At 37.2% G+C, this 144,179-nt stretch overlaps 1 pseudogene; it reads right to left on the bottom strand.

Annotated features, from left to right (window-relative positions):
• Positions 1 to 24,579: 24,579 nt before the first annotated feature.
• On the bottom strand, positions 24,580 to 106,349 carry LOC145522494 (lys-63-specific deubiquitinase BRCC36 pseudogene; annotated as a pseudogene).
• Between the last annotated feature and the right edge of the window lie 37,830 nt (positions 106,350 to 144,179).

The following is a 144,179-nucleotide window of genomic DNA, read 5'->3' as shown; positions in this document are numbered from 1 at the left end:
TCTTGAGTGAATCAGATGTTTTAGGAAAAGGAAAGAAGGAAGGAAGGAAGGAAGAAGGAAGGAATAGGAAAAGATTAAAACAACAGCAGTTTATTGATAACAGTTCAACGTCAAATAGTCTTATTTCTTCTCAGTCTTGAAAAAGATAAAAACATCTGCTTTGGTTTCATGAAGACATATTTCATTGAGGTTGCTCTATTTTTTAAAAAGTGATGTAGGATTGTGTAAATGTGATTATTATTCTGACCTTTGTCTCTAGACTCTACAATTTAGAATCATGGGAGGAATGACTATTGATACAATGTTCTATTCAAATAGAAAGACAATCCAATAGAAACATTCTTTTGCATTTGAAAAATTTCATAATCTCACTTGATAGAGGAACTTTGGAAGTTTTGCAATAACTGCATAGGTCTCGGTAAAAACAAATAAAAATCCTCTGTTTTTTTGTTTCTTTTCTTACAATGACTTCCTATATTCTAGATGCTGTGGTTTTGTTTGTTCAAGTTTTTACCCCAAGGAAAGTAGTTTTCTTTGCATACACAGTATCATGGTCAAGGTCTTTAGCTTGCCTTCTTCATTGGTCATAGCCATCTTACGCTCAAATGGTGTTAGAGCTTTTTAACTGCATTAGGCAGGCTATTAAAATGAAGCAATCAGGGAGAACCAGTTGCAAGTCCAAGAGAAGTGGTAAAAATCATATGCAACTAATCTTTTTGCTACTTGAAATGACTATAAAAGATAATGGATATGTCAGCAGACAATTAGATCACCAGTGCAAAGAAACAAAAATACAATACAGGAAAGAACTTCAGCACAAAGCAACTGTTAAAAAGAAAAAAAAAAATTCCTTTTCAGTTGGTTCTCTGAAAACATCCCCCCACACATCCAAGTTTGACTTGACTATATTCCTTGTCAACTTCTGTCAAACTGGTGATTAAATTCACAATAAACAAACTATTTGGAATGTTTTAAAAAGCCTAGGTTCATTTGATGAAGAAGCTGCCTAGAAGAAGTTGTGTCTCAAGGTAATAGGAACTACTTACATAATTAAAATATTGTACCTTTACCCATGACACTAAGTGTTCCAGAATTTATATAAACTCATTTTATTTATCAGTGTGCTTTGGAAATCCCTCTTGCAAAATTGAATATAGAAATAGTTACAAATGAAGACACGAAACAAGAGATGCTGCTTTTTTGGCAATATCTCAACTTCATTATCTTAAAAGCTGAGGGAAGCTGGTCTTAGTCACCTTTACATTATGAGAAAACATAAAGACATCTAAGAGTTAAAAATCATCATTCAGAGCTTTCTTCTTAGAGAAGATTCCAAAGAGCCATTTCTATGTTTACCCTCTGCCTGTTCAGCACTTTGGTGACTGTCCCTACATGTGTCTACAATTCCCTTGCACTAAATAAGGCTGAATTTAACAAAGTGAAGAATTCAGTTTCACACAATGCTAAGTATGAAAATAGTGTTCCACAAACAAACTGCACTGCTAGCTTACATTTCCTCAATGAAAGAGTAGATGATTGATGATGAAATGAACTAACAAATTGAAAGTAAGTCTGTATAATGGAGAGGATTTGGTATGTGGCTGTATTTCTCACCAATGTGTAACTGCCTGGGGATAATACAGAAGTTGCCTTTTCCTTGATAGTATAAATTTTAAATCAATCTCTTTCAGTTAATCAGAAGAAGAGAAGCTGGTCTGGTTCCTGCCACAGCCTTTCTGTTTGTTATTAACTTTGCTCAAAGAACTTATGATTTATTTACTTTTTAATAACCAAATCACACAGTATACAGTGATGGATCTGCAATGATTTAACTTTCAGGAGATTTGCAGCCTTTATTTTAAACAGAATTACATATCCCTTAGAAGTCTCACATTATTTTCAGCCATCCACAAATGTTACATAAAACAATTAGCCACATTGAGAAAATTGGATTAAAAAAAAGGTAGTGATGATGATATCTGCCTTTGGGCAGAGCATATATCAAACAGAAACTGAAAGATGTGTACTTAATACAATGAGTATAATATGAGGGGGTTCTACATTGTACTATTAGCTAAATTCCCCTTCTTCTGCCAGTACATTCTTTCACTTTCCTGGGTAAACTTCCTTGACATACTCAGAGTCAGACCTTCCCTTTGGAGACCTCCACCAATGGGGGTCAGTCCAGAGACCTGGAACTTGCCTCTGACATGTCCTAACCTCTAGTCTCATCCCCTCTTTCCCTGAGCTCTCCTGCTATCTGTTCAGAATCATCAGGACTAAGCTAATTGTAATCTGCATCTGTTTATATCAATCACCAAAGGAAGCTTGGCTCTCCAGGTTATCCCTCCCTCATGCCTCAGATTTCAATTCCAAGAATGTACTCTAGCAACTTTCTACCCACCTTTCCCTCTCCCACAACTCCTTCAACTTTTCTTCCTTCGTCACTAGATTCTCTAATTTGTCCCATCACGTTCTTGTTCTAACCAGGCTTCCACACAGCTCACTCAGTTGGTGTTAGTCTCCTTACCTCCCTAACCGTTGGACCTGGAGATGTGGTAGATATTCTCCTTGTACTAATCACCACTTCCAGCATATCCTCTTTTCTTCCTCTCTAAAGACCTTCAGTCTAACTGACTCAAGTCACTTTTTTCCCTTCCATAAAGATTTGATATGTGAATCATTACGACTCTTTAAAAATACCCAGTTTTAACTTTTAGTGATGTAAAACCCACCATGAAAAGCTGCAGAAAGAACAGGGAGATTACTAGGGACTCTCCCCCACTTCTTTCCACCAGGAAATTACTCCTGTACACACTAGCATTAGAGAAGAAGTGTATTCCCTGGAAAAGTTTAGTCAAAAGGGCTCTGAAGTCAGAAACAAATGGAACAGATGGAGGCAGAGTGCTGTAACTTGGGTCTTTGTTGCTCAAAGAATGGTCCACAGAGCAGCAGAATTTTTATTACCTGAGATCTTGTTAGAAATCAGAAATTGAAAGTCTACACTAGAATTATGGAAACACAATGCATATATTACTGTGTATTTATAGGCATATTGAAGTTTAAGAAGCAATGACACTGTATTAACTAAAAAGAATGTGGCAGTCCAGTTTATTTTTACCAACCAAACCCCACAGCAAAGATCTATAGATGGTGATGTTTCAGGGAGGTTTTCAGAGGCAGAGATGGCACGCTGCCTTCAAAATTAATACTTGCTTCCCCATAGCTCAGATTTGTCACTGGGAAGCAGTGTCCTAGCTGGAGACATTTCCCAGCCCAATTTTCATTGAACTACTTCTGGCTACTGTAATGTCTGTCACTTACAGGATAAAGATTTAAAAAGCAAATGTGTCCTCTCTAAAGTTCATCTTCACTTTCTGCCATGAGGGTACTATAAGACCCTGTGAAAAGTAGGATCAAAAGGAAAAGAGTCTATATCTCTAAATCTCTCCAGAGAGTAAAATCACCCATTAACCAGAAAAGTGAATAATAAAAAATTTCCATAGTGTTTGAGCCTTTATTTTACAGTCTATGTGTTACAGAAGCTAGCTATGCTTTATCCAATACAAATTCCCAACCAAATATCCGTGTGTGTGTGTGAACATACTAAGTTGATTCAGTCGTGTCTGATTCTTTGCGACCCCATGGACTATAGCCCGCCAGGCTCCGCTGTCCATGGGATTCTCCAGGCAAGAATACTGGAGTGGGTTGCCATGCCCTCCTCCAGAAAATATCTGAGTGTACATCTGATCAACTTATGATAATGAAACTGTACCCCACTGGAATTAATACTGACTAGCAGAAATTCTTGACCCTGTTTTTCAGAACAAGAGGTAAAAGAACAGCTTGTAAAAGCCCTTTCACTGGTATAATGCCTTCACTGATTAAGCTTGCTTTTCAGTTCAGTTCAGTAGCTCAGTCATGTCCGACTCTTTGTCATCACCTGGAATGGAGCATGCCAGGCTTCCCTGTCCATCACCAACTTCCGGAGCTTGCTCAAACTCATGTCTATTGAGTTGGTGATGCCATCCACCAATGCCATCCATCCTTTGTAATCCCCTTCCCCTGCTGCCTTCAATATTTCCCAGCATCAGGGTATTTTCCAGTGAGTCAGTTCTTTGCATCAGGTGGCCAAAGTATTGGTGCTTCTGCTTCAGCATCAGTCCTTCCAATGAATATTCAGGATTGATTTTCCTTAGCAAAAACAAGACCAGAAGCTGACTGTGGCTCAGATCATGAACTCCTTATTGCAAAATTAAGACTTAAATTGAAGAAACTAGAGAAAATCTCTAGACCATTCAGGTAGGACCTAAATCAAATCCCTTATGATTACACAGTGGAAGTGACAAATAGATTCAGGGGATTAGATCTGATAGACAGAGTACCTGAAGAACTATGGACAGAAGTTCATAACATTGTACAGGAGGCGGTGATCAAAACCATCTCCAAGAAGAAGAAATTCAAAAAGGCAAAATGGTTGTCTGAGGAGGCCTTACAAATAGCTGTGAAAAGAAGAGAAGTGAAAGGCAAAGGAGAAAAGGAAAGATATATCCATCTAAATGCAGAGTTTCAAAGAATAGCAAGGAGAGATAAGAAGGCCTTCCTCAGTGATCAATGCAAAGAAATAGAGGAAAACAATAGAACGGGAAAGACTAGAGATCTCTTCAAGGAAATTAGAGATGCCAAGGGAACATTTCATGCAAATATGGGCACAATAAAGGACAGAAATGGTGTGGACCTAACAGAAGCAGAAGATATTGAGAAGAGGTAGCAAGAATACACAGAAGAACTATACAAAAAAGATCTTCATGACACAGATAATCACAATGCTGTGATTACTCACCTAGAGCCAGACATGCTAGAGTAGGAGGTCAAGTGGGCCTTAGGAAGCATCACTATGAACAAAGCTAGTGGAGGTCATGAAATTCCAGCTGAGCCTCATGTAGCCTACGTAATTTATCACAAGACTCTTTAACCACTCCTATAGATAACACCTCAGATGTATGGGTCACTATAGAAATAACGGGGGCTGAAATTGTTTCTCAGGAACTGGAGTCAGCTCTTGTTCAGTTCAAGCTGGCTAAGACTGGCTGAGACCACCAATCCCAAAACTGGGCCTTGGCAGGTGTCTGACGAAAGATGCTTTGATGTCAGAGGGCCAAAAACTCCCTCTGATCACACTATGCACCTCCAGTTTTTAACATGCATCCTATGAAGAAGCATGTAACTCAGATGTACCTACACAGCACACCAATTATCTCAACTTTCCCTTGCCTCCAATCACCTTAGACATCCCATGCCTAAGACCAGGGTGCTTCTTTATCCTGTAAAGATCTCAACCCCCTCAACTTTGAGGAGGCAGATCTGAGCCTTGTTCTCAGGTCTCCTGTCTTGGGTGCCTTGTGAATAAACTCTTTGTCTGCTGAAAACTGCTGGCATCTCAGCATCTGACTTGCTGCAGGGCAGGCAAAAAAACTTAGTTTGATAACAAAGCTTAGCAAATCAGTAAGGCCAACTTCTTTACACAGTTTCCAATTACAATGTAAGTTCAGTTCAGTTCAGTCGCTTAGTCGTGTCCGACTCTTTGCGACCCCATGAATTGCAGCACGCCAGGCCTCTCTGTCCATCACCAACTCCCAGAGTCTACCCAAACCCATGTCCATCGAGTCGGTGATGCCATCCAACTCTCTCATCCTCTGTTGTCTCCTTCTCCTCCTGCCCTCAATCTTTCCCAGCATCAGGGTCTTTTCAAATGAGTCAGCTCTTTGCATCAGCTGAGTTTTCCAAATTTGCTGACATATTGAGTGCAGCACTTTCACAGCATCATCTTTTAGGATTTGAAATAGCTCAACTGGAATTCCATCACATCCAGTAGCTTTGTTCGTTGTGATGCTTTCTAAGGCCCACTTGACTTCACATTCCAGGATGTCTGGCTGTAGGTGAGTGATCACACCATCGTGATTATCTGGCGCCCCCCCTTAAATATGAATGGACAGTAAATGTCACCAAGTATCTGATGAAAGCATCTAAAGGACAAACAGGCATATAGAAAGGGGAAAAACTCATTATTAACACCAGGAAAATCAAAGAATTCTCCAGGCCAGAATACTGGAGTGGGTAACCTTTTCCTTCTCCAGGGGATCTTCCCAACCCAGGGTCCGAACCCAGGTCTCCCACATTGCAGGATTCTTTACCAGCTGAGCCACAAGGGGAAGCCTTAAGCATATGGAAGTTAAGTCTAAATCAATGCATTTGATTTTCCAGTTAAATTATCAAAAATTTCAAATAAAGGAATTGTTTTTGTTAATAAGACAGAGAAGTCCTCATCTTCCAATCAAAACTGTATATGTATATGTTTGCTGCTGCTATGAAGACCTACAAGACCTTTTAGAACTAACACCCAAAAAAGATGTCCTTTTATTATAGGGGCCTGGAATGCAAAAGTAGGAAGTCAAGAAACACCTGGCGTAACAGGTAAATTTGGCCTTGGAGTAGAGGATGAAGCAGGGCAAAGACTAATAGAGTTTGCCAAGAGAACGCACTGGTCATAGTAAACACCCTCTTTCAACAACACAAGAGAAGACTCTACACGTGGACATCACCAGATGGTCAACACCGAAATCAGACTGATTATATTCTTTGCAGCCAAAGATAGAGAAGCTCTATACAGTCAGCAAAAACAAGACTGGGAGCAGACGGTGGCTCAGATCATGAACTCCTTATTGCAAAATTCAGACTTAAGTTGAAGAAAGTAGGGAAAACCACTAGACCATTCAGGTATGACCTAAATCAAATCCTTTATGACTACACAGTGGAAGTGAGAAATAGATTTAAGGGAGTAGATCTGATAGACAGAGTGCCTGATGAACTGTGGACGGAGGTTTGTGACATTGTACAGGAGACAGGGATTAAGACCATCCCCACGGAAATGAAATGCAAAAAAACAAAATGGCTGTCTGAGGAGGCCTTACAAATAGCTGTGAAAAGAAGAGAAGTGAAAAGCAAAGGAGAAAAGGAAAGATATTCCCATCTGAATGCAGAGTTCCAAAGAATAGCAAGGAGATAAGATGACTACTTCACTGATGAGCATTGCTTGAGTTGCTCATCCTCCTCTCTAGGTATAGAGAGGAAGATGGAGACGTCTCTTACAAATGTAATTGTTTCTTGTTGTTATTGTTCAATTGCCCAGTCACGTCCAACTCTTTGCAACCCCATGGACTTCACCATGCCAGGCCGCCCTGTCCCATACCACCTCCTGAAGTTTGCCTAAGTTTATGTCCACTGCATCAGTGATGCCATTCAGCCATCTCATTCTCTGATGCCCTCTTCTCTTTCTGCCCTCAATCTTTCCCAGCATTAGGGACTTTTCCAATGAGTTGGCTGTTCGCATCAGAATATCAAAATACTGCAGCTTCAGCAGCAGCCCTTACAAAGAGTATTCAGGATTGATATCCCTTAAGATTGACTGGTTTGATCTCCTTGCTGTCCAAGGGACCTCTCAGGAGTCTTCTCCAGCACCACAGTTCAAAGGCATCAATTCTTTGGTACTCTGCCTCTTTACACTCCAGCTCTCACAACCGTACATGACCACTGGGAAGACCACAGCCTTGACTATATGGACCTTTGTTGGCAGAGTCATGTCTCTTCTTTTAAACACATTGTCTAGGTTTGTCATAGCTTTCCTGCCAAGAAGCAATCACCTTCTGACTTCATGGCTGCAGTCACCATCTGCAGTTATTAGAGCCCAAGAAGAGGATATCTGTCACAACTTTCATAGTTCCTCCTTCTATTTGCCATGAAGTAATGGGGTCGGATGCTATGATCTTCATTTTTTTAATATTTAGTTTTAAGCTGGCTCTTTCACTCTCCTTCACCTGCATCAAAAAGTTCTTTAGTTCCTCTTTTCTTTCTTCCATTAGAGTGGTATCATCTGCATATTTGAGATTGTTGATGTTTCTCCTCTTGATTCCAGCTTGTAACTCATCCAGCCCAGAATTTCTCATGATGTGTTCAGCATACAGGTTAAACAAACATAATGACAGCAGACAATGAGTCTCGTGGTACTCATTTCCCAATCTTGAACCAATCAGTTGTTCCATACAGGTTCTAACTGTTGCTTCTTGATCTGCATACAGGTTTCTCAGGAAACATGTAAGATGGTCCTGTATTCCCATCTCTTTAAGAGCTTTACACAGTTTTTTATGATCCACACAATCAAAGGCTACAGCATAGTGGATGAAACAGAAATAGATGTTCTTCTGGAATTCCTTTGCTTTCTCTGTGGTCCAGCAAATATTCAATTTGGTCTCTGGCTACGCTGCCTTTTCTAGCATGACCTTACTAGTGTGGGAGATGAGTGCAACTGTCCAATGATTAGCACATTCTTTAGTACTACCCTTCTTGGAAATTGGGATGAGGATTGACCTTTTCCAGTCCTGTGGCCACTACTGGGTCTTCCAGATTTGCTGACATATTGAGTGCAACACCTTGATGGCATCATCCTTTAGGGTTCTGAATAGCTCTACTGAAATTCCATTACATCCACTAGCTTTATTAACAGCAGTGCTTCCTAAGGCCCACTTGACTTCACACTACAGAATGTCTGGCTCAGGGTGACTGCCCACACCATTGTAATAATATGGTTCATTAAGATCTTTTTCATACAGTTCTTCCATGTATTCTTTCCATCTGTTCTTGATCTCTTCAGTGTCTCCTAGGTCTCTACCATTTCTGTCCTTTATTGTGCCCATCTTTGGGAAAAATGTTCCCTTGATATTTCCAGTTTTCTTGAAGAGATCTCTAGTCTTTCCCCCTCTTCTGTTGTTTTCCTCTAGTTTTATACACTGTTCATTAAAGAAGGCTTTCTTGTCTCTCCTTGCTATTCTTTAGGACTCTGTGTATAGTTGGATGTACCTTTCCCTTTCTCCCTTGCTTTTTGCTTCTTTTCTTTCTTCAGCTATTTGTAAAGCCTCCTCAGAGAACCACTTCATCTTCTTGCTTTTCTTTTGCTTTCTGCCTCCTGCACAATATTAGGGACCTCCATCCATAGTTCTTCAGGCACACTGTTTACTATATCTAATCCCTTGAATCCACTCATTACCTCAACAGCATATTCATAGGGGATTTGATTTAAGTCATACCTGGCTGGCCTAGTGGTTTTCCCCACTTTCTTTAGCTTAAGCCTGACTTTTTCTATGAGAAGCTGATGAGCTGAGCCACAGTCAGCCCCGGGTGCTGGATGAATAGCTGTAAGACACGGGTTTCTTATAAAAGGATAACTCCTACTTGGTTTTCAGGACCCTTCTCAGGTCTACTGTTTCTCAGAAAATAATCAGCTTAAAACAACTAAAATGCCAAAGAGACAAATTTTAGGGTGGCAAAGTCTGCTCCCCTGCAAAGGAAAAAGAAGCTAAGAAGTTAAAGAAGAAGAAAATATTACCATACCTAATCCTAAACAATGTACTTCAACAGCCTTCAACACCATTTTGAACTGTTACAAAGAAACATCAATGGTGGGGTTCCAAACTGAAATCAAAATATTGCTGTCGTTGTTCAGTCGCTAAGCCATGTCCAACTCTTTGCAACCGCATGTAATTATATAGTAATTACATAAACAGTGAGTATAAAATGCCAATAGTGTCTCCCTTATATTCCTCTTGGAAGTCACTGCTTAATTCCTTACACCATGCAAGCTTCTGCCATATATAAATACCTAGGCCAAAGCTACATGAGAAGAATAGTGAAGTAAGTAACAGAACAGCCAAGTTGGAAGTCTCCAGTACTAAAATACTTTGAAGTTAGAATACTGAACATTGTAATTGACGAGTTTGTTACTGAACAGCTAAAAACTATTTTTTAAGAATTCCTGTTATCACTTTACATTTATGATCATGTTTTTTCACCAACATTACAAGCAATACAGGAAATGCTCCTGCTAGTATACAGATTTACTGTCATAGTGTCTTGATTTTGTTTGTTTTTTAATGTGATTCCAGTTTTACTTTATGTTAGGTAATTAGAATAGGAAAAAGGAGTCCAAAATGGCGGTGGCTAAAGGACAAAGAAGGGAAAAGCCCGCAAAAATAGAACAAAGGAAGGTCTGAGGACTTCAGGTAAAACAAACAGTCCTCCTTGCTAGCCCGATTTACATACGGCATGCCCAGAGGGAGGAGAAAAAAATATATATAAAAAGAGGAGTCAAAATTGAGCTGGCGGCTTCTATTCTCTTCCTGTCTTTTCAGTCAGCCCACCCTCATGCCCTGAGGATGTATTTTCCTTTGCTTTCTAAATAAAACTGAGCTGTAATACGGAGCTGTAACACTGGTCCATCAATTGCTTCAAATTTTTATTGCGACGAGACAGAACCAAGAAAATTACAAACTCCCCTGACACTTTATAAAAAGAAAAATTATTTTCCACTTTAGTCCGATGAGAGGCTAAATCCAGAGATAAGGAGCAGAGATAGGAAACAAACAGAAAGTGATTCACTTCACCCTTCTATTTCTTAAGATTGCTGTTTCAAAACACAAAGATCTCCTATGCAGTAATTATATTTTGTTACTTTACATAATAATACAGCTTACAGTCACTTCTGTTTTCTAAATTACCTGCAGGCAGCAAATTGTTCTTGCAATTATTCAATTTTCTACTTAACTAGGACAGAGTTCTCAAACTGTGAAGCTGATCACACTGGGATGACTTCAATCTTTTCCTGGGGAGGTGAAAGCCAGTCCAAAGAGAAGGATGGTGTATTTTCCTGCTCAGTAATTATTTTCACTAATGGTTGAGAAGGCATTTAATCAGGAATTTGGGGTACATTTTACTTCTTTTGGATGAAGTATATCATTTCTCTTCTATATTGTGAAATAAAAAAGATATTTATGTGTTTCATTAGCATTCAAACATTAAATAATAACAGTTGTAATTTATATTGGTTACTATTCAGTCATGTCCAACTCTTTGTGACCTCATGGACTGCTGCACACCAGGCTTCCCTGTTCTTCACTATCTCACTGAGTTTGCTCAAATTCATATCCATTGAGTCGATGATGCCATTCAACCATCTTATTCACTGTCACCCCCTTCTCCCCCTGCCCTCAATCTTTCCCAGCATCAGGGTCTTTTCCAATGAGTCAGTTCTTTGCATCACAAAGTACTGGAGCTTCAGCTTCAACACCAGTCCTTCCAAGGAATATTCAGGGTTGATTTCCTTTAAGATTGACTGGTTTTATCTCCTTGTTGTCCAAGGGACTCTCAAGAGTCTTCCCCAGCACCACAGTTTGAAAGCATCAATTCTTCAATGCTAGCCTTCTTTACAGTCCAACTCTCACATCTGTACATGACTATTGGAAAAACCATAGCTTTCACTAGGTGGAGTGATGTCAGCAAAGCAAGTCTCTGCTTTTAATATGCTGTCTAGGTTTGCCATAGCTTTTCTTCCAAGGAGCAAGCATTTTTTAATTTCATTTCATGGCTGCAGTCACCATCTGCAGTGATTTGTGAGACCAAGAAAATAAATTCTGTCACTCTTTCCATTGTTTCCCCATCTATTTGCCATGAAGGGATGGGACCATATGCCATTCTATCTGTTTTTTGAATGTTGTTTTAAGCCAGGTTTTTCACTCTCCTCTTTCACTTTCATCAAGAAGCTCTTCAGTGCCTCTTCAATTTCTGACATAAGGGTGGTGTCATCTGCATATCTGAGGTTATTGATATTTCTCCTGTAATCTTGATTCCAGCTTGACCTTCATCTAGCCTGAATTTTGTGTGATGTACTCTGCATGAGTTAAAAAGCAGGGCAACAATATACAGCCTTGAAGTACTCCTTTCCCAATTTGGGATCAGTCCATTGCTTCATGTCTGGTTCTTACCTCATACAGGCTTCTTGACCTCAAACAGGTTTCTAAGGAGGCAGATAAGGTGGTGTGGTATTCCCAACTCTTTAAGAGTTTTCCACAGTTTGCTGTGATCCACACAGTCAAAGGCTTTATCATCAATGAAGCAGAGGTAGATATTTTTCTGGAATTCTCTTGCTTTTTTCTATGATTGAACAGATGTTGGCAATTTTATCTATGGTTCTTCTGTCTTTTCTAAATCCAGCTTGTACATCTGGAAGTTCGCAGTTCACATACTGTTGAAGCCTGGCTTGAAAGATTTTGAGCAATAATTTGCTAGCATGTAAAATGAGTACAATCATGCAGTAGTTTGAACATTCTTTGGCATTGCCCTTATTTGGAAATGGAATGAAAACTGACATTTTCCTGTCCCATTGCCACTGCTGTTTTCCAAATTTGCTGGCATATTGAGTACAGCACTTTCGCAGCATCATCTTTTTGGATTTGAAATAGCTCAGCTGGAATTCCATCACCTCCATCAGCTTTGTTTGTAGTAACACTTCCTAAGGCCCACTTGACTTTGCACTCCAGGATGTCTGGCTCTAGGTGAGTGGTCACTCCATCATGGTTATCTAGGTCATGATGATCTTTTTTGTATAGTTCTTCTGTGTATTCTTGCCACCTCTTTATAATATCTTCTGCTTCTGTTAGGTCCATACCATTTCTATCCTTTATTTGTGCCCATCTTTGCATGAATTGGGCATCAGATTAATAATTTCCTTCTGTTTGCATCTCAGAGTAAAAGTGTAGATTTCAATGAATCAGATAATAAGGGTCCTATTTGCTTTATAATATATGCTACATATGCTTAAAGAAAAAAATTATATTTTTATGTATTGATTTACTTTTGGCTATACTGGGTCTTCACTGTTACATGGGCTTTTCTCTAGTTGCAGCGAGTGTGGGCTACTCTATAGCTGTGGTGCTCGGGCTTCTCATTGTCATGGCTTCTGCTATTGTGGAGCACAGGCTGTAGGGTAGGCAGGCTTCAGTAGTTGTGGCACATGGGCTTAATAGTTGAGGTTCCCAGACTCTAGAGCACAGGCTCAGTAGTTGTGATGCATGGGCTTAACTGCTCCCTAGCATTTGGGATCTTCCCAGATCTGGGATTGAACCTGTGTCTGTTGCACTGACAGAGGCTGATTCTTACAACTGAGCCACCAGGGAAGCACTGAAAATATTGATAATTGTGCTGTTTCCAAGATATGATAATATTCCAATTTCTTTTTGACTTAATAAGTCCCTTGTCTATCCCTCTACCTTCTCACCTCAACATCTTCTTTTGTCTTTAACTAAAATTGGTATTTAACATGGTGGCTTGATCCATTTTGGGGAGTTACTCTGTTTTCCTGGGTCTCTCCTATTTTTCTCCTATTAACCTGCTTTTTTCTTTCAGGGGGTTTCTGAGCCAAGAAACTAGAAAGAGAGAGGGAAATTATTTTTCCTCTGTTGCCAGATCACAGAGAAACTACTTGTCTCCTACATTCTAGCCGCCCTGAAGAAGTAGGGTACAGAATCAGAAGTAATGTTGCCACTGAAGAGTAAGTTTTCACAAAACTATGCTCTGTATAAGTAAGAAATCTTAATAGCTCATTAGTTGATCTATTCCCCAGAATGGGCATAAACAACCTTTACTCTTTGCAAGCGGAACAGCCATAGGAATAATATGCATGTTATGGCTTATCTCTACTCTGTTTAATTAACCAGAAATCTAACTGTTTCATTCTGACTTATTATTATTTTAAAGAATTCTTCTGCTGATATTCTCTCCATTTTATATTTTTCTGGAATACATATTTTTGTATTTGTATATGCAAAATGATCTTTATTAACTCTAACAAGGTCTCAAAAATAATCAGAAAACTGCAGAAGAAATAATGTAATCATTGTTGACATTTACATATATTTACTAATGATAATTTTATGTTTATATTTTCTGAAAAGAAATTAATTATAATCTTCAATTTTGTATTCTACTTTTTGTTCTGCTTAACATTATTTTTTGTGAATTTTCCATATGCATGTAATTCAAAAACATATCATTAAATAGATGTACCGAAGTCTTTAGAGCCATGTTGGGAGGATGTTAAGCAGTTACTGCAATTGTCTTACCCAGTTCAAAGATGTGTTAACTGAAAAGACTACAAATTAAGAGAGAGTGAAGTTCTGCTTATACTATGTATTAGTCTAATGGCACACATTTGTTTCTATAGAAGAGTAAAGAAATCAGAGAAACTAAAATATCACATTGAAATGCTAGAGTTTACTGAACTAAAGCAAACTCAAGTGAATTCTTGGACCAGCTCCAGAATATTACTGAATGAATGAAACATGTCCCACTTAATACTGTGGAAAACTGGAGAATATTCACCTTGCTTATAGCCAATAAAATTTAATTTTTCAAGCCAAACAATATATTTCTGATAACCTGTCAGCAGGGTGTAACCTTCGATATCGAATAAAGCTCTATCTGTACTTGAGAAGAATTCCAGAATATCAGACTTCATTTTGTATAATTATGATACTTTTCACAGACAAATATAAAAGACTTTAAATCACTTAAATTTTTTGCAGGGTCTGTGACCTTCATTTTGATAAATTCTCTCCTATGGCAGCTTCTAACAATCAAGACTTATTTACTTAGACATCTGCTACATAACTGTTCATATACATTCATTAACCACCATGTACTAGAAACTTCTATGTAATCTCAAATGTTCTGTGTGCTTTTCTCCTAGCTGTGGAACCCTGTGAGACTTAGTTTCAACTTGCCTGTCATTTGAGTGCTATGGGCTAGGACTATTCACTCCTAAACATGCCATTCACTTGGTTCTCACTATTCAAAGGTCATCCTATAAATCATTCTTCACCTAGAAAACACACCAAGACTTGCAAAACTAGGCAAGAACTGTTTCGGAGGAATCTCTGTACATTATTTGGAAAGTAGACCAATCATAAAGTCTCAACAAGCAAAGGATGTAGGACTACGAGTGTGCCTATTAAAATGGCAAATGAAGATCCGGAATATTGCAACCTGCTTAAGAATATGTTTTTATATTAGAATTTATTAGCATGAATGTGTTTTGTAACTATGAGAAAACTTCATAAATGGTATTGCATAAAAATCATGAGCTTTGCTGTAAAATAGACTTTAAAATTCAGTTCAACTGGTTAAATGACTTCAGAAACTCTCTGGAGTCACTTATAAAATGAGGAAAAAGAATTCCTAGCAGAATGAATTATTTTAAGTATTTGAAATAGTTAACTAATATAGTCAGAAATAGGTCCCCTACTCTGACACTGTGTTTTTATTCCATGTCTCTATAACAGGCATTCCACATGCCTCCAGATAATGATAGTGCTACGGCAGAAAAGCTGAACACATAACTGTAACAGATATCTATCCTTGAAAGGATAAACCACTAGTTCCTCAAGTATAGAAGGCAATTTTGGAGTTAACTTGCCACAAGTGGTTGGTTAGTCTCCCTCCAAAATAATATCATATTGGGGGATTCATATTGGGTTCCATTACTATAAATTGTTTATTCAGAAGCAGAAGTAGCTCAATCACCATTAGTACACAAGAGACCATACTGTCAGACGTGTACATGAACGCCATCAACTACATCAACTGTGGGCACTGACAGTGGCAACAGTGATTTCCTTGAAGATGTCACCTCTACATCCTAAAAAATGCTTATGGTGTATTTTTAGTTCATCTATAAAATCAATTCATAAACACACAAATTATTGAGAATATGAGGATCTTCAAGAATACAAACACAAACCCTCAGGGATCTGTTAACCCTGTGTTTGAATATACATCTACTATGTTAATATATCCAAATGATCAACTTAGAAAAAGGGTATAATTTTAAAAGCTGTAAATATAAGACCATCAATGGGAAATTACAATAATATCCAAAAACCCAAAAGAATGGGCATCACTGCTCCATGGGGTACCGAGGATGTAACATTAAAAGATATACTAAATTGTTTTCTTCCTAAAATAGTGAGAACAGTCAGAGTAAGCAGAAGACAATGATAAATACATGTGAACATGTTTGATCTGTGTATTTTTACATCCATGTTTCTTCAGTTACAGTGAGAAAACTATTTCTTAGCAGGTTTATTTGTGACTATTAGAAAACCACGCTGATAATCTTCCTGAAAGCATATTCATCTAGCTCCTCCTTTAAACCCACAAAGTGACCATGAGTCTAATCCAAAATCACTTCACATACATAAGTACTTTTGTCAGCTACCTTTCATTTACAACTCACTTCCTTATATCTTATTCAAAATTATCTTCCAGCAAATTCTCTTTTCTCAAACAAACTGATTTCATCAGGAAAAAAAAAAAAAGGAAAGAAATGTGGATTTCAGCCTGATTTTTTTAATTGTACCCATTCACTGCCTGCTGCTGCTGCTGCTAAGTCGCTTCAGTCGTGTCCGACTCTGCATGACCCCACAGACGGTAGCTCACCAGGCTCCCCCGTCCCTGGGATTCTCCAGGCAAGAATACTGGAGTGGGTTGCCATTTCCTTCTCCAGTGCATGAAAGTGAAAAGTAAAAGTGAAGTCGCTCAGTCGTGTCCGACTCCTAGCGACCCCATGGACTGCAGCCTACCAGGCTCCTCTGTCCATGGGATTTTCCAGGCAAGAGTACTGGAGTGGGGTGCCATTCACTGCCTGACTGCTGTTAAACACAATTGTTCTTAAAACCACGCAATATGGCCTTGAAGTACATATTCATGATATATGATACTTAGATATAATCAGTTGGAAGATTAACCTAACTTGCTATAGAAATAAACACTGCACATTTCTGTATTATCGTTGCTTATTAAATAGAGAACAGGTATACTTCAGAAATCTAACATTCTCACTTTATCTCACGTTTATTTCACATGTCTAATTCAATGATGCATATGATTATATAACAACTTTTGCTTCTACATAAAGCTTTATTTCTAGTTTTCCAGTTCTTTCAATTTTTTGAGAAATGGATTAGAAACATATTACAGTTATAGTGTCTCTGTATACACTTAAGCTAATGCTTCAAAAAGTGAGACTATTTTATTTGTCTTTTTACTTTGTGAAAATAAAGAATAAGCAAGTACTCTAATCAGCACATTTACACTTTTAAATATTGCATTTAATTATATTCTTCTGCTTAACAAAAAAGAGACAACTGAAGGTAGTTAGAAGTGTTTTCCATAATGGGTTTCTATTATAAGATGAGCTAAGCCTCTAACGAGTATGCATTAATGTTTATGAATTCAATATTGCAAGTCTATTAACTCTGACTCAGGGAAGGAGAAGTCAGAGAACTATTTTAACAGCAAAATCTGAATTCTGCCAGAATGATGACAAACAATCAATCATAAAACATACCTATTGAAATGATATCTGATCATATGTGAATATATGAAAATACTGAAAAGGGTATATTCAAGCTTATCGTTTTATTAATACAAGGGTATAGAAATTAAAACTTAATGTTAAATCAGTTTCTTAGTGACCAATGCACTGTGATGAGACAGTCTTGAAGACTACTAAAATAATCACTTTGTCTAGCAAGTTTACTTGAATAACCCTTTATTTAATTTAGACAGCTGTTTTCACTCATGTTTTTTACATGAGTTGGACAACCAGCTCAAATACTTGTTCTGGATTAGACTTAACATGAATTAACTGGATAACAAGTATAACTTGATAAGTTTATCTAGCTGTCCTTTAGAAACAACTTTTCCATTTGAGAAGAGTCATTTATTCAAGAACGAAGGTTCATTGGGAAGGTGAAAATAGGAAGGGTTGTAGAATATAAGTTTATATTTTTAAATAAAAAGGGTTGTAGAATATAATTGTGTATTTTTTTAATATAAATTTTAAAAAGGTGAAATAAAAAATTAATCCCGTGGGTTTCGACATCTCTTCTATTTAAAAATTCTCATGTGATCATGATAAAAAAAGAATCCAAAATAAAAAAAAAAAATCAAAGAAACTCTAATTTCTGAAGTTCAGTTCAGTTCAGTCACTTAGTCATGTCTGACTCTTTGCGACCCCATGAATTGAAGAATGCCAGGCCTCTCTGTCCATCACCAACTCCCGGAGTCTACCCAAACCCATGTCCATCGAGTCAGTGATGCCATCCAATCATCTCATCCTCCGTCATCCCCTTCTCCTCCTGCCCCCAATCCTACCCAGCATTAGGGTCTTTTCCAATGAGTCAACTCTTCGCATGAGGTGGCCAAAGTATTGGAGTTTCAGCTTCAACATCAGTCCTTCCAATGAACACCCAGGACTGATCTCCTTTAGGATGGACTGATTGGATCTCCTTGCAGTCCAAGGGACTCTCAAGAGTCTTCTCCAACACCACACTTCAAAAGCATCAATTCTGCGGTGCTCAGCTTTCTTCACTGTCCAACTCTCACATCCATACATGACCACTGGAAAAACCATAGCCTTGACTAGATGGACCTTTGTTGGCAAAGTAATGCCTCTGCTTTTAAATATGCTATCTAGGTTGGCCATAACCTTCCTTCCAAGGAGTAAGCGTCCTTTAATTTCATGGCTGCAATCACCATCAGCAGTGATTTTGGAGCCCAAAAAAATAAAGTCTGACACTGTTTCCACTGTTTCCCCATCTATTTCCCATGAAGTGATGGGACCAGATGCCGTGATCTTAGTTTTCTGAACATTGAGCTATAAGCCAACTTTTTCACTCTCCTCTTTCACTTTCATCAAGAGGCTCTTTAGTTCTTCTTCACTTTCTGCTATAAGGGTGGTGTCATCTGCATATCTGAGGTTATTGATATTTCTCCCGGCAATCTTGATTCCAGCTTGTGTTTTTTCCAGCCCAGCATTTCTCATGATGTACTCTGCATAGAAGTTAAATAAGCAGGGTGACAATATACAGCCTTGACGTACTCCTTTTCCTATTTGGAACCAGTCTGTTGTTCCATGTCGAGTTCTAACAGTTGCTTCCTGACCTGCATACAGGTTTCTCAAGAGACAGACAGAAACTCAAAATCCTCCTTATTCCTAAAACATTAGTACTCAGATCACTTTCTGTATTAACAGTGCCAAGCCCCAGTAATATGACTGCTCAGTTTAGGTATCAAGCTGTGAACATAATCTTTCCTTAAAGTTCACTTAAATGTCCCACATAATACAACACTGAGTGATGGACAGACACATATCCCTTTGATCTCTTCCTAAACTTGTCAATCATGTGCTCTTTTTCCCAGTTTTGTCCAAAAGACTTTAATAATCAAATGGATGTCTGGTATCCCTTTTCTTGTATGTAACTGTATGTTTTATTGCTATGAACTCAGGTAGGGTTTATAACTACTCAAAAAATTAAAATTAAAAAAAAAAATGTCAAACTACAGGTACAATTAGTTAGAAGCCCTTTGCTTTGTTCACCTCTAAGTACAAGGAATAAAATAAACAGTGAAATTAAAAGAATACTTTTGGTGGCTTCCCTGGTCGCTCAGTGGTAAAGAATCCACTTGCCAATGTAGAATACATGAGTTCAACTTCTGATCCCAGAAGATCCCATATGCCACAGAGCAACTAAGTTCATGCGCCACAGCTATTGAGCCTGTGCTCTAGATCCTGGAAGCTACAACTACTGAGCCCATGTGCTGCAGCTACTGAAGCCCATGTACCTACAGTCCGTGCTCCATAACAAGAGACCAGAGAAATCACTGCAATGAGAAGCCCGAGCACTGCAACCAGAGGTTAGTCCCTGCTTTCTGCAACTGGAGAAAAGCTAGTGCAGGAAGCCCATGCATGAAGATCCAGAATAGCCAAAAAATGAATAAAATAAAAAAACAATACTATTAATCATTAATTGGTTCCATTTTCTTTCTTACTGCTATGTTACTAGTAAAGCACACAATTAATATATCTTTTAAAAGTATCTTGCTTAATTAACTTGGTCAAGCCACTCAAAAGTACTAAAAATCAAAATGCCTAATAAATGGTTAACAAAAGCTATCTGCTTATCTTTTTTTAAAAAAAGCTTTATTGAGACATAATTAACAGGCTATAAAGTTTACCCAGTTTTAAAGTTTACTTTGGCTACTCTGGATCATTTTCATTTCCATACAGATCTGATCATCAACTTATCATTTACTAAAAGAACCAGGTTAGAATTCTGAAAGGGACTGTGTTCAATCAGTAGATCAAATTGAGAAGAACTCCATCTTGATAAGGGGCTTCCCTGGTAGCTCAGCTGGTCAAGAATCTGCCTGCAATGTGGGAAACCTGGGCATTCAATGCCTGGGTTGGGAAGATTCCCTGGAGAAGGGAAAGGCTACCCACTCCAGTATTCAGGCCTGGAGAATTCCATGGACTGTGTAGTCCATGGGGTTGGAAAGAGCCGGACACGACTGAATGACTTTCACTTTCACTTTCTTTCCATCTTGATAATACTGTCTTCTGATCTATGAACATTGTATGTGTTTCTGTTTATTTAGAACTTTTTAAATTTCGTTGAACCACATTTTCACGTTGTCCGTGTAAGTTTTCTACTTTTATTAAATTTATTCCTAGGTTTTTTAAAAAGTTTTTGCAAATGGAATTATTTCCTTAATTTCATATTCTGATTGCTCATTGCCACTTTATAGAAATAAAACTAACTTTTGCATTGATCTTCTATCTTAGAATTTGCTTATTAACTCATTTACTCTTTCTAACAGTATCGTGGCAGGGTGCGGATTCCATAGGATTTCCTGTGTTCAAAATCATGTCATCTGTGAATACTGTTTTACCCTTTCCTTTTCAATCTGGTGTTATTTCTTTTTTCTTATTTTTTTTCCTAATTTTTCTGGCTAGAACCTCTAGTACAATGTCAAATAAGGGTAGAGAGTGGAGACATTATTGTTTTGATCCTGATCTTAGGCAAAAGTACCCAATCTTTCTTTATAAACGGTAAGAATGATTCCTAAGGCAGACAATGAAGCTATAAAGTTCTTTTGGCATTGGCAGAATATATTTTAACATTGCAGGTACTTTGTTAAATCTAACCTATAAAGATCACTGCCCAAACTGACTTAGCTGGGATCATTCTAAAAATCAGAAAGGATTCCTAGGAAGAAAGTAGGATTTTTATATTAAGTTTTCATTGTAAAGCATATAATAGTTTAAGTATTTTGGAAACTTTAGGCAGAGTAGCTATTTCTATTCAATGAGTAAAAAGAGATTTTAAACATCGATATCCTAAAAGTTCTATGACACAAGTGTCAACAGTCTATATCTGACTTCCACGTTCTCTGTCATCCCTAAAGAAACTATTTCTTGTAGCATAGATGCTAGAGTACAATGCAAACATTCTTTCATTTTGAGTGCACAACAGGAGTACAGAAGAATATATGATTTCAGCTTTGCACTGTCTCTTTGAAAAAGACATAATCAAGTTTACCTTACACAGCCTTACATTTCTTTCTCCCTAACCTCATCACCTCTATGATACTTTTATTCCACCAGAAGAATATGTTAAAAGCTAACAATCATTAAGTCATTGATCTGTATAGATCCCATTCTTGGAAATACAAATGATTCTCTAACTCAGAGGCCAATAAACAAATACATGTGACATCTGGGTTTCCCTTTCCCTCAATACCAGATCCTAAAGTAGGGAAAACCACTAGACCATTCAGGTATGAAATAAATCAATCCTTTACAATTATACAGTGGAAGTGGGAAATAGATTTAAGGGACTAGATCTGATAGTGCCTGATGAACTATGGACAGTGGTTCATGAAAATGTACAGGAGACAGGGATCAAGACCATCCACAAGAAAAAGATGTGCAAAAAAGCAAAATGGCTGTCTGAGGAGGCCTTACAAATAGCTGCGAAAAGAAGAGAAGTGAAAAGCAAAGGAGAAAAGGAAAGATATACCCATTTGAATGCAGAGTTCCAAAGAATAGCAAGGAGAGATAAGAAAGCCTTCCTCAATGATCAATGCAAAGAAATAGAGGAAAACAATAGAATGGGAAAGACTAGAGATCACTTCAAGAAAATTAGAGATACCAATGGAATATTTCATGTGAAGATGGGCTCAATAAAGGACAGAAATGGTATGGACCTAACAAAAGCAGAATATATTAAAAAGAGGTGGTAAGAATACACAGAAGAACTGTACAAAAAAGATCTTCATGACCCAGATAATCACAGTGGTGTGATCACTCACCTAGAGCCAGACATCCTGGAATGTGAAGTCAGGCGGGCCTTAGGAAGCATCACTACGAACAAAGCTAGTGGAGGTGCTGGAATTCCACTTGAGCTATTTCAAATCCTAAAAGATGATGCTATGAAAGTGCTGCACTCAACATACCAGCAAATTTGGAAAACTCAGCAGTGTCCACAGGACTGGAAAAGGTCAGTTCTCATCCCATTCCCAAAGAAAGGCAATGCCAAAGAATGTTCAAGCTACTGCACAATTGCACTCGTCCCACATGCTAGTAAAGTAACACTCAAAACTCTCCAAGCCAGGCTTCAACAAAACATGAACCGTGAACTTCCAGATGTTCAAGCTGGTTTTAGAAAAGGCAGAGGAACCAGAGATCAAATAGCCAACTGCACTGGATCATCGAAAAACCAAGCGAGTTCCAGAAAAACATCTACTTCTGCTTTATTGACTATGCCAAAGCCTTTGACTGTGTGTATCACAACAAACTCTGGAAAATTCTAAAAGAGATGGGAATACCAGACCACCTGACCTGCCTCTTGAGAAACCTGTAGGCAGGTCAGGAAGCAACAGTTAGAACTGGACACGGAACAACAGACTGGTTCCAAATAGGAAAAGAAGTACGTCAAGGCTGTATACTGTCACCATGCTTATTTAACTTCTATGCAGAGTACATCATAAGAAACGCTGGACTGGATGAAGCACAAGCTGGAATCAAGATTGCCGGGAAAAATATCAATAACCTCAGATATGCAGATGACACCACCCTTATGACAGAAAGTGAAGAAGAACTAAAGAGTCTCTTGATGAAAGTGAAAGAAGATAGTGAAAAAAGTGGCTTAAAGCTCAACATTCAGAAAACTAAGATCATGGCATCCGGTCCCGTCTCTTCATGGCAAATAGATGGGAACACAGTGGAAACAGTGGGCGACTTTATTTTATTGGGCTCCAAAATCACTGCAGATGGTGACTGCAGCCATGAAATTAAAAGACGCTTCCCCCTTAGGAGAAAAGTTATGACCAACCTAGACAGTATATTAAAAAGCTGAGACATTACTCTGCCAACAAAGGTCCATCTAGTCAAGGCTATGGCTTTTCCAGTAGTCAAGTATGGATGTGAGAGTTGGACTATAAAGAAAGCTGAGAGCCGAAGAATTGATGCTTTTGAACTGTGGTGTTGGAGAAGATTCTTGAGAGTCCCTTGGACCCCTAGGAGATCTAAGCAGTCGATCCTAAAGGACTTCAGTCTTGACTGTTCATTGGAAGGACTGATGTTGAAGCTGAAACTCCAATACTTTGGCCACCTGATGCGAAGAACTGATTCATTTGAAAAGACCTTGATGCTGGGAAAGATTGAAGGCAGGAGGAGAAGGGGTCGACAGAGGATGAGATGGTTGGATGGCCTCACCGACTCAATGGACATGAGTTTGAGTAAACTCTGGGCGTTGGTGATGGACAGGGAGGCCTGGCGTGCTGCAGTCCATGGGGTCACAAAGAGTTGGACACATCTGAGTGACTGAACTGAACTGAACTGAAACTCCAGTTAATCTTACATTAAGCTGTGCTTCCCTAACCCACTGCAATAGCCTTGAAGAAAGTCTTCTTTGCTTAACTTTGGAACAATTTTTGCTTTGACAGTACTTTTTATAATTATTATTACAATAAGCTTTGTTTATTAACAGTTATGTTTGAAACAAAAGATTTACTCAAGAAACTTTTTTTTTTCTAGAATCATTTATTTAACTGGAGTATAATTGCTTTTTTTTTTAAATAAATTTATTTATTTTAGTTGGGGGCTAATTACTTTACAATATTGTAGTAGTTTTTGCCATACATTGACATGAATCAGCCATGGGTTTACATGTGCTTCCCATCCTGAACCCCCAATTTTTTAGAATGTTTTCTCAAGCTATATTTTCTCTAATTTTTCTTTGGTGCATGTGTCAAAAACATTAAAAAAAGAATTCAGGGTAATAGATAAATAGAAACAGCTACAATGAATTAATGTGATAAACTAACTAATGTTCTTAAAACACAATTTTTAAATACAACTGTTGATCACAGAAGCAGCAGAATAATTTATAGATGAAAACAAAACAATCCAATCATTAAAAATAATTATCATCCTTGCCATAAATATACCAACTGCACTCCTATTCTCAGCATAATAAAAGGAATAGGAGATAGCCAGTGATAATACTTTTCATCCTCACCCCTGTTGACCATAGCCCACTGATCCCCTATGACAAATGTGTGTGCGTGCTTAGTCATGTCCAACTCTTTGTGACCCATGGACTGAAGCCCACCATGTTTCTCTGTCCTTGGGATTCTCCAGGCGAGATTATTGGAGTAGTTTTCCATTCCCTTCTCCAGGGACTCTTTCCACCACAGAGACTGAACCTGTGTCTCTTGTATCTCCTGCAATGGTAGGTTGATTTATTACCACTGAGCCACCTGGGAAGCCCCCTATGACAAGTACTATCCCTACATTCCATACAGGTAAGCTGGTGGACCTGGATTTCTGAACTCCGGCATGGATTTCTAAAAATGAAATCACATTTTAAATGATCCAAGAAAATTTCTCTTTAAAAATATACTTTTAATGTGAAAAAATTACCACTTGGTTTGTCTGTTAAAGTGTATTTGTAAATAATTGGTTTTTAGAGGGGTTCTAACCTGTCTTAAAGAACTTTGCTAACCTACTTCAATTAGCTGAGCATTAACATCAACTTGAGGCAGTAGTACATAGTGGTTAAAACCACTACAGTCCAGGGATTCTGGACCTTTTAGAACTAACACCCCCAAAAAATGTCCTTTTCATTATAGGGGACTGGAATGCAAAAGTAGGAAGTCAAGAAATACCTGGAGTAACAGGCAAATTTGGCCTTGGAGTACAGAATGAAGCAAGGCAAAGGCTAACAAGTTTTGCCAAGAGAATGCACTGGTAATAGCAAACATCCTCTTCCTAAAACACAAGAAGACTCTACACATGGACATCACCATATGGTCAACACTGGAATCAGACTGATTATATTCTTTGCAGCCAAAGATGGAGAAGCTCTATATAGTCAGCAAAAACAAGACCGGGAGCTGACTGTGGCTCAGACCATGAACTCCTTTATTGCCAAATTCAGACTTAAATTGAAGAAAGTGGGGAAAACTACTAGACCATTCAGGTAGGACCTAAATAAAATCCCTTATGATTATACAGTGGAAGTGAGAAATAGATTTAAGGGACTAGATCTGATAGAGTGCCTGATGAACTATGGACAGAGGTTCATGACTTTGTACAGGAGACAGAGATCAAAACCATCCCTAAGAAAAAGAAATGCAAAAAAGCAAAATGGCTGTCTGAGGAGGCCTTACAAATAGCTGTGAATTAGGTTATTTAGAGCAAACTAAATGCAGCTATTAATACAATTCCAAAAAAGTATTCCAATCCTATAAAATGTACTTCCAAATATCTTGTATTTATTTTTAAGGTTTTTTAAGGAGTAAATAAAATTACAATGCAGTAGAAAGCTTTTATTTTTGCCATTCTTATATTAGTTTAAGGTGGCTAATCAATCATCCATGTTTCAGTCAGGAAAGGCCTGATAATGCTCAGTAACAAAGAGTTCCCTTTTATTTCTTGCCTGCCAGTGCCCTCTGTGGACCTAAGCAGTAACTACCTCCCATATGGCCATTTAGCAATGTTGATTAATAAAGAATCTGAATCTATAGCTTTTTGGTCAGGGGGAGTGGAGAATAAAGTATCATATCTGACTATGAGTTTCTCAGAGATACAGATCAGTTCTGCTCTCAACTCACTATAATAATATTTCTAAGGTGCTGTCTGACTGCAAAGAAGATGAGTAATGAAAGAAAAAAAAATTGTTTATTGGGTGGCCATTTTATCTCTACCTTAGTCTGCCCTCTGTCCTCCAAATATCCCCTCACATGAAATACGTCCTTAAGGGAGATAGTACAAAGTTCCATCAGTGTATCCAGTTCAAAGGCTTATTTTGAGTGATATGCAGTAGTGTCTATATCAGTCAAGGTATGGCTTTGCTTGGTGTAGATATCTCTGAACTAAAAATATAACTTAAGTCCCTTCTACATTCCAGTATAATGTAAAGTTTGTGTGAAATGACTGTAAAAATCACTACCCTTTTGAAGAAGGAAGAATGGGTGACATGCAGTAATGCAGTCTATTTGATTTATTAAGAAATTGAGAACATAATACTATGAGAGACAGTAAGGCTCACTAACTATTCTATTTGTTCCTTTATATTTCCACACACACAGGGAGGTCTGCCACATATCTGTCTAGCTGCAACCCCACTGGGAAGATACTGTAAGGGACCCCATGTCTTTGACTATTATCAGTGGAAGGAATAACTACCAAAGAACCATTGATACCAACTATGAATGTTCTTTGGTCCACAGAACATTTATAGCTGGTATCAATGGTCGATTGGTAGTGTTTGTCTTTATCCTTCATGCCCATGTCTGAAGTGGACACTTGGGTACAATGCACTCTTGATGTCTGAGGAGATATTTCAATTCATTTCCTTAACCTAAAGGGTTTGCATGATTTAAAGTGATATTGAGCATTAGACTCAAAGATTTTGCCGTAAGATGCAATATCTCCCCAAAACTAAGCTTCTTATATATTTGATTCCACTTAGTTCATAGGTACAATCTTAGTCTTTCCAACATAAGTTTCAGATTCACTATAATTTTTGCTCTCTTGTCCCCATCCCTATGTGTTTAGAGGCTACATGATTTTCAAGACTCCAATCAGATTTTTGCCTCAAGTTATTTTTTTTCATTTTAAAGTATGTACTGTCTTCATATTCTTGGTCTGATTTTTTCTCCCCTGAAGCAATTAAATCAGTTTAAAGACCTTGCCGGATTTTCATATTTTTTACTGGTTGGGAGTCCAGAAACAGTGGACTTTCTTAATCCTGAGAGGCCCAGATTTTGTGTATTATATTTATTCTCCTGCATTTTTGCTTAGAAACCAGTCTTTTATCTGAAATCATCACCTTCATATAATATTTTGCCAACACAACCATTTACAACTACTCAAAATTCTAAATTTTTCAACCTCTCTTTCTCTAAAAGCCACACATTCTTTTTTTTATCACTGTGAACCCCACTGGTTGGTGATGTTTTTGTCTTATTTTGAGGTATATGATCTACCTCCTTAAACCCTGCAGGTATGTAATTTGCCAGATATTTTACTACTGTAAATATTGCCAACTTTTTTAAGCTTTGATATAAGTTTAATTCTACCCCATACATCAGGTTTTTGACACTCAAAAAGTTCTACAACTTTGATTCCAATGAGAGTATTTGTCAGGATAGGCTTGAATATTCTGCACTAACAACTGTCCAGTGTACAACCACCAGTGTTAGTGGCTTATAGCAACAAAAGCTTATTTCCCTCACATACAAAATTTGGCATCTCTCTAAGCAACTCTACAGTAAAACTGTCCCCCAGTAACAGAAGTTCCACTATTTGAATTACACCATATGGAATTGTGGAGGACTCTCTTCACTTCTGTTCATAGCCCATTGACTGTTACCACTGACAGTGCCCCTGCCTAATTTCAGGGGTGAGGCGATGTAAAGGAATAAATGAAATAGTTGATGAGCATACCACCTCTTGTCAGTATGACTTTCTAGATTTCTCAATAAATTAAATATATCACATATGCAATCTCTATCTGTTGCTGGTATCCTTTGGTTAAAGCTTTTCTTTGTGTGGAAAGAAATCTCCAACAACTGAACATGTGAGGTTAGTATCATAAGCATATGCTTTACTGTCATTCAAATTATATTAGGAAAATAAGTATGAAATCTAGGGCTGTTGTGTTCAGTAAAATTGAGAGAAAGGATTTGCATAAGAATTTAAATACTATATAGATTAGTATATTAACACATATATATGGAATTTAGAAAGATGGTAACAATGACCCTATATGCAAGACAGCAAAAGAGACACAGATGTAAAGAACAGACTTTTGGACTCTGTGGGAGAAGGCAAGGGTGAGATGATTTGAGAAAACATCATTGAAACATGTATATTATATGTGAAATAGATCGCCAGTCCACGTTTGATGCATGAGACAGGGTGCTCAGGGCTGGTGTACTGGGATGACTCTGAGGGATGGAATGAGGAGGGAGGTGGGAGCGGGGTTCAGGATGGGGAACACATGTACACCCATGGCTGATTCATGTGAATGTATGGCAAAAACCACCAAATATTGTAAAGTAATTAGCTTCCAATTAAAATAAATATATTAAAAAAAGAATTTAAGTATTGTATAGATTAATATTATGTAACCCACAAGCTTAAAATCTATCTTATGTATAAGAGTCTTAACAGAAAATAATCAAAGGATAATTAACATAAACACTAAGAAGCACTATTAAGAAAATACATACATAAAATTCAAAAATTAGTTTTATTTTGAAAGTCAAAAATATTTAGGTTAAGTAAGACTTGGTGAGCCAAAAAGTGATAAGATAATAAAGTGTTGACTTAGCCTAAGACAGATTGTACAAATGTAGTGTGTAAAAAAAAAATTACAATATAATCTTGGATATTAAAATATTTCAATTTACTTTTTCCTTAATGACAATAAACAAATCCATATGCAATTTAAGTATTCACACATTTTCAGAGAAACATTTTTAAAGTTTATGACATTAAAAATGTCATTCAGCTATCAATAAATTAGTTGGCAAATTTCTCTCATTTGAAGGCCATCTTATAAAACAGTTTACAATTAGAAATGGTGTGTATATCAGAGTCTATCTAACAGGTGCTTTAGTTCTCATGAAAAATGAAAAATAGATTCATCAGCAATTTTACTCTGCAATAAGCCTTAACATATCACACAAGTCCATCTGAACAAAAGAAAAAGCCTTTAATATTAAAATATTTTAAGCTATGTCATCTGGTCCATTAGACACTAGTTTGATAATGCACTTCTCCATTTGCAGTTAACTGTTATTTTTTTTTCTTAAAACACATTTACACTCATTAACAGTACAGATTTAAAAAACAGGAAGTAAGACTTTTAAAGATACTATTTTAAATATTTGCTGCTCGATATTCTACTAGCAATCTGAACACTGGGAACAATCATCATTTAAAGGTAAAAATTAAAATGAGTCTGCAAAATTAATTGAGCATAATCCCTTACTGTACGTACTGTAATTGCTTCTTATAATGAAACTGCACATTATTTTGGTCATTAGAATGGAAGTTTTGAATGGTACTAGGATTCTTTATAGGAAAAATGAGACATTTTCCCATCAAAATACACCACAGGAAAATATATAGAAGGAAAATAAATTTAGAATTTGATTGTAGAATAAAACCCATGTTTTAAAAAATGCATCATGCAAGCACAAGATAAATTCTCTGACCATAGTTAACTTGTGAAGCAGAATAGCAAATGGACATACCACCCGGGGCTCATTACTAGCTTTGCTTTTGGCTCTGAGATGTGGTTCCAAGAGCAGAGTTTTCCATTAAATCCAGAGTCAGACAATTCAATCTTAGGAGGCTTGGGGCAAGGGAGGGAGCAGGTGCCTGGGGGACAGGAGGGAATACAGAGTTCTGATCCACATTTGATTCCCCACTAGATGCTTAATGTTGGACCAGGAAATATGCCAACTTACAATCCTACTGGGCAGAAACTTCAGCCAGCTCTTTTTGGAATTCCACATCTAATGAATGCCAGGGCTCATTAAAGGTTCATTACTAGTCGCAGTCTCCCAGTTCTTTGGGTTTCTATTCAGTAGAACAGTTGAAATACTGCACTATGTTTGGAGAAAACTGAACTACACTTCTACATGTTTGCTTCATTAGCCTAGTTCCCTCAAAGGCAGAGCCACAGAGAAAGATTTGCAAGGCAATTAAAGTGATCTCAGGAAATTGGGGGCAAGGAGAGTTTAACAGGAAAACAAGGAAAGCAAATTAAAAGATGCATTATTTCATTACCGACCAGGCTGGAATGACAGTATTTGATCTTGCAGGACATTCTGAAAAGGTTTATGAAATGCATATTGGAACTTGAAGCCCAGAGGACAATTGAGGAGTGTTTATCCATTAACTTCTGCCCCCATAGATAGTGACTCTCCAACCCCAGCTGTCCACCCATGAGCATCCATAAAATACTTTCTATAATTTCAAGCTGTGTCCTCAAAAATGCATGGAATAGGAAGCTAGAGGAAGCCTTTCTTCAAAGTGAAACATGATCAAATTGCCCCTGTATGAGGCTGAGGAACATCTGCAAGGAACTGGGCACTACTAACATTGGCTGCAGTAAGAGATGCATCCAAGAGGATGTGGAGTGATGCACAAGAGGTTCTCCCACATTGGTTTAAAGTAAACACCAGACCAGAATTAAAGTACTGGGAATATGAGTGAGAGGGAAAGGGGGAGAGAGAGGCTCCAGGACTGCTTCCTAAATACAACTAAACTACTTGACCGCCACCTCTTAATTTCTTTTTCCTTCATACATGGTAAGCAGTGCCTCAGAGGATTGGCTTGGAAGGACACTTACATAACACTATTAAAAATTCAGTATAGTCAAAGATAATATCTTAATAAGATGACCTTCAAATGAAAGTTGAACAGTTACAAAGGAAAAATCAACATTAAACAACATTATTACTGAGTGAATTAATTCTGAGTAAATTTGGTATTCTGGCTAATAAACAATGAAAAACATATGCTGTGACATACCTGGGGGTGGTAATTCTCCCTCCTGATGTAGTTGGAAGAGCTCTGAACTTGAGCTAAGAAGCTGTGGGCCTGAATTTCAGGCCTGAAACCCTTTTATTGTATAAATTTGGAAGTTCTTAACATCTTTGAGTCTCTGTTTACAAAGCTGAACTAACAAAACTCATTCCCAAATGTGACTGGTTGAGTACAGGGTCAAACAAGATGATACACTGGAAGATACCATTTTCCTGGGCCATTGTTTATCTTGGTCATTATGACTTTTCAGGTTCAGAAATTTCAAAGGCCATCCTAAATTGGTCTCCAGCCTAAGACTAGCTCTAGCTAAGGAGGCCCAATCCAGTCGTTCTCCATCCCTGCCAACTCTGAAGAGCCTATAGACAATTTTGGTAATCTTGTCTACCCACATAAAATTCTGAATCCAGACTGGTCTTTCCCAACCTACATTCAAAACAACTTAGTCTTTTTTTCTTTTTTTTTTAATTCTGTAACTGTGCCTCTCAACATAAGTTGTTATTCAGTTCAGTTGCCTCAGTTGTGTCTGACTCTTTGTGACCTCTCAGACTGCAGCACGCCAGGCTATCCTGTCCATCACCAACTCCTGGAGCTTACTCAAACTTCTGGTTATTAGCATACACATTTTGATGGTTATCCCTGCTTATTCTTCTTTTCCTAAAGTTGAATCTTCCAATGTCAGAATTTTGTTCCAGTATTTTATTTATTTTTTTTTGTTCCAGTATTTTAAAAGAACCATGCCATCATTTTTACTTTGTTGCTCTCTTTAGACTTTGACTGAAATAATCCTCTCAACATACTAAGTACAACAAAGCCAGATTTTTAATCAATACCTGACCTAGTACTGGCTATGATATAATTTATTTCTCTCTTTCAGTTCTTGAATTATTAAATGAAGGCAACTATTTGAATTACAAACAAAACAAAACATTTCAACATGTTATGTGTTTTTGCCTGGAAAATCCCATGGACGGAAGAGCCTGGTAGGCTGCAGTCCATGGAGTCGAGAAGAGTCAGACACAACTGAGCGACTTCACTTTCACTTTTCACTTTCATGCATTGGAGGAGGAAATGGCAACCCACTCTAGTATTCCTGCCTGGAGAATCCCATGGATGGAGGAGCCTGGTGGGCTGCAGTCCATGGAGTCGAGAAGAGTCAGACACGACTGAGCGACTTCACTTTCACTTTTCACTTTCATGCATTGGAGGAGGAAATGGCAACCCAGTCCAGTGTTCTTGCCTGGAGAATCCCAGGGATGGGGGAGCCTAGTGGTCTGCCGTCTATGGGGTTGCACAGAGTTGGACACGACTGAAGCGACTTAGCAGCAGCAGCAGCAGCATGTGTTGTTGTTCAGTTGCTCTGTCATGTCCAACTCTTTGCAACCCCATGGACTGCAGCACATCAGGCTTCCCAGTAATTCACTATCTCCCAGAGTTTACTCAAACTCATGTCCATTGAGTCAGTGATGTCATCCAACCATCTCATTCTCTGTCGCCCCTTCTCCTCCTGCCTTCAGTCTTTCCCACCATCAGGCTCTTTTCCAATGAGTAGGTGCTTCACATAGGTGGCCAAAGTATTGGAACTTCTGCTTAAGCATCAGTCTTTCCAATGAATATTCAGGACTGATTTCCTTTAGGATTGGCTGGTTGGATCTCCTTGCAGTCCAGGGGGATCTCAAGAGTCTTATTCAGCACCACAGTTTGAAAGAATCAGTTATTTGGCACTCAGCCTTCTTTATGGTCCATCTCTCACATCCGTACATGACTACTGGAAAAACCATAGCTTTGACTATATGCTTTTGTGGCATATAGTTTCTACTTTTTAATACACTGTCAAGGTTGGTCATAGCTTTTCTTCCAAGGAGCAAGCACCTTTTAATTTTATGGATGCAGTCACCATCTGCAATGATTTTGGAGCCTAAGAAAATAAAGTATCTCACTGTTTCAATTTTTCCCCATCTATATGCCATGAAGTGAGGGACTAGATGCAATGATCTTAGTTTTCTGAATGTTGCATTTTAACCCAGCCTTTTCACTCTCTTCTTTCACCTTCATCAAGGAGCTCTATATTCCTTTTCACTTTTGGCCATTAGGGTGTTGTCAACATGTTAAGTACCTCTCAGTTAACTACACCCAGACTATATCCAGAGCTTATTATACTTTATTGTGCCCTAGGATAAATAGCTTTCGATAGGGCCAACCTAAATACTTCTTGAAGGATTCCACATAGAAGCCAAAAAGCTAATGATTTCATTCTAATACAATGTCAGAAACTGCTTCTGAAAAATTTAGATAGTTATATTTGATTTGTAAGTTATTTACTTTTGGAAATATAGAACTTTTGCAACCAAGCATTTTTAACTGGTAACTGGCCTATTAATTCTTAGTAACAATATACTTTTGGAGACTTCATAAAAAATGTGCAGTTAAAGTGGTCTCCAGTGATGTTTTTTCAAATAGAAGCCAGAGGCTAAAACAATCCTTCACCAAAAATTCACAAAGGCAGAAAAAGAGAAAACTTCAAAACTGCCAAGAAATACATTTCATAAATAAACTGTAATTAAAAATATTGAGATGCTAGAGGTGATTATAAAAGTCAAAGGGGCATATAATATGAGAATTGAACTTATTAGAGTGGAAAATTCTTAAAGAGATGGGAATACCAGACCACCTGACCTGCCTCCTGAGAAATCTGTATGCAGGTCAAGAAACAACAGTTAACATCGGACATGGAACAACAGACTGGTTCCAAATAGGGAAGGGAGTATGTCAAAGCTGCATATTGTCACCCTGCTTATTTAACTTATATGCAGAATACATCATGCAAAATTAAGGGCTGGATGAAGCACAAGCTGGAATCAATATTGCCAGTAGAAATATAAGTAACCTCAGATATGCAGATGACATCACACTTATGGCAGAAAGTGAAGAAGAACTAAAAAGCTTCTTGATGAAAGTGAAAGAGGAGAGTGAAAAAGTTGGCTTAAAACTCAACATTCAGAAAACTAAGATCATGGCATCTGGTCCTTTCACTTCATGACCAATGGATGGGGAAACAATGGAAACAGTGAGAGACTTTATTTTGGGGGGGTTCTAAAATCACTGCAGATGGTGACTGCAGCCATGAAATTAAAAGATGCTTGCTCCTTGGAAGAAAAGTTATGACCAACCTAGACAGCATATTAAAAAGCAGAGACATTACTTTGCCAACAAAGGTCTCTCTAGTCAAAGCTATGGTTTTTCCAGTAATCATGTATGGATGAGCGAGTTGGACTATAAAGAAAGCTGAGGGCCAAAGAATTAATGCTTTTGAACTATGGTGATAGGGAAGCCTCTTGAGAGTCCCTTGGACTGCAAGGAGATCTAACCAGTCAACCCTAAAGGAAATCAGTTGTGAATATTGATTGGAAGTACTGATGCTGAAGCTGAAACTCCACCTGAGTCTGGCCACCTGATGCAAAGAACTGACTCATTGGAAAAGATCCTGATGCTGGGAAAGATTGAGGGCAGGAGGAGAAGGGGACAACAGAGGATGAGATGGTTAGATGGCATCACCAACTCAATGGACATGAGTTTGAGTAAACTCCGGGAGTTGGTGATCAACAGGGAGGCCTGGCGTGCTGCAGTCCATAGGGTTGCAAAGAGTCAGACATGACTGAGCTACTGAACTGAGTAGCTCAAGATAAAAATATAAACTTAAAATTGACTTTATACTAAAAGTATAAACTGGAGTAGAAAGCAGAAAGTTCAAGATGTTTTTAAGTTAAGTAACTATTCTAATTACATTCAAATATACTGCATATCCATCAAACTTTATTATATTTTCTATGGCACTAACATAATAGATAGTTACATGTGCTGACTCTATGCAGAGGGTAGGGGGTCACTGCTCCCTTATTCCTATCTCCTTCCTCACTCTTCTGCAAGAGGTGATAGTGCTAATTGATTATAGAACATTAATCAGGCCAGTTTACAACAGAAGCCATTATTTATTTAAAGGGAAATTGCATATGCTCTGCCCCAATTACTACTCCTATCAATATAAGGCCAGTGGTCAAGGCAGGACATGTCACCATCAGGCCCTGTTATCATGCTTAGTCCTCTTTCTCACCACATATATGACTAGCCATAGGGTAGAAAGACTCATCAAACGGACTTGATCTCAGAGGCAAAAAGATGCATATCTTCCCAAGTTTTAGCAGAACAATATATTGAGGAATATTTGGCACTAATCCCCAAACAGAATACCTTCATCTTGCACCATTTTGCTATTGTGTCTTGTGTTTGCCATAGAAATGTTTATTGTTGCTCATACCTTCTCTCTTGAAAAGTTACAAATTATTTTTTAAAGTTGCAAGAATATTATACGTTTTCATTCTCTGCACTTGTATTCATCAGTTGTTAACATTTTATCTCATTTGTTTTTACCCCTTTCTCTGACACTTTTGTCTCTATTTTTGTCTCTAGATAGATGCATAGATGGATGGATATACATGCACACACAGACACATTTTTCCTGAATTATTTCAGAGTTAAGTGCTAACATCACAATAACTACCCTAAATAATCAATCTCATGAGTTAAAGGCTATTCCATGAGAGTAGCAAGAGATGAATGCAATATTACATATTTAAAGGTGAAAGTAAATCTCTTCAGAGGTCATTATATCCATTATATCTTTTACTTTGTCTATTAGAAAAACTAAGCCACAGAAAGGTGATTTGGTTTGCTTAAAGTAACACCATCAGTTTGTGCCAGCATGAGATCTTTTGACTCCTGAATCAGTGCTCTGATAACTTCACCTAATTATGACTATGTAACAGGTTGGAAATAATATCAATTAAGTCTCTGGATATCAACAAGCTGAAATATAGTACTGATTAAAATACTGTGACATGGAGTTACCTTCTTAATGATAAATTCTTATGCAACTAGCTAGCTAAATCATACCAGATAATTAACTTCTTTCTGTAATAAGAACACGACTCTAGAATTCAAATAAATTAAAAAACACTCCAATCATGAAATCACATTGCTTCTATTATTCTTCCCATGAATAACTTTGCTTTAGATATTTATAAGATATGGTAAATGTCTTCAACTAGCACCAAAATTTCTTAAAAAGCACAAAGGTTATTAAAAAGCAGAGACCCACTGCTCTTCTGTTTTCTATCTTCTCTATGTGTTGAATATCTTCCTAAGAAGTTTGCTAAGAGATGAGAAGATGTATTGAGTATTTTAAAACTTAATACAATGAATATTAGAAATATTTTTGTTTTTCACTGAGTCACTATTTAATGAGGATAATATGGAGATGCATATAGAAGCCAAGGGAGAGATGAAATTTATAATCGTGATTCACTAAACTAGCTTCCCCAAATCCAATATTCACAAGAAATTTAGATAAATTTTTCTTCAAAAATTACTTCTCATTCAAGTCATACTAGGTGTGTCTGATTTTCTATGCATAGGTATGAAATACTCCAAAGAGGTTTGAATAAAAATTATCCTTTGATGTATCAGGAAGGACTGCCACCGCTATGATCTTCCTCACACGTGCAAGTCACTCTATGTAGAAAAAGAATGTGACCTGGGATACTAGATCCTACATCCTTGAATTATTAGTTAGAATAAAATCAAACAGATTATGCTATCTAGGCAAAGGACCCTAGGTAGCAAATAAGTGAATGACGGTGCGTATATCTGCCTTCAACTGTGGGCATAGATCCATATTTAGAGGAAAAGGGACTGGTTGCAAAAGTACTAGTGAGGAATAAGATAATATAAATTTCTCTTTGCCCAAAGGTACTCTCAGTATTACATATTTTAAAAATAACTAAGACAGATTAGCAGAGTAGAAAATGGAAAACAAATTCAATTGTTCAATCTCTTTTATGGCAGATAATGTAAAAACAGTTACATTAATAAATGTAATAATAAAGTAATAATAATTACTTACTAACCTTCTGGGATTCACTACTCATCTAGTTACCAAGTGTCCTGGTTCCCAAAATTCATCCTAAAAGCATACCCTACCTCATTCTGGGAATTTTAACCTCCACTTTTATTAACCCTCTAAAATTTACTTTAATAGTCATATATTGTGTTTATCTGTAAAAGGAAATTTTCAAAGCTCTATTTGTGATTATTTAAATTTGTGGCTTCACATTAAAAAGTGAAGAAGGTTCATCCTCTAATCTGAAATTTTTTCCCTCTATAGATCATTTTTGCCCCTAAATAAATAAAAGCAGATTACTTATTGGTGTTCAGAATATTAACATTTAGGATATAGGTATATTTTGGCTCCAAATGTTCAGTAAATGAAAAATATTTTATAGTGCTCAGCAGGATTCAGTAAAAAGAATGATCTGATTTACTGAGATTGATCTGTAAGAAGAATAGTAGAGCTAACAGTAATATCAATTATTTTCTTTCACCTAGACCTACCTTTTTTCCTTCCTTCCTATTTGCTGAGCCTTGTCTTGCCTTTCTTACGAAAAAGAAAAACAGTACACACTTTTTAGTTAGTAGAATAGGATTATAGAAAAAAGACAATAACAAAGACAACAAAAACAAAAAAAAGAAGGATAACATGCCTGCACTCATCGGATTTACATCCTCCTGAGGGATACAGACAATAAGCAAGTAAATAAATATGGATATGTTATATGCGTTATGAAAATTCTATGAAAGAAACAAAGTGAATGAGGTGATAGAGAATAGTCACTAGAGTTCAACAGGGTGATCAGGGAAGGGCTATCTGAACAAATAATATTTGAGATGTCTGAAGGATAAGATTGAGTTGCTCTAGAAAGTTGGAAACAGAGCATTAAAGGCAGAAGAACAGGAATAACACTGAGAATGGAAAGGGCTCTTGTACTCCACAAACAAAAGCACCAGTGTTCCCAGAGCATAGTGAATAAGAGGGAAAATGGTACAGAAAGCTGAATATGAAGAGATCATGCAGACGTTGTAAAGGGCATGGTAAACAGTTCTGGTTTTGATATAATGAGAAGCCCTTAAAAGATTTCAACTAGAAAAGTTACATGACAGATTGGTTGCTGTGTGGAGAATGGAAACTAAAGTAAGAAGGAAGATGAGTGTGGAAGCTACTGAAGTAACTAGAAAACAACGGTGGTCTCAGTAGGAAAAAAAAGCCAAAGATGAGCCCTCCTAGCCAATGTGAGAGCTGTAGAGAGAGAGACCAATAAGAATCTGCTTTCCATCACTGGCAAGAGTAAGGGCTATTGTATGGTAATAATAATGAATCTTTAAGAAACATCTCTCTGTAAAAAACAGTATACACACACAGACACACATAAATATTGACTGTAAATTTCACTTACATAAAGAATGTGTGGCAAAAATTTACAAATTTTATTATAAATTCTAGAGAGCCAAGATATTCTAATAAAGTTCTTTGATTTTTGAAAGGAAATGTTATACCATAACCAATCCATGATTGCAACTGTTGAAAAAGCATATTTCTGACATGAATGGTGACTGATATTTCCACTTATGTGACCAATTAAAATGAAAGTGAAACAACACAAACGTCTGTCATAACTTCACCCATTCATCAATGACATGAGCCACTTTGGTGAATCAACTTAATGGTTTTTAAGTAATGGAAGAATAGTTGCTCAGTTTTTTTGTGGAATGCCCTAAAAGCTACAACTATAACACAATTTCAACTTGGTCTCCATTATTAACATTTTCTCCATCACTTTAAGTTTAGACAATCAAAAAATGATAAAAACTATGGCGGATTGTAGTGTTAGCAAATTGTTGTGGTATAAATACTCTACATACGGACATCACCATATGGTCAATACCGAAATCAGACTGATTATACTGTTTGCAGCAAAAGATGGAGAAGCTTTATATACTAAGCAAAACTAAGACCAGGAGCTATCTGTGGCTCTGATCATGAACTCCTTATTGCTAAATTCAGGCTTAAATTGAAGAAAGTAGGCATAACCATGAGGTGATTCAGTTCAGTTCAGTTCAGTTCAGTCACTCAGTCGTGATGATTCAGGTATGACCTAAATCAAATCCCTTACGATTATACAGTGGAAGTGAGAAATAGATTCAAGGGATTAGGTCTGATAGACAGACTGCCTGAAGAACTTTGGACAGAGGTTCATGACATTGTACAGGAGGCAGGGATCAAGAACATCCCCAAGGAAAAGAAATGCAAAGAGGCAAAATGGTTGCCTGAGGAGGCTTTACAAATAGCTGTGAAAAGAAGAGAAGTGAAAGGCAAAGGAGAAAAGGAAAGATACACCCATTTGAATGCAGAGTTCCAAAGAATAGCAAGGAGAGATAAGAAGCCTTCCTCTGAGATCAATGCAAAGAAATAGGGGAAAACAATAAAATGGGAATGACTAGAGATCACTTCAAGAAAATTAGAGATACCAAGGGAACATTTCATGCAAAGATGGGCTCAATAAAGGACAGAAATGGTATGGACCTAAGAGAGGCAGAAGATACTAAGAAGAGGTGGAAAGAACACACAGAAAAACTATACAAAAAAGATCTTCACAACCCAGATAATCACCATGGTATGATCATTCACCTAGAGCCAGACATCCTGGAATGTGAAGTCAAATGGGCCTTAGGAAGCATCACTACGAACAAAGTTAGTGGAGGTGATGGAATTCTAGTTGAGCTATTTCAAGTCCTAAAAGATGATGCTATGAAAGTGCTGCACTCAATATGCCAGCAAATTTAGAAAACTCAGCCCTGGCCACAGGATTGGAAAAGGTCAGTTTTCATCCCAAATCTAAGAAAGGCAATGCCAAAGAATGCACAAACTACTGCACAATTGCACTCATCTCACACACTAGTAAAGTAATGCTCAAAATTACCCAAGCCAGGCTTCAACAGTACCGGAACAATGAACTTCCAGATGTTCAAGCTGGATTTAGAAAAGGCAGAGGAACCAGAGATCAAATTGCCAACATCCTTTGGATCATCAAAAAACCAACACAGTTCCAGAAAAACATCTACTTCTGCTTTATTGACTATGCCAAAGCCTTTGACTGTGTGGATCACAGTAAACTGGGAAATTCTGAAAGAGATGGGAATACCAGACCACTTGACCTGCCTCTTGAGAAATCTGTATGCAAGTCAAGAAGCAGCAGTTAGAACTGGACACGGAACAACAGACTGGTTCCAAACAGGGAAAGGAGTACCTCAAGACTGTATATTGTCACCCTGCTTAATTAACTTTTATGCAGAGTACATCATGAGAAACGCTGGGCTGGATAAGCAAAGAAGAACTAAAGAGCCTCTTGATGAAAGTGAAAGGGGAGAGTGAAAAAGTTGTCTTAAAACTCAACATTCAGAAAACTAAGGTCATGGCATCTGGTCCCATCACTTCATGGTCAATGGATGGAGAAACAGAGGAAACAGTGACAGACTTTATTTTTGGGCTCCAAAATCACTGCAGATGGTGACTGCAGCCATGAAATTAAAAGATGCTTGCTCCTTGGAGGAAAAGCTATGACCAACCTAGACGTTATATTAAAAAGCAGAGACACTGCTTGCCAACAAATGTCCATCTTGTCAAAGCTATGGTTTTTCCAGTAGTCATGTATGGATGTGAGAGTTGGACTATAAAAAAAGCTAGGTACTGAAGAATTGATGCTTTTGAACTGTGGTGTTGGAGAAGACTCTTGAGAGTCCCTTGGACTGCAAGGAGATTCATTCAGTCCATCCTAAAGGAAATCAGTCCTGAATATTCATTAGAAGGACTGATGCTGAAGCTGAAACTCCAATACTTTGGACACCTGATGGGAAGAACTGACTCATCTGAAAAGACCCTGATGCTAGGAAAGATTGAGGGCAGGAGGAGAAAGGGACGACAGAGGATGAGATGGTTGGATGGCATCACCGACTCAATGGACATGAGTTTGAGTAAACTCTGGGAGTTGGTGATGGACAGGGAGGCCTGGGGTGCTTCAGTCCATGGGTTCGCCAGGAGTCGGACATGACTGAACAACTGAACTGAACTGAAATACTCCCAATGTGGACAGTTTCTACCTATTATTTCTCTGAATATGGAGCACACAGTTATGTAATACATCCGCTATACAGATACAGTAAACATAACCTCAAACATACGGATAATACTGCCCTGTGGCAACAAATAGTTAGAATATGATAAAATCTGAGTATTTATTACCTTCACTTTTGGTATACTTTAATTGTAACTTTATTTAATTTATATCTTAGTAATGGCTTTATTTAATAGCCAGCTCACAAAATTCGTAAAACCATAACAAACATCCCATGAGCCAATGTGATCTGGTGTGAGCCAGTTCTGGCGTATCTCTAAAGTAGGACCATATGACAGGTATTAAGGGACTAGATCTCTCCCTGGTAGGACTCTATGTTGAAACCCAATCTTGCTCCTCTTCCCTAGACTCCACTTTACCCTGGGATAGGAAAAGAAAGTACCTGTGAAGCTGAGCCATAGTCTAGAGGGAGCCATTGAAGTGCTATCATCCCCAAGAGAAGAACACCAGGATCCAAGAGCAAGTTTTTCCAGGATCAACGATCAGAGAACAGTTCACTGAGTGACTGGCACAATTTTTATACCTCATCTTGGTGAAGTAAAAGTCACTTAGTTGTGTCCTACTCTTTGCCAGTCCATGGACTACCAGGCTCCTCTGTCCATGGAACTCTCCAGGCCACAATACTGGAGTGGGTAGCCATTCCTTCTCCAGGAGATCTTCCCAACCCAGGGATCTGAGCCACCATGAAAGCTCAAGAATACTGGAGTGGGTAGTCTATTCCTTCTCCAGGGGATCTTCCTGACCCAGGAATAGAACCAGGGTCTCCTGCGTTGCAAGCGGATTCCTTACCAGCTGAGTTACCTCTTGGTACCTACTCCCAATTTCTTAAAGCTTAACAGTGCTTCTTGTGAGTAAATCACATAAGTCGGTTACAAATAAATTAGAATCTGTACCCATTTCTTAGTGCTGCAAGTAGTTCAAAAGTTTCTAAAGGTCAGAGATTTCATGCTACAGTACTTGGTACAAAACTCAATAATCTAGCTTGCTATTATGTACATTAAACATAATCAATACAATCTAAAATAGAAAGTCAAAGGTCTTGGGCAATTTTAAGTTGCTCTCCCTTCATTGTCCCCTGGTGACTCAGTAGTAAAGAATCTGCCTGCCAATGCAGGAGATGAGATGCAAGAGACATGGATTAGATCCCTGGGTTAGGAAGATACCCTGGAGGAGGAAATGGCAACCCACTCCAGTATTCTTGCTTGCAGAATTACATGGACAGAGGAACCTGGAGGGCTACAGACCATGGGTTGCAAAGAGTCAGATACAACTGAACACTGAGCACTGATTACCCTGGTTACAGATCTTTGCCTCTCCCCTTATATGCCAGAACCCATTGTTGATACACACATGATTTTTTTGGTAACCAAAATACACTGCATTTCTCTCAAGCCAAGGAAAAATAAATGCTTTCAGGTATATTCACTGGTGTTACTAACTCCCAGGATTAATTTTTTAAGATCCTGAGGTTGAATGCATCAATATGGTTTCTAGGCTAATAAAAATTATAACAGCACTACCCTTTTTAAAATATAAATATATGTTTGCATTCTATAGACTGTTTCACTCTAGAAATAATAGCAAGATATTTTAAAGATAAATCTTTTAAAAACATGGATAAGTAAATATATTTAAATTTAGCTTTGCTTATTCTCAAACTACCCACACATTTTATATCCTGATAATGTATTCATGAATCTACTTATTTTAGCATTTGTTATAGAACTTCTAGCTGTTTCATTTACATATATGCAAAATATATTTTATACAAAGAGAGGAACTTGTCACCTTTTTAAGTTCTTGTGGTACATCGTGCTATGCAGTGTGCACACTGTATGGTGTGCTAAGTCGCTTCAGTCGTGTCCAGCTGTTTGTGTTCCCATGGACTATAGTCCACCAGGCTGTCCATGAAATTCTCCAGGCAAGAATACTCTACTGGGTTGCCATTTCTTCCTCCAGGGGATTGTCACAACCCAGGGATTGAATCCCTGTCTCTTACATCTCCTACATTGGCAGATAGGTTCCTTACCACTAGCTCCACCTGGGAAGCCCCACACTTATGGAATAATTGTGCTAATTTCTATCCCAAACCCTACATACAGAATTTTTCATAGATAATACATTCTTAATATCTCTGGACTATTTCACTCATGATGAAATGGTCAGAATGTGTTAGTTTCAGAAAAATTAAGCAAGAAAATATTATTCCCAACCTAGGTAAAATATATGTTGAAATAGCACACAATTCACTTAGTCAATCAAGTATGATAGTTATGCTATTGCTGCTAGGGAAGAATGTTTGCTGTATACCTTTCTCTGGTTTTAAGATTCTCCACAACTTTAAGAAACTGTTTGATAAGTATTTTATAGATTTTTTACACTTTTCTTTTTTATTGGACCATAATTGCTTTACAATGCTATGCTAGCTTCTGCTGTACAACATCATGAATCTGCTATTACTTTTAATTTGCAAATGGATATGAAAATAATTCCAATGGCTTATTTAAAGTAGTAGAATTCAGAATCTTCTTTCATTCTATTCATTCCTTACAATAATCTTTCACATAATTAGTTTATAATGCACATGAGATTCTTTAAGCCTTTAGGGATATTCTTAAAGTTTTAATGGTTATTATTAATAATTGAAAATTGGTTAAAATGTGTAAGCAGCCAATTTTTCAAAACACTTTTAACAGATGCATAATATCATGACAGGCTCAATTTATTCATCTTTTTGGTGAGTCATCTCAAATTAGTCATATTTCATCTAGTGATAATTACAAACTTTGGAAATTTCTTAGCTATATTTTTGTGAATAATTAACTATAGTAAGCTATAAATATGCTAAACATAGAAGAATTAGTAAATATGAATAAAATGCCTATGTGTTTCAAACCTTACAACATTGGATTTTATACCTTAACAAATAAACAAAATAAAGATAAACTTATATAGAATGTCTATATTTGCATATGCAAATATCAGTGGTAAAGACTCCATCTGCCAATGCAGAAGACACAGGAAATGCAGGTTCAATCCCTGGGTCGGGAAACCCCTAAAGGAGGGTATGGCAACCCAGTCCAGTATTCTTGCCTGGAGAATCCCATGGACAGAGGAGCCTGGTGGGGTACAGTCCATAGGGTCACAAAGAGTTGGACACGACTGAGCATGCAGGCACATACCTACTTATCAGTGTTGAACACAAAATTTGAAAATGAAAATTCTAATTTTTATGTTTAAATGACAATCACTCTTAGGAGCAAAATATTTTTATTGTGGATTCTTCTTCCACAGCAGAAGAACCCTAATAGTAATAGAATATGTAGGATAAGTGAAGTGAAAGTCACTCGGTCGTGTCTGACTCTTTGCGACCCCATGGACTATAGTCTATGGAATTCTCCAGGCCAGAATACTGGAGTGGGTAGTAGTGCCCTTCTCCAATGTAGGATAAGGGTGCTAGCAAAAGTGCTTCCCTCATATGATACAGTCTCTAAAAATTAGTGGGCTTAAATACCATTAAAATTTTAATGATTATACATTTATATAAATACCATTCTAATATAGATTTAATTACTAAACCAAACCTGGAAAATCAAACAATTAAACAGCAAAAGCCAGTTTACTTGAAATTACTACAAAACTGCAATGTCAGTGGTAAAATAGAAACAAATGTAGACAATCAAATGTGAGGAAATTCATTGACCATAAGACCACTGATATTAGTGATGTTTGTTTGCATTCAATTTTTCAGGTTTAAAATAGTTCTATGTAAGAAAAATCATATCTAGTGTCATTCAAACTCATGCTTTGGAGCTACACCAGTATCATGAAAGAGAGCCCTTAGATTTTCGGATGAAGAAATGCAGGGTCTGATGATAACACTTAAATTTTAAAAGACACTGATGTATGACAAATCACTTAGGAAAATATTAGTGAAGTGCTGATAGTAAGTATAAAAAAGTTTACTTCTAAATAGAAATTTTGTCATTTTAATTTAAATCACTAGGAATGTCTTCCTATTTACTATCTCTATATATACTAAAATTCACTGAGTTTATCTATTTTCATCAATATAATGTGTCTGGTTTACAACAGAAACTCCTTTATATCTAATTCTGTTGGTTCCTGAAGTAGTTTAGGTTCTTAGAGAAGACCCTCAGGAGTGATTACCCACATTACAAAACCATTATTCCATTTCGTATATTTAACAACACATGACTAGAATATCAGTCATGCACAAAATCAGCACTGAGATCTAGGAAAACCAGTTTAGCAACTTTCCCCATAGTGCATGTCTCCAGACAACACTAAGTAGCAAATATTTGTTGTATCTTAATGATATTTACAGTAATAAGCACTGGATTCTTTGATTTCATTTTGTTTTCTGGAGTATATATAAATTAGATAAGTCAATGTTAAAATGACATATGACCAGTCATAAATAAAAATAAAATTAGAGGTAGTAACACTTTGTAACAACTTAAAAATCACCTTCCAAGGTAGCAGTGATTTTCCTTGCTTTTCAAGACCTCCTTCTACTCCTGTTTTAAGCTATATTTTCTTTAGGACTTCATTATGTTCCTTGGGAGACAATTTCACACTCTATTAGTTACAGGTAATTTCATCACATTACTAGAAGTATAAACACCCACAGTTTTTGCACCTCTTGAAAGCACATTACTTCCTTTTTGGTATTTAATAAACTGTATGCTGGAACTTGAATTAAGGGGTAATTTTACCCCTGCTGGGGTTCGAACCTGGGTTTGATCCCTGGGTCGGGAAGATCCCCTGGAGAAGGAAATAGCAACCCACTCCAGTACTCTTGCCTGGAAAATTCCATGGACAGAGGAACCTTGTAGGCTACAGTCCACGGGGTCACAAAGAGTCGGACACGACTGAGCGACTTCACTTCACTTCACTTTACCCCTTCTGAGGTAAAATCTTATTTTACCCCAGAAAAGTGGGGAAAATCTTATTTCCCAATTTCAAATTCTATATTATATGAAGATAAGCCGCATATCTTTTTTTGTGACCGATAATTTTTTGCATCAGAAAAACTCCCCAAAACTTGGAACTAATGCAAGTAATTGGGATATACATCTTCTCAATATTATACTCTGAAAAAAGTTACCTAAAGATTGTCTTTCCCTTCTCCAGGTGATCTTCCCAACCCAGGGATCGAACCTAGGTCCCTGCATTGCAGGCAGATTCTTTACCAGCTGAGCCACAAGGGAAGCCCAAGAATATTGGAGCAGGTACCCTATTCCTTCTCCAGTGGATCTTCCCAATCCAGGAATCAAACCAGGGTCTCCTGCATTGCATGCAGATTCTTTAACAACTGAGCTATCAGGAATGGTTGGATAGCATCACCGACTCAATGGACATGAGTTTGAGTAAACTCCAGGAGGGTGATGGACAGGGAAGCCTGTCATGCTGCAGCCCATGGGGTCACAAAGAGTCAGACATGACTGAGCAACTGAACTGAACTGAAGGATTGTCTAAGAGAATGTGCTTAGTTCATTTCATTATTTATTACTAATTAAAGGCCCCAGATTTAATGAAGTTATTTATTAATACTTATAGATTTTGTTTGATAAAGATGAAAGTCATTTTTGTCTGCTTAGATAACTCCAAAGATGTGTGATCTATTGGCTACTAAAAAGTATTAGATCCAACTTAGCAATCTCATCCTAAAGTCTTTTTGATAAGTTTCCTACAAATATATCAACTTGTTAAGTGCACTTTGAACCAGTCATTACATCTTACTGGTCCCTTCAGAAACTAATGTGTTAAATAAAAATTTGATATGGCCACATTATCTGAGACTTCTTCCTTTGTTTGAAAAGCTGACTCATTGGTAAGACCCCGATGCTAGGAAAGTTTGAGGGCAAGACAAGAGGGCAACAGAGGCTGAGTTGGTTGGATAGCACCACTGACTCAATGGACATGAGTTTCAGCAAACTCAGGGAGACAGTGAAGGGCAGGGAAGAGTGGCATGCTGCAGTCCATTGGATCTCAAAGATTCAGACACGACTTAGTGACTGAACAACAAAATTTCTATTTGCCTGAGAGTCATGATTTCGCTTTTTAAGTTATGCTTTAATCTATGCAATGATCAAAATTTCTCCAAGTAATATGAGTAATATTACTTATTCTGCTAAAGATCCAGAGCCTATCCAGATTTTTTCTAAGAATACTGGAGTAAGACTTTATTAACAGTATTACCACAGGAAGATCCTGGTTGAATTAGTCTGCCCTGTGCACCTTACTCTTCCTTAGCCATTATTCTTTATGTAGTTTACAGTTTTATAATATGTCAGATCAACTTCTGGTGTCTCAGATGGTAAAGAATCTGCCTGTAAGGCTGGAGACTCAGGTTCGATCCCTGGGTTGGGAAGAACCCCTGGAGAAGGAAATGTCAACCCACTCCAGTATTCTTGCCTGGAGAATTCCATGGAAAAATGAGCCTGGTGGGTTACAATCCATGGGGTTGGAAAGAGTCAGACATGACTGAGTGGCTAACACAACAACAACATTTCAGAAAGGTGATAAAAATATAGTATCATTCAATGCATTTACATTCCTAAAACCTCATCAAAGTCATTTCCACAACAATTTATGTCTAGTACATTTCAACGTGTATCACATACCAATACTGACTTACTTGTTAGTTAATAAAACCTCCACATGATATATTCAATAATTTATCAATCCACATCCTCAGATAGGCATAGACATTTACAAGTGTACATATCTAGACAATTTTCACTGCTTAAATTAAAAAAAATACATCGCTTCTCACGTCTATAAAAATATGTGTTTGTTATATATATTTCATTGTCATTGTTTTTGCATGTTCAAAAATATCAATTTTTGTGCCAAAAAACAAACATAGAAAATGAAGAAAAAGACAAACTATGCATTAGCAGGTGGAATGATCTAAAGGCTGAAATATAAAGCAGCAAAAAAGTGAGACAACACAAACTATATACTGAGTTAATAATTACCTCTGATACATGCCACAAAATAGGAAACATAAAATTGTACTCAGGCTTAGAAGTAGATGAGAAATGTTAAAAGAAATTTAAAATTATCACTTACCCTGAATTCATCAAAGTAAAATTAGAAATCTCTATCGTATCATTGGAAATGTATATCAATATTCTTACTTTGCCTAGAAATAGTTGCTTCAGGTATTCAAATTTATCTGTATATTAATTGATGACAAATACTGTATTTACGGTCCCTCAATAAACTTTGTGCATTTGGATCATTTATTTGAGGTGGAAAATTAAAGACCATTTATTTGATTTTTGCCTGGGTGTTGCTTCACAGAAATCATTTCCAGAGGCCTGGAGATATAAAATACCCTAAAGAATATTATCTTAATTCCATTTCAGAGATAGATGGGTCAGAAGTAAATAAAAACCATTTTCTTCAGCCACTTTTCCAATACCAACTTAGTCAGCCATCCCCACAAGAATGAGCTTCATAATTAATAAAGCTTTTAGAAATAAGGCTACAAATAAGGCTTTCAAATCTCCAAGTATATTGGATTCCTGTGACTAAAAAAAACTAGCAAGCTGGTTTAATTGCATTCTAGGATCTCAATTATCTCATGCAGATGATCTAGCACAGAAATGATATTCTTCTCCAAGCAACACAAATGCATTAAAATGACAATTTTCCTAAGGATGCTTAAAAATCTACTTTCTTCCGTATGCTACAAATAGATGCCAAGAACTGGATGATAGTAAAAGATATTAGCAACAGGGTTGATTTTATCTAAGGTGTGGTTATAACAAATGTACAGAGAAAGCAAGGTTTGGGTTTAAAATTGTATAAAACAAGAGAAAGTGTTAAGCCTAAGAGTTTATGAGCAGTCTAGGAAAATAGTAACCAAGTCCCCTTCTTGATAAGCCTTATTTTTCAAATAATTTTTATAACTAAAAGCATCTAGGCAGAATTATATTCACACCATATGTGCAGAATTCAAAGAATTATCACCAAGATACAAATATGATTACCACCAAAATCAACAAAAATGCTATTGATACCACATCAGAAGTTCATCACATACTATTTTACAATTGCTACCCTTCACGTCTCCCCAGAGATAACTATGACCCTGAATTCTAAAAGCCTTATTTTTTTTTAATTTTTGAACTTCAAATAAATTGAAGCATACAATATGTATATTTTGGCTAGTTTCTTTCACTCAAAATAGGTTTGTGGAATTCACTATAACTCTATCAATAATTATTTTATATTTATATATAGTATCCTAAGATATGAATACACCACACTTTATCCATTTTACTAATAATGGACACTTGGGAGATTTTCACTTTGGGGCTATTAAAAACAATGTTGCTCTGAACAGCTTTGTACACGCTTGGTGCACACATACACAAAATTGTCACTTTGGTACACATATACACAAAATTCTGTTGAGAACCCACTTAGGAATGGAATTCATAGGTTATAGTATATATATATGTCAACTTTAGAAGACACTACTTAGTAGCTTTCTAAAATGATTTAACAATTAATAGTCACATCAGAATTGGAATTGTTCCATATCATTGTAAGATCTTGATATTAACATTATTTTAATATTTAGTCATTATTACAATGTACAGGATGTTATATTGAGGTTGCATTTTCCTGATGAATAATGAAGTTGAGCACATTCTATTATTTGTATTGGCCATTTGGATGTCTTCTTTTGTGAAGAGCTTACTCAATCTCATGAATTTTTCTGTTGGATTACCTGTCTCATTTTTATTAATATGTGCAAGATTTTTATATACACTGGACAAAATACTTTTGAGCATTATTTATGTTGAAAATGTATTCACCTATTCAATAGCTTGAATTTCACTCTCTTAGTAGTGTCTTTTGATAAACAGAATTTCTTAATTTTAATGAAATAATATTACTAACAGCTTATTTTAGTGATATTTATAGCCTATTTTATAATATTAAAAGTCTCTGTTATGATCTTCAAGGATGACAGGAGAACGTTACCAATCATACTTAAACATATAATCAGGAATTGGGTATTGTCTGTTGTGTCAAACAGTGATTAAGAATTTCCCCCTCGTTTTTATATATACAGTTGACCCAGTACTATTCAGTGAGAGAAATCATCTTTTCCTCACTATTTTTCAGTTAGATTTTTTTATCATAAAGCAACAGTCACTGTACCTGTGTATACCTATCTCTTGACTCCATTGGATTACTTGTCTCTCATTGTACCAATTTAGTTTGAAAAATAAATATTGAAACACAAATCTATTCTATTTTAGGATGGTCTTAGCTATTCTTTTAAAATTTTAATACACATTTTAGTCAATGGTTAATTTTCATAAGCATTTTGGTAGAATTTTGGTTGATATCATACTAAACCTACATGCTTTTCCACCAAACCCAATGTGTAGCAGGAAAGGCAGATGACTACACCTGAATTGACTGAAAAAAAGAGGCAGAAAGTTTAAACTGTATATTGCCATTCCCATACCTTATTCAAAGGACAAGTTCCAATGACAAGCAGTAAGTGTCAAAAAGAGATATCACCTCAGACCCTTTGGTTCCCTTACTCTCCGGCAAAAAGATAAATATTCATATTCATCACCTTGATTTGTTGCCAATCCTTCCTTAGTGAACAATAAAACTTCAACACAGTCCAAAGAGCAACATCTGATGCACCAGGTCCAGATTTGGGGCCCAAATTTGTCATTTTGAGGTATATAACTCAACAGTTCATTGAATCTCACTGGATTTCATTTCTCTCAACAATAAAATAACAAGGTCAACTCCATATTTCCTAAGGCTACTTACTCCTGTAAAGAAAATTCTATTCTTTTAAAAGGATTTTTAAATTTGTTTTAATTATTTTACGTTTAGAAGCTGCTGAATAGGTAGTTTCACTCTTCCCTAGGATACAGAGACACAAAGAACAATGCTCCCATTCTAATAAAAAAAGAAAAAAGAGGTGCATAAGCTACAACATACAGACATTCAGGAGGTAAGTGACTCTGGCTGGGGAACAGGCTGGAGTCACTGAAACAATAAAACGAAACAATTTATCAGTGGGTGGTGGTTAGAGATACAGTGCCACCATTTACTCTTGCCTTTTTAACTTTTTAACTTGCTAATTAGAAACCACATCCAATCAATCTGAACTGAAGACATCCACATCTGAGAAATAAGGATAAAAGTGGCAGTGTCCTAGAGGCATATGGAAACACATATGTGTAGAAAAAGTCTAAAAAGTATTTGAAGAAAATAACTTAATATTCAAAAGTGCTTTAAGAAATATGTTTAAATATATATTAAGTAATTGAAGGATATGTACAAAATTGGAATTAAGTGTTTGGAGAAATGTATAAGTCCTTTATTAATATTTCTATGACTGAGAGTGATCTTATATTTCAGAGGGCATCATTTGGACAAAACTATATGAAAACACTGACAAATATTTAAAAAATCACATGGAGAGTACTCATTCACTGAAACGATTGATCCCATTTGTTGTGGCTTTAATGTGTTTTTTTGTATAACTGTATTTGTTACCATCTCTGAGACTATTCATAAGGTTTCCATGAAGTGCATACTAAATATGCTGTAATAACTGTTTGAAGGTTCTGTCAAATATGACTGTGCTTAGTAAATCATGTATCACCAACGTTATGATTTGCAGTAATAAAGTTATGCTATGGTAATTTTTTTGGAACACTGAAGCATATGGTACCAGATGCCACGGGCATACTAATTAATGAGAAAATTAGCTTATAGATACCAGACCACAGTAATGCATCTATAACCAAAGCTTAACGTATAACTCAGAAAGCAATTTGAAATTGTAAGGTTAGTATTATACACAACTTAATATCCTTAATAGCAATATACAGGCAAAATATTCATGGTCTTTGGAACAATGAGGATATAGAAAGTGTGCTATTGACCTAATTATTCTTTTTCCCTTTCAGACAGGAACTATGCTGAGAAAAGCAGTTTCTCACATACTGTGATCAAACATCTTTATCAAAAATATCTTTCACATTCCACTGGATACTCTCAAGAATAAGAACATGTTTCAGGGTGGAATCATCAATAAGTCGAACAGGTACTAGAGTCCAATCTTTTTGCCTCAGACCTCTTAAGGGCGAAAAGAAACTGAGATGAACAGCCAGAAGGCCTCCCAATCAAAAGTATTCCTGCCTCTATCAAGCAGTTTTAATAACTAACTGATTTGCAATTATACAGATCAAGTTTTTATAATAAAAATGCTACTACTTTACACTGCTGTAGGCTTTAAAGTCCTACAAATTACTGTGTGACATTGAGGTTAAAAGCCTGAGTTCTGGAGACAGATGGACAAATTCCTAAGGACAAACTTCAACTCTAGGACTTGTGATCTTTGTGATCTTGGGAATGTTATCTAAACTGTTAGTCAAACCTTCCTTCCCTTGGAGTGGAAATCACTGCAGTATGTATTTCAAAGGGCTGTTGAACAAACAGACAGACTCCACGTAAAGTTAAAACAATGCCTGCACATAAAAAATAATCAACGATTGTAATATGTTATCGTAAGTTTTCTCCCTGAAGCTCAATGATGTTGTTATCACATTTATAATTATTACAAATGAAGAAATGAACAATGAAGAATTTAAATAGCTTTCTAAAGTTTAAGGCTAATGCTAAAGCTGAAGCTCCAATACTTTGACCACCTGATGTAAAGAGCCATCGGAAAAGACACTGATGTTGGGAAAGAGTGAGGGCAGGAGCATAAGGGGGTGACAGGATGAGATGGTTGAATGGCATCACTGACTCAATGGATGTGAGTTTGAGCAAATTCTGAAGGACAAAGAAGCCTGGCGTGTTGCAGTCCATGGGGTCACAGAATTGGACATGACTTAGTGACTGAACAACAACAATCAAAGTTTAGGGAGGTGATAAGCTGCAGAGTTGGAACTTGAGTCCACAACAAAGATTCTTTCTGGTTTCTCACTACTTTCCCACTAATTGATATAGACATGGATAGAAATGACTTGAATTTATTTGATGGACTGTGTCTATTCTAGGGATTACTTTATGCTTAGTGATTACTTTCAGGTTTATCTGACTCTATATAAGAAAAAGAAATGCAAAAAAGCAAAATGGCTGTCTGAGGAGGCCTTACAGATAGCTGCGAAGAGACGGGAAATGAAAAGCAAAGGAGAAAACGAAAGATATTCCCATCTGAACGCAGAGTTCCAGAGAATAGCAAGGAGAGATAAGAAAGCCTTCCTCAGCGATCAATGCAAAGAAATAGAGGAAAACAATAGAATGGGGAAAGACTAGAGATCTCTTCAAGAAAATTAGAGATACCAAGGGAACGATTTATGCAAAGATGGGCTTAAAAAAGGACAGAAATGATATGGACCGAAGAGAGGCAGAAGATATTAAGAAGAGATGGCAAGAGTACACAGAAGAACTGTACAAAAAAGATCTTCACAACCCAGATAATCACAGCGGTGTGATCACTCACCTAGAACCAGACATCCTGGTATGTGAAGTCAAGTGGGCCTTTGGAAGCATCACTATGAACAAAGCTAGTGGAGGTGATGGAATTCTAGTTGAGCTATTTCAAATCCTGAAAGTTGATGCTGTGAAAGTGTTGCACTCAATATGCCAGCAAATTTGGAAAACTCAGCAATGGCCACAGGACTGGAAAAGGTCAGTTTTCATTCCAATCTCAAAGAAAGGCAATGCCAAAGAATGCTCAAACTACCACACAATTGCACTCATCTCACATGCTAGTAAAGTAATGCTCAAAATTCTCCAAGTCAGGCTTCAGCAATACGTGAACCATGAACTTCCAGATGTTCAAGCTGTATTTAGAAAAGGCAGAGGAACCAGAGATCAAATTGCCAACATCCGATAGAACAACGAAAAAGCAAGCGAGTTCCAGAAAAACATCTATTTCTGCTTTATTGACTACGCCAAAGCCTTTGACTGTATGGATCACAATAAACTGTGGAAAATTTTGAAAGAGATGGGAATACCAGACCACCTGACTGCCTCTTGAGAAACCTGTATGCAGGTCAGGAGGCAATAGTTAGAACTGGACATGGAACAAAAGACGGGTTCCAAATAGGAAAAGGAGTACGTCAAGGCTGTATATTGTCACCATGCTTATTTAACTTCTATGCAGAGTACATCATGAGAAACGCTGGGCTGGAGGAAGCACAAGTTGGAATCAAGATTGCCGGGAGAAATATCAATAACCTCAGATATGCAGATGGCACCACCCTTATGGCAGAAAGTGAAGAAGAATGAAAGAGCCTCTTGATGAAAGTGAAAGAAAAGAGTGAAAAAGTTGGTTTAAAGCTCAACGTTCAGAAAACTAAGATCATGGCATCCGGTCCCATCACTTCATGGCAAATAGATGGGGAAACAGTGGAAACAGTGACTGACTTTATTTTTCTGAGCTCAAAAATCACTGCAGATGGTGATTGTAGCCATGAAATTAAAAGACGCTTACTCCTTGGAAGGAAAGTTATAATCAACCTAGACAGCATATTAAAAAGCAGAGACATTACTTTGCCAACAATGGTCCGTCTAGTCAAGGCTATGGTTTTACCAGTGGTCATTTATGGATGTGAGAGTTGGACTATAAAGAAAGCTGAGCACCGAAGAACTGATGCTTTTGAACTGTGGTGTTGGAGAAGACTCTTGAGAGTCCCTTGGACTGCAAGGAGATCCAACCAGTCCATCCTAAAGGAGATCAGTCCTGGGTGTTCATTGGAAGGACTGATGTTGAAGCTGAAACTCCAATACTTTGGCCACCTGATGCGAAGAGCTGACTCATTGGAAAAGACCCTGATGCTGGGAAAGATTGAGGGCAGGAGAAGAAGGGGACGACAGAGCATGAGATGGTTGGATGGCATCACTGACTCGATGGACATGAGTTTGGGTAAACTCAGGGAGTTGGTGATGGACAGGGAGGCCTGGCGTGCTGTGGTTTATGGGGTCGCAAAGAGTTGGACACTACTGAGAGACTTAACTGAACTGAACTGAAGCATGACTAGGTCTTCTCTGATGGCTCAGCGGTAAAGAATCTGCCTGCATTACAGGAGACACAGAAGACGTGGGTTTGATCCCTCCATGGGGAATATATCCTGGAGGAGGAAATGGCAACCCACTCCAGTATTCTTGCTTGGAAAAAATCTCACAGACAGAGGAGCATTCACAAAGAGTCAGACAAGACTAAGTGACTAAGCATGCACACAAAGGATGACTAACCCATCATGTTAAGGATAAATATCTTAGAATTCTTTATGATTTCTCCCCAAATTGTAAACTCACGTGCATTTGAGAAGCTGCATTGCTGATAACAGCTATTGAAAAATGACTGCAAGAAAGCTGCGGAAAGTTCGCTTCTGCTCCATGCCCTTTCGTGTGGTAAACATTCATGACACAATACTTAAGGACACTTAAGTAAACAAATTTGGAGTAAATAAAGTGTGTTACAAAATGTAAGCCATTCAAAACAATACTAAATACTATATCTGTGTACTTTAACCTATAATTCTTTGGCTTTATATAACAGTTCTTTGCAACCGAAAAATCAAAAATTTTCCAGTTGCAAACCGGGAACAAAAAACAAGTTGCAAAAAAAAAAATAAGTCTACCCACGTGAGTTCTTTAGGGAGACCCTCTCCTTGTAGCTTGCAGGCAGTCTTGAACCCTGCTGACTTGTCGACCTCAACTCTCATTTTTATACTCTTTTTATTTCCTTCCAAAGATTTTAAACCTACAATTCCAGAGAAATAAAAGACATTTCCATGGGAATGCTGAAATCACCAATATTGCCCATCAGAGAACAAAAGTTCTCAGAAAACTACTTGCTGAGGCAGGTTTAGAAGTATTATTCTGAGAACTGCCTTGCAAATTCAAAGACTGCAAGGAGATCCAACCAATCCGTCCCAAAGGAGATCAGTCCTGGGTATTCACTGGAAGAACTGATGTTGAAGCTGAAACTCCAATAATTTAGCCACCTGATGCAAAGAACTGACTCATTGGAAAAGACCCTGGATGCTGGGAAAGATTGAGGGCAGGAGGAGAAGGGGACGACAGAGGATGAGATGGTTGGATGGCATCACCGACTCAATGGACATGAGTTTGGGTAAACTCTGGGAGTTGGTGATGGACAGGGAGGCCTGACGTGCTGCAATTCATGGGGTCGCAAAGAGTCAGACATGATTGAGCGACTGAACTGGAAGTCCTAGTAACAACAATCAGAAAACAAAATAGAAAGGCATCCAAATTGGATGGGAAGAAATAAAACTGTCACTATTTGCAGATGACATGATACTATATGCAGAAAAACAAAAAGGCTCCACTAAAAACAATCTATTAGAATTAATAAATGAATTTAATGAAGCTGCAGGATACAAGATTAATACATGAAAATCTGTTGTTTTTCTATGCACTAATAATGAACTATCAGAAAGAGAAAGCAACAAACCAATCTTGTTTAAAATCATATCAAAAAAGAACAAAATACCTAGGATTAAACTTACAAGGGGTGAAAGACCTATACTCTGAAAAATATAAGACACTGATGAAGGAAATTGAAGATGAATCAATATTTTTATTGAATATTAAATTTTAGGATTAGTTTTGTCCTATTGCTTGGGTTCATATAGTAGGAATCATTTTATACATATGCCTTATGTTCTGATCTTTATCCATCACTTATTAATATCTTTTACCCAATTATTTTTAAGTGTTTGCATATTGTTATCTGTCTTAAGACATCATCCAAGGTATTTACACACTCTTTTTTGAATTATACTTCAACCTTATTTCCCAAATGATTTTATATGTTATTTTAAATTATTTTATGAGTTATTTCAAGTTACTTTAGAAATCTTCCTTTTCTTTACACACTTTTATCTCATCTGTGTTTATCTAAATCTGATTGACTGATTCATTCTTTTATAGATTTCATTTCCTTAAAATATTTCATTCATATTAAAAGACTATTCATGTCATTATTTGTACAAATCTTTATTCTGATTGTTGTTATCTCTTAAAATTGTAGCTGCAATTTTTCTGTAATCCCTTTACATTACTTATATTTTATCAAGATAGATTTTCTATACTAATAATAGAGAAAGGTGGGACAGAATAGCTTTCTAATATTTGTGATTTTAGACTCTCCTAATGGCACAGTAGGAGATTAGAAAATATAGTCTGAGTATTTTGGGGATCTGACTCCTTTGTTACCTGGTCCTGACCTCTTCCTTCCTTTTCTCCTCTTCCTTCTCAGGTCATTTTCCAGTCTCAGCAATATTTTCACACTGTAGGCCTTGGTACTGGGAAACAGCATCAGCTGGTTAGCTTGAGAATTCACTTGTCCAGTGTGACCCATAATAACTCACCTTTTAGTAGTCCTTCTATATTTGCTCCTGAATGGTAACCTTGGATCTCCCCTCTCAGTCTAGGCTAGCTTCCTGAATTTGGCCCACTGAACTTCCCATGCTAACTTGGATTCTGGACTGCATATCATGCTGTTGGTTAGTTGCATAGGTTTTCCTGCTATAAAGTTCATCAAAAGTTACTCTCATTTCCTCTGCTTCCTGCCACACAGCTATTAATACCAAATGTGACTTAATGCTCTTGGTGTTGGCTGACGGTTATTTTTCAGGCTTCTTGGGATTATAAAATAATTTTCGTGAACACTGAATATGTGTTTTTAAAATTTTGTTTGGCTAGTCCTGTGCTTTTTTTTTTTTTCTTAACTGGGGGTGGGTGTGTCAAATATATAGCAGTGCTAATATATCTCACTCAAATGCTCTCGGGTTTTTCTTTTGTCTATCTGTATATATTTTAATGCTTCCACATCAACATACCCCTATCTCATTTTTACTCTTCTTTAATATCTTTCATAATTTTCTTCTCACATACATTTGAGCTCATGTTAATGGGGTGGCTAATTAGTATTGGAGAAAGGTAAATGGAAATAAAGAGGGAAGTCATCATTTTGGTATCTATATTCACATCTTAACCACTTCTTCCTTAGTATAAATAATGCATCAAAAGATAAATTATTTTCCTCCTTAAGGACAGAAAAAATGAAACTGGTGGAAATGCTATTCTTATTCAGCATCCAAGAGCACCTGAGGTGAACTGTTAAGGATATATTTGTGTCTTCTGACCCGCACTGACCCTTATTGCTTTTGTGAATCAGTTGGCAGACAGGACAATTTATGACTTTATTAAAACAAACTTCACTTTTAAAGTGCCAGTTCTAATACAGTATATGTTTTAAAATACAATATATGTTTACATTTTATTTTGTGCTAGAATTTCATCTGAAGGAGCCAGTCATGAAACATTAAATATTTCATTATATTACTGAAAATAACACAATTACTACTAATAATCTCCCTAACATTTCACAGTGCAATGTTATATTCATAGTCTCCAAAGCCATGTGAGAGAGGAACAAATTCTTTGATTTAAAAAGCACAGGAAACAAACTCCATTAAATATGGTTCACAAGCAGATGTGACATTTCTTTTGTGGAAAGTATTTTCTTGATTTATAGAACCGTCAAGAATGAGGGTCACAAAACACTTATTTTTACAGACACCCTTGCAGGAAAGGTTAAGGCCTGTATAAAACAGTTCAAATGCCCTTAGTGTGAGGAAAGGAAGCTGTGTTTCACACAATACTTTGTCATCTCTCAGTTGTGTTTCTCCCCTGCTCATTATTCATGTTTTGTATGTTCTACAAGCTGACCTCATCTCCTTTACTCTTACTCACTCTTCACAGGCAAGGGGACATCGCTGAGGAGCTAAGGCTTGTCATCTAATCAGATTAACAACTACGATATTAGAGAGCTTTACTCGTATTATTAAGACAAATGAATGGGAAATCTACTGCACTTAGGGATCAAACTATGAGCAAGATTTTGGTCAGTCCTCTAGCTTCATTAGATCAGATAAGAAGAAAACACATCTGAGATTCTGTAGCACATACTATTTTGATGTTTCTATTTGTGATTTCCCATATTGGTTTAGAAAATACGATGATGATGTTTCCAGTCATTTCTAATGGGAGCAGGATAAATAATCTAGGAATCTTCATAAAATATCTTAATATAAATACCGAAATGGTCCTCTGAAGTGTTGTCCTGCAATTCCTTAATTGGTATCAGTCTTAAATGAGAAATAGAGTAAAATACATGATGCCCATATTTAATAATAACCCACCAAAATGGCTAGATTTGAATTAAAAATCAAAGTCAGAGTTTATGAGTTAAATAGCATCCTTTGATTTTATATAGGTATTTTCAAAACACCTGCCAATTAATTACTGCATCAAAACAAACTTGCAAGGTGGACAGAGTAATTATTCATACCACACAGATATGGAAACTGAGGAACTGCAGAGTCATTTTGTGGCCTTCAAAATGCTCAGCTTAGTGAAAACTCAGCCCCAGTCTGTCCCCTCCACCGTGGTGCTAACCGACATAAGTTATCACTGGGATCCACACACGCTGAGAGAAAAGGCATGTAACCTGGGCTTTTAGGACTCATCCGGGGTCATGCCCTTCTGCTCATCTGGCTAAAATATGCTGCCTTTGTCTCTTTTTAATATTATCCATGAATTCCCCATGTTTTCTGATTGCATCATGATGGATCCCTAAATGAGGTAATCCATTCTCCTTTCCTTTTCCTCAGAAAAACATTTTATGAATCTAGAGAATTAGAAAGCATTCTGCAACTGAATGTTTTGGCAGACAAACGAGTGGAAATAGAGTAAATTGCCATATCAGAGGAACAGAGGTTTGCAGGCTCAACACTAAGGTTTAATGACAGGGTCTCACAGGGGTCGCTGATCTTATTACAGGCTGTTTTCCTAATACACTGCCCAACTTACCTTTAATTGTAAAGTGAAACTAAGAATCATGTCCTGACAGATTCTTTTGTTAGCTTCTTTTTCAGCTGCCCAAATACGAAGACCTGAAATAGAAGATATTCTTGCACCACCTTGCTCAGAAATCTGTAAGTAAAATAAGAGTGCCGGGCCAAGACACATGTTCCAAGGGCATGAGTTTTTCTTTTTTAAAAAATTTGTATTTTATATTGCCATATACTTGATAAACAATGTTGTGTTAGTTTCAGCAAAGTGATTCAGTTAGACATGAATCTGTACTTTTTCAAATTATTTCCCCATTTAGACTGTTACAGAATATTGACCAGAGTGAATTTCACTGCCTCTATCTTTTCATTTAGACATTTATCAAAACTACACCAAGGTTAAGGGCTTCCCTGGTGGCTCAGACGGTAAAGAATCCACCTGGAATGTAGGAGACACAGGTCACAGGTTCAGTCCCTGGGTGGGGAAGACCCCTTGGAGAAGGAAATGGCAATCCACTCCAGTATTCTTGCCTGGAGAAGTCCATGGGCAGAGGAATCTGATGGGCTATCCTTCATGGGGTTACAAAGAGTCTGACATGACTGAGCGACTAACACTTTCACTTTCTAACAATGTTAAAGCATATAAATGAAAGTAACGTAATTTTTGTTACCAATTGTTATTTTCATTCACAGGTGATTCAGAAAAGGGTCAACTTTGAGAAAAGATCTGAGATAATAGGTTATGTGATTATGTCTGAGAAGTTACATATGTATAGTGTCTCAATTCGTTGCTTCTGGTGAAGTTAAGGTTTTATGTAATAAGAAGGCAAGATGATCATCTGGGTTCACTCACATGCTGAGAAATAAGAGAGTGTTCTTTCTTTTTTCAATACTTTGTTAGAGGACAAACAGCAGTAAGCATAGTAGCCTGCACATAACACAGTGTACATACTTTATAACTATAGCAGACTGTTGAGCCCTGGAAATAAATCTATGAGCAAGAAGCAGGGAGGTGAAATAAGCCCACTTTAAGAGTGGAAAATTGATTAAAGAGCAGAAAATTGATGTAAAATTAATGATGCTTGTGTTTCCATTTTTCCTTAGTTGCATTTTTCATCTTTTTTTATTTTCAAGAAAGTTACAATTAAAACGTAACTAAGGGAGACTTCACTGTGTATTGTACAGGCTGGACGATTTGGAGGTTGGTGTTACACACATACTGCCTAGTAGTAGGATGTGACACAGAATTTCCTAGCTCAGTACAGCTGTATTGGTTTCCAAAACCCTCTATGGATTCCATTTAATCCCTTCTTTTTCAGACTGTGCCCCTGATACTTTCAATCATCAAGGCCTGGTGATTGAATTATCCTCCTCTCATCCCTCTATTTCTTCTCCTTCTATCAAAATTTACCCACTATGCCCCAGAAATAGTCTCTCCAAAGTGATAACAGGCCTCTCTGAGAAATAATTATGTCTTAATAAACCAAAGAGGAAAGACTTTGGCTGACATCTTACTTTGTCTCAGGCATGATTTCTTGTCTTATGTCAGTGATAGTCACTCTAAGTTGTGCAAAGTCCGGGGAATGCAAGAAGACTTATACACAGCCATGAAAAATTTTAAGTGATTCAAATTCAGATACTATTTCCTAAAATTAGTATGTCTAAAGAAAACCCTGAAATGAGGTTTCATGCCATTTCTGCTTTTTAATTCCTCTTTTAAATGCTCCTTCCTCCAATGTACAAAAAGAAAATAATGGTAGAAAGAGCACAGGGAGAAAGAGAAAGTATCATCTAATCTTATATCCAAAATTTTTCTACAGATATCCATTCATTTTTCTCCATGATATCACAAAACATAACACATACCAGAATAGTTAAGTACTTGAACTTTGGTGTTAGACCTAGATTCTAATCTTCAGTTCAGTTCAGTCACTCAGTCATGTCCGACACTTTGCGACCCCATGAACCACAGCACACCAGGCCTCCCTGTCCATCACCAACTCCCTGAGTCCATCCAAACCCATGTCCATCGAGTTGGTGATGCCATCCAGCCATCTCATCCTCTGTCGTCCCCTTCTCCTCCTGCCCTCAATCTTTCCCAGCATCAGGGTCTTTTCAAATGAGTCACCTGTTCGCATCAGGTGGCCAAAGTATTGGAGTTTCAGTTTCAACATCAGTCCTTCCAATGAACACCCAGGACTGATCTCCTTCAGGATGGACTAGTTGGATATCCTTGTAGTCCAAGGGACTATCAAGAGTCTTCTCTAACACTACAGTTCAAAAGCATCAATTCTGCAGCGCTCAGCTTTCTTTACAGTCCAACTCTCACATTCATACATGACCACTGGAAAAACCATTGCCTTGACTAGATGGACCTTTGTTGGCAAAGTGATGTCTCTGCTTTTTAATATAGTGTCTAGGTTGGTCATAACTTTCCTTCCAAGGAATAAGCATCTTTTAATTTCATGGCTGCAGTCACCATCTGCAGTGATTTTGGAGCCCAGAAAAATAAAGTCAGCCACTCTTTCCACTGTTTCCCTATCTATTTCCCATGAAGTGATGGGACCGGAGGCATGATCTTAGTTTTCTGAATGTTGAGTTTTAAGCCAACTTTTTCACTCTCCTCTTTCACTTTCATCAAGAGGTGGTTTAGGTCTTCTTCACTTTCTGCCATAAGGGTGGTATCATCCACATGTCTGAGGTTATTGATATTTCTCCTGGCAATCTTGATTCCAGCTTGTGCTTCCTCCAGCCCAGCGTTTCTCATGATGTACTCTGCATAGAAGTTAAATAAGCAGGGTGACAATATACAGCCTTGACGTACTCCTTTTCCTATTTGGAACCAGTCTGTTGTTCCATGTCCAGTTCTAACTGTTGCTTCATGACCTGCATACAGGTTTCTCAAGAGGCAGGTCAGGTGGTCTGGTATTCCCATCTCTTTCAGAATTTTCCACAGTTTATTGTGATCCACACAGTCAAAGGCTTTGGCATAGTCAATAAAGCAGAAATAGATGTTTTTCTGGTACTCTCTTGCTTTTTCAATGATCTATCGATGTTGGCAATTTGATCTCTGGTTCCTCTGCCTTTTCTAAAACCAGCTTGAACATCTGGAATTTTATGGTTCACGTATTGCTGAAGCCTGGCTTGGAGAATTTTGAGCATTACTTTACTAGCATGTGAATTGAGTGCAATTGTGCGGTAGTTTGAGCATTCTTTGGCATTGCCTTTCTTTGGGATTGGAATGAAAACTGACTTTATCCAGTCCTGTGGTCACTGCTGTGTTTTCCATATTTGCTGGCATATTGAGTGCAGCACTTTCACAGCATCATCTTTCAGGATTTGAAATAGCTCAACTGGTATTCTATCACCTCCACTAGCTTTGTTCGTAGTGATGCTTGCTAAGGCCCACTTGACTTCACATTCCAGGATGTCTGGCTCTAGGTGAGTGATCACACCATCGTGATTATCTGGGTCATGAAGATCTTTTTTGTACAATTCTTCTGTGTATTCTTGCCACCTCTTCTTAATATCTTCTGCTTCTGTTAGGTCCCTATCATTTCTGTCCTTTATTGAGCCCATCCTTGCATGAAATGTTCCCTTGGTATCTCTAATCTTATTTACTTACAAATTGGGTGACTTCATGTAAGTCACACAGCTTCCCAGGTGGTTCAGTGGTAAAGAATCCACCTGCCAATGCAGGAGATGCAGGAGACGTGGGTTTGATCCCTGGGTTGGAAGATCCCCTGGAGGAGGAAATGGCAACCAACTCCAAATTTCTTGCCTGGGAAATCTCATTGACAGAGAATCCTGGTGGGTTGCAGTTCATCGGGTAACAAAACATTGGACATGACAGAACAACTGAACACACACACACACGCATGTAAGCCACGCAACGTAGAAGTGCGCAAATAATATCACACTAATCTGTTGATAAGGAGAAATATCTCCAAGAAGTAAAAGGTTATAATAGTTGTAGGATAATTAATCTTCAGATTGCCATGTTCATGCTTTCTTTTCTAAAACTGATCTGCCTGAGAAAATAGAACATCATGCAATTTCTCCTATCTAACCTTTCACATTGGAGAAGGAATTGGTAACCCACTCCAGTATTCTTGCCTGGAGAATCCCATGGACAGAGGAGCCTGGCAGGCTACAGTCCATAGGGTCTGAAGAGTCAGACTTGACTGAGCGACGAAACCACCACCACCAACCTTTCACATGCATTTCTCCTGAGGGACAACTCTGTGTATGAGAAATAAGCGGAGTGTTGGTAGGAAATGTTAATAGCAACAGAGGCTTTTATGTTCTACCCAAGGCAAATTTTGGGTCTTTTCTATCCATTCATCTTAGAATAAGAATTTAAAAGTTATTAAAAAGTGAAGTCAGATGTTTTCCTGTAAGAAATAATTCTATTGCAATTTGTTTGTTGATTTTGACAATGAGGATTGTTTTTCCCTTTATGATCTATGATGGATATTTCCCATAAATTGAATGAGTTAAATCAGCAACTGCAACTTTTCTGAGTATATCTGGTTAAATAGGGTGCCTCTGAGTAAAACTTAAATTAAGATGGTTACAGCAGCATTATTTGCAATAGTCAAGATGAGAAAGTGATCTAGATGTCCACTGACAGAGGCATGGATAAAGAAGATGTAGTACTTAAACACAATGCAATACTATTCAGCCATAAAAGATAATGTAATAATGGCATTTGCAGCAACATGGATGAACCTAGAGATTATCACACTAAATTAAGTAAGTCAGAAAAAAAGACAATTACAATATGGTATCATTTATATGTGAAATCTAAAATATGACACAAACGAGGTTATTGACAAAACAGAAACAGACTCACAAGACACAGACAACGAACTTACAGTTTCCAAAGGAAAAAAGGCATGCGGTAGGCATAAATTAGGAGTTTGAGATCAGTAAATACAAAATACTATGTATAAAACATATAAACAACAAGGTGCAACTGTCTAGCACAGGGAAATATATTTAATATACTATAATAAGCCATAATTGAAAATAATCTGAAAAAGAATATGTATGTATATGTATATATATATATATATATATATATATATATATATGTATAACTGAATTACTTTGCTGTATACCAGGAACTGCAACAATGTTGTAAGTCAAATACACTTTTTTAAAAAATTAATAATTTAATTAAAGGACTGATGCATGTTAGTGAATTATTTTGATATACTCTCCAGAAACTGAAGAAATAGATGATTTTATTTAATAGAGTGTCATTTGGAAGTCAGATGTCTTCTAGTCTTTGTTTTCTTCAAATATATAAGATATAAATGAACAGAAGCTGATAACAGAATCAAAAATAATGATAAAGTACAATAATATTCAGCTTTAAATTTAAAAGTTTAAAAAATGTGTGACATGACATTAATAGAATTCCCAATATGTGTTAAAAGAAAATATCTTCACTATTATCATCAATAAAAATAGTAGAAGTAATCTTAAACCCTGTGTTATAATAACAATAAGAGAATCATTTTTGGACATATCAGTTCAGTTCAGTTGCTCACTCATGTCTGACTCTTTGCGACCCCATGGACTGAAGCACATCAGGCCTCCCTGTCCATCACTAACTTCTAGAGTTTACCCAAACTCATGTACACTGAGTCAGTGATGCCATCCAGCCATCTCATCCTCTGTCGTCCCCTTCTCCTCCCACCTTCAATCTTTCCAGCATCAGGATCTTTTCAAATGAGTCAGTTCTTCGCATCAGGTGGCCAAAGTATTGGAGTTTCAGTTTCAACATCAGTCCTTCCAATGAACACTCAGGACTGATTTCCTTTAGGGTGAACTGGTTGGATCTCACTGCAGTCCAAGGGACTCTCAAGAGTCTTCTCCAACACCACAGTTCCAAAGCATCAATTCTCCAGTGCCTAGATTTCTTTATACTCCAACTCTCATACCCATATATGACTTCTGGAAAAACCATAGCTTTCCTAGATGGACCTTTGTTGGCAAAGTAATGTCTCTACATTTTAATATGCTATCTAGGATAGTCATAACTTTTCTTCCAAGGAGCAAGCATCTTTTAATTTCATGGCTGCAGTCACCATCTGCAGTGATTTTAACCGTCCCCCCTTTATTTAGAAAAATAAAGTCTCTCACTGTTTCCATTGTTTCCCCATCTCTTTGCCATGAAGTGATGGGACCAGATGCCATGATCTTAGTTTTCTGAATGTTGAGTTTTGAGCCAAGTTTTTCACTCTGCTCTTTCATTTTCATCAAGTAGCTTTTTAGTTCTTCACTTTCTGCCATAAGTGTGGTGTCATCTGCATATCTGAGGTTATTTATATTTCTCCCAGCAATTTTGGACATATGAACTATGTGAAAAATACAGTCTCTTTTTTCATTAATAGGAACATTTACAATAAAATCTTTTCTTTATGTTTAGTAATCACTTGTCAAATATCTTATATATGTCTGTTACTTTGATCAACCCTGTACTAATTAGATTATACTATAGTCCAGGAGAAAATTTTTAATATTTAGAATATTAAATTAATGGAAAACAAAAATACTTAATTTATAAATACAGTTTGCTCACAGAGAAGTATGAGAACTTTATTTAATATTTAACTAATAAGAGACATGAGTCTATAAATATATTAATTTGGTATAAAATTCTCCAGAGCAAATGAAATATAAATCAGGTTGAAGATTAAAAAACATGACAAAAAATTTTAATAATTAAGAAAAGTTTTCTAATGTAATTATTAAATATCTGGTTGTAGATATTAAAGTCAATCCTAAAGGAAATCAACCCTGAATATTCATTGGAAGGATTGATGCTGAGTCTGAAGCTGCAATACTTTGGCTACTTGATGAAAAGAGCCGATTCATTAAACTGTTATGGACTTAAATTCTATGGAAACTTTATGTAAGATTTATATAATTTTATGAATAAAACCTAGATAGCATATTAAAAGTCAGAGACATTACTTTGTCAACAAAGGTCCATCTAGTCAAGGCTATGGTTTTTCTAGTAGTCATGTATGGATGTGAGAGTTGGACAGTGAAGAAATCTGAGCACCGAAGAATTGATGCTTTTGAACTGTGGTGTTGGAGAAGACTCTTGAGAGTCCCTTGGACTGTAAGGAGATCCAACCAGTCCATCCTAAAGGAGATCAGTCCTGGGTGTTCATTGGAAGGACTGATGTTGAAGCTGAAACTCCAATACTTTGGCCATAGAGTTGACTCATTGGAAAGGACCCTAATGCTGGGAAGGATTGGGGGCAAGAGGAGAAGGGGACGACAGAGGATGAGATGGCTGGGTGGCATCACTGACTCTATGGATATGAGTTTGGGTAAACTCCAGAAGTTAGTGATGGACAGGGAGGCCTGGCGTGCTGTGATTCATGGGGTCCCAAAGAGTCGAGCACGACTGAGAGACTGAACTCAACTAAACTGATGAATAAAATCACACTATTTTTTTAAAGAAAAGAATATTTTTAAAGAATATATATATATATGTGTGTATATATATATATATATAAAACTGAATCACTTTGTGTATGTCAAATACACATTGTAAATCAACTATACCTCAATCAAAAAAAAATATAATGAATTTTTTCATTTTCAAATGTACAAAGGAGTCTATACTTATTTTCAAAATAATTCTTAAAAGTACATAAGCAAAAATTTGAAGACCCCTAGTCTAAGCATCAGAGAAGGTGATGGCACCCCTCTCCAGTACTCTTGCCTGAAAAATCCCATGGACAGAGGAGCTTGGTAGGCTGCAGTCTCTGGGGTCTTGAAGAGTTGGACACGACTGAGTGACTTCACTTCCACTTTTCACTTTCATGCATTGGAGAAGGAAATGGTAACCCACTCCAGTGTTCTTGCCTGGAGAATCCCAGTCACACGGGAGCCTGGTGGGCTGCCATCTATGGGGTCACACAGAGTTGGACATGACTGAAGCTACTTAGCAGCACCAGCAGCAGTCTAAGCATATGCATTTCATAAAGGCATTCTGATTTTCTGAAGATCTGCTTCACTTAACTAGTCTACCTTATTGATCTTTTAATCCTTAACATCCACTAGAATGCCTACCAAAACATTTCCAAAAGAAGGAATAATACAACAAATATAGATACTCCTAAGCAAAACTGAGATTTTAGCACATTACTTTTCTGAAGCATATATATACCATTTATATATAAATTTATTGATCAATAATGGCTTCTAAGATATTTCTTGACTGGAAATACACAGGTCTAGTTTAACATGGCTTAGTGTGTTGTTCATCTCAGGGACAGTTGCCTTTTGCAAAGAGAATACTGAATTTCAATTTTGATTCCATTCATTGAAGGCTTCTTAAACTGTTCCTATATACTACACATTTTGTTAGGGGTTGATAATATGTCAGTGAAGACAGTCATGGACTTTCTTTCATGGAAATTGCATTCTTACAGAGAGGGAGGATTTAAGCCAGTAATAACAAGTGTGATAATTGTCACAAAGGGTACATATAAGTGAGTATCGAGGCACAGAGCACAGGGTATAACCCAGTCATTGAGACCAGAGATATACGTGCCAGTGAAGAAACATGGCACAGAATTACATTTTGACTGCTTGAAGAGTAGAAATATGTGTATGTGTGTGTGTGTGTGTGTGTCTATAGATATAATAATTATGAAAATAATATATGCAAATATATGTGTGTGAGGGTGGTGGTTCATACCTCTCAAACTTAAGTGAACTATTGAGCACTTAAAATGTTCAAAACCATGAACTACCAACAACTGCACTCATTTCACACGCTAGCAAGGCAATACTTTTCAAGCTAGGCTTCAACCGTAAGTGAACTGAGAACTTCCATATATATAAGCTGGACTTAGAAAAGGCAGAGGAACCAGAGATCACATTGCCAACATCTGTTAGATCACAGAAAAAGCAAGAGAATTCGAGAAAAACATCTATTTCTGCTTCATTGACTATACTAAAGCCTTTGACTGTGTGGATCACAGCAAACTGTGGAGAATTCTGAGATGGGAATACCTGACCACCTTACCTGCCTCCTGAGAAACCTGTAAGAAGGTCAACAAGCAACAGCTAGAACCAGACATGGAACAATGAGCTGGTTCCAAATTGGGAAAGGCAATATACTGTAATCCTGCTTATTTAATTTATATGCAGAGTACATCATGCAAAATGCCAGGCTGGATGAAGCACAAGCTAGAATCAAGATTGCTGGGAGAAATACCAATAACCTCAGATATGCAGAGGACACCACCCTAATGGCACAAAGCAAAGAGGAATGAAAGAGCCTCTTGATGAAGGTGAAAGAGGAGAGTGAAAAAGCTGGATTAAAACTCAACATTCAAAAAATGAAGATCATGGCACCTGGTCCCATCACTTCATGGGAACTAGATGGGTAAAAAATGAAAATAGTGACAGACTTTATTTCCTTGGGCCCCAAAATCACTGAAGACAGTGACTGCAGCCATGAAATTAAAAGATGCTCGCTCCTTGGAAGAAAAGCTATGACAAACCTAAACAGAATACTAAAAAGCAGAGACATCACTTTGCTAACAAAGATCTGGATAGTCAAAGCTAAGGTTTTTCCAGTAGTCATGCCCAATATATTACTGGAGAAGAGTGGAGAAATAGCTCCAGAAAGACTGAAGAGGCTGAGCCAAAGTGAAAACAATGCCCAGCTGTGGATGTGACTGGTGATGGAAGTAAAGTCCCATGCTGTAAAGAAAAATATTGCATAGGAACCTGGAATGTTATGTAAATGAATCAAAGTAAATTGGAAGTGGTCAAACAGGAGATGGCAAGAGTGAACATTGACATTTTTGGAATCAGTGAACTAAAATGGACCAGAATGGGTGAATTTAATTCAGATGACCATTACATCTACTACTGTGGGCAAGAATCACTTAGAAGAAATGGAGTAGTCCTCATAGTCAACAGAAGAGTCCAAAACACAGCACTTGGGTGCAATATCAAAAACAACAGAATGATCTCTGTTCATTTCCAAGGCAAACCATTCAAGACCACAGTAATCCAAGTCTCTGCCCCAACCACTAATGCCACAGAAGCTGAAGTTTAATGGTTCTATGAAGACCTACAAGATCTTCTAGAACTAACACCAAAAAAAAAAATATGTCCTTTTCATCATAGGGGACTGAAATGCAAAAGTAGGAAGTCAAGAGATACCTGGAGTAACAGGGAAGTTTGGCCTGGAGTACAAAATGAAGCCATGCAAAGGCTAACAGAGTTTTGCCAAGAGAACACACTGGTCATATCAAATACCCTATTCTAACAACATAAGAGATGACTCTACACATGGACATCACCAGATGGTCAATACAGAAATCAGACTGATTATGTTCTTTGCAGCCAAAGATAGAGAAGCTCTATACAGTCAGAAAAACCAAGACCAGAAGCTGATGTGGCTAAGATCACAAATTCCTTATTTCAAAATTCAGACTTAAATTGAAGAAAGTAGGGGAAACCACTAGACCATTCAGGTATGACCTAAATCAAATCCCTTATGAGTATACAGTGGAAGTGACAAATAGATTCAAGAGATTAGATCTAATAGACAGAGCATCTGTATAACTATAGACAGAGGTTTGTAACATTGTATAGGAGGTGGTGATCAAAACCATCCCCAAGAAAATGAAATGCAAAAAGGCAAAATGTTGGTCTGAGGAGGCCTTAATAATAGCTGAGGAAAGAAGAAAAGCTAAAGGCAAAGGAGAAAAGGAAAGATATATCCATTGGAATGAAAAGTTCCAAAGAATAGCATGGAGAGATAAGAAAGCCTTCCTAAGTGATCAATGCAGAGAAATAGAGGAAAACAATAGAATGGGATAGACTAGAGATCTCTTCAAGAAAAATAGAGATAACAATAGAACATTTCATGCAAAGATGGACACAATTAAGGACAGAAACAGTATGGACCTAACAGAAGCAGAAGATATTAAGAAGAGGTGGCAAGAAAACACAGAAGAACTATACAGAAAAAAAAAAAAAAAAGAAAATCTAAATAACCCAGATAACCACAATGGTGTGATCACTCACTTAGAGCCAGAAATCCTGGAGTGCGAGATCAAGTGGGCCTTAGAAAGCATTACTATGAACAAAGCTAGTGGAGGTGATGGAATTCCAGCTGAGTTATTTCAAATCCTAAAAGATGATGCCGTGAAAGCGCTGCACTTAATATGCCAGCAAAACTGAAAAACTCAGCAGTGGTCACAGGACTGGAAAAGGTCAGTTTTCATTCTAATCCCAAAGAAAGGCAATGCCAAAGAATGGTCAAACTAACACAAAATTGCACTCATTTCTCATGTTAGCAAAGTAAAACTCAAAATTCTCCAAGCTAGGCTTCACCAGTACATGAACCAAGAAATTCCAGATGTTGAAGCTGGATTTAGAAAAGGCAGAGGAACCAGAGATCAAATTGCCAACACTGGATCATAGAAAAAGTAAGAGAGTTCTAGAAAAACATCTGCTTCATTGACTATGCTAAATCTTCGACTGTGTGGATCACAACAAACTGTGGAAAATTCTAAAAGGGATGAGAATACCAGACCACCTTACCTGACTCCTGAAAATCTGTATGCAGGTCAAGAAGCAACAATTAGAACCATACATGGAACAATGGACTGGTTCCAAAGTGGCAAAGGATAAGTCAAGACTGAACACTGTCATCCTGCTTATTTAACATATATGCAGAGGTCATCATGTGAAATGCCAGGCTGGACAAACCACAGGCTGGAATTGAGACTGCTGGGAGAAATATCCATAACCTCAGATATGTAGATAACACCACCCTTATCCCAGAAAGTGAAGAGGAACTGAGGAGCCTCTTGATGAAAGTGAGAGAGGAGAGTGAAAAAGCTGGCTCAACATTCAAAAAAATGAGATCATGGCATTCAGTCCCATCACTTCATGGCAAATTGATGGGGAAAGAATGGGAACAGTGACCGATTTTATTTTCTTGGGCTCCTAAGGTGACTCTAGTCATGAAATTATAAGATGCTTCCTCCCTGGAAGAAAAGCTATGCCAAATAGACAGCATATTAAAAAGGAGAGACAATACTTTGCTGACAAAGGTCTGTATAGTCAAAGTTATGGTTTTTGCAGTAGTCATGTATGGTTGTGAGAGCTGGACCATAAAGAAGGCTGAGCATTGAAGAATTGATGCTTTTGAACTATGATGTTGGAGAAGACTGTTGAGAGCCCCTTGCATTGCAGGATCAAATCAGTCAATTCTAAAGAAAATCAACCCTGAAAATTCACTGGAATGACTAATGCTAAAGCTGAAGCTCCGATACTTTGGTCACCTGGTACAAAGAGCCAACTCATTGGAAAAGACCCTGATGCTACTAAAGATTGAGGGCAAGAGAAGAAGGGGTAACAGAGGATGATATAGCCGGATGGTGTCACAGAGTATATGGACATGAGTTTAAGCAAACTCTGGGAGATGGTGAAGGACAGGGAAGTCTGTCGTGCTACAGTCCATGGGGTTGCAAAATGTCAGGCTTGGTTGAGTGACTGAAAAACAACAAAGACCCTTATAGAAATAAAAACTCAAATATGTTTGAAAACAACTTGTGTAAAATTTTGCAATAATTCTGAGGGTTGAATTACAATTTATAAACTTTATCTCTCAATAAGACACATACCCACAGTTTTTGAGATTTTAAAATGCCCCCACATTGCCTAGAACTTCACTGACTATAAAATGTATTTAACATTGTTAAGCATACCAAGCTTACTTTTAATTTAGCAATCTTTTTTCTTTCCCCTCCAGTAGCTAGTCCACATTTTCTAACCATGCTCAACAGTGCAATAAGTCCAGTGTCCAGGCCACTGTAGTCAGACAGACCCAGCTTTGAGTGCCTGTTTTATTAGTTCTGACACTCTATGATCTTAGAAAAGTTACCTATCTTCTCATCATAATATCAACAGAACAAAACAAGATAAGAAAACCTAATTTACAATCATTTTACATCTTAAGGGAGATAATGAATGGAAACATGTCTGTTATAAAATCATCATTAAACATATGTGAAATCCATTATCTTTTGGTGCTCTTTGAATATTGACTATTTTATCCCCTTTACTGAACCTAAGTCAATATGATTGTACATTTTAATCTTGAAGTGTAAGGGCAAAATTAAAAGCCTTGTCACATGTGAAAAATGTGTCAGAACTCAGGATGTAAGCAGGTGGAGGGAATTTGGAAAAGGGCCTTAGGAGGGTCTTACCTAGGACTTCTAAATGCAATCATAAAGATCACTGTTTATTCTGCCATTTCGGGAAACCATATTTATGTATATGATACAGGTTATTCATATTGTTTCCCTGATTGGCACATACACGCATACAACCACACACACACACACATCCATACACAGACAAAATTGGGAGTGGACAGGATTCGAACATTGGTTTCCCACTGACTAGTTTTCTGAGATTCTTCTAATTTCTTTACAGCCTTGAGCAATTGAGGTAGTTGTATTTTCTTTCCTGGTTTAATGCTCATGTTTTATTACCTGAAATACCTCTGGGAAAAAAAACGAGAGGGAGAACCTCATTTTTGGTACTATAGTTTCCTTCTAACTAAAATGAAACCTATTGCTCAAATCCCAGAGATTGCATAAACACAGAGACTTAATTTCCTGCAGGCACTCATTCATTTCAGACCTATAACAGTATAGTGTAAAGAAGCCATCCAGAAACCTACCATGACCCTAGAAAAAGTCAGCACATTTGATGTGGGAAAAGCACTGCCCTTTTTATGAGATTTCAGTTACTTCTACTTTATGCTTTTTATTTATACAATTACTCAGAGGAAAGAAATGGTAGGGAATTTTTAATCATGGCAAAACATAGTAGTTTTTAAAAGTAGCTTTTTCACTGAAATGGTAAGGTAGCTGGATTTATGGGGAAATCGCTGGAGGATGAAGATATTATTTTTCTTAAGTATCAGCTGAAGCCCATCTGTGTACCAGTGTCTGGTGATGTCTTAATTTTCAACCTTATTATCAAAGGCTCTCAGCAAAGGTCATCAAACAAACAAACAAAGCCATTTGTTAATGACAGAGATTTTGTTAGAGAAAAAACATGAGTCACAGTTTTGCACTCTCCATCCAGAGAAGTAGAATATATAAATTCTTCTAAAAATTGTTATGCATTAAAGTCACTCATCCCAGAAAATGTTTTACTTTCTTTTTCCAACTTTTATTAAGCTTTTTAATCTCTTACTGAGTATTTCATTTTCAAAGTAAAAAAGTTTCCTGTAAAGAAATGGCAAAATGATAAAGATCTTTTATTTTTTAATGAAAAGGGAAAACAATTCAGATTTCTTGTTTTCACTTTCCAAGCACAGTTGTTTTTGTTTTCATTTGGTTTTCTTTTTAGTATATGTAAATATTGAATAAAAATCACATAGACAGAGAAGCCTTTAAAAGAGAAGCTTCAGTAACTGTGGGCACACATATTCCTAGGTAAACCATGCTACTTGAGGATGATTTAACACTCTCTTATGCCTAATTCAGAAACTGGTCTCCTGAGGAGAATGCTAAGTTCTTGTGGCTCTTACAGAGTATCAGCCTTTGCGGTGCATTGACAGATAGTTCCTGCTGGGTAAGGAGTGAAGAGAAAAGATTTTATGAGATTTTAATATCAGAAAACTTGTGATATCACAGTCCTAAAATTAGGACTGTGATTGAAGCAATGAAATTAAAAGACGCTTACTCTTTGGAAGGAAAGTTATGACCAACCTAGACAGCATATTAAAAAGCAGAGACATTACTTTGCCAACAAAGGTCTGTATAGTCGAGGCTATGGTTTTTCCAGTGGTCATGTATGGATGTGAGAGTTGGAATATAAAGAAAGCTGAGCACTGAAGAATTGATGCTTTTGAACTGTGGTGTTGGAGAAGACTCTTGAAAGTCCCTTGGACTGTAAGGAGATTCAACCAGTCCATCCTAAAGGAGATCAGTCCTGGGTGTTCATTGGAAGGACTGAGGTTGAAGCTGAAACTCCAATACTTTGGCCACCTGATGCGAAGAGCTGACGAATTGGAAAAGACCCTGATGCTGGGAAAGATTGAGGGCAGGAGGAGGAGGGGACGACAGAGGATGAGATGGCTGGATGGCATCATCGACTTGATGGACATGGGTTTGGGTGGACTCCGGGAGTTGGTGATGGACAGAGTGGCCTGGCATGCTGCGGTTCATGGGGTTGCAAAGAGTTGGACACGACTGAGTGACTGAACCGAACTGAGTAGACATGGTCAGAAGCATGGAAATTCATGGAGACCTGCACATGGATAGGAAGAGGATGTGGGGAAGTAAAGAAATCAATCAATGAATCATATCTAAGTTTTTTGCTTGAGTAAATGGATGGGCTATGAGCCATTGCCTGGCATGGAAAAAACTAAGAGGAAAAAAAAAATGTGTTGGAAAAAGAAATCAGAGATTTCCTTTGTCAATATTAACTTTAAGATGTCTTGTAGACATTTAAGTAGAGATTACATGTAAGAAGTTGGCCATACCAGACTAGGGATATTCCAACACCCCCAAGTCTATCACACACAAAAAAAACACAGAGAAAAGGAAGCTGAGAAGCAATACCAGTGAAACAGGAGAAATACTGGAGAAGGATGGTGTCATCAGAGTCAAGAGGAAATGGTTCAAGAAAAAGGGAGTAGACAGCTGTGCTGAATACTGAGAAATCAAGGAAGACAAGGACAGAGAAGCAATGGTTTTGAAAAGAGCGGTACTTTTGGGTTTGTGAGGATATGTATTAATATTAATGAAAGAAGGTTAGAGTATTCTGTGATAACAAACCAACCCTAAAATATCAGTGGTTAAACTCAATAAAGGCTTCCTTGCCAAACAGGCGATGTCCTGAGGTCAATCACTAAATCCCTTTCCAGTTCGCAGCCCTCATTCATCTTGTATAATGCCACTTTAAACAAATGGCTTTTAAGTTTGTCACAGCAGAAGAAGAAAGACAGCATGATATATTTTTAAAAATCTGGCCTGGAAAATGTTTACATAACTTCCATACACATTATCCAAAATCCAATTACATGGCAAAGGAAACTGGGAAATGTAGAAGAGAACATGAGTATCTGGTGAGCACAGTGTCTATGTGGGATAGTAACCTAAATTACTGCACTGAAGACAGGATGAGAGATGACAAATTAGAAAGAAAGAATAAGGACAATACAAATACTCTCCACCTCATAAAAGCCTTCCTTGACCCCACCTCCTCCTCAAGCTACCAGTCCATTTCTCTGCTCTCGTTTGTACTTAACACTTTGAATTACCAACCAACATCTTAATAATAGTCTTAATAAAACTTCTGCTCTGTCATGGGCCAATGATAAAATTTTTGAAGGTAACTGGCAAAAAATATCTGATACAATTAAATTATACAGTTTGGAATTGTTACATAATGAGCATTCATAGGACAAGGACAGTAAGTTTTTTCACCTTTGTACAATTAATGGACCCCTCACACACACACACAAATAAGAACTGCATCAAAGAAAACAAAGTGAAGTGAAGTGAAGTCGCTCAGTCGTGTCTGACTCTTTGCGACCCCATGGACTGTAGCCTACCATGCTCCTCTGTCCATGGGATTTTCCAAGCAAGAGTACTGGAGTGGGTTGCCATTTCCTTCTCCAGAGGATCTTCCCGACCCAGGGATCGAACCAGGATCTCCTGCATTGTAGGCAGACGCTCTACCGTCTGAGCCACCAGGTAAGTTTGAAAAAAAACAAACGTACATGACAAATTTTGAGTTAGGTACTTACTTCCATTATGAACCTAAGGTGAATAATGGAGAAAGAATCAGTATTTATAAGTTTTTTCTATGTGTTAGGCATGTTAATACATTGTTATATAAACCACATAGTAACATTAATTAGTATTAGGATCTTATTTGAAAGGAGAAATTAAGGCTGTAAGATGAAATTTTAGTAAGCGACATAGCTGGGGCCTAAAATCAGTTGATTTTGATTCCAGAGTCCATGTTCTTTCTACCCCTTGATGATTTCTGTTCAAAGTTCAATAAATCAGGGAAGCCTGGCGTGCTGCATTCCATGGGGTTGCAAAGAGTTGGACATGACTGAGCGACTGAACAACAACAACAAATCTGTTCACTTTGATTCCTGACCACAGTTATACTGAACAGATAAAATCCCAGAACTTCCTTCCCCAAAATTTGTTTGTTTGTTAAAGGAAAAACACTCACTCTAAACCAGAAAGAAATGAAAAGTGCTTTCATTCTCTGCCACTATCTGAGAACATAAAGGAATCTAACCTTTAGACAAAGTTGCTAGTCCAGAAGAGCAATATGTTGGAAAAATCCTGCACCCTGGGTTATAATGATCTGACCCTCACCTGGAGTCCACCTTACATTGGATTTTCAGCTACTTGAGCCAGCCACTTCCCTTTATTTTGTATGCCAGTTTGATTTAAGATTTCTGCTAGTTTCAAACAAATACATAATCATAGCACAGTGGCAATGACATTAGTTATTATTTTTTGAGTATTTCCTAATTGAAAGGTATCGTGCTAAATGCTGACCAGGGAGGCAAGTGCTTTTCTTGCCTCCATTTCATAAATAAGGAAACAAATTTGAAGAAGTTAAATGACTAGCTTAGGATCTTACATCTACTAAATTGTTAGAGATATCATTCAAATGACATATTTCTGATTATAAAGTCCATATTCTTAAACCTTAAACCAAGGGAGCCCTGAATGAGAGCATGCTGCTGCTGCTGCTAAGTCGCTTCAGTCGTGTCCGACTCTGTACGACCCCGTAGATGGCAGCCCACCAGGCTCCACCGTCCCTGGGATTCTCCAGGCAAGAATACTGGAGTGGGTTGCCGTTTCCTTCTCCAGTGCATGAAAGGGAAAAGTGAAAGTGAAGTCTCTCAGTCGTGTCTGACTCTTAGCGACCCCGTGGACTGTAGCCTACCAGGCTCCTCCATCCATGGGATTTTCCAGGCAAGAGTACTGGAGTGGGGTGCCATTGCCTTCTCCGAATGAGAGCATGAGTGTTAAGAAAATTAACCTTGGACTTAATTATTGGCTTCACTATCACTAGCTGTGTGATCTTGGGCACATTATTAACCTCATTGCCTCTCAATCTCTTCAAACATAATTTTTGGAAAAACAATAGATACTAACTTATATGAGTATTAAAGTTGTTAATACATATGAAGTGCTTAGAAATGTACCTATATAAAAGTAATCACTCAAAAAAAAAAAAAACAAAGTTCAATAAATCAGGGTGCTTATGTATTCTATTTTAAAATTCTAAGATCAAGAGCTTCTACAAAATGGCCTTTGAGAAAAAAATCTTCTATTAAAACTATACTTTAATGCTAATAATTACTTCTAACTTAAATTTCAGTCTTCTATCAAGGAGCTGCTTTTAGAATACCTCCGTTTTGATATTTCACATGACATCAAACCCAACACCCCCAAACCTGATTTCCCTTGTAAAAGCTACTCCCTCCCCAAGATTCTCATTTTGCCATGGTATCACTTTTCCTATCACCTCACAATTCAGTCTATTGACCTATCACCAAGTTGTCCATTATTCTTATGTATGTATTTTCTCTGCTAGTTTAAAACTCTTTGAAGAAAAGACTCCATATCTTCTCCATCTTTTTTATGTCCATTATCTCTGCCATTACCTTATTTATAACAGGTGCACAATACATGTTTGTTGATGCCTTTAATGACAAAATATAACTTTAATTCACTCTTCTATTTTTACTACATTTACTACCTAAATCTAAAGTCTCATAAGCTAGTTACTATGACAGCTCCGTCACTGACCTCCTGGCTCCCATTAGGTCTCCTTATAAGTAATCCTATAGAATCCCTGGAGAAGGGAATGGCTACCCACTCCCGTATTCTTGCCTGGAGAATCCCATGAACAGAGGAGCTTGCTGGGTTACAGTCATGGAGTTTCAAAGAATTGGACCTGACTGAGCAACTAAGCATTCACTATATAGTGTAATCAAGCAAAAAAAATTATAAAATACTACTTGATCACATCGGTTCTTCTTTCCCAATTCTACAATGGAATTATATTGACTATTAATTTAGATGAAAGTTATTGACATACAAAGTCTTCCTAATCTAGGTCATCTTTGTCTCCCAACCAATGAACAGGTAGGGTTTTAAACACAGGAGACAACAGAATAGATCTACACTTCCTTATTCTTCCCTCTAAGTATGACTATAAACTCTGGAAATGATGTATAAAACAAATGTAAGAAGACTGTTAAAGACTGAGAGAAGAAAGCAGAATAGCTAGAAACCTCAGGACTCAGGAACAACATGGTGGTGAGACCTCTGGGTTTCTCTTGGCCTCATGTAACCCAGATGTAGAACCGAAGACCCCAGAAACCTGAAACCATCTACAATCATAAGCAAAAAAATATCTCCAAGAAAATCCTTATTCAAAGGATCAATCTACGAAAGCAGAAAATATTTAGATAATAACTGCACTTCCCCCACCAAATACCACAGGGAAAGTTGTGACCGCACTCTGCCCCATGCCAGAAAAGGCTGAATAAAGAAATAAGACTGCAAAATCTGAAGCTATAATGAGGCACCTCAGCATTCTTGCCAGAATCTTCAGAGGAGGCTAAGGTGAAAGGCAGGATGTTCAGCACCACCAGGCAATAACAATGCCTCATACCATAATGAGGCCAGTGAGATCAACTAGGGAGCAAAAATCTCCCCAACAAATAGCAATAACTAGGAGGCCAAACGGCAGGTGTTAAAATCCTAATGACAAGCCTGGACTTCTACACCCACCAGAATGTAATAAGTTGCAGAATGATGTTCAGAAAAAAGTAACCTAAAAAAGAAGGTTTAGCAACTTTGTAGATATTGACTAACTAATTCTAAAGTATTAAAAGGGAAAACATCTAAAACAGCCAACACAATGTTGAAGAATTAAAAAAACAAACAATGAAAACAGACTAACAAGATTTACTATAAATGTACAATATAGTATTGGTGACTGTGGTACTGGTGAAAGACTAGACAAAGAGATCAAAGGAACAGAATAGAGAGGCAGAAATAGACCCACACAAATATAGATAATTAATCTTCAACAAATGAGCAAAGGCAATGAAGTAGAGCATATATTTTGCAACAAATGGTGCAGGAACAAGTGGATGCCCACATGCCAAAAAATAATAATAATAATAATCTAAACACAAGACAATTGCCCTCATCTCACATGCTAGTAAAGTAATGCTCAAAATTCTCCAAGCCAGTCTTCAGTAATATGTGAACCGTGAACTTCCAGATGTTCAAGCTGGTTTTAGAAAAGGCAGAGGAACCAGAGATCAAATTGCCAATATCCGCTGGATCATCGAAAAAGCAAGAGAGTTCCAGAAAAACATCTATTTCTGCTTTATTGACTATGCCAAAGCCTTTGACTGTGTGGATCACAATAAACTGTGGAAAATTCTGAAAGAGATGGGAATACCAGACCATCTGACCTGTCTCTTGAGAAACCTGTATGCAGGTCAGGAAGCAACAGTTAGAACTGGACATGGAACAACAGACTGGTTCCAAATAGGAAAAGGAGTATGTCAAGGCTGTATATTGTCACCCTGCTTATTTAACTTCTATGCAGAGTACATCATGAGAAATGCTGGGCTGGAAGAAACAAAAGCTGGAATCAAGATTGCTGGGAGAAATATCAATAACCTCAGATATGCAGATGACACCACCCTTATGGCAGAAAGTGAAGAAGAACTAAAGAGCCTCTTGATGAAAGTGAAAGAGGAGAGTGAAAAAGTTGGCTTAAAGCTCAACGTTCAGAAAACTAAGATCATGGCATCTGGTCCCATCACTTCCTGGGAAATAGATGGGGAAACAGTGGAAACAGTGTCAGACTTTATTTTTGGGGGCTCCAAAATCACTGCTGATGGTGATTGCAGCCATGAAATTAAAAGACGCTTACTCCTTGGAAGGAAGGTTATGGCCAACCTAGATAGCATATTGAAAAGCAGAGACATTACTTTGCCAACAAAAGTCCATCTAGTCAAGGCTATGGTTTTTCCAGTGGTCATGTATAGATGTGAGAGTTGGACGGTGAAGAAAGCTGAGCACCGAAGAATTGATGCTTTTGAACTGTGGTGTTGGAGAAGTCTCTTGAGAGTACCTTGGACTGCAAGGAGATCCAGTCAATCCATCCTAAAAGAGTTCAATCCTGGGTGTTCATTGGAAGGACTGATGTTGAAGCTGAAACTCCAATACTTTGGCCACCTCATGCGAAGAGTTGACTCATTGGAAAAGACCCTAATGCTGGGTAGGATTGGGGGTGGGAGGAGAAGGGGATGACAGAGGATGAGATGGTTGGATGGCATCACCGACTCGATGGACATGGGTTTGGGTAGACTCCGGGAGTTGGTGATGGACAGGGAGGCCTGGTGTGCTGCGATTCATGGGGTCACAAAGAGTCGGACATGACTGAGTGACTGAACTGAACTGAAACACAGACCTATACACTAAACTGAATTAAAATAAAAATATAACATATCATAATGTTTGTGATACAATTAAAGCAGTTTTAAGAGGAAATTCTTCTCTGGTGGCTCAGACAGTAAAGAATCTGCCTGCAACTCCGGAAACCCAGGTTCAATCTTTGGGTTGGAAGACCCCCAAGAAGGGAATAGCAACCCAGTCCAGTATTCTTGCCTAGAGATTCCATGGACAGAGGAGGCTGGCAGGCTACAGTCCATGGGGTCGCAGAGTCATACATGACTGAGTGATCAACACTACCTATTCAAGAGGAAATTCACAGCACTAAATGCACTCATCAGAAAAAATCAAGTCTGAACTGAGTAATTTCACCTCCAGTGTCAAGAATCTAGAAAAAGAAGAGCAAAATAACTCCAAGCAAGTGGAAGGAAGGAAATAATATAGAATAGAAGTGAATGAAATTGAAAACAGAATAGCAGAGAAAAATCATTGGGACAAAGTGCTGATTTTTCAAAAATGCAAATAAAATTGACAAACTTCTAATAAAATGTAAGAAAAGAAATTCATTGATAGATAAGACACATGGATCAATGGATATTAGACCCACAACCCATGAATCAACCCACAGAAACAGGCCCAAGTGATTTTGGACAAAGTTCATATAAAACTCAATGGAGTCTTATAAATAAGGCTGCTAGAGCAATTGGGCCATTGGACATTCATAGACAAAACAAACAAGCAAAAACCTTATAGAAAAACATAGCATCTTCAAGACTATGGTGAGGCAAAGAGTTCTTAAACTTGATGTCAAAACTACAACCCATAAAAGGAGATATTGATAGACTATACTTCACCAAAATAAATAAGATTTTACTCTGTGAAAGACCGTTTTAAGAGGATAAAAACACAAGCTACAGTGAGAGAAAACATCAAATTACATCTAGTATCTAGAAAGATAAAGAACTCTCAAAACTCAGTATTAAAAAAGAAAATAAAAGAGAAAACAATAATCCAGTTAGAGAATAGACACAAAGATACAGACACTTCACCAAAGAAGATAGATATACAAGTGAAAATAAACATATGAAAAAATGTTCAAAATCTTTTCCTAAAATATCACTATACACCAGTCTGAATGGCTGAAGTAAAAAAATAAAGATAAATCTAAACGCTGATAAGAATGTGGAAGAAATGCATTACAAATACTTTTCTACTGAAAATGTAAAACGGTACAGTCACTCTGGAAAATCATTTGGTAGTTTCTTAATAAAACTAAACATTCAACTAACGTATGACCCAGTAATTTCACTCCTGAGGATTTATCCCAGAGAAATGAGGCTTAAAATGAAGACACAAAACTGTACATGAATGTTTATAGTGTATTCATAATGATTCAAAACCTGAAACAACCCAGATGTATTTCAATAAGTGAATGTTTAAACAAATTATGGCACACTGATATCATAAAATAATTTATACATGCAACCACCTCTAAATGAATCTCTAGATGATTATGCTGAGTGAAAATTACATATATACTCCATGCTTATAATTTTATAACATTAATGAAATGGTAAAATTATGAAATAGAAAACAGAGTAGTGGTTATCAGGGGTTAAGGTGAGGAGAGGAGCAGAAGGGAAATGGATCTGGCTATAAAAAGACAACTGAAGGACTCCTGTGGTGTTCTCTGTCAACTTTATCAGTGTCAGTATCCTGACTGTGATACTGTACTACAGTTCTGCAAGATGATGCCACTGGGGGAAACTGGGTAAAGAATAAGGGGATCTTTTCATTATTTCCAACTGCTGCATGTTAATCAGTGATTATTTCAAAATAAAAGAGTTTAATCAAAAAACTTAAACATACGAGGGAATAGACACTGTTTTCATTTACTTAGATATAGAATTCAAACTAAGAAACATGAATACTCAGACTCATTTATAGAACCAGCTGATTCCTTCCTGTGCACGCATGCTCAGTCACTCAGCCAGGTCCCGATTCTTTGTGACCTCATGACTGCAGCCCGCCAGGCTCCTCTGTCCATGGGATTATCCAGGCAAGAATACTGGAGTGGGTTGCCATTTTCTTCTCTAGGGGATATTCCTGAGGCAGGGATCAAACTCACATCTCCTGCCCTGGCAGGCAAATTCTTTCCCATTGAGCCACCCGGAAGGACTGATGCTGAAGCTGAAACTGCAATACTTTGGCCACCTGATGTGAAGAACTGACTCATTTGAAAAGACCCTGATGCTGGGAAAGATTGAGGGCAAGAGGAGAAGGGGACGACAGAGGATGAGATGGTTGGATGGCATCATGGACTCAATGGACATGCGTTTGAGTAGACTCCAGAAGTTGGTGATGGACAGGGAGGCCTGGTGTGTGCAGTCCATGGAGTCGCAAAGAGTTGGACATGACTGAGGGACTGAACTGAACTGAGCCACCTGGGAATCCATGATTTCTTCCTAAACTCCTTTTAGAATCACTCGTCAGGAGCTTCTCATTTCATATTTCTGATCTTTGCTATCAAAATTACAAAATTTCTGTTGATGGTAAAGAGCTTTCATGATACAAGAGTGAGGTGAAAATACCCCATGTGTGGCCTGCTCTTCTATTGTTGAGCACTCTTTGTCTGACTCTTTGGCTTCATGATATATTTGTTTGGAGGGCCCCATGATCTACCTGTTTCTGTCACTTCCAAGAAATAAATCACAAAGTCACCCAGAAACAGGTAGTGACGTACTTCATGATATTCTTGTCATCTATTTTATTCTGCTCAATTGCTTACAGTTGCCTTTCTTTTTTGCCATGTCAGTAGCTTTCAGACAACCCTTCTATCTTACAGGAATCTTTTCTATTTGAGTTTTCATATGTTCAGCTTGGTGAGCGAAGTCACTCAGAAGACAGCTTCAGTGCCCAGTGATCCTGCTTCAGAACTTTACTGGATCATGTGAAATACTCAAGCAAGTAACTCAAATAACTAAATCTAACTTTCCAAGCTGGATTGTGTCTCTAGGTGAAATGGCTCCCCAAATGGTGGCTCTTTCAAGGAACTCAAACACATTTTAAAAAATAAAAATCAAACAAATATTTGTAGAGTGTTATATATGTACCCATCACTGTATGTCATGGTAAAGAATCCCAAAGAAACTCCTGATAGGAAGACACCAGCTTGACTGGGACAGATGCACATGGTATCAAGAAGGAAATCAATTAGCATTAAAGAAATACATAATATGATCTCTAACCTAACAATTTTAGAAAACATTTTATTAATAACTAGTTTTTCAATGACAAATGTCAAATATTACTGTATTTATGTAATTTTAAAAATTTTCATGGAATCTTTACTGTATGAGTCTAATGCTATTCTAAACATCAGAATGTAGATGATACAGAAATACTAAAGACAGAGACACTGACTTTAAACAGCTGGCATTTTGGTTGGAAAAAAAATGCATCTCATCATGGGAAAATGTATAAGTAATACATAACAATGTAAGAGAAAGTAAAAATATATTTAATAAGAAAAGCACTCTTGAGAGGCCAACAACCAAAAACTGTCAAAATGTAGCAGAGACATTTTTATAGAAGGAGTGTGATTAGAGATGGGACTTATAAATAAATACTGGCATGTTGATGGAATTGGGAGATAGTTACATGAAAGTTTAAATCCCAAAGAATCTATTTTTCCAACCATGTTTCTACAGCTTAGATCCCTTTCCTTGGGCATCTTCTCAGTGAACAGCATTCTGAGCTCAGGACCTTCCTTTCTTCCTGTTAAGTCTTCATCCATTCCCCCCACTCAAAGTCTTACCCTACAACTTCAGTCCCTTGCTCTCTTTTAGCCACGCTTAAATATTCTCAGTCTTGGCTGCTTACCTAACTTCTGAAGGAGATCTCCACCTCCCTTTCCTGGGTACTTGCTGAAAGGAATCTCTCTCCTGGACAGAATCTGTTAACTGACGCTGTATATTACCTGCCCGACTATCTGTATTATCTGTATTATCTACAGGCGGGATTCTCCTCAAGTGTGTTGCCTACCCCAATGTGCCTTCCAAGTTCCTACTGTTTTGGTATCACGTTCTATGCATCAATGACTGTAAATTAATGAACATTTAAACCACAGAATCAGATCTGTTTCACCAAACTGTCAAAATGACAGATTTATTCACTATTTTGTTTCTTTGAAATGACCATCTAGTCTTCTAAAGAATGTACACAAGAGTTTCATGAGGGTGGATAATATTGAATGAAATCCTCACTAAAAATAGTGAAATTTTGAATTTAATTTAGGATTGCAAAAAGGTCTTGAAAGGAAGTGATTGTAAGTCATGCTAATGGAATAACAAGTACCAGAGTTCAATACAAAGTGATAACGACGTACACAGCGTAAGATGTGCTATATTATATTTGTAATCATCACAAACATTTAGTGCTCAGTCCTGTCTGACTCCTGGCCACCCTATGAACTGTAGTCTGCCAGGCTCCTCTCTCCATGAGATTTTCCAAGCAAGAATACTGGAGTGGGTTACCATTTTATAACAGGACAAGTATTAAGAAATTAATGGATCAATAATCCTGGCAATGTCAGTATGAAAGAGGTTTGATCACTTATTATACAAGAAAAATTAAACAGACTGGAAAAGAGGCTAGATAATAGATATTAGATAATTCTAGTAAGTATGAATGAAGAGTGATAAAATCAAAATAAAAACAAAATTTGAAAAAAACTACCAGCAATTTTTTGATCCATATTTATGTAAGAATGGTAATTCCTTTAGTGATTAGAGTTATAAATGATTTCTATTAAAACCTATGACTACAGAAATGTAAAAATTTGAGGTCTATTTTGAACTGTGGTGTTGGAGCAGGCTCTTGAGAGTCCTTGGAATGCAAGGAGATCAAACCAGTCAATCCTAAAGGAAATCAGTCCTGAACATTCATTGGAAGGATTGACGCTGAAGCTGATGCTCCAATACTTTGGCCACCTGATGCAAAGAACTGACTCATTAGAAAAGACCCTGGTGCTGGGGAAGATGGAAGGCAGGAAGAGAAGAGGACAACAGAGGATGAGATGGTTGGATGGCATCACCGACTCTATGGACATGAGTTTGAGCAAGCTCTGGGAGTTGGTGATGGACAGGGAGACCTGGCGTGCTGCAGTCCATGGGTTGGCAAAGAGTCGGACATGACTGAGTGACTGAACTGAACTGAACTGATGGCAGGCTAGGATCTCATAGCATAAATCCAAATCCAAAACCTTTAGGACAGTTAACCACCACACCAGTGCCTTTTGTCTTAATTTATTTCCTACTTCACACACCTTTAGTTTTTGTTTTATTTTTTTTTAATGGTGCAGTATTTCAGGTCCAGCCCTCTGGGAGTCAGTAGGGGAGTGTGTCAAGTCATTAGTTACGTCTTCCCTCCCCTCCAGTGGTCTTCGATTACCATTTTAGTGTTGCGATGATAATTTGAGTTAATGGACGCTAAACTAATTTAACAAACAAACTCTGCTGAACATTTCCCATCTGTCCATGGGAATATAATCAACTCTCCCTTCATCGTTCTGTGCCCTGGATGGCTGCTGTCCCTGGTCCACATTCCTGACTCCTTTACACTCTAGTCTTTGGCTGGCAGAAGAAGAGAAGGAAGGAGGAAATATGGCTGGAGTTTACTTCCTGAGCCCTCTCACTGTGAAGTCACTGTAAGCCAGTGGTAACAGTGTGCCTTCTTCTGACAGGGACTTCTCTCCAGACATTCTTATTAGTCCCTCTCACCTCTCCACTTCAGAAAGGGGTTGGCAGACATTCTACCCCAATCCCAGGGAACCAAACTATTCATGTATTTTCCTACAAAATGTTCAAATTTGTAATAGCCCTTTATTATATTCACTTCAGATTTCTCCAATTTAATTGTGCTATCATTTCCTGCTGAGACAAAGCTGACATCCAAAAAATTAAACACATTGTTTTGTGGCATCACTTCATGGAATATGGATGACATTAATAAAGATTTCCAAATCTTCCCATATTCTAACATGCTGTTCACTACATACTTTTTGAACTACTCACAATAAGCATAAAGGTAGAAATGTGGGGATGCAGATATTGACAGATTTTAGGAATATTCCTTATTGGAGAGCTGCAGTTTTGCTAATGAAATTTCAGAAACTGCATATTGAATGAATCATTTTGTGTGTTTGGAGTATTTGGTGAAGTTAGTGAGGGACAAATAATGGTTGTCAGGAAAGCCTACTAGTTGTATAAAAGTTTTGGGAAAAGTCAAGCCCTTTAGACCTATTATTGATATTGATTATTTCATTTTATTTAATTTTTTTCAGAATAAATTTCTTTACAAGACCAGCTGGAATGGATCTGCTCTTTAGAGGTCACACTGGCTATCCCTAAAAATGTCTGTTTCTGTGTACATCTCCACATTGTCTATCCAAACACACTCAATGACAGATTCTTTCCTCTTTCTCTTCCTGTGAAATCCTGTTTCTGTCCAACATCCAGAACAAATGACAGCTGCTCCATGAGGTCTATCCAGATGTCTCCAAAGGCTATTACTTTCTCTGTATTTTCAAACTCAGGTGTACCTCTACATTAGTATCCCTTTAATATATTAAAATTAGAACTCTAAATATGTTGTGAGTTTCTGGATGGCAAAAGTCTAATTTATTTTTCTTTCCCTAGTATCCAGTTCAGTATATAACAGCATACAATAATTATTTAATGAATGAATGAATGAGTGAATTTATTAGCTACCCACAATCCAAACCCACATAGAGCATTTAGATTCTATTCTTATAAAGCCCCAAATGTGTATTCCTTAAGGTAAATAAGAGATCATTTTCTGATAAAAAATAATTAAACATATTATCTATTAAATTATTTTAATACTTAATTTAACAGTTGTTACTTCAACTGAGCTGGGATATTTTATTTATTGATTTTACTTAAACACAAACTTCAACTGTATCTGTATATGCATTGTTTTCCACTTAAATCCACTGAGAAAGAATTCATGAAACAAACAAAAACAAAAAAAAATACAAACCAAATTCTGCAAATGGTCATAAAATGGTAACTGTTTGAAAAGGATACGGGAAATCTACTTGAATCTTTCTTATACACTATCTATTTAACATTAAACTGCTCATTGAAATCTTTAAAAAGCCTGAGAGGTAATATAATGAATGACTATGGAGGAAGTCAGCAGATGGTATTCCTCAGAGCTATAATACAACTGGACATGATGACTAAGGATACTGTTGTAAAACTTATCCACAGTTTTAACAATGAATGCTATAAATTTCATAGGTCTATAGGCTGACCAAACCAGCACGATTCTCCTCACTGTTAAGACTGTAAATATAACTGCTTATTCTATTGGGCTTTTCAATCCTGCTATCTCACTAATCTATTGTTGCTAAGCAACCTTGGTACTATTATGGCATGCTCACTTAAATAAAAATAGAATCACCAAAATGTGTTTGCTGACGTATTTATGTGAATGGAAATGATCCAGGTCCAAAATAAAATCTTTTCAATGTGACAGCTGGCACTGACTGGGTAACAACTTGCAACTCGACTGTAATCACAGTTAAGACAATGTTTTTCTCTGAAAAGGTAGACTCCTAGGTACCCTCTTATCCCAAATGTATATTTGCTTAATCATTTTTGGTCGGGACTGCTTTTGAATACCTGAAGATAGATTTGGCCTTGGAAGTTAATGTGAAAAAGTGTATGTGTAGTGGAGCCCAGGGCCAGGACGTTTGTAGGACAATATGAAGTATGAATTATTGCAACTGTAGTACTCAGTGAGCAAACTAACCCATCAAACTATATAAGTTGTCACAAAATGTACTGAGGCATTCCGTTCCACTCAGGTAAGATAGGACGAAGGGCAGAAAGAAGGAGTCTGAGTCATAAAATCTTTCCTGCCTCAGGGTAATAGTAACTTATTTCACTATATTTATAGGTCACTAATGGTAACTGATCCAAAAGAAATGGGGGCATCGAATTGTCCTTGGCCTCTTGTCAAAAAGAAAGAAATCATCTATGAATATAGTCAAGGGCCAAAAAAGAAGAAAACACAATAAACGACAACACTATTAGCATAAATACAGGAATAATAATAATATGTAATTTATATGGTCTATCTTCAATGTTTTTTCTAATGGAATTATTCAAATTCTAGTACATGCAGAGAATATTTATCACACAGAGGAAAAGAAAGTCTACCAGTACACTATTCAAACTTATGAGACTAAATTTGCTATATTTGCTTCAACTATTCCTGGGTGAAGAGAATAATACAATGAATCATACTTTCCTCCCTCTATTTCTCCTTTCCAGGTTAGATGGTTTTGTCAGGAGAAGCTGAGATATTGGAAAATAAATTCAGCTCTTTCCTGTACTCTGTATCTCAGAGAAGCACACATACATTTTTCTAGTTCTTAATTTTTATGCTTTCATTCTGTTCCTAAGCTGCCCTTTCCCGTGATAACTTATGCTAAAGAAAACTGCATTATTTAGTTATATTACTCATGACTACCATTTACTGAGGACTTGATATGTGACCAGAGTTGATACAATTCTAGATTACTCTTTGCTTGTTTGCCCAGTGTAATAAAAATCCATTAAATAATAGAGAATCTTTGTTTCAGGGAAGAGTGGACATGAAATCAGTCAAAATTCAATTTTTTTTCTATGATAAGCAGCACAGTAAAACAATACAATGAAATGGGGTAGCTATTTTATTCCTAAAATATAGATTATGATTCCACTCACTCTTCTGTTATTATGCTGAAATACTTTTAAATGGTGTTTTACCAAGGCATAAACCCTGCTGAGAGTCCTCAGACATGTGTATACTATAAAGCAGTCACATACTTCTTGTTTCCATAACCTTTATGGCTAGGCTCTTTGAATCAAGCCTATACATCTATCCTCTGTTTTATATTGCTAATTGTCACAAACATGTAATAACACTCTTACTCATCAGTTTAGGATTTAGAATACATATGGGAACTCTGGGAAAATTTAGTGTCACAGAATTCATTGATGAATTTCAATTTTATACAATACATGTTTAAAAGTATACATATGAGTAAGTTTGTGTCTGGCAATAATTAGTCTGTTTGACTGATTGATAACTGAATTAGCTAATTATTTGAATATATTAAATTGCCAAGTTTGAGCATCTATTGACACAAATAACTCATTCTTAAGTTTTAAAATTTATTTAAATCAATGTCTGCATTATATTGCTTCCCAGGTGGTGTTAGTGGTAAAGAACCCAACTGCCAATGCAAGAAATGTAAGAGAAGCTTGCCAATGTAGGAGACGTGAGTTCGATTCCTGGTTTGGAAAGATCCCCTGGGAGAGGTCATGGCAACCCACTCCAGTTTTCTTGCCTGGAGAATCCCATGGACTGAGGAGCCTGGTGGGTTACAGTCCACAGGGTCACAAAGAGCAGACATGATTGAAGTGACTTAGCAGCAGAAGCAGTTGTATTAATTTACTTGACTACTTTGAAAGAGGTATATTATATTGTAAAAATATTTAGAACTTTATTAAGCAAACAATGGAATAAACTTAAATCCTACCTTTAAATAAATGTATTCATTGCTTACTAAAAAATAAAGTTTTGTTAATTAGACTCCGCTAGTTGGTAAAGAATCCACCTGCAACACAGGCGACCTCGGTTCAATTCCTGGGTCGGGAAGATCCACTGGAGAAAGGATAGGCTACCCATTCCAGTATTCTTGGGCTTTCCTTGTAGATTAGCTGGTAAAGAATCTGCCTGCAATGCAGGAAGCCTGGGTTTGATCCCTGGGTTGGGAAGATGCCCTGGAGAACAGAAAAACTACCCACTCCAGTATTCTGGCCTGGAGAATTCCATGGACTGTATAGAGAATTCCATGGACTATACAGTCCATGGGGTCTCAAGGAGTCATACACAACTGAGTGACTTCACTTTCTTTCTTTCACCCTGAAACTCGATTCAGTTTTACTTAGACTTGTTATACCATGTGGCTTCAAATTGTGCTTATGGTGTGCAGAAGGATGACATTTCACTTGACTCAAGAGAGTCTGGTTTTGCATTTATAAGACAGTAAACATTTTCATGGCATAAAACTGTTTAACTCAAATGAATGGCACTCACACGTGGGCTTCTAAGTTGCATTTATACATCTCATATTGCAATGCACTTACATAAATCTGCCTCTTCTGGAAAGCTTGCTTCCCTTGAGGGGCTCATCCGAAAGGTCAGATCAACTAGAGCATGAAGATCTAGCCTAGTGAACAATTCAACAGTCTGAAAATATTCAGGTTGAGTTAAAACAAATACTTTCTTGTTTATAAAGCAAGATCTACTTATTAGCACCTATTTAGGTATTACTTTAAGCTTTTAAACATAGATCAACTCACACTTTGTGTTTCTGTCCACAGAGGATAGGAAAAAAGAAACAGCAGAAGAAAAAGAAAAATGAGACTTATGCATGCTGAGGATGCCAATTATTCTGAAATAAAGTATTTTATGGCGAAAAATTACTAGTAGTCAAATGTTTAAAATAAACATTATGCCTAAATATCTAAAAAGTAGCATATCTGTACTGTGATAATCGTTTAATCATAGCTCAGTGTTAACTTCATCACATTTGAAGAGAATCTAAATTTACAAATTCTTAACTTATTATTTATCTACTTTATAAACAAAGTTGCCCATCATACAGAGTGAAGTAAGACAGAAAGAAAAATACCAATACAGTATATTAACGCATATATATGGAATTTAGAAAGATGGTAATGATGACCCTATATGTGAGACAGCAAAAGAGACACAGATGTAAAAAACAGACTTTTGGACTCTGTAGGAGAAGGCAAGGGTGGGATGACCTGAGAGAATAGCATTGAAACATGTATATTACCATTTGTGAAACAGATGATCAGCCCAAGTTCAATGCATGAAACAGGGCACTCAAAGCCAGTGCCCTGGGACAACCCTGAGGGATGGGATGGGGAGGGGCGTGGGAGGGGGGTTCAGGATGGGGGACACATGTACACTCATGGCTGATTCATGTCAATGTCTGGCAAAAACCACTATAATATTGTAAAGTAATTAACCTCCAATTAAAATAAATAAATTTAAATTAAAAAAAATAAAGTTGCCCAGAAGATAAAATTTATCATCATCTTACAAGTTAAAACAATCTTTGATTTGGGGAAACAATCCTTAACAAGCAATTAAATAAAACAACTCTTTCCTGAACACATCAATATACTTTTGGGTGGTAGACAGTAAACTATATAGGCTAATCCTATGCATTAGAGATTCTCATTTTCTAACATTCTTTTCAAAATCCTCCTAAATCTTGCTGCTCTGAACAGCAACAGATAATGAGATGTGGGCTTCCCTGGTGTCTCAGAAGGTATAGAATCTGCTGGAAATGCAGGAGCTGACCCCTAAGTCAGGAAGATCTCCTGGAGAAGAGAATGGCTACCCAATCCAGTATGCTTGCCTGGGAAATCCCATGGACAGAGGAGCCTGGTGGGCTTCAGTCCATGGAGTGTCAAAGAGTCGGACACACCATTGAGCAACTAACACTTTCACTTTCACCTCTCATATATGTCTTTTTTTTTTTTATTGAACCCTGTGATGTTGAGAGGGGAACAATTAAATAAACTACAGAGGACAGTATACAGCAGAGTTGTCTCCTAAGAGCCCTTAAGCATAATTTTTGGATATAAATATCCAATGGTCACTCCAAAATCTTAGACCAAGAAACAAAATTAAAAAACCACACTTTCAAAGTTGTCTTTGATGCTGCTTCCTGAAAATAGGGTCCTTACTTTTTAGTCACAATCACTGACTTCCTCCACAATTCCTTATCTACAGGTGATCTAAGAGGTGACTGAATGTCACAGAATAACAAAAAAAAAAACATGGTCCGCCAAAAATTCTTACTTGGGACTTTCTCCCTAATTAAAATCCCTATCCTCATAAACAGTTAATATTCCCCATCTTGATAACATTACTTTTAGTTGTTCAAGCACAGTGATGTTCATTTAATAAAAATTGAACTTGTTTTTATTAGAACATGGAATATTAGAATATTTACATACAATTTACAATTAGAATATTTACATGGAACACTCATGTAAAACTATATATTTTCCATTGAACATAAGAATGTCCTATGTATTCAAACATATTCACCTTTCCTTTTAGGTTTTTAAATGCAACAAATACTTACAGTGAGAAAAACTTTTTTCCTTTATGATATTTTCATGTGGTAAAGAACCCGCCTGCTGATGCAAGAGATGCAAATTTGATCCCTAGATCAGGAAGATTCCCTGGAGAAGGAAATGGCAACCCATGACAGTATTCTAGCTTGGGAAATACATAGACATAGGAGGCTGGTGGGCTACAGTCCATAGGATCACAAGGAGTTGGACATGACTTAGCAACTGAACAACAACAACAGTCATTTTCACTATATATTTCAGAGGATTTCCCATCATGGATTCACTGTTACTGACTAAGGAGTTAAAATTTGGACAGGGAAAATAAATAACACTGGCAAACCAGGAGGTTAGTGTGTCTTTCCCTGTTTCTTTATGCTCCTTCTCTTCCATCTTCCAATTTTTTTGAGAGTGCTTCTACTGGCAAATTACAACACATTGATTATCATCAGTATGGTACTGGCACAAAAAACATACATATAGATCAGTGGTACAGAATAGAGAGCCCAGAAATAAACCCATGCATACATGACCAATTCTTGTTATTGAGCCACTAAGTCATGTCCAACTCTTTGCAACCCCACAGACTGCAGCATGCCAAGCTCCTCTGTCCTCCACTATGTCCTGGAGTTGGCTCAAATTCAATAACTAAAATTCAAATTCAAACTGAAAAACTTTCACACGATGAAGGAAACCATCAAACTGTTGGGAGCCGCGTTAGGCATTACTGACAAAATGGAGGCACCGCCCCAACCCCCTCTCCTCATCCTGCAGGCGCAGGCACAGTCCCGGGATGAAGGAGTTAGGTCTTGTGATTCTCACTTGTCCTTCCCTTCCTCACTGTTGAGTTGGCTGGAAAGAATGTTATAATCCATAAAGTTAACTACTGACATTTGTTCAAGGATCTTTACCAAGAATGTTCCAGGATGAGCACATAGGCTGCAGCCTGAGGCCATGGGAAACATTGTTATCTGAAACCTGCTTGTAAGGGAAATATTTATGGCAAAACAAGTTTGCTGAGTTTAGGGGTTAGGAATAATTAAGAATAGTTAGAAGCTAAAAGTTTAAGGTATGTTGTAGTGTTGGCATATTTTACTATAGCTTACGGAAACTAGGTATTTTAGAGATACTAATAGCTAAAATCCTTTTTAGGAGATGATGAGCTTAAGTTACTAGGGGATAACAGGATTTAGAGAGATAAGAAATAAACTGAGGAATGTGATATACAGCCCAGAGACAAACTTGAGTTACAATGTTATCACAAGGACACTTAAGAGGGAACTCTGAAGGACAACAATGATTTATGGAGACAGTAAATATGGGTGAGGGGAAACTGAAGACGTCATACCTCTGACCTAATGCTTTTGTAAAAGTATAAAAGAAAACCTGATGCTTAAAATAAACATGCAGCCCAGTGCTTTGAGCGAGAGACTGCATCATTTTCTCCGCCGACCCCGTTCATCCCTTCAGGGCGTTTCCCTGGCCGCCAGAGCTGGACTCCAGCATCAAACGAAATGAAAAAGCAACCTACTGAATGAGAGAAAATATCTGCAAATGATACACCTGGTAAACCATTAATATCCAAAATATACAGAAAACGCATGCAATTCAACAACAACAAAAAATACAATTAAAAAATGGGAAGAGGAATTGAATAGGCAGTTTTCCAGAGAAGAAATACAGATGTTCAACAGGAATATGGAAAGATGCTCAACATCACTAATCATCGGGAAAATGAAAATATAAGTTACATGAGATCTCACCTTACACCTGTGAGAATGACTATCCTCGAAGAGACAACAAACAAAAAGTATCAGTGAGAATGTAGAGGAAAGGTAACTCTCATGCACTGTTACTGGAATGTAAATTGGATCAGCAACTATGGAAAATAGTATGGAGGTTCCTCAAAAAATTAAAAATAGAAGTACTATACAATCCAGCAATTTCACTCCTGGCTATTTATCCAAAGGCAACAAAAACAATAATTCAAAAAGATACTACACCCATATGCTCATTTCAGCATTACTTATAATAGCCAAGATATGAAAGCAATCTAAGTGTCCATTGACAAATGAATAGATGAAGAGGATGTGATATATACATACAACAGAATATTCCTGTGTGTGGAATCTAACAACAACGAAAGAATAAATATAACAAAATAGAAAACAAACTCACAGATAGAAGAAACAAAGTAGTGGTTTCCAAAGGGGAGCAGGATGAAAGATGGATGAAATGAGTAAAGGGGCTTAAGAGGTAAAACTATTTAATACCAATTATAAAGTAAATAAGTCACAGGGATGCAATGTATAACACAGGGTATAGTCAATAATACTGTAATAACTTTGGTGCATAGTATAGAAAATATTATAAAATTAATTTTATTGGACTATAGTTGATTTACAATGCTGTGTTAGCTTCTGGGGCACAGCAAAGTGAATCAGTCATGCACAGACCTATATCCACTCTTTTTTAGATTCTATTCTCATATAAGTCATTACAAAGTATTGAGTAGGAGTCAATTGCTATTCATCACCAAGACAGGTTACTATGGCTGTAACTACGAAGTAAGCAATGAATGAGGCAGAAAAAAGGGGTTCAATGACAAGTATTCATGCAGAATTCCTACTTAGCCAGTATAGACAGAGTGTAGCTACTTTCCCTCATTCCCTGCCCTGGTCATTTCATCTGTCCTTTTACCTTTAATTTTTCCTTAGTCCTACCCAAAGGTATTCTGGCTCTCCTGCTCAAAGCTGCAGGATCTCACAGGCAACATTATGGAATTTTACATGTTTCACCACTGCTAAGAGGGTAATATAGGCCACTTCTGGCTTCCAGCTTCTCCATATACTCAATTTTATCCATGCTAGTTCTTACACTTCACTCCTAATGTTGCCTTGTGTGTGTATGTGTGTTAGTCACTCAGTAGTGTCAGACTATTTGCAACCCCATGGATGTAGCCCACAGGCTCCTCTGTCCATGGAGGAGGCAAAATACTTGAGTGGGTAGCCATTCCCTTCTCCAGGTGATCTTCCCAACCCAGGGATTGAACCTAGGTCTCCCATATTGAAGGCACATTCTTTACCATCTGAGCCACCAGGAAATCCCAATGTTGTCTTAAGGACTTTCAAAAAGAAATACTTTTTTGTTGTCTAAAATATTATGCTCTTCAAGAAATACTGTCCATTTAGTCAATAAAAATTCACCTAAGAAATATCCAAAGTAGTAACCTCTAAAATTAATTTAGCCATGCATATAATAGGTTAAGTGCTGTATAACTAAGCAAAAGAGTTTGGTGTGAGTAATGTTTCAATGATGCTGTTAATGATTGCATACATACTTGGTCGAGATGAAATTATCTTCTCTACATATTTTTAAGTGAATATATTTGAATATTGAATTAGTGTATTTAAATGAAAATGTTAATAATTAGGGGTAATCCTAGCAAAAACACTTCTTTGCAATGGCAACTACTTAAAGACTGATCCAAAGATTTCTAGAAATAGCATCTTCACATATTTGAAGGCCCACAGTATGCTTTGCTCCAGCTCCAGAAGTCTCAGTAGATTCTCTTTTCACACTTATCCTCTATACAATCCTCATGCATGCTGTTCTCCTCTTTCACTTTTGACGTGGACTCTTCTCCTAACTACCCCTGCTGCCACCACCATATTCAATAATGTTTTTTCCTAACCAAGTTCCCTAGATGCTTAATGTAGGACTTATGATACAGCTGGCATTATTCTAGTGCACTAAGTTCTATTTTTTTAATTGATTTTATTGGAGTATAGTTGCTTTACAATGTTGTGCTAGTTTCCACTGTACAGCAAAATGAATCAGCCATACATATACATATATCCTCTCTCTTTTGTATTTCCTTTCCATTCAGGACACCACTGAGGATTAAATAGAGTTCCCTGTGCTATCCAGTATGTTCTCATTAGTTATCTATTTTATACAAAGTATCAATAGTGTAAATGTGTCAATCCCAATCTCCCTTCTATTTTCAGTGGAAACCATTATTCCTTCACATTTTTAGAAAATACTGGATGTATGCACATGCCTCCTATATTGTTTGTATGTTTAGTGACAATATTACTAATCATCTATACAAGATTACAGCTTATCGTAGAGTAGGGATTTTTTTCTTTTCATATTTGTGTCAGTTATAAGAAACAATTGAAAATCTTTTTCTCAGTAAGAAATGAGTTTACTTCATTTTCTGGTAAGAAAATTTTATCTGCAAGTTCTATTATAAAAGAAAGGCCAGTGATTAACTCTTGCAATAATCTTCTATTGCTTCTAGTCACATGTAAGAATTAGGTGAGAATGGATTCCTCTAATATAGGCTGTATCCAGAAGATGGAAATGGTCTAAAAGGTAGCGGAAATCACAGAGCCCTTGTCTCTAATGATTGTTTCTTACTGAAAGAGACAGGAAAGAGTCACAGTGAAAAGACCCATATCCTCTCATTTAGGGATCAAAAACCATGCAGGTTATAACCAAAGTTAAGTGAAACCAAACTTTCCCATGGAATGTAATGAGGAACAAGGGAGTGAAGAAAATTTTTAACAGGGTGGAAGAACGTTCTAGGAAGGACAGGCTGAGTTCTCTGCATGACCCACCTAGGATGACCAGACCCTTTCCCTATCTTACCAAGCTCCTGTCTCATTAAAAATCCCCAAGTCACACTCCCAAAAAGCTAAGTTTGAACTAATGATCAAGGGATCTCCTTGTTACTTTGTTCATTTCATAAAATCATAAGAATAGGGTTTGGTTTAAAATTAGAACTTAATTTGAGATGGAAGAGAAATGAGTTTAAAAATTTAGATATATCATTATTCCTCACTCTGCCCCAGTGAGAGTTGAGCGTGAAGGTGGTGCAGCTGCTTGGCTTGTAGGGACCCTGGCGGCGCCAAGTGTTCAGGGACACAAACTGCCTCCGCGGCAAGAGTTAATGGCCCTATCAGTCTCTTTTCAAGCCTCTTGTAGCTGGCAATCAGAAGGCCTCTTTGGCCTGTCTTTCTCCACAGTCCGCCCATTCAGGCACTTAGAGGGGCCCCCTGACTGGGGTCCTCCTCTGTAGATCTGTGCATCAGGCACTTAAAGGGGCACGCTGGGTGGGGTCCTACTCTGTAGTTGAGTGTGTCAGGCTTTTGATGGGCCAGCGTCTCTATTGTTCAGCTGCGGATGCTGGCATGTGGAGAGAAAGCGGCTATGGTGATGGCTCTATCCTCTACGCGTGACTCAGCAGTATCGCCTTGCTTCCATGGCTGCCTGGCTTTCCTCCACAGGCATTTCCCACCACGATCTTCTCCCTCACATCCCCTCAATCCGTCTCTCCACAATCAACAGCAGCCCTCGCACTGGGGTTGCTCCACAATCCCTAAACTCCAGCTCCCAGCCACTGCCCCTTCCAAGAGACCTGCGTTCCTGCCTGGCATATGTATGGTTGTGGCAAGGACTGTCTGATTCTCGTTCCATTTAGGCTGCCACAGATCAGCTGTTTCACTCTCAGCCTTAAATGTTTCTCCTCTGACTCAAACAATTGCCCCGCTGTGGGAATCGGACCCCTGTTTCACTTCCCCCACCTGCTGAGGATCCAGTCCTATTAATACTCCTGTTTTTTCCCCTAGTTCCTTTATCCTACCAAGTTTTGCGTGGTTCTATATATTCTTTTCCACTGGTCAAGTCCTGTCCACTCTCAGCTGGTGTTCTGCACGCACTTCTGTGTCTGAAGGTGTATTCCTGATGTATCATCCACAGAGAGAGATGTACTCCACATCCACCTACTCCTCTACCATCTTGTTCTTCAATAGGTGACCTTTTAAGACTGGCTTTTTAATTCATCCTAATATGCTTGAAGTCCATCCAAGTTGTGTGTATCAAGTCTGTTCCCTTACACTGCAGGATAGTATCACATGGTGTGCATAGTTGCTTTAATCACACACTCAACTGCAGGACCCAGGTTGTTTCATTTGAGGCTATTACAAGTGAAAGTGCTAAGAACATCTATACAGAAATTTTTGTGCCAAAATAGGTTTTCATTTTGGGATAAATGTACAGGAAAATAACTGCTGGGTAATAAATTATGTGTACGTTTAACATTGGTTCAAGTTTCCAAACTTTTTTTCAGAGTGGCTTACCATTTTACATTCCATTCAGACAAAATGGAAACCATGATTACAGAAAACTAACCAAACTGACCACTTGGATCAAAGCCTTGTCTAACTCAGTGAAACAATGAATCATGCCATGTAGGGCCATGCAAGACAGACGGATCATGGCGGAGAGTTCTGACAAAACATGGTCCACTGCAGAAGGGGATGGCAAACCACTTCAATATTCTTGCTTTGAGAACTGCATGAACAGTATGAAAAGACAAAAAGATATGACAATGAAAGATGAACTCCCCAGGTCAGTAGGTGCCCAATATGCTACTGGAGAAGAGTAGAGAAAGAATGAAGAGGCTGAGTCAAAGCAAAAACAAAACCCGGTTGTGGATGTGACTGGTGGTGGAAGCAAAGTCAGATCCTATAAAGAACAATATTGCATAAGAACCTGGAATATTACATCTTTGAATCAAGGTAAATTAGAAGTGGTTAAACAGGAGATGGCAAGAGTGAACATCGACAGTTCAGGAATCAGGGAACTAAAATGGGCCAAAATGGGCGAATTTAATTCAGATGACCATTACATCTACTACTGTGGGCAAGAATCCCTTAGAAGAAATGGAATAGCCCTCATAATCAACAAGAGTCCAAAATGCAGTACTTGTGTGCAGTCTCAAAAAGGACAAAATGATCTCTGTTCATGTCCAAGGCAAACCATTCAACATCAAAGTAATCCAAGCCTATGTCCCAAACACTAATGCCGAAGAAGCTGAAGTTGAATGGTTCTATGAAGACCTATAAGACCTTCTGTAGATATCACCAAAAAAAAATATGTCCTTTTCATCATAGGGGACTGTAATGCAAAAGTATCAAGTCAAGAGATACCTGGGGTAACAGGCAAGTTTGGCCTTGGAGTAAAAAATGAAGCAGAGTAAAGACTAACAAGTTTTGCCAAGAGAATGCACTGGTCATAGCAAACTCCCTCTACCACACACAAAAGACAACATGGACATCACCAGATGGTCAACACCAAAATCAGACTGATTATATTCTTTGTAGCCAAAGATGGAGAAGCTCTATACAGTCAGCACAGACAAGACCGGGAGCTGACTGCAGTTGAGATCATGAACTCATTGCAAAATTCAGATTAAATTGAAGAAAGTAGGGAAAACCACTAGACCATTCTGGTATGACCTAAATCAAATCCTGTATGATTACACAGTAGAAGTGACAAATGGATTCAAGGGATGAGATCTGACAGACAGAATTGTACAGGAGGCAGTGATCAAAACCATCCCCAAGAAAAAGAAATGCAGAAAGGCAAAATGGTTGCCTGAGGAGGCCTTAAAAATAGCTGAGAAAAGAAGAGAAGCAAACAGCAAAGGAGAAAAGGAAAGATATATCAATCTGAATGCAGAGTTCCAAAGAATGGCAAGGAGAGATAAGAAACCCTTTCTAAGTGATCAATGCAAAGAAATAGAGGAAAACAATAGAACGGGAAAGACTAGAAATCTTTTCAAGAATATTAGAGACACCAAGGGACTATTTCATGCAAAGATGGGCACAGTAAAGGACAGAAATAGTATGGACCTAACAGAAGCAGAAGATATTAAGAAGAGGTGGCAAGAACACACAGAAGAACTATACAAGAATGATACAAAAAAGGTCTTAATGATCCAGATAACCACAACGGTGTGGTCACACACCTACAGCTAGACAGCTGTCCTGGAGTGGGAGGTCAAGTGGGCCATAAGAAGCATTACTTCAAACAAAGCTAGTGGAGCTGATGGGATTCCAACTGAGATATTTCAAATTCTAAAAGATGATGATGTGAAAGAGCTTCACTTAGTATGCCAGCTACTTGGAAAACAGTCTGCTCCCAGTCTTGTTTTTGCTGACTGTATAGAGCTTCTCCATCTTTGGCTGCAAAGAATATAATCAATCTGATTTCGGTGTTGACCATCTGGTGATGTCCACATGTAGAGTCTTCTCTTGTGTTGTTGGAATACGGTGTTTTCTATTACCAGTGCGTTCTCTTGGCAAAACTCTATTAGCCTTTGCCCTGCTTCATTCTGTACTCCAAGGCCAAATTTGCCTGTTACGCAAGATGTTTCTTGACTTCATACTTTTGCATTCCAGTCCCCTATAATGAAAAGGACATCTCTTTTGGGTGTTAGTTCTAGAAGGTCTTGTAGGTCTTCATAGAATCGTTCAACTTCAGCTTCTTTGGTGTTACTGGTCGGGGCATAGACTTGGATTACCATGATATTGAATGGTTTGCCTTGGAAACGAACAGAGATCATTCTATCGTTTTTGAGATTGCATCCAAGTACTGCATTTCGGACTCTTGTTGACCATGATGGCTACTCCATTTTTCTAAGGGATTCTTGCCCACAGTAGTAGATATAATGGTCATCTGAGTTAAATTCACCCATTCCAGTCCATCTTAGTTCGGTGATTCTTAGAATGTCGACGTTCACTCTTGCCATCTCCTGTTTGACCACTTCCAATTTGCCTTGATTCATGGACCTAACATTCCAGGTTCCTATGCAATATTGCTCTTTACAGCATTGGACTTTGTATCTATCACCAGTCACCTCCACAGCTGGGTATCGTTTTTGATTTGGCTCCATCCCATCATGCTTTCTGGAGTTATTTCTCCATTGCTCTCCATTAGCATATTGGGCACGTACTGACCTAGGGAGTTCATCTTTCAGTGTCCTACCTTTTTGACTTTTCATACTATTCATGGGGTTCTCAAGGCAAGAATACTGAAGTGATTTGCCATGCCCTTCTCCAGTGGACCACATTCTGTCAGACATCACCAGATGGTCAACATCGAAATCAGACTGATTATATTCTTTGCAGCCAAAGATGGAGAAGCTCTATACAGTCAGCAAAAACAAGACCGGGAGCAGACTGTGGCTCAGATCATGAACTGAAGACTTAAATTGAAGAAAGTAGGGAAAACCACTAGTTCATTCAGGTATGACCTAGATCAAATCCCTTATGAGTATACAGGAGAAGTGACAAATAGATTTAAGGGACTAGATCTGATAGACAAGAGTGCCTGATGAACTATGGACAGAGGTTCGTGACATTGTACAGGAGACAGGGATCAAGACAATCCCCATGGAAAAGAAATGCAAAAAAGCTAAACAGCTGTCTGAGGAGGTATTACAGATAGCTGGGAAGAGAAGAGAAGCGAAAAGCAAAGGAGAAAAGGAAAGATATTCCCACCTGAATGCAGAGTTCCAAAGAATAGCAAGGAGAGGTAAGAAAGCCTTCCTCAGTGATCAATGCAAAGAAATAGAGGAAAACAACAGATTGGGAAAGACTAGAGATCTCTTCAAGAAAATTAGAGATACCAAAGGAACATTTCATGCAAAGATAGGCTCGATAAAGGACATAAATGGTATGGACCTAACAGAAGCAGAAGATATTAAGAAGAGGTGGCAAGAATACACAGAAGAACTGTACAAAAAAGATCTTCACAACCCAGATAATCACGATGGTGTGATCAATCACCTAGAGCCAGACATTCTGGAATGTGAAGTCAAGTGGGCCTAAGAAAGCATCACTACGAACAAAGCTACTGGAGGTGATGGAATTCCAGTTGAGCTATTTCAAATCCTCAAAGGTGATGCTGTGAAAGTGCTGCACTCGATATGCCAGCAAATTTGGAAAACTCAGCAGTGGCCACAGGACTGGAAAAGGTCAGTTTTCATTCCAATCCCAAAGAAAGGCAATGCCAAAGAATGCTCAAACTACCACACAGTTGCACTCATCTCACATGCTAGTAAATTAATGCTCAAAATTCTCCAAGCCAGGCTTCAACAATACATGAACTGTGAACTTCCAGATGTTCAAGCTGGTTTTAGAAAAGGCAGAGGAACCAGAAATCAAATTGCCAATATCCACTGGGTCATCGAAAAATCAAGAGAGTTCCAGAAAAACATCTATTTCTGCTTTATTGACTATGCCAAAACCTTTGACTGTGTGGATCACAAAAAACTGTGGAAAATTCTGAAAGAGATGGGGATACCAGACCACCTGACCTGTCTCTTGAGAAACCTGTATGCAGCTCAGGAAGCAACAGTTAGAACTGGACATGGAACAACAGACTGGTTCCAAATAGGAAAAGGAGTCCGTCAAGGCTATATATTGTCACCCTGTTTATTTAACTTCTATGCAGAGTACATCATGAGAAACGCTGGGCTGGAAGAAACACAAGCTGGAATCAAGATTGCCGGAAGAAATATCAATAACCTCAGATATGCGGATGACACCACCCTTATGGCAGAAAGTGAAGAAGAACTAAAGAGCCTCTTGATGCAAGTGAAAGAGGAGAGTGAAAAAGTTGGCTTAAAGCTCAATGTTCAGAAAACTAAGATCATGGCATCTGGTCCCATCACTCCATGGGAGATAGATGGGGAAACAGTGGAAACAGTGTCAGACTTTATTTTTTTGGGCTCCAGAATCACTGCTGATGGTGATTGCAGCCATGAAATTAAAAGACGCTTACTCCTTGGAAGGAAGGTTATGGCCAACCTAGATAGCATATTGAAAAGCAGAGACATTATTTTGCCAACAAAAGTCCGTCTAGTCAAGGCTATGGTTTTTCCAGTGGTCATGTATGGATGTGAGAGTTGGACGGTGAAGAAAGCTGAGCACCGAAGAATTGATGCTTTTGAACTGTGGTGTTGGAGAAGACTCTTGGGAGTCCCTTGGACTGCAAGGAGATCCAATCAATCCATCCTAAAGGAGATCAATCCTGGGTGTTCATTGGAAGGACTGATGTTGAAGCTGAAACTCCAATACTTTGGCCACCTCATGCGAAGAGTTGACTCATTGGAAAAGACCCTAATGCTGGGTAGGATTGGGGGCAGGAGGAGAAGGGGATGACAGAGGATGAGATGGTTGGATGGCATCACTGACTCGATGGACATGGGTTTGGGTAGACTCCGGGAGTTGGTGATGGACAGGGAGGCCTGGCGTGCTGCAATTCATGGGGTCGCAAATAGTCATACACAACTGATCGGCTGAACTGAACTGATTTAGAAAACTCAGCAATGGCCACAGGACTGGAAAAGGTCAGTTTTCATTCCAATCCAAAAGAAAGGCAATGCCAAAGAATGTTCAAACTAAGACACAGTTGTACTCATCTCAAGCAAAGTAATGCTCAAAATTCTCCAGGTTAAGCTTCAGCAGTATGTGAACTGAAAAATTTCAGATGTTCAAGCTGGATTTAGAAAAGGCAGAGGAACCAGCTATCAAATTTCCAACACCCATTGTTCATCAAAAAAGCAAGAGTGTTTCAGAAAAACATCTACTTCTGCTTCATTGATTACCCTAAAGTCTTTGACTATGTGGATCACAACAAACTGTGGAAAATTCTTAAAGAGATGGGAATAGCAGACCACCTTACCTGCCTCCTGAGATACCTGTATACAGGTTAAGAAGCAACAGTTAGAACTGAACATGGAAAAATGGACTGGTTCCAAATTGGGAAAGGAGTACGTCAAGGCTGTATACTGCCACCCTGCTTATTTAACTTATATGTAGAGTACATCATGTGAAATGCTGGGCTGGATGAAGCACAAGCTGGAATCAAGTTTGTTGGGAGAAATTTCAACAACCTCAGATATGCAGATGACACCACCCTTATGGAAGAAAGAGAAGAGGAATTAAATATCCTCTTGATGAAAGAGGAGAGTAAAAATGTTGGTTTAAAACTCAACATTTAAAAAATGAAAATGATGGCATCCAGTCCTATCACTTCATGGCAAATAGATGGGGAAACAATGGAAACAGTGAGAGATTTTATTTTCTTGGCTAAGAAAATCACTTTAGATGGTGACTGTAGCCATGAAATTAAAAGATGCGTGCTCCTTAGAAGAAAAGCTATGACCAACCTAGACAGCATATTAAAAAACAGAGATATTACTTTGCTGACAAAGTTCCATATGGAACTTTTTCCAGTAGTCACATGAGGTACAATATAAATTGGGATTCTAATTCGCCCATATTCTGAGCTCTTTTAGGCCTGTTTGGATTGAAAGCAAGTATAAATTACCTGTCCAGTCTTTGTACATTTATTTTCTATGAAACAAGAAAATATAAGCCTGATAATGCCTTGATCCACCATCTGGTACATGGCTTGGTGTGAAAATCAACAAGGGAAAGTCAAACAGTTATATGGGGATGGGAATAATACCAGCCTGCAACTCTTATGGGGGCAACCTCTTAGTTCAGCCAACCTCTCTGCCTCTGTTGAGGCCACAGACACTTATTTGGAGAAATTTCCACTCTATGCTTCCTCTTATCAAAACATCGCAAGATGATGACAAAATGAATATGAACACTTATGTTGACGTCAAACTTTTCAGCAACAGTACGGATTTCAGTTCCAGTACATGTAAATTTGGAGTCACTACTTAAATCATCATTCAATGCCCCTATGAACAACCCCATCACCTCCTCCTTCTCTGTGCTGACAGTGTGATTGAGACATACTAGGAAAGCATCCAGATGAACTGCTCTCACTGCCTGCACCACCGGCACCACCATCCTGTCCTGTCCCCACTCACATCCACCCACCAGCTTGGGCCGGCCAACCAGCTGCTCAGGCGTGTGGGCTGAGTCCAAACGTTCTTTGCTTAAATTCACAGAACTAAGTGTCTTTAAGAAAGACACAAACTTTTGTTCTGAATGATCATGTATTTTTTAATGTTTTTTACTAAGTTATTAGTCACTCCAATTCTAATATATTAATTTCACAGATTTCATCCAGGAAAAATGCTACTCATTACCTCTCAAAATTTTTTTTAGTTATGCTGCATTTTTAAGTATTAGAAAAATGATTGTAATACCACACATGTGAAGTTTTCATTCAGAATAATTCATGTTTTAAAAATTATTAGATTGATTTATTGATAATCAGAAAATTCTTTTCTTATAAACTTTTATATCAAGCCAATAAAAACACTTTTTCCTTATTTAAAGACTACCAGAATTTATTTAAAATGGCAAAGAAAAGTTAGTAAATCTACATTTGCTATTGAACGGTCTACTAGTTATATTTCTAAAAACCCCCTTTTCAATATTTTACATCATTGATATCTGGAAAAATAATCAGGGTTATAAAAATCCAAACCTGATTATCTGTGTTCTCAGATTCTTCAAACTTTGTTCTCAATTATATGAAGAGCATAATGCAGCATTATAGCACTTGAAGCTTAATATCATTTTATTTCATTCTATAGCCTCAAATAACTAATGATTATGAAAAATGGTAATATTATGATGTGATTTATAAAATTAAAATTTTCACTATTCTATTTGACCCTGTTTAAAGCAACAAATAACAAAATACTGATATCTTAATAGTTCTTAACGGTAACTTAAAATATAAGACTGATGATGACTTGTAGGGTACACACCAGTTCAGCATAATGGCTGGCCTAGATTCTTACAGGTCAGTTAACATATTATTGGCCTATGCCCAATGTGTATTATTTTGAATATCACCCCTGAATATACCTGTCCTTCCTCTAAGCTAATGAAACTCCAATACTTTGGGCACGGTGTTGGTTTAGACAGACAAACAGAAAGACAAACAAGCTTAAACCATTAGCCTGACAACCAAAATGCATTAGAAATTCACAGATAATTAATGAGAACCTACTGTATAACACAGGGAACTCTACACACTGCTCTGTGGTGACCTAATGAGAAGGAGATTCAAAAAGGAGGAGATATATTTATACGTATGGCTGAATTACTTTGCTGTACAGTGGAAACTAACACCACACTGTAAAGCAACTATGTGTGTTAGTAGCTCAGTCGAATCTGTCTCTTTGCAGTCCCATGGAATTCACCAGGTAAGAATACTAGGGTGGGCAGCCATTTCCTTCTCCAGGGGATCTTCCCGACCCAGGGATCAAACCGGGGTGTCCAGCATTGCAGGTGGATTCTTTACCATCTAACCAACCAAGGAAGCCCAAAGCAACTATACTCCAATGGATTTTTTTTTTTTAAGTCATCTTAACTACAATCTACAGCAGAGCTACTAGTCATCTATCTTTCAAAGTACTTACTCATAAGACAAGCTGCTCCCACTTCTTTATGTTGCTGTCTCCCTAACTTTCTGGTCACACATATATTCTCACTGTTCCCTATCCATACATGTATTCTCACTCCGCTCCTGTCCACTGAATCAACTTGCAGAGAATCTCTCCTTAGCATCCATCAGTGGAGTCTTTTGCAGCTTGGAATTTTTGTCAACATTTCTCCACCCCGTCGCTCCCCATCCCCCGAAAGGATCACTTGGTCACCTGCCTTATTTACTCATCGGTACTGTTCCAGATATAATCATGTTATCTCCTCTTACCTATTATCTAAGCCAACAACAAAAGTCACGGAGGCAAATACAGAGTCTTCCTGAGTGAGGAGGATGAAAGTTTTAAATACTTACATATCATTAATACATTTTGCCACCCTCACTCATATCTAAATAGCTACTTATATTTTCACAGTAGTTCATACAACTTGTATAAGACCATTAACAGTATATTATTAAATATGTGGCTCTTTTTAAATGGTTCCATTCACCCTTTTCATAATGAAGCTTACTTTCACCTTATTTTTTTCCCTTGAGATATCAAATATCAGTTTAGTGGAATTTTTTTCCCTGTCACCACTTGCTTCGCATTTGTTTATGGTTTTTATATGATATCCCTACCCTTCTGGAATGAGGCAAGTGGCCTGTTCTTTCTTTCCTTCTTTTTTTCAGAACATCTTGGGCATTGGAGGATCAGAGGAAGAGGATGAAGTGTAAATGCCGCCTTACTAACTGAATAGTAACCAGCATACTCCCAACAGGTTTCAGTTTGAATATTACCCATCCCAGGACTGCAGGTGATGATCACCCTGCACAGGAAAGCCAAGTCTCCCATGGTGAATAATGATTTCAAACATAACTGAGCAAAAGTAAGAACCATCACTAAGGTAGCATTTCCACTGGTAGAGCACTCCCTGAACATCTGGCCAGAAGGCTGGTTCAGAATTGACTCAAAGGTAGCCCTGTTGTTAAATTATTTCTTAAAATAGCTGTTCTACACAAGGTGTTCCTCAGAGACATCACCAAATACTGACCCAGTCTGTTCCTGCTTAGCTTAATCTGACAGGTTCAGTATTTTAGTTGCACTGCCTTCAGTTCAGTTCAGTCGCTCGGTCCTGTCCAATTCTCTGTGACCCCATGGACTGTAGCACGCCAGGCTCCCCTGGCCATCACCAACTCCCAGAGTTTGCTCAAACTCATGTCCATCGAGTCAGTGATGCCATCCAACCATCTCATCCCCTGCCGTCCCCTTCTCCTCGTGCCTTCGGTCTTTCTGCCTTAGCTTGGAAGAAATCCTACTTGCTTTCTCTTAACATGTTAAGAGTGTGGAAATAGGCTCCTGTCACCTCTTCTTCTCAGCAGTTCAAGATAAAGTTTTTCTTTCAACAAGCTAGTGTTAACAAAAACCAGTTGGTTTTTGTCAGGTTTCAGCTGCCAATCATAAAAGGAAACTTTCCGAATGGATCTCTATTCTTTTTCACTCTTAATCAAATAATAGGGTCAATGGTCTTGCTTTCAATGTAACTGCGCAGGCTATGCATATAAAGCCTTTACTGCTTTGTGACTCATTCCTTCTGGAAGTTTCCTTCTCATTTCTTTTCCTTATTTATGATCCTCTACCGCAACCCAGACTCATTCCCTTACATCTTACCTCTTATACATAAAACATCCAACATCCGGAGCCCATCAGTTTCTCTGTTTTATTTCAGTTTGAAGAAAATACATATAAAATAATAATAATAATTAAACCATTTCTGTTCATTAAGAATAATATGATGAATACCCATGTACTCAACCTCCATGTTAACATAAATTTAAAGCCCAAGGTGTACCTGTTCCCAACACATTCCCTCAGAAGCATGCCACCTCTATCTTTGTATCTGTGATTCCTATTCATTTTTGGTTAAAACACTTTAGAATAATTTTTTAACTAATACATTACTTAACCTTTGTCCTTTCTTGAACTTTATATACATTAAATACTACTACATGCATTCTTATGTGAATATGTCTTTTATATAAGAAATGTATGGGATAGGTCCAGGTTAAAATCTCAAAACCTTCACATGATGGTTGTGTTGGCTGTTTTTCACTCATTTTATTATTGTATAGTGCTCAACTGTATGACTACACCAAAATTTAATAATTTGTCCTATTTTTGGTGTTGGAATGGTCAAAACAAAAAGTCTTAAACAAACAAAACAAAAAAAATTTTCTTTACAGTATGGTATCCCCAACTAATTTTAAAAGTCATGATTGAAGAAAAATAATATTCAAGAAGTAGAGCTGAGATACAGTTAGGAAGCCTTTGAAAAACTAGAGGGAAAGAAAGATGGTAAACAGAATGACAAGTGGATCAGTTCAGGACATGCAACATCTGAACAAGTATAGTTTCAGAAGGAGGGAATAGAAAAAACAGAGGAGTACATTATTAAGAAAACAATTTCAAAAAGATTCTAGAAGGATATATGAAGGATATGAACTGTTTTTATTAGAAAACTCACCAAGTGCCCAGTAAAGGAGACGAAAAATGATTCATGGCAAAGCATATTGTTCTGAAAGCTCAAGAGAGAAATGTCACACTAGAAGCAAGACAACAGAGGATGCTTTCAATCATTTGAAGAAAATAATTTTCAGCTAAGAATTCTATGCTGATACATTCTCTCAATCTAGTGTGAAGGTAGAAAATATACATTTTTAAACATGGATTTCTCATGTTTTCAGATTTACTTTCCTTAAGTAAACCAAAATAAAATAAAATAAATCCAGTACACCACATGGGAGAGAAGAAAACAAAACCCCAGGATGATGAGAAAGGAAAGCTTCAAGGACATAACCTGAAAATTTAAACATTTAGGAGAAATTATACTTCTGGGAAAGAATTCAAAGATAACTATGTGATACTCACATTGCAAATTATTCAAAGAAAAAAAAAGACAATTACTGAACTCAAGGAAAGAAAAATCTATGTAAGAATGCAGCAATTCAGGAGCTCTGATGTGACTTATTCCTATCTACATAAATTCTACCTACTTGCCGCCCTCCAACTTAACTACACTTCTACTTCTGACATGTGGACAGCTTCTCCAATAGTGTTAGTCACTCAGTCACGTTCGACTCTTTGCGACCCCATGGATTGTAGCCCACAAGATTCCTCTGTCCATGGAATTCTTCAGGCAAGAATACTGGAGTGGGTTGCCATTCCCTTCTCCGGGGGATCTTCCTGACCCAGGGATCAAACTCAGGTCTCCTGAATTGCAGGCAGATTCTTTACCATTTGAGCCAACCAGGAAGCCCTTCTCCAATAGAACAGGACTAAAAGACAACATACAAAATCTTAAACTCCAACAGCATCTCATTCTAAGCTAGCCTCTGCCTTCAAGATAAACTTTTCACAAACTCTATTTTTCCACATAGCCTAATAAACTGCATCTATCTGGGATGTGTATAAGATGTCAATATCAGAATCCTTTTATCTTCATTATATTTATCTAAAAATGATGGAGAAATCTTTAAAAAAAATTGTCAGCAATGAGACAGATGAGACTCAAGTCAATTTTGTACAATTTATCCTTTGCTAAACTAATATCATGTTCATACTCATCAAGCTGTTTTTCTTTCCTGTTTGACCTACTTCATAAAGCTTCACATAATATGAGGTTGAAATAATGCTACAAATAAATGTGTGGTTTTAATATGCTCTGAATGACATATAGGAAGGAAAATTCCTTTTGATGTATTTGAGTATAAAAAGGAGACAATTAGAGGTAATAGGTAATCATTGCTGGCACCAATCTGTAATATATGAGAGAGGCAAAACTCCTTGATTTTACAACTTGAGATGACAGGCAAACTACTGATGATTAGAGAAAAAATGTTACAACAAGCAGCCAATACGACATGGATGTCAAAGGAGAACAGTGCCCAACAGAAAGTTTGTATCTGTACAAAGTGACCTACTTCATATAAAATAAAATTAAGTTACTCCAAGAGAGAAGTGTCAGGCAATATGAAATGCCTATTCATTCTATATAACCTACTTTTGTTTCAAGTTTCCCTGAGTGATTTCTTACTACAGAAACTAGAGTATAAAGTCATACTCATTTAAATATATATGCTATACGAAAAATGCGTATAATTTTTATTATGATATTTAAGTGCTGAATTTTGTTGCACTGGGGATATATTTAATAGGCATAATGTGAAAGAATGATTTCTAAGTAGTTTGTCATGTTTTAACAATTGTGAATGAGGTGAATCTTTATTTCTCTTTGTCGGTTTCATCACAGAAATACCAAATTAGCCTCTGTCTGGTTGTAGATAGTTTATTCTTTCCTTTACTAAAAAGTAACCTTCCCATTTGTTTCTGTAATTAATTTTGTTACTATAATATATAGGCTTCCTATATAATAATTCTAATTACTTTACTGAATTATTTAAATTATAACTCGCAATTGGAACATATCTACTTCATGCTACTATCTCTGTTCATGGTCTTTCCACTGCCAGGAATGCCTCATACTACATTTCTGTGATTCCAAATCCCAACTACCTACCCCTTAGTAAAATGTCAGTTTCTTACAAAATCGCCTTTGATGGTGCAGCTGGAAGGAATCCTTTGCTGTCCCTAAACTCCCACGGCATTTTAGCCATACCACTGAAATGGCAGGCTTCTGTGAGAGCACAGTTAGTAAATGCAATTCAGGAGACCCCAGTTCAATTCCTGGGTCAGAAAGTTCCCCGGGAGAAGGGACAGGCTACCCACTCCAGTATTCTTGGGCTTCCCTTGTGGCTCAGCTGGTAAAGAATCCACCTGCAATGTGGGAGACCTGGTTTTCACTCCCGGGTTGGGAAGATCCCCTGGAGAAGGGAAAGGCTATCCACTCCAGTATTCTGGCTTAGAGAATTCCATGGACTGAATAGTCCATGGGGTCGCAAAGAGTTGGACAAGACTGAGTGAGTTTCACTTCACTTTCATTGCAATGGTAGTACTCATGACTTCCCATCCTGTAATATATAGTCACTTGTCTGTCTCAGGACCCCTCTTTGAAGAAGGCTTAGTTATTTGTATATTTAGTGTGGAAAACAATAAACTGGAAAATTCTGAAATAGATGGGAATACCAGACCACCTGACCTGCCTCTTAAGAAACCTGTATGCAGGTCAGGAAGAAACAGTTAGAACTGGACATGAAACAACAGACTGGTTCCAAATAGGAAAAGGAGTACATCAAGGCTGTATATTGTGACCCTGCTTATTTAACTTATATGCAGAATACATCATGGGAAATGCTTGGCTGGATGAAGCACAAGCTGGAATCAAGATTGCTGGGAGAAATATCAATAACCTCAGATATGCAGATGACACCACCCTTATGGCAGAAAGTGAAGAAGAACTAAAGAGCCTCTTGATGAAAGTGAAAGAGGAGAGTGAAAAAGTTGGCTTACAGCTCAACATTCAGAAAACTAAGATGATGGCATCTGGTCCCATCATTTCATGGGAAATAGATGGGGAAACAATAGCTGACTTTATTTTTTTGGGCTCCAAAATCACTGCAGATAGTGATTGCAGCCATGAAATTAAAAGACGCTTACTCCTTGGAAGGAAAGTTATGCCCAATGTAGACAGCATATTAAAAAGCAGAGACATTACTTTGCCAACAAAGGTCTGTCTAGTCAAGGCTATGGTTTTTCCAGTAGTCACATTCAGATGTGAAATTTGGGACTATAAAGAAAGCTGAGCGCTGAAGAATTGATGCTTTTGAACTGTGGTGTTGGAGAAGACTCTTGAGAGTCCCTTGGACTGCAAGGAGATCCAACCAGTCCATCCTAAAGGAGATCAGTCCTGGTTGTTCACTGAAAGGATTGATGTTGAAGTTGAAACTCCAATAATTTGGCCACCTGATGTGAAGAGCTGACTCATTTGAAAAGACCCTGATGCTGGGAAAGATTGAGGGCAGGAGGAGAAGGGGACAACAGAGGATGAGATAGTTGGATGGCATCATCGACTCAATGGACATGAGTTTGGGTGGACTCTGGGAGCTGGTGATGGACAGGAAGGCCTGGCGTGCTATGGTTCATGGGGTCTCAAAGAGTCAGACATGACTGAGCGACTGAACTGAACTAAAGCAGACAATATGATTGCACTGATAAATTAACATTTATTAATGTTTGCTTTAAAAAGCTCTAGCAAAACATGAACCTGAAAAAAAAAACAACTATACATTTGTATCCTGATCATGAAAAGCAGTGGCCCAAAATAAATGAGAATGTTTTCTTTCAGCATATTTCTTAGATTAAGTAATCAATCATAAAATCTTAGATGACTTACACAAACTTGACCAATTTCAGACATCTGTCCCACCTAGGGTCACAAAACTACTACAGAATCACCCCCTGTGTAATACCCTGGACATGAAATGGAAGTAAAAGTATAAAGGTAGCAGGCGACTTCACTACATGTGATCAATACATTGACTTTAGAGACTCATTTCTCTCAGACCTATCCAACTCTCATAACACAATCAATTAATGTTATAATCCCAGGAAACAAAATCTAGGTCCTCCTAACAAAATGGGTAGAGACTTCAATATTCAGGTACTTCTTAAAGTTGAGACAGAGAGATTGATTCTACAAGTTTCCAAAAGCTTTATTGTTTTAGCTTTCATACTAAATCTACAATCTATTTTGAACTGGAATTTCTGTGTATAGTAGAAGATAGGAATTATAGTTTATTTCTATTTATGGCTAGCTTTTTAACCTAGCACCCTGGCTTAAATGACCATCCTCTTCCCTCCACACTGCTGTGTCACCTCTGTTATAAATCAGGAGATCGTATGTGTGACTGCTTTCTGAAAACCATTGTTTCATGGTTCTATTCGTGCATTTTTGTGTTAATATTTTGGTCTTAACTACTATGGTTAAGTAATAAAGTGCATATCTGATAAAGTAAACTTTACCTTTACTTCCAGATAAAGTTTGTACCTGGAAGAACACATCTCCCAGCTTTGTTCTTGTTCAAGATTGCCCTGTTTATTCACAGCTTTTGATTTTCCATAAAAACATTAGAAATAGCTTGTTACTTCCCTTCAGGAAAATCTGTTGGAATGTTGACTGGAGTCTATTACTTCTTTAAAATATTGATTCTTCAATTCCATTGACATAAAATTCCATGATCAAATTAAATTTATTATTTTGGCATAGATTGCAGCCAGAATTCCCAATCTCCTTGTTTGAGTGCAACTGTAAAGGTTTCTAAATATAAATAATTTCTCAGTGTACTGTACAGTTGGGAATACCATGTGACATAGGTCTAGCTTATTATAGGGGAAGATTAAGAGGCTTTTTAAAAATTAATTAATTTGTCTGTTGAAGTATACTTGATGTACAATATTACATAAGCTATATATATATACAATATAGCGATTCATATTTTATAGGTTACACCTCATTTATAGTTATTATGAAATATTGGCTATATTCCCCACATTGTATATCCTTTTAGATTATTTTATACCTAATCGTTTTTACCTGTTAATCCCCTACCCCTATATTGCCCCTTTCCACTTCCAACTCCCCAGTGGTAACCACTAGTTTGTTCTCTATATCTGTGAATCTGTTTCGTTTTTGTCCATTTCTTCCATTTTTTAGATTAGTTTAGTTTGTTCCATTTTTTAGATGATGATATAAATGATATAACACAGTATATAAAATTGGCTATATATAAAATTCATATGCATTACACATTTTGAAAACATCAATTCCTAATGTAGTATAATGTCTTCCTTAACTCCCATAAAGGAACTGCAATATTTCCTTCTACTCACTAAAAGTTTCACACGTTATTCCCAGTGTCTGTGTTTGATCTTTTAAAGACAGAGCAAAATACAGATAAAGAACAGACTTTTGGGCTCTGTGGGAGAAGGCGAAGGTGGGATGATCCGAGAGAATAGCATTGAAACATGTATATTACCATATGTGAAAGAGATCGCCAGCAGTCCAGGTTTGATGCATGAGACAGGGTGTTCAGGGCCAGTGTACTGGGATGACCCTGAGAAATGGGATGGAGAGGGAGGTGGGAGGGGGGTTCAGGATGGGGGGTACATGTACACCCATGGCTGATTCATGTCAATGTATGGCAAAACCCACTATAATATTGTAAAGTAATTAGCCTCCAATTAAAATAAATTAATTTAAAAAAAAGACAAAGCAAAAACCCTAATGGCAGGTAAATGGTGTTCTTATTTTAAAATTTACTCATTTACACTAAATGATTTAATGATTTACAAACTATGGATGACTGTCTTTCCCTTCAAATGCCTTTAAGATATTAGTATTTTGAAAAATTTTTAAATATATTTCATTTGCTTAAATGTCACAACTAGATGTAAATAACATGTGTTTTTGAAAATATTTCAAAAATAGCCCCTAATATGACTCTTTACTAGAGCAGGATAGCATGTGCTAAAATAAAAAGTGAAATATACCCGAGGATTAATATGTAGTTTATAGATAAGAACTTATATTTATTTTAAAAGTTGCACCAGAGTCACCTTTCCTAGATATAGAATTATTTTGTCAGAACTCTTGGATCCATAAAAAAAAATTAGGTCTTAAAAAATTTCTCTAAATACCATTTTCATGCCTATTTGGAATCACCTTGTTTCATGAGTCAATGAAAAATTGTTTGTTATGATGTGAAAGGCAGTTTTCCAGGGGAGCTCTAGTAAAAAATGGAAATAAATAAACCAAACAATAGTCCATAATCCCAGACTACTACTCTATACTTCTCCACCCACCCCTCAACACAAATACCTGTGGTTTCAAAAGATTCCTATAAATAAAGTATACTATTTAAACACAATTTTCTACAATAAGCTTATAAAATAAAAGTAGATCACCTATTGTTGATGGCAATTTATGCCATATTCATTAGCAGTTGGAGAAAATACATTCATATCATAAAACTTTATAAATTTTCAGGGAAAACATATTTTCCTTGAGTAATATATAAAAATTGACTAATAGTTTTCATTTATTTGATAAAGATGAAGACCCTCTGAGATGTGTCTCTTGCCAATATCTTAATTCATCAGATCTTTTCAATATTATGATTACAGCCCAGAAATAATCCCTGTATACTGTCTTGGCTATTCCTACTATGAGTTTAAAACAAGAGCTATTGAAAAACTCAAAGGACTTCCTAATTAACATGCTAAAGAGTTAAGCACCGGGATGACAAGGAGGGATGGGATGGGGAGGGAGGTGGAAGGGGGGTTCTGGAAGGGGAAAACATGTACACCCATGGTGGATTCACGTCAATGTATGGCAAAACAAATACAGTATTGTGAAATTAAAAAAAAATAGAAAATAAACTAATTTAAAAAATACAATAATAATATAATAAGTTATAATAATACCTAATACCCAAGTCCATTGCATTGAAAAAAATAATAAGTCATTCTTTCTCTTTTCCACTCACCAAATGCCCTTCTCCACTAATGATTCTCTTTCTTCCTAATATTTAGAGCTTAGAATTCATTCCTTAAAGTTAACTGAGCTTTTGATTAAACATTAGATTTACTTATGTACTGGATTTTCAAATTAAAATGATTATTGAGACTAGGTAGGTAATGTAATGTAAGTCAAAATAAAATAGATCAAGTGTGACAAAATAGAGAGCACATATCCTATCTAAAGAAGGCAGCATCCAGTGAATTATTCTTTTGGGAACTGAGACACAGTTTTGGTAGAACTTGATTTTTCACAACTTATAATGAAGGTAATTCAATGAAATGTTTCAATTTTAAATGCTGGTAACCAATTCAAATTTAATAAGAAACAAACAACATACAGTATACAGGATCATACTTGTTGGATTAAACAATATACATTTGCTGATATATTCAGTCTTGTTTCTTACTTTTGTGCTTATACAGACATAACCAGCAGAATGTATACAACTATATCACTCTTTGTCTCATCCCACCTATTAAAATGTTTGTTTTTCCAGGGAAGCAGGGAAACTCTACAGTTTCCTCTTGTCAACAAGGAAATTTTAAATTGTGTATAATTTTACCTTATTGCTCCAGGTCTCAACGGGAGTCATTTTGCCCCCTCAGAGACATTTGGTAATATCTTTGGGCATTTTTGGTTGTTATAATAGGGGAATGGATATGCTACTGGCATCTAATGAGTAGAAGCATCTACAGATCCTGTTAATTATCCTACAATGTACAGGACAGCCTCATAACAAAGACTTATCTGGCCCTAAATGTCATTGGTACTAAGGTTGAGAAATCCTGGCTATAATATCTCCCCCCTCTCCCCAGTTCTTAATACTTCCTAAAAATTTTTATTAAAGCTTAATGTATGAGAAATGGTATTGAAAAGAACTGAATAAAAATATGTGAGGGGAATTAAAGAGTGTTGGATATGAAATGAATAGTTCCCATTTTGTCGAGTGTTTTAATTTATTCCACTTCTCAATTAGTGGAATGACCTGAAACAGAGTTCTTCATTTTACTTAAATTTTACTTAAAAGCAAAATAAGGAAAATCACCCCTATTTATTTTTCTCTCCCTTAAGCCTAGATGTTTGTTTTAAAGTCTTATTCTTCCATCATGTTTATAGCTCATGCAATTCTATTTAAATATTCATGCTCAGTTGCTCAGTCATGGGATTCTCCAGGCAAGAATACTGGAGTGAGTTGCCAACTCCTTCTTCAAGGAACTTAAATGTTCAATTTACTATTATTATTAATACCAATAGCCCAAGGAATAGTGTAGTATTTCAGACATTTATAAATATTTGTGACATGTAGTAAATATTCAATAAATATTAGTTTTATTGTTGTTATTATTCACCTGCATTTTCAGTGACTTTTAATAGTAATTTTATTTTTCCTTTTCTTAGATTTTCTGGTTTTTATTTATTTTCAAATTCTATAGCTAAAAGTTGGAGATTTATTCCAAAAGGTTTGAGCTAGCTAAAATTAACAATTACATACTAAAACTGAAATATCATTGCAGTAGGGTAAATGAATTCATTCAGATATATTTTCCCATCTTCTGGGTTATCACATAATTACTAAGAAACTTAAATTCTTCTAATAAAGATATATTTAAAATAAAATTTCCTGATAATTCAGCTATCTGGATACATAATTAATATGTATAGACCCAGGAGTTCTGCTCCTTTCTTGAGCTCAGGAATCATTTAATGGGGTAGTTCCCTTTCTTGAATTGTTTTTTGTTTTTTGCAGTTTCTAATTCATAATCACTATAAATTATTTGCTTGCATTCTCCATAGAAATTTATATCGCAAGGTTCAGGGATATTGGTAGAGTCTTTGTAATATTTTTTCAGGTTACAAGAGACCACCAGAGTGAATCAGATTTTCTTAACAACTTCTGACAAGCATCAAATTCATTTAGACTGAGGAGTTAGTCACCTTGAAAATTTCAGTTCATCTTAATCTATTGCCAAATACACCACCAATTTCATTCAATTTATTCGCTTAAAAGTAGGGTTGAGGAGTTTTCACTTCTTTGAAATATCTATTGGTGACTAGCTATATTTTTGTTTCTCTTATGTTGGTTTGATCTGTTGACACTATTTCATTGGATGAGCTGAAATTATCATTTTTGCCAGTTTGTTTAGGCATTATATAAATGCAGCATTTATGTGATTTCAGATTATATACTAACTACAAACTCTAACTACAAACCCAAGAAACTAATTATAAATACTAACTACAAACCACAGACCCAAGAACTCCTCTACTTCAGAGTTAAAAGATTTCAGATTCCCCCATCTTTCTAAAATTGAAAGATTTTAGATTAGAAAATTATCATATTTTAGCCATGAATAAAAGTTATGGGAAAATTTTCTCTTACTCTGCAGCAACTAAGGAAATGCTTAAAAAATCAAGAGTTTTATAAAATTATTTCATTAACACTAAAAATAGTTATGCAAGTATATACAGACATGTGGGTACAGTGTAGAGAGATATGTACAGTTCCAAATGATTGCAGCTGCTTAAAACTTCTGAAAGTATAGAACTCATGTAGAGTATAATCACATACTTCCTGAACATATTCAAGAACACTAGCGTTTTTTTTCCTACTCTCTCAAGCTCAACGGGATTTATTTAGGACAAATAAATGAATATACAACTTTGTACCATACAACTTTTGTGGCTAACACACTGGGAAAACATTTCTTTACACATAACATCACTTGGTTTTTTCCTTCCCTTCCCTTCAGGTGATGACACTAATTTACAAAGCTTCAAGTAAATGTGTCAATGTGTATGTATATATGTGCAGCTTTGTTAATTCTATGAGTACGTAAACATAGTAACACTGAACATTTAAAATTATCATTAATGCTTCATTAACTCAGCTTGAATTATCTCCATTTAACAAAATTATTCCAATCAACTACTTTAAAAGTTCAAATGTCCTAGCATTTTAACTCAAGGACTGAGCCAGTACTGCCTTTAGATCTGGACAAGTGGGGCCTCTGTCCTAGGCCCTGCAATGCAGAGGATGAATGCTCTCCTTAAAATCTTCTCAGTCAAACTTGGGTCCCTGGGTAGAGCCAGCAGTGCCATCTGGGCATAGTCCCCTTGACCAGACTGGTACCTATCTTAGCCATAGGGCCTATTTCTCTACTTGGGCATTCTCTAACTCTCTATCCAAGTATATGGGCTCAATCAGATATCCATTAAGTTCTAGAACTCACTTAGTCTACAAAGTCTTCTCTGGTCTCCTTGGTTGAGGTCCATGTCTGGGAAGACAGCCTAGTAAGAGGATTGCTCCAGGTGCTCAGAAAACTGTTTCTTCTGTAGGACTTCACAAAATTGAGCTACTATTATGATGAAGACACGTTGACTGGGGTGACTTTCACTCATGTTGGACACAGAGTGAATTCAGAGTTCTAGGCTACTATGGATCAACACTAACCCTTGGTGACAGGAGTTGAATGTGTGGACCTATGCATTAGCTCCTGTTCTCAATTCAACTGTAGAGCCACCTCTAGTCTTCAGCACACAATGGTGCCAGGGTGGTGGAAGGTGACTTTGACCATATACGCCCCTGCTTCTGACACCTGGAGAGATCAGCACGCCCCCTTAGCAGGCTTTGTGCCACCTGACAGGCATTAAAGTCCACGGAGCTTTAGAGACTTGCTCACAAGACCAATCCTTCTGACTGGTCTTTTTCTGATCAATGTAGTAACATTATAATCTCCTGGATCAGTCTTACGCTTTGCCAGACAGGGACAGTTAACAGCATTGTTAGCTTTATTATCATGGTATGCCAGAAGGTATGAAACTGTGCATGAATCTTACTTTGGAAAACAAAAACTTAAAAAATGTCCTGGAGTTGAACTGGAGGGGACAGTGCCTAGAACCTATGAAGAAAGTTCTTGTATAATGAGTAGACAATCAACAAATCCCTAAAGACATCTCTAACTATAATTCTAATTCATCATCAATAAATTACTGTACCTTACAAGGGCCTATGAATTTTGCAACATTTTTTTTACTCTAATTGTTTGTGTAGACTGGGGCCCAACACACCCTAGGGGATGCCCCAGAATAGCCATCTCTACTGCTGGAATTTGACACATATTACTATGTAATTTAAAACACTTAAAAATGAGACCACAGACAAGAAATAAAGAGACAAAGTTAAACATACAGAAGACCATTTTGAAGATAAACCTCACAAATTCCAAACTCATCTTTTATGTGGCTTATTAATAAAAGATTAAAATTATTAACCTTTTTGTTAACTTTTCTATGTGTTTATATTATATTTGTATATCTGCGGCCTTTTTCTTTTTTACTAACAACCACAGGTCTTGAAAATAACATACTCTGACCATGAAAATATTACTGGTGCCAGATTATCTGTGGCCAAAAACAGCTGAAAAAAATTATAAAATATATATGGCAACTGTTTTCAGAGGACAGCAGGCAGGGAATAAAACACAAGTAGGGAAATACATAGGTAAGCTGAGCAATCACCCTGGCTTTGTTCCTGGGGACACTTTCCAAATTGTGGTGCAGAGAGTTGGAACCCAAACAGAGCACAGGGATCCTGCTGAACTGTGAAAGGCAAGGATCAGGGTTCCAAGCTGCTAAGCTGGCTAGAGTCTGTAAGACAGAATATAACAGGTGAAGAAGAGCTACAGAAATTCTGTATGGGCTCCATCACTATTAAAACATATGCTAAGCTTTGCTAGTATACTTTTTCCCAGGATAAAACTCCATAAGGCTTAGTAGAGAATAGCTGCTGGGAATATGATGATCTTACATCCCAGCCAACACTTGGCCTCCAACAATATGTTAAATTTTTAACTGATTCATCTTATGTGCTTGTGTAGTTGCACCAATTTCTCCCATGCTGTGCCACAAATAAGCCACTGTGTATGCTGTTACTCTCAAGAAGAGCCATTTCTGCTTTGTATTCCATGTTACTTATTTGTCCTGCTGCTTCAGTTCTTTAATAGTCTCAAGAAGTTAGGATTTTACAGTTTATCCAGCCATGGACAGTTGTTACAATGGATAAGACTCTTTTAAGTTTTACATATGCTAGGCAGAAGCAGAAATAACATTTAGTTGATTTTCAACAAAGGCGCCAAAGTAATTAAATTGGGTAAAGGAATGTCTTTTCAGAAAATGATTCTGGCATAATTGAATATTCATATAGAAAAAAAAGGGGCCTCAATGACTATTTCATCATATAGGAAAATCAACTGGGGTGAGTCATAAACTTAAATGTAAGTTAAAGCTCTAAAGCTTCCTGAACAAGGATGCCACAAAAAAAGAAAACTACATGCCAGTATCACTGATGAAGATAGATGCAAAAATCCTCAACAAAATTCTAGCAAACAGAATCCAACAATGTATTAAAAAGATCGTACATCATGACCAAGTAGGCTTTATTCCAGGGATGCAAGGATTCTTCAATATTTACAAATCAATCAGTGTGATACACCATATTAACAAATTGAAAGATAAAAACCATATGATTATCTCAATAGATACAGAGAAAGCCTTTGACAAAATTCAACACCCATTTATGATAAAAACTCTCCAGAAAGCAGGCACAGAAAGAACATACCTCAACATAATAAAAGCCACATACAACAAAGCCATAGCAAACATTATCCTCAACGGTGAAAAACTTAAAGCATTTCCTCTAAAATCAGGAACAAGACAAGGGTGACTGCTCTCATCACTACTATTCAACATAGTTTTGGAAGTCCTAGCCACAGCAATAAGAGAAGAGAAAGAAATATAAGGAATCCAGATTAGAAAAGAAGAAGTAACTCTCACTGTTCACAGACAACATGATCCCCTACATAGAAAACCCTAAAGATACCATCAGAAAATTACTAGAGCTAATCAATGAATATAGTAAAGTTGTAGGATATAAAATTAATGCACAGAAATCCCTTGCATTCTTATACACTAACAATGAAAAAAACAGAAAGAGAAATTAAGGAAACAATCCTAATCACCATTGCAACAACAACAAAAAAAACTTAGGAAAAAATTCACCTAAAGAAACAAAAGACCTATATATAGAAAACTATAAAACACTGATGGAAAAATCAAAGATTACACAAATAGAGAAATATACCATGTTCATGGATTGTAAGAATCAATATGGTGAAAATAAGTATACTACCCAAAGCAATCTATAGATTCAATGCAATCCATATCAAGCTACCAATGGTATTTTTCACAGAACTAGAACAAATAATTTCACATCTGTATGGAAACACAAAAAACTTTGAATAGCCAGAACAATCTTGAGAAAGAAGAATGGAACTGGAGGAATCAACCTTCTAACTTCAGACTATACCGCAAAGCTATAGTCATCAAGACAGGTGGTACTGGCACAAAGACAGAAATATACATCAACGGAACAAAGTAGAAAGTTCAGAGGCAAATCCATGCACCTACAGACACCTTATCTTTGAAAAGGAGACAAGACTATACAATGGAGAAAGGATAATCTCTTTAACAAGTGGTGCCTGTAAAACTGGTCAACCATGCGTAACAGAATGAAACTAGAACACTTTCTAACACCATACACAAAAATAAACTCAAAGTGGATTAAAGATCTAAATGTAAGACCAGAAACTATAAAATTCTTAGAGGAAAACATAGGCAGAACACTCTGTGACATAAATCACAGAAAGATCCTTTATGACCCACCTTCTGGACTAAAGGAAATAAAAACAAAAATAAACAAATGGGACCTAATTAAACTTAAAAGGTTTTGGACAATGAAGGAAACTATAAGCAAGATGAAAAGGCAGCCTTCAGAATGGGAGAAAATAATAGCAAATGAAACAACTTACAAAGTATTAATCTCCAAAATATACAAGCAGCTCATGTGTCTCAATACCAGCAAGAAAAAAAAAAAAAAACCCAATCAAAAAATGGGCAAAAGAACTAAACAGACATTTCTCCAAAGACATACAGATGGCCAATAAACACATGAAAAGATGCTCAACATCACTCATTATTAGAGAAATGCAAATAAAAACCACAATGAGGTATCATCTCATGCTATCAAAAGGTCTACAAACAATAAATTCTGGAGAGGGTGTAGAGAAAATGGAACCCTCTTACACTGTTGGTGGGAATGCAAACTGGTACAGCCACTATGGAGAACAATGTGGAGATTCCTTAAAAAGCTGAAAATAGAAGTGCCACATGACCCATGTGTATGTCCAATCCCACTGCTGGACATGCACATTGAGGAAACCAGAATTTAAAGAGACACATGTACCCCAATGTTCATTGCAGCACTGTTTACAATACTAGGACATAGAAAAACCTGGACGTCTATCAGCAGATGAATGGATAAGGAAGCTGTGGTACATACACACAATCGAATATTACCCAGCTATAAAAAGGAACACATTTGAGTCAGTTCTAATGAGGTGGACAAAACTGTAGCCTATTATACAGAGTTAAGTAAGTCAGAAAGAGAAATGCCAATACAGTATATTAACGTGTATATATGGAATTTAGAAAGATGGTAATGAGAATCCTATATGCAAGGCAGCAAAAGAGACACAGATATAAAGAGCAGAATTTTGGACTCTGTGGGAGAAGCCCAGGAGGGATGATTTGAGAGAATAGCACTGAAACATGTATATCACCATATGTAAAATAGATGACCCACGCAAGTTTGATGCATGAAGCAGGGCACTCTCAAAGCCGGTGCTCTGGGACAACCCTGAAGCGTGGGGTGGGGAGGGGGGTAGATGGAGGGTTCAGGATGGGGGGACACATGTGCACCCGTGGCTGATTCATGTTGACATATGGCAAAAACCATCACAATATTGCAAAGTAATTATCCTCCAATTAAAATAAATTAATTTAAAAAAAAATAAAGCTTCCTGAAAAAAACACAGAAGAATATCTTCATGGCTTAGGGAGTATTAAATATTTATTTCTTAGACTGTGCACAGAAAACAAAGCCCCCTCCTCCAAATGTTTAAATGTTAAATTCTATTTCATTAAAATTAAAAATTTATATTCATCAAAAAGACACCATGGAGAGATCAAAATGGAGAGATCAACCACACTGGGAGATTTTTAACTAGGAGAATTTTCACTAGAAGAAAATACTTGCAAAACAAAGTATTGACAAAAAACTGACAAAGGTTTGTATCATGGTATATAAATAACTCCTACAACTCAGGAAAAAAAAAAAACTTCGATAATAATGGGGAAAAGACTTGGGACATTTAAAAAGAAAATGATGACTGATAAGCACATGAAAAGCTGTTCAATCATTAGTTTTTAGGGAAATACAAATCAAAACCACAATCAGTTAGGTATTTCCCTGGTGGTCCAATGCAGTGGTGGTGAAGACTCCACACTTCCAATGTAGGGCTATGGATTCTATCCCTGGTCAGGTTACTGAGATTTCGCATGACTTACAGTACAAGGAAAAAACAAACAAACCCCCCCCCCACAATGTGTTATTTAAAGATATCTAATATAACTAGAATTAATAAAATTATAACAGCAAATATGAGCAAAGATGTACAGATACTGAAACTTTCATAAACTCTTAAAAGGAGTGTGAATTGGTACAAATACTTTGGAAAACGTCTAGCAGTTGCTTATAAAGTTAAATGTAAATCTGTGCTGTGCTATGCTTAGTCACTCTATCATGTCCAGCTCTTTGCAACCCCATGGACTGTAGCTCGCCAGGCTCCTCTGTCCATGGGGATTCTCCAGGAAAGAATACTGGAATGGGTTGTCATGCCCTCCTCCAGAGGATCTTCCCAACATAAGGATTGAACCCAGGTCTCCAACATTGCAGGTGGATTCTTTACCACCTGAGCCACCAAAGAAGCCCAAGAATACTGGAGTGGGTAGCCTATCCTTTCTCCAGGGAATCTTCCTGACCCAGGAATCAAACTGGGATCTCCTGGATTTCAGGCAGATTCTTGGCCAGCTGAGCTACCAGGGAAGCCCCAAATCTGCACTATGATTTAGCAATTCTATTTCTAGATATTTCCCAAGAGAAACAAACAAACAAAGAAAATCATCCCACAAAATAACTTGAACAAGGGTTCTTAGCAGGCTTTCTCATAATTGCTGAGAAAAAAAAAAAGTCAATCTAAATATTCACTCCCTTAATAATGAATAAACAACCTGTGGTTTATTAGTGAAATCCTACTTACCAATAAAAGAGCAAAACCACTTATGAATCTCAAGAACATTTTACTGTGCAAAACAAGATGGACAAATTAGTGTACACACTGTATGATTTCATTATTATTGAGAAAAATTTGAATATATATTTTGATTTAGATAACAGTTTTGTTTCAGTGTTAACCTTGAAGTAAAATTTCCTCCTTCTAGAAAAATATATTGGAATATTTAGAGATACAGAAGGACTAAATTTGAAAATATTCAGCAAAGTTTTAGAGAAATTAGTGTGTCTGTGAGAGAGAGGGACAGAGAGAGAGGGTAATAAATAATAAGGCAAACGGAGAAAAATGTGAACAATTAGAAACTGCATAATGGGTACCAAGAAATTCCCATTTTGGCAACTTTTCTGTAAGTTAGAAATAATATAAAAAGTTTAAGTTCCAAAAATTAGCATGCTCTACTTTCTATAATCAAAGTGCATACAAAAGTCTCTTACTACCAAAGTACTGTTTAATGCTCAAGGCAAAGTATCTTACCCTCAAATTTTGACTGAGATATTTATGTATCATACTATCCATTCTTTAAAAATAAAAAAACAGGCTTTTAAAAATTTTTATTTATTTATTTAGGCCATGCCACACCACATGTGGGATCTTAGTTCCCCAAAAAGGATCAAACCTGTGTCTCCTCCAGTTAAAGCATCAGGTACTTTCACCATTCATTCTTTTTTTTTTTTTTAAAGTCGTCACATTTCCTTCCATTTATTTTTTGTTGTTGTTTTTTTTTTTAAATAAATTTATTTATTTTAGTTGGGGGCTAATTACTTCACAATATTGTAGTGGTTTTTGCCATACATTGACATGAATCAGCCATGGGTTTACATGTGTTCACCATCCTGACCCCCCTCCCACCTCCCTCCCCATCCCATCCCTCTGGGTCATCCCATTGCACCAGCCCTGAGCATTTGTCTCATGCATCGAACCTGGAATGGTGTTCTGTTTCACATATGATAATATACATGTTTCAATGCTATTCTCTCAGAACGTCCCACCCTCACCTTCTCCCTCAGAGTCCATAAGACTGTTCTATGCATCTGTGTCTCTTATTCTGTCTCACATATAGGGTTATCATTACTGTCTTTCAAATTCCATATATATGCATTAGTATACTGTATTGGTGTTTTTCTTTCTGGCTTACTTCACTCTGTATAATGGGCTCCAGTTTCATCCATCTCAATAGAACTGTTCAAATGTATTCTTTTTAATGGCTGAGTAATATTCCATTGTGTATATGTACCACAGCTTCCTTATCCATTCGTCTGCTGATGGACATCTAGGTTGCTTCCATGTTCTGGCTATTGTAAACAGTGCTGCGATGAACACTGGGGTACACGCGTCTCTTTCAATTCTGGTTTCCTCGGTGTGTATGCCCAGCAGTGGGATTGATGAAACTAGAACACTTTCTAACACCATACACAAAAATAAACTCAAAATGGATTAAAGATCTAAACGTAAGACCAGAAACTATAAAACTCCTAGAGGAAAACATAGGCAAAACACTCTCTGACATAAATCACAGCAGGATCCTCCATGACCCACCTCCCAGAATATTGGAAATAAAAGCAAAAATAAACAAATGGGACCTAATTAAAATTAAAAGCTTTTGCACAACAAAGGAAACTATAAGCAAGGTGAAAAGACAGCCTTCAGAATGGGAGAAAATAATAGCAAACGAAGCAACAGACAAACAATTAATCTCAAAAATATACAAGCAACTCCTGCAGCTGAATTCCAGAAAAATAAATGACCCAATCAAAAAATGGGCCAAAGAACTAAACAGACATTTCTCCAAAGAAGACATACAGATGGCTAACAAACACATGAAAAGATGCTCAACATCACTCATTATTAGAGAAATGCAAATCAAAACCACAATGAGGTACCATTTCACACCAGTCAGAATGGCTGCTATCCAAAAGTCTACAAGCAATAAATGCTGGAGAGGGTGTGGAGAAAAGGGAACCCTCTTACACTGTTGGTGGGAATGCAAACTAGTACAGTCACCATTCATTCTTAATAGCTAGTAGCATAATGGGTACCTACGATACTCAGTGTAAGGCTATCTCCCACATAAGACCGGTGAAACAGCATTATAATAATCCTTTAAACCATCCTCCTTATGAATTTTGTTAAGATTTGAGACTAACAAATGAGACTAGAGAGGTGAGCCAAAGCTAGGTCACCGATGATCTTATTTATTTTCTATGCTAAAGTGTTTAGATTTCATGAGGAAAATAGGAAGCCACTGAAAGGTTTTAGGCACTTTTTAAGTTCAGATGAAAGTTTCATTAAATCATTTTCATAGATTTGAGGACTGCAAATTATTGGTGAGGAAAAGGACTAGAAATGTATTGTCACAATCTACGAGCAAGAAAAAAGGGGTTTAGAGCACAGACAATATGAATACTAACTGTATCTGTAAAATAGTTAAAAAGGTGGAAACATAAAGGTTTGTTATATATTCAGTGTGGTGGTAAAGAAATGGAAGAAGTAAAGCATTTATTTTGTAGGACAGGGGATATAACAGTAACAACACATTCAAGAAAATGATTAGTTCTACTATAAGTTTCAGACCTCAATGTAATGGCCAAGTTGAAATAATCAGAAAAGATCTGGAGTTCAAGAAGGTGAGCTGAGCTAGAGATATTACTTTTGAAGTCATCAGTATATAGATCTATCCTACTGCTGTGAAATACTGGGCAAATAACTCTTTAGGTATAAAATGTTTTAAGCCTTTATCAATTTCATTGTTAAATATCAGGTGGTGTCATGATCTTTCATTGGCTATTATCCAAATAAATAGATTAAAAATGTTAAAATGCAGATGAACCACTAGAAACTGTAAATAAACACCTATCACAGTTTCTTTGAAAGAAATTTCTCTTTCTTTTGATACTTTCTTCTAATTTCAAGCAATTTTTTTTTCTTGAATGTTAACGCTGGTTGTTAAATGAGAAAAATGTCTGTAGGCCAATTTTCAAGTGGCCGATGCTCTAATTACCCAAATTATGTTACATTTCTTGACAGGCTACATGTTAACAGAATGTGACATATGAAGTTTTCTCCAAATACAAGATCCCTTTCAAGATTTTCAGTAAGACATTTGAACCTGCCCAGAAAAGCAGAGGAAGGATAATGTAATTCTAATACATTTGAGATTATTGATGGTATTAAAATTTTCAAGCCAAAATATGTGCAAATCCCCAACACAGAAGGGTTCAGCAAAGCCTCTCTGATGAAAATATTAATAAAAGCCAAGATGAAAATTGGGAGAAAAATCAGTTATTCACCATCCTACCATCAGAAAATAACCTGTAAGAGTATGATGCATGTGTATATATACATATATATGTATACATACGCATATGTATATAGATATAGATATAGTTGTTATGAACACCAGTGAGAATGTGGGAGGAAAGTAGTAGGAAGAAAAGTTGCCCAATGTTTCAGAACTATCTCAACTACTTACTGTTAAGATAAAAGTAGGACCCTCCAAAGAAGTGGAACATCTTTGGCCACTTGGCCATTTAAGCAGATCTTAAACCCCTGTTTTCTGGATTTGGCTACTGATTAAAAAATCTTTTGATTTTCAGAATTTTGGCCTGTCATAATCCATCCATTCTTTCCTTGTTTGGTAGAGACATTTTTACCCTATCTATAACAATTGTAACCCATTCTGCCAATATTAATCACAGAAATATAAGCGTATTTATATGTTTATAGTAAAGTGATAATCTTTAAAAGTTTATTTCCCAACTTACTACATTTTTTAAATTTCTTTTCATTTAGGAATTAAGATTATAAGTGTTGAAAAAAATGTCATGACTGTAGGTAATCTGAACACATTGTAAATTTGCTTACAGGACGTTATTAAGATATGTTAAATATAATATGCCTCACAATAATGCCTAATAGGTGAATTGGACTTCCAGAAGTACAAAGGAGTTCTGAATGTTTCCTACTATTCTTGAAAGATGTAAAACTATGGCCTTATGAAATTGCTTAAAGAAATTAAAATGTTACTTAAATAAAATAAAATGTTCTTTTATTAAACTTAACTGAATATTATCCAAAACATCACTTTTCCAAGGAGAGAAATCTGAGATTTCCTCATTGACATTTAAATAATGCTTTACCACATAACTAGAGTTGAGAAAATAATAAATTATGCCATATGTTCTTATCTAGTTTGTGCCCCCAAAGGCCTAGGGAATGGGCTCAGTTTTCTAAAGCTAAACAAATTAAATAAATGTTTTTCACTTGTAACGCCGTTACCTTTTAGCAAAAAAAAAAAAATGAATTACTGCCAGGGGAGCCACAGAATTAAGAGACCCTGTAAACAAAAGAACAGAAGGCTGTCTGCATCTTCACACTAAATTAACGAACACCAGACAAGTTACAACAGATTATTCAGTTTATCAAAACAGACAGCTAAATCGTTGCATTTATCTGCATGGACTGTATATAAAATTATTTACAAATGTAACCTTCTTTTGATCATTAATGAGGAAACACAAAAAAACTTGTTTCTCAAGAAATTGAATGCATTTTTTAAAGCATGATATAAAAATCTTGAATATTCCTTTCTAAACCTATTTCAGACTCTGCTTCTGCCTACAAACACAAATACTCATGTTACTTCTCTCTGTAATCATCTGACTATACACCAGCACACGTATATGAGCCTTGGTTATTATATGCCCCACACTTTGAGAGAATTATGTTTCCCTCAAGTTCTACCAGTTTTGTTTTGTTTTTATTTTTTTCACAAACAGAATTAGTCAAGATTTTCTAATTTTATACCATGAAAAAAATCAATGTAACATTAGGAGGATAGATTTTTATTTTGCCTATTTACTTGCTAATCTTCTTTTTTATCTTACTACTTCTGATGAATCTGTGTACTACAGATTATATTAATAATTCTTAGGAGAGTTATGGTCACCAAATCAGGACCAGTATTCTATTGACTCAATTATGTTTCTCTCCTATTTGACTCACATATTGTCAAGTGGTGGAATTTATTTCTGGCCACTCATCACAAGTCATTTAGGGGATCCCATACCCTCTTTTACTAACCATGAACCTCAAACGAAGTTTATTTCCAGAGTTAGTGGTATTAATGAAGTGAAAGAGGAGAGTGAAAAAGTTGGCCTAAAACTAAACATTCAGCAAACTAAGAACATAGCATCTGGTCCCATCAGTTCGTGGCAAATAGATGGGGAAACAGTGGAAACAGTGGCAGACTTTATTTTGGGGGGCTCCAAAATCACTGCAGATGGTGACTGCAGCCATGAAATTAAAAGATGCTTACTCCTTGAAAGAAAATTATGACCGACCTAGACAGCATATTAGAAAGCAGAGACATTACTTTGCCAACAAAGGTCCATCTAGTCAAAGCTATGGTTTTTCCAGTAGTCATGTACGGATGTGAGAACTGGACTATAAAGAAAGCTGAGTGCTGAAGAATTGATGCTTTTGAACTGTGGTTTTGGAGAAGACTTTTCAAAGTTCCTTGGACAGCAAGGAGATCCAAACAGTCCATCCTAAAGGGAATCAGTCCTGAATATTCACTGGAAGGACTGATGCTGAAGCTGAAGCTCCAATACTTTGGCCACCTAATGCAAAAAACTGAGCCATTGGAAAAGACCCTGATGCTGGGAAAGATTGAAGGCAGGAAGAGAAGGGGACGACAGAGGATGAGATGGTTGGATGGCATCACCTACTCAATGGACATGAGTGTGAGTAAACTCCGGAAGTTGGTGATGGACAGGGAGGCCTGGCATGCTGCAGTCCATGGGGTCGCAAAGAGTCGGACAACACGGAGCAACTGAACTGAACAGAGTGGCATTAAAGTGCACTTAAATTGTTTTTTTTTCCTTTCCAGGCAGGTCACTTAACTCTTTTAAATGTTCATAATATTTACCCAAATTACTTCACAGCCCAAAGAAGATATCTCAGGAAAGAAACAAATCTCCACTTTAAAGGTAGTTAATAATTTGCTTTTGGATCCTTAACAGTTCTATGATTTCATTTAAGCCACATTTTAAAATCACTCAGCAATAAAGTCACGTTCAACAAGAAGTTCAAATCCACGTTAACAGGGTCAAATCAAAAATTAGGACACTCCTAACCAGGACTTTTTAATGATGAGCTACTCAGTAAAATGTGAGTCATTTCAATTCATTCAATAAATTTAGAAAGCAGATATTACACCAAGCCTGTGGGCCGTTTCGTACATTGATCTACAATTCTCAATTCTCCCCTTTTAGTGGTATGGTACTGTGTACAGCAATAAACAACATCCCAAAAGGAAGGAAGACTCTCATCTGCTCCTGAAACAGAGGCAGTTAGAGAGGAGGGCATGGCAACTCACTTCAGTATTCTTGCCTGGAGAATCCCCATGGACAGAGGAGTCTGGTGGGCTACAGTCCATGCAGTCACAAAGAGTTGGACATGACTGGGCGACTAAGCACAGCACAGCACAGAGAGGAAGGAAATAAGAACAAGAAGCCAAATTCTCTCACCACTCCATAAATTCTTAAAATGTTCTCTTCCTCTTAAAAACAACACCACCACAATATTCAGGCCAGAAACCTAAGTGTGGAAGAATTGCAACATAATATTTTTGGAAACAAGTACCAGTATCTGTGCATTTCTCTTTGCTTTGTCAGAACAGCTCAATGGATTATGGTAGCACATTTGTGCTATAAGTGGGCTCCAGGTGTGATGAGATTTTTGTCCTCATTCTTTGCCCTACCTGGCTATAGCCTGGTATAGGATGCTCACAGTTAGTTGCCTCTACAAATATCATAAATTTTTGTGAATCCATGACTTGTAAAAGGTGTGGAAGTACCATTATATCCAACTGTCTCCATCTTCCTGGGCCAATGAAAACAAACTAATTCCGATTTATCTTGTATTCTTCAAAATTACTTTCTAATGGCATACACTTCATTCTCAGTGTCTTTGGCGGCTTTATTTAGTAATTCTAAAGCTAAGAGTGAACTCTTCTGTCATCTGCTTTTATGAGGCAATGACTGTTGCTTACTGAATGGGAAAAGGTCTTGAAAAAACTACTTGAACCAAGTACACGTTAGTCAGAATATCACAATAATCTTCCTATCTTTAGGCAGTGTCTTCATCAAGAATCAATCATGGTTGAAAATGAACTGAAATGTTTTCAAATTGGGTTCAGCAGACAATAAAAGGGGGGTGGCTCTCTATCATCCACAAATATAAGAATCAGACAGAATAAATAAGATTTACGGGGGGGGAAAAACCTACCTACCCAAGGACAAGAGGAGTAATTGAGCATTTTGTGAGACTAGAAGCAAGTTCAGTCTCCCTGTCTCTCTGTACAACTTGCTCTTCTTTCTAGATTTCAGATTCATTCTTCCTTCACTCTCCTTTTTTGCAAAAGATTATTTTCCTAATTAATTTACTCTTGCATACTTCAAAAACACAATTTTACACCTCTTCTCTCCTGATATCTCTAACAACCCTTACACACATATCACTCTCAGATAAAAATGTCCTCATACTCACTAAAAAGAAGTAATCAGAAAAGCATTTATACATTCACTTTGCCATCATATCAACCAAATGACCTGTGTCTGTCCCTATATACTGACTTCATTCTTGTAACAATGAATGAATTGTTCCCTGTCTATGGTGAACCACTTTATTGGTGGACTAGATCACTTTCTCCTCTTACCTGAGCAAGAACATCAGTCCTGTAATCATTCCCTTCTTCTGTGTAATTTTTCCACTTCACCAGATCATTCCATAGTCATCCTTACATTCAAGTTACACTCTGAATTATCTATCTCCATTTGGGAAAAAAAAAAAAACCAACAGCAAATCCTCTCAGCTCTACTTTCAAAATATATCTTGAATCTGGGGCTTCCCTGGTGGCTCAGTGGTAAAGAATCTGCTTGCCAATGCAGGAGACACAGGTCTGATCCTTGTTCTGGGAAGATCCTACATGCTGCGAGGCAACTAACCCTTCAGGCCACAACTACTGAGCATGTACTCTAGAACCCTGGAGCTGCAACTAATGAAGGGCACATGCCCTAGAGCCCATGCCCCACAACAAGAGAAGCCACTGCAATGAGAAGCCCATACAATGCAACTGGAGAGTAGCCCTCACTCGCTGCCAACTAGAGATAAGCCTGCACAGCAGTGAAGACCCAGAACAGCCAATAAATACATACACAAAAATTATGTGTATATATATATATATGTATATATATATATACACATATCTTCAATCTAAGCATCAGCACACCCACCACTACTACCTTACTCCTTGACTAGTATAACATTTTAATTTGTTTCTCTGTCTCCACTTTTTGTCACCCATAATGTTATTCTGAATATATATATATATAAAAATATGTATATATAATCACTCTCTTTCTTAAAACTCTTTAAAAGGTTTAACAGCACCATTTCAAAAAATTCTGTCCTTACCTTGGCCCTCCAATTCCAAATAATTTGGCTTGTAACTGTATTTCCAGTCACATCTCCTATCATCGCCTACCTCACTCACTATACTCTAGCCAAACTGATCTCTTGCTTTTGAGCTTTTATGCTTGCTGTTTTCTTTGCCTGGATCATTATTCTCCAAGTGAGCCACATAATTTTTTCCTCTCATTATACAAGTCTCTTTTCAAATGTAATCAACTCAGAGAGTTAGTCTCTTACTACCCTATTTAAAATAATACCTCTGTCTGCTATATATCGGGTTTCCCTGGTGGTTAAGCTGGTAAAGAACCTGCCTGCATTGTGGGAGACCTGGGTTGGATCTCTGGGAAGATCCCCTGGAGAAGGGAACGGCTAACCCCTCTAGTATTTTGGTCTGGAGAATCCCCATGGACAGAGAAGCCTGGCAGGCTATAGTCCATGGGGTTACAAAGAGTTGGACAGGACTGAGCAACTTTCACTTTCACTTGCTATCTATCATTTTGCCCTGCTTTATTTTTCTCTAACTTCATAACTATTCTTTATGTAATTATTTTAACAATGTACACATCCCCATAAGTGTAAGCATTAAAGCATGATTTACGGACTGAAGCATTCCTCTCACCTACGAGATAGTAAATAGTGGATAATCGTTACTTACCCATTGAAAAATTTACAGAAAAGGGATATGAATAGGCAGGAAAATTAAATAACTTGTCTTCACCTTCATCTATTCAACAAATATTTATTGAGTACTGAAAGTGTGCCAAGAATTGTAGAAGGTAGGATACAACAGGAACTTGGCAAACAAGAACCTTTCTGTTATAAATCTTTCACTTAGTGAATGGAGTTCCAAGTATATATGACACTCGTGCCTCTGGTCCATGAAAAAAAGAATCAGGGTAAATAAAATTGAGATATTTTGTTGTATTGCATGCCACAATTATTTAAATGTAATTAAATTAGGAATTTAATTAAATTAAAATAAGAATCCTTAGAAATCATCATGAAGTGAATACTGAATCATTTTCACACTGACCTTGATTTTTTGTTTCCTACATATTATTTAGAATTTATAAATATGAATATTTATTTCCAAAAGAATACATCTTTTAAAATATATGGTATACATGCACTTGACCATTCTCATAACCACTACCACAATATAACCACTACTACATTTATTCACTGTTCTATTTTCAGCACATTGCTCAGCCTCTCACCTTATTTTGTAATCTACGAAATTAGCAAACTGGATTAGATGTTCAGAAAGCCTTTTTATGAGCTTTACATATTTTCAGTTCAAAAAGAAAACCAAAGGAGACAGATTTCTGTATTCTAGAAAGATGTATCATTGGTGCACCATGGTTCACCATTCTCATTTTATGAGAAGGTCCCATTGACTCTAAATGCTTTGGATGGTTAAGACTGCTGTTTAGAGGATATACAGTCGGGAAAGCAAAATGTATAACCACAGAAAAATGTTTTCTAAACAGTTCAATTATGGCCAATTAAAATTTTGAGCATTATAGAAATGAAAGTGTCAAAATTCCTCTGAATCTGAAGACATAAACTGATTTACCATGGGTTACATTCTTCCCTAACATGTGATGTTTATGTTTTGTTTTGGTCAGCTCAGTTTGTTGACCTTGAATTTGAATGCTTTAGGACTTATACTCTAGTTCACTGAAGTCCATAATTTCCCATTATTCTACACGGGTTGTTCACAAACTTGAGCATAAATTACAATCACCTGTAGAGCTTGTTAAAACACATATTGATGGTCTCATGCCAAGTCTCTGAACTGTGTCTTCAGTGGGGCCATATAAAATGCATTATTTATAATTTCCCTTGTGTTGCTAGTGCCACTGCTCTCAGGTCTGCATTTTGACAACTATTGTCCTGTACTACTTCTGCACTTTATATTATTTGCCAAGCCTTTAAAGACATCTAAATTCATGACTCACTGACAAAAATAATTTATTCTAATCCTAAGACTTTTTTTAACTCTTAATGAGTAGACATCAAAAAGAATTGAACTGAGCTTGTCAATCCCCATCTGGTCTTGGATATGATTAACATACATGGTATTCTTTAAAGCTGTTTGACCGGACAACAAACTATTAGAAAGAGTAACTCAGAAAACAATCCCTTTTATATGTGCAAGAAAAATAAACTATCCAGGAATAATTTTAACTAAGGAGGTTAAAGACTTGTACCTGTTAAAAGATGCTAATGAAAGAAATTGAAGATGACACAAACAAATGGAAAGATATACCATACTCATGAGTTGGAAGGATTAATATTGTTAAAATGAACATACTACCCATGGCAATCTACAAATTTCATGCAATCTTGGTCAAAATACCAGTGGTGTTTTTCATATCACTAGAATAATTCTAAAATTTGTATGGAAATGCGAAAGACCCTGAATAGCCAAAACAATCTTGAGAAAAAAACAAAGCAAGAGGCATCGCATTCCCTGCTTGCAAACTATACTATAAAGCTACTGTAATCAAAACAATATGGTACTGGCACAAAAAAAGACACATAAATCAATTGAACAGAATAGAGAGCCCAGAAATAAATCCATATTTACATGGGCAATTAACCTATGTCTAATGAGGCAAGGATATACAATAAGGGAAAGACATCTCTTTAGCAAATGGTGTTGGGAAAACTTTTGCCAGCTACAGGCAAAAGAATAAAACTGGACTGCATGCTAAGTCACTTCAGTCATGTTTGACTCTTTGTGACCCTAAGGACTGCAGCCTGCCAGGCTCCTCTGTCCACTGGATTCTCCTGGCAAGAGTACTGGAGTGGGTTACTGTGCCCTCCTCCAGGGCATCTTCCTGACCCAGGGATTGAACCCACATCTCTTTCATCTCCTGCACTGGCAAGGGGGTTCTTTACCACTAGGACCACCTGGGAAGCCCAAAACTAGACTACTTCCTCATATTATGTACAAAAAATAGATTCAAAATGGATTAAAGACTTATATGTAACACTCAAAACCATACAACTTCTAGAAGAAAACATAACTAATACAGTCTTTGACATTGGTCTCAGCAATATTTTTTTGGATATGTCTCCTCAGGCAACGGAAACAAAGCAAAATAAATAAATGGAACTATATCAAATAAAAGGCTTTTTTGCACAGTGAAGAAAACTATCAGCAAAATGAAAAAGCCACCTACTAAATGGAAGAATATATTTTGGTAGGGAGAACTGGATGAAGGCAGTCAAAAGATACAAACTCTCAGCTATAAGATAAGGTAAGTACTAAGGATATAATGTACATGATTAATAAAATTAACATTGTTATATGTTATACATGAAAGTCATTAAGAGAGTAAATCCTAACAGTACTCATCACAAGGAGAAAATACTTTTTTCCAATTCTTTAATGTTGTGTCTATATAAAATGATGAATATTCACCACACTTATTCTGGTAATCATTTCATGATGTTATGTAAATCAAGTCATTATGCTGTACACCTTTTACTTATACAGAAGTGTATGTCAATTATATTTCAATAAAGCTAAAAAACTGGATAATTTCTTTTTTTAAAATTGTTTGATCTGGACTTTTATGTGACTATCTTATTAGGACCACACAACTATACTATACACCAAGTTTGGTATGAGGATTCTCCTAAAAGGAATAGATATTCTCATATTCTTAGAGAAATACTATATACTGGGGTACAAAAATCTGCGGTTATCACATTTATCTTTAGACCTTGAAATGAGTTCATCTTAAGTAGTGAGAGCATAGGTAGTATCAATCTTCTATGTTATTTCTCCCTATAATTATATACATATATAAAGCTATATGCAAGGAGATCCAATCAATCCATCCTAAAGGAGATCAACCCTGGGTGTTCTTTGGAAGGACTGATGTTGAAGCTGAAACTCCAATACTTTGGCCACCTAATGCGAAGAGTTGACTCATTGGAAAATACCCTAATGCTGGGAACGATTGGGGGCAGGAGGAGAAGGGGACAACAGAGGATGAGATGGTTGGATGGCATCACTGACTTGATGGACATGGGTTTGGGTAGACTCCGGGAGTTGGTGATGGACAAAGAGGCCTGGCGTGCTGCAATTCATGGGGTCGCAAAGAGACGGACATGACTGAGCGACTGAACTGAACTGATAAAGCTATATATATATATATATATATAATATATATATATGTGTATATGTATATGCATATCACTGTAGTGGACAGTGGATATATAGTATGTGTGTCTATATATATCCATATATATTCATCTACCTGTCCACTAGAGTGATTCCCACAGCAGATATGTTATTTTTCATTCCTTTCTCTTATCCTCCTTAACTTGTCTAAAAAATCAGTACTGATTCCTCTTTTTCCAAAACCCACCCATTCTGAAAACTCTAAAATACACTACTTCCTTACCTGGAGTCTGGGGGAATCTTACTGCAGTTGTGACACAGAGCTGTACTGTAGATATGACAGGAAAGAATAACTACTATAAAGATCTACTATTTGTCTGGATTGTAACAGCATTTCAGAAGAGAAAAGTTATTATATTTGACAGATAAAGCAAACTACATTGCCAGAGAATTAAATACTGTGGCCATGAAACCTATAACTTTTTTGTTTATGCTCTCTATACAAAGTGTGTTTGTTTGTTCAGAGAAATTGATATGTGAAAATGTCAAAACAATATTAAGCATCCAAATTTTATGCTAATCATGATAAATATTGATAAAAATCTAAATTCCATATAGGTTAAATGGATCTTTGCTTCAGAAGTTTAAGTCGTTTATAGTGCAACATGTAATTGGTTTACTGCTAAATCATTAGAAATAATCAGCATCACATTACAGGGATTTAAATTTTTAAGATCTTCACCTAAAGAAACTAGCAAATTGCATTTTATTTATTTACTTAATAAATAATTTGGCTGATTTTGTTTGATTGCTTTATTTTGTTATATCCATCATGGCCCTCAGTCTTATGGCATAGACTCAGGGACCAAGCTGAGAGTTGGTGCCCTGTGATGTAAAGGGAAGGGAACATCACTGTAATCCCTTGCCTTCAGCTCTCAGAAAGCAGGAAGTGGAGGTGACTTGTGAAGACATACAATCCTCAAGGAAGCTTTGCCCTTTCTGTTGCCTTTGCCTAAAGCATATTCACCCTGCCTATTTTTTTTTTGCCTAATTAACATCTATACATTCTTTTTCTCAGTCAGTTTGGGCATCATAGCCTCTAATAAAGTTTACTCTCCTTTCATAGCACCACTAAGCTCCCCTTTATTGCACTTATCTCAGCTGCATATTATATATTCATTATTATGTTATTTAATGAATGCCTCTCTCACCCCAAAGAGTGAGCTTCCTACAGGCAGTAGTGTGTTTTTACACAGAAACAGTGTGTAACAACATGCCTGACATCCAATAGGTACAAAATCTATATATGTATATCTTACATATGCATACATGTGTTAGTGAACAAATGTATGAAAATATCTTTCCTCTTGGTCTATCACTTGAATTGAAATTTCCAAAGTTATAATCATTGATTATTATATAAATGAAATAAGAATTTTGCCCAATTGTTCCCAGATAAATTGAGAAGTATTATCTAGAAGCTTTTTCCTTTTTATATGGGCAATTTATTAGGTCCTATAGATATGGCTGCTGCTGCTGCTGCTAGCTCATTAGATTAAATTTTAATTGAATGGTAGGTGAATGAGTAGGGCTGTGTATTTTAAAGCATATTGAAATGTGGCCTGAGCTGAGAGCTCTGTGCAGCAGCATGAGAAGTAAAGGAGAACACTGACCATCTAATCTGGTGGAGAGAACTCTGAAAAGACGGAGAGGGCTCCCTGCCTTAGAGGATTTTCTAAGCCCTACTCTACTAGATGTTGATTCAACAAGATATTTGTTCTTGTTGCTGCTGCTGCTAAGTCGCTTCAGTCGTGTCTGACTCTGTGCGACCCCATGGACTGCAGCCTACCAGGCTCCTCCGTCCATGGGATTTTCCAGGCAAGAGTACTGGAGTGGGTTGCCATTGCCTTCTCCGGTTCTTGTTGCTAGGAGGATGCTAAGTATTGAAGATTAATATAATAACTTAAAAAGGAAAGTGAATAAGATAAGACTTTTGATCCCCATTTTAAAATTCTTAGCAATTCGTATTATTTGATTAGAATCCTCCACAATTTTTAATTCCATCAAATAGCCACTCATCAAGAGACAGAGGAAATTGGAAGTTCAAGATTTCTTTTTACAAGCAATAGAGCAGTCAGTCTTGAGAAGTTTTGGAAAGATTGCCAAATCTCACCTGTGGTCTGCATAAGAATTGATGTTGTTTTCTTTTGATTAGTTTTCTAATACTGAAACAGTAAGCACTGATTCAAATTTCATACTGTTAGGTCTTCGGTGAGTCAGATTATCTAGAGAGCCATTACAGGGCTTCCCAGGTGGCAAAGAATCTGCCTGCCAATACAGGAGACATGGGTTTGATCCCTGGGACAGGAAGATTCCCTGGAAATGGCAATGAGTTGGACATGACTGAACACACACACACACACACACACACACACACACAAGTTCATTATAATTCTTACAGGTCTATATTTTAAAATTTTTTTATTGTAAAATCTGTTTTTCATGCATGCGAAGTCACTTCCAATTTGGCCTTGGAGTACAGAATGAAGCAGGGCAAAGGCTAATAGAGTTTTGCCAAGAGAACGCACTGGTCATAGCAAACACCCTCTTCCAACAACACAAGAGAAGACTCTACATGTGGACATCACCAGATGGTCAACACCGAAATCAGATTGATTATATTCTTTGCAGCCACAGATGGAGAAGCTCTATACAGTCAGCAAAAAAAAAGACCGGGAGCAGACTGTGGCTCAGATCATGAACTGCTTATTGCCAAATTCAGACTTAAATTGAAGAAAGTAGGGAAAACCACTAGTCCATTCAGGTATGACCTAGATCAAATCCCTTATGAGTATACAGTAGAAGTGACAAATAGATTTAAGGGACTAGATCTGATAGACAGAGTGCCTGATGAACTATGGACAGAGGTTTGTGACATTGTACGGGAGACAGGGATCAAGACAATCCCCATGGAAAAGAAATGCAAAAAAGCAAAATGGCTGTCTGAAAAGTCCTTACAGATAGCTGGGAAGAGAAGAGAAGCGAAAAGCAAAGGAGAAAAGGAAAGATTTTCCCATCTGAATTCAGAGTTCCAAAGAATAGCAAGGAGAGATAAGAAAGCCTTCCTCAGTGATCAATGCAAAGAAATAGAGGAAAACAACAGATTGGGAAAGACTAGAGATCTCTTCAAGAAAATTAGAAATACCAACGGAACATTTCATGCAAAGATAGGCTTGATAAAGGACAGAAATGGTAGGGACCTAACAGAAGCAGAAGATATTAAGAAGAGGTGGCAAGAATACACAGAAGAACTGTACAAAAAAGATCTTCACGATCCAGATAATCACGATGGTGTGATCACTCACCTAGAGCCAGACATCCTGGAATGTGAAGTCAAGTGGGCCTTAGAAAGCATCACTATGAACAAAGCTAGTGGAGGGGATGGAATTCCAGTTGAGCTATTTCAAATCCTGAAAGATGATGCTGTGAAAGTGCTGCACTCGATATGCCAACAAATTTGGAAAACTCAGCAGTGGCCACAGGACTGGAAAAGGTCAGTTTTCGTTCCAATCCCAAAGAAAGGCAATGCCAAAGAATGCTCAAACTACCTCACAATTGCACTCATCTCACACGCTAGTAAAGTAATGCTCAAAATTCTCCAAGCCAGGCTTCAGCAATACGTGAACCGTGAACTTCCAGATGTTCAAGTTGGTTTAGAAAAGGCAGAGGAACCAGAGATCAAATTGCCAATATCCGCTGGATCATCGAAAAAGCAAGAGAGTTCCAGAAAAACATCTATTTCTGCTTTATTGACTATGCCAAAACCTTTGACTGTGTGGATCACAATAAACTGTGGAAAATTCTGAAAGAGATGGGAATACCAGACCATCTGACCTGTCTCTTGAGAAACCTGTATGCAGGTCATGAAGCAACAGTTAGAACTGGACATGGAAAAACAGACTGGTTCCAGATAGGAAAAGGAGCACGTCAAGGCTGTATATTGTCACCCTGCTTATTTAACTTATATGCAGAGTACATCATGAGAAACGCTGGGCTGGAAGAAACACAAGCTGGAATCAAGATTGCTGGGAGAAATATCAATAACCTCAGATATGTGGATGACACCACCCTTATGGTAGAAAGTGAAGAAGAACTAAAGAGCCTCTTGATGAAGGTGAAAGAGGAGAGTGAAAAAGTTGGCTTAAAGATCAGCATTCAGAAAACTAAGATCATGGCATTTGGTCCCATCACTTCATGGGAAATACATGTGGAAACATTGGAAACAGTGTCAGACTTTATTTTTTTGGCTCCAAAATCACTGCTGATGGTGATTGCAGCCATGAAATTAAAAGACGCTTACTCCTTGGAAGGAAGGTTATGGCCAACCTAGATAGCATATTGAAAAGCAGAGACATTACTTTGCCAACAAAAGTCCATCTAGTCAAGGCTATGGTTTTTCCAGTGGTCATGTATGGATGTGAGAGTTGGATGGTGAAGAAAGCTAAGCGCCGCAGAATCGATGCTTTTGAACTGTGGTGTTGGAGAAGACTCTTGAGAGTCCCTTGGACTGCAAGGAGATCCAATCAATCCATCCTAAAGGAGATCAATCCTGGATGTTCATTGGAAGGACTGATGTTGAAGCTGAAACTCCAATACTTTGGCCACCTCATGTGAAGAGTTGACTCATTGGAAAAGACCCTAATGCTGGGAAGGATTGGCAGCAGGAGGAGAAGGGGACGACAGAGGATGAGATGGTTGGATGGCATCACTGACTCGATGGACATGGGTTTGGGTAGACTCCGGGAGTTGGTGATGGACAGAGAGGCCTGGCGTGCTGCAATTCATGGGGTCGCAAAGAGTCAGACATGACTGAGCGACTGAACTGAACTGAAGTCACTTCAA

The sequence above is a fragment of the Giraffa tippelskirchi genome, chromosome 10 (genome assembly GCF_054371585.1).
Source record: "Giraffa tippelskirchi isolate mGirTip1 chromosome 10, T2T-mGirTip1v1.2.pri, whole genome shotgun sequence".
NCBI lineage: Eukaryota > Metazoa > Chordata > Mammalia > Artiodactyla > Giraffidae > Giraffa > Giraffa tippelskirchi.
Note: the sequence above shows the minus strand (reverse complement) of the source record. Positions and strands in the feature narration are given on the sequence as shown.